The sequence below is a fragment of the Mya arenaria genome, chromosome 11 (genome assembly GCF_026914265.1).
Source record: "Mya arenaria isolate MELC-2E11 chromosome 11, ASM2691426v1".
Classification (NCBI taxonomy): Eukaryota; Metazoa; Mollusca; class Bivalvia; order Myida; family Myidae; genus Mya; species Mya arenaria.
In genome coordinates, this window is record NC_069132.1 from 58,570,526 (window position 1) to 58,696,295 (window position 125,770).

The window sequence follows — 125,770 nt, forward strand, 5'->3', positions numbered from 1 at the left end:
TTTGCATTAAATATGCACTGGTAACATGTGTCCTGGTAATTAGCTGATTCACATTCCGGCTTTTGTAAATAAATGCCTGCAGGAATATTGTTTGATGTCACAATTACCAAAGTACCACGTTCAATTACAAACCTACGAATGGAAATTTACGTCATTCTTGCATTTTGATTTAAGCGATATTTTCAAAAATATTTCGGCGTACGTTTATATTATAACATTTTATCTTTGAGTCTGAAACGTTGGTTTACCGGTCCAATACGTTGGATGTGTCTTTGTAAATGTAACCGAGGCAAAACTATGATAGCAAAGAGTGCATCCTCAAACTTGGTAAAAAGCCACGATTGGTAAGGTCACATATTTAGTCATTCCGACCAATCAGTGCAAGAGCTTCCTTGAATGCGTATAATACAATAAAAACTACAGGGACAAGCACATGAGTCAAAATAAAAAAAATAAAATAAACCCTGTTTAAAGGTACATAAAGCAAGGGCCAAAACAAAAATGAACTAGAGACCAAAAAGTATAAACATCACATACACCAATGACAGACCACACACTCATCAAAACAATTCACTGATAAATGGAAGGATTACAGCCTTGGAACGATCGGTGAAACACGACTCCACTAGAATCATGAGTCTTAAATGAAATCTGATTCTTCTGAAAACATGAGTTCACTGGAACATGAGTTCACTGGAATATGACTCTACTGGAATATGACCCTACTGGAACATGAGTCCACTGGAATATGGCTCTACTGGAACATGAGTCCACTGGAATATGGCTCTACTGGAATATGACTCTACTGGAACATGAGTCCACTGAAACATAAGTCTACTGGAACATGAGTCTACTGGAATATGAGTCTATTGGAACATGACTATATTGGAACATGAGTCTACTGGAACGTGTGTCTACTGGAACATGAGTATATTGGAACATTAGTCTACTGGAACGTGAGTCTACTGGAACATTAGTCTACTGAAACATGAGTCTACGGAAACATAAGTCTACTGGAACATGAGTCTACTGAAACATAAGTCTACTGGAACATGAGTCTATCAAAACGTGAGTCTTCTCGTACATGATTCTACTTGAACAAGCGTCTACTGGAACTTTAGTCAATCGGAACATTAGTCGATCAGAACATAAGTGTACTGTACATGAGTCTACTGGAACTTGATTCTATGGGAACATAAGTCTACTGAAACATAAGTCAACTGGAAGATGAGTCTTTCGAAACATAAGTCTACTGGAACATGAGTCTACTTTAACATGACTCTACTGGAAGATGAGTCTTTCGACACATAAGTCTACTGGAAATTGAGTCTACTTGAACAGGAGTCTTCTGGAGCATAATTCTACTTGAACATGTGTCTTTCGAAACATGAGTCTACTGGAACGTAACTCTTTTGAAACATACGTCTACTGAAACATGAGTCTACTGGAACATGCGTCTACTGGAACATGAGTCTTTCGAAACATAAGTCTACTGGAACATGAGTCTACTTTAACATGACTCTACTGGAAGATGAGTCTTTCGAAACATAAGTCTACTGGAAATTGAGTCTATTTGAACAGGAGTCTTCTTGAGCATGATTCTACTGGAACATGTGTCTTTCGAAACCTGAGTCTTCTGGAACACAACTCTTTCGAAACATAAGTCTACTGAAACATTAGTCTACTTGAACATGAGTCTACTGGAACATGAGTCCACTGGTACATGAGTCTACTGGAACATGAGTCCACTGGTACATGAGTACTTCGAAACATGAGTCTACTGGTACATGAGTCTACTGGTACATGAGTACTTCGAAACATGAGTCTACTGGAACATGAGTATACTGGTACATGAGTCTACTGGAACATGAGTATACTGGAACATGAGTCTACTGGAACATGAGTCTTCTGGTACATGAGTACTTCGAAACATGAGTCTACTGGAACATGAGTCTACTGGTACATGAATACTTCGAAACATGAGTCTACTGGAACATGTGTCTTTTAAGACATGAGTCTTTCGAGACATGAGTACACTGGAACATGAGTTTACTGGAAAATGAGTCAACTGGAACACGTGTCTACTGGAGCATGAACTTACTGGAACATGAGTTCACAGGAACATAAGTTTATCAGTACATGAGTCTACTGGAATATGAGTCTATCGGAGCACGGGTCTATTTGGAACTTAAATTAGCTTATATGGCCTCACCTCTCACTTGTCCCAGCCTTTATTGAGGAAAGATTTGATCAGACTGCATATCAAGTGCTAGAATACAATGGACAAAATGAGGCCGGAGTTGTTTCTTGATACAAGACCATTTTGTTCTAAACAACTACTTTCTGAAAAGTGCATAGCACAAGTTTTTTTATGAAAAAAACAACATAATGTTGTGGTTAATTACAAAACATGTGCGAATCACGCTCCCTCCACTATAAATCACACGGTCCTATCTCATATTCCTATAACCACTCAGGGGCTTATTTCCCATTCATTAATGCTCTCTTATTTGGCTTAAAGGTACACAGTCAATGTAGACAGATGCACAAATGAATCAACTTTGTTTTGATATTAGCCATTATAGTAATTGCTACTTGGCCACAAATCCCCATTAAAAAAAAAGCCAATAATCCTTTATTTATTTTTTTATCTGAAAACACAAATTATATGGGTTTTTTATGTTATGATTATTAAAGTCTCATAACAATTCATTAAAATTTATGTTTCTTTGGTGCTTGTATCTACAATTTTTACCTTTAAATAAATTAAAACCAGGGATCTGGTTTCCACTCTACTATTTTTTCATTAAGGTTTAAGTGGAAAATCCTTCAAATTAGTAATGTACATATTTGTATCAATATGATAAAGAGTTACGGCTAGGATTCATTTTTTGCATGCAATTGATGACTCCACGTTGCCAACAACACCAAGCCCCAATTTCTCGAAACTTCTTAAGTCTCTTATAACAGGATTTAGCTAATCTCACTATTTTTGTTGTTCTATAAAATGTGTTAAATTAACTTCTTCAAGAATTTTTAGAAATTATGAAGGAATAATCTGTAAGATTATCAGAATAAACCATTTTTCATTTATCAAAATCCATTTTTAGTATGTATTTTGGCTAATTGAAGTAAGCGACTTAAGCCTGTTAAGCTTAAGAAGTTTCGAGAAATTGGGGCCAAGGCTTTAACAATATCTTGACTTTTTTCTTAAAAAAATCAATTAAGTTAAAGGGACTAGACACCAGATGGTAACAAAATCGGCAAACACAGTATTTCCTCAAAACAAGCCTAGAATTGTCAATTTGAGCTAGTAAACTGAGGTCGATCATATATCATTGAACATGATTTAAAGAATAGTCGGCGCTCAGGCAGTCTCAGTTGAGTATCCCCATTAAATAGCACAGAATGGTTTCCCTTTTTAAAAAAAGCTTGAAATGTTTTTTTCGGTACACCTTGCAAGGCAAGTTATCGTTTAACACACAACCCTGTCAAAAGCGTTTAAGCCAACTTCACTAGCGGATTTAGACATGGGCGCTTCCGGCGCGCGCCCCCTCTAAAATCGTCAGTTTACTTTTTATGTCAATTTAGGAGATAAAAAATAATAAAATACGCCTATAATGCATCATTTCCAACTACAAATTGTTATTTTTTCTTGATTGCTTAACCCCCAATCCATATGCAAACAGTTTATGCCATACACTTTCGGTTCAGAGGGAGGGGTGCATGTCAAAAGGTTGCGCCCCTAAGTTACGCCCCCTCTAACGTTGATTCCTGGATCCGCCCCTGAACTTGGTGTTATATTCAGCAGTGTTAACCTCTTTTAAGAGTTTCCATCGATCAGTTACATCACTGATGTTTATCTGTCATGCTCTGTGTCTACATTTTTTGCAGCAGTTTGCTGCTTCCTTGCACTGTCTGTCCATTTTGGGATGCCATGAAGTGTGTATATTTAGCATTAGAAAGTCACATGAGTGACGATAATTATTTCAACTCTAGTTTTAAACTTACTGCAACTTACCCAAAAACAGAAAATAAATGTGTCCTAAATGATGTGATACATCAGTAAGTAATGTGTTGTACACAATTTTATGTAAATTTGAAAACGTTCTTTTTTTCTTGCAATATTATTTTATTATCTGGTACAATTAATATCTTTTATGTATTATCTGGTATCTAGTCCCTTTAATAATGATTGTTTCACAATCGCTGTAAAATAAATAAGTTTGAAGTAATAAAACAATCAAAGAGTCAAGTTTTTACACTTTATTCTGACCTTCTTCAACACTGATACATAATTAAAGCAACAAAAACATATATGCAGGAAAACAATAATACTCCATCAAGGCATAATGATCATAAATCTAATTTCAAATACAATTATTTCTATCACTGATACAATGGAAAGCAGCTGGTTTACATGTACACCATTAAAACACTAGGGGGCTGTTGCAATAAACGATTTGTTATAACTTCAATTATCGAAGTATAAACATCACAAATGGCAAGAAATAAAAAATCTATTTCATTGACTTTGTGTTTATTTTCACAGCTGGCTAAGGTTCAATTCAGATTAATACGTGGCAAAATAATGACTTGGACGATATTTCAATTTTCAACTTAAATTGGCCTTTATTGAAACAATGCCCATGTAATTGCATGTTGAATGGCAGCAATGGTCAAAAACAGCACAAACCCTCAAACCCTTTAGTGATACAATGTGATCCGGGCTTGCTTATAATATATAGCAGGGCTTGTTATATTTGTTCATGCAATGCCATAGTGCAACAATTAGGGCTTGCTTATCCGAAAATCTAATTTCGGTGACTGGATATGGAACTGAATCAAATCCTTTAACTTACATGTGCATCAGTCAGCTCAGTTGAAATATTTAAATGTTAAAATCATACACAATAATAGAACTATATATGAAGATGCAGCACTTAAGATCATGGCATTATTAAATCTAGCATGTGAAATACAATATCAAACAGAGATTTTATGTAAAACATTTACTGTGCAAGATCTATTGTATAATAGTCAAATAGTTTTTTTATTAGCTTTTCAACTATTACAGATGAAATTACAATAAAACCTAACCCAAATTTCTCGTAAAAATCTTAAATGTAAGAAGCTTTTATATACAAAAGACGTTGGTATGATTTCTTTTAGCAAAAATTACTTAAACCTTGATTATACAAAATAGAAAATAGTTTATTGTGAATATCATATAGATCATTAAATTTTCCCTTTAAATCTTTGAACTCTTCAAAAGGAGACCATTACAAAAATAATACCAAAATAGATCTAAATATTTTTTAAAACAAGTGAGTGTGATTAGCTTAATCCTGTTACAGGACTTAAGATTCTTCGAGAAATTTGGGCCAGAGGGCAGTTACAAATCCATGGCACCGAGGGGAAAGAAATCACAGGTACAAACAACATTCAATTGGTTACAGGTATGTTCAACCAATGGAAAAGCAGAACGATGATAAACATGTTTTAAATCCTTCTTACAATGAAGGAAAAGATCTTAATACGAAGAAAAAATGAATGTTAAGATAGAAAGCATTTGTTAAGTGACAATTTTCATAAACATATTCTAGTTTTCCCATTCATGTGCCCTTCTGATATATCACAAACACTGCCAAATAAAAATATGAATCAAATGTCTTTATAAAATGTAGTGGTCAACATTCTATTTTGTCCAATGAGAGGGCAGTTTTTCCTAACATTAATTTCAGTAAATCAGTAGTTATTGAATTGCAATCAGGTGAAGCTGTAGATATAAATTGTGGCTGGCCCAGTTAATTGGTAGTTTACACAATATGATGTAGACCAGTAAAATCTTATTTTTTTTTTTTTTAAGTATTTTGAAAAACAAATGGTTATGAAACACAGTAACATTATACCATTTATTTTGGTAATTACATACAACCGTACAATCTTTTACCATTATTTAGAGACTTTAAACCGGCTTTAAAGTATGCTTTAAAAAAAACATTAATTGTATTGAAATAGAAGTGTGACTAGTATTTAACTCATTTTTACTGCTTAACAGATTAAATGGAACTATTAATAACTGAATGATTTATATACCTGGAAACCTGCCTTTCAAAGGCTTCCAAGCAGAGAAAAAAATGCTGGTTTAAAACAAAATATGTAAATCTCATCTATGTTGGCAGATAAACTTTCTTTTGCAATTGACATGACGCCAAACCACCCTCAAATATATATTCATAACTGTTTAACCAATGGAGGGATTTAGTGGTCACATGATGACCTTATGTGGACTTTGGTTCGATATATTTTATTGTTATTAAATAAGGCTGGTAATTATGGTCGTATCTGAATGGGTTTTAATTACCTGATACTATATAGGAGTCATTTAGGTACAATTATCTTATTTGCAATAAACAATTTTCTCAGGTTGATCACCTAAATCAAACAGTTACAAAAATTAAGAATTCAACAATTTGGCAAATCTAATGTCCTCCAGTAAGCAAAACTTGTCAAATTCACTGATAATTCTCCCCTTGCTGAGCCTCAAATGAGGAGGCAATGGTCACATGAGAGTAGGAGTTGTGGTCACATGACTGTAGGTGCTATCAGTGTGGGCGTGGTTTATGAGGTCAGAGGTCACATGTGGGAGGAGCCATCAAGTAGAGGAGGAGACGGCCAACTTCTTCAGGTGCTCCATAAACACCTGCAAACTCACATCGTCTGTCAACACTGCAGCTGCTCCCTCCTGAAATACACAGAAAAGGATTTTAATAGAAAGTTAGGCCTAACAAAAATATAATGTTTGTTTTGGGTGACCGGACCCTACCTAATAAAAATAAAATAATAATAATAAAAAACAGCAAAAACACAATCCTCTTAACATAAACTGTCATTGACTTTTGACAAAGAATAAAGCTCCATAATAACAGCAATATATATGAGTTACATTTGGAAGAAATAGTGCTATTTGCAAGAAAATGATCTTAACCAAGAATATTTGGGGAAAATATATCCCTACCTCACCTATCTATGGATTTTGTGGATATTGCCCTTAAACAGTGATTTGTTCAACTTAATTTATTTTTAAAACAATTGTAAAGAAAGTTTATACACTAAGTCACTCTTGTTGACAAGATTTGCAAGAGATAGTGGTCTTTTGTTGTGGGTGAAACCAGAGATCCTGGAGATAACCCACTTGTCTGGCTTTGTGCTCACCTAACAAACTCACATGGCACAGTTATTAAATGGATGATTTTAAAACCATCAACTAGCAGTCATTTAATTCCTACTGGATTAAAAGCAAGAGCCCCATGAAGCAAACTTCAATATTTATCTATTATTATTTTCTCTGTGGAAAAGGGGCATATTATTTAAGATAAATCTAATAATACCAAAACTTGCTGAAATAAAGCCCCACTGTTCCCCTGGTTCCAAACCATTTCTCTCCAAGTTCCAAGACATTCATGCAAGACAGACAAATACAAAGTGTTCACTAATCTAGAGGTGTAAGATATCTAATGACATACAATAACTATAGCTTGTCCTTTTAACTGTAACCAGCACCAAGCACTAGCTCAACCACCACTGTTTTTAACATTCAAGCCTTGGGCTTCTACAAATGCTTATTTAGAAGCTAGTAATCTTAAAATAAATTTGATTTAAAGCAGACATCATACACATCATACAAAAGTTTACCACAGGAATAATTTCAATTTTGATTCAATGGTACCAATTCAAAGACTGCCTAATTTACTTCATTTAGGAATTACAAGTAAGTAAAATTCTTGTGCACTTAAGTTCAATAAATTCATAAATCAAAACTGTTGTCATTTATCATTCTATGTTTTATTTAAATAAAGACAACAGTGCTGCAGAGCGAATATCGATGCTCGTCTATGGTTGGTTTTCTAGCATGTCAAAGAAGGGGCTTTACTCAACAATGATTTAGAGGTATGTGTCAGTAACAGACCTTGCTGTGTGGATATTGTCTATGGCAACATGTGAACCAAGTTTTTTTCTGAATATCTTGAACAATTTTACAACGGTTATGTCCTAGATTAAAGCTTTTGCATGACGGACGTCCAGCTACGTCTACGACACCAGGCTATGACAAAACCTTAAAATTTTCAAGAAAAAGACAAGCTAAAAATTACGCAGGCAGAGTGGATTATGTTCAATGTAAAAAAACACACCATCATAAAAACAGACAAGATAAAATTTACAATGAAAGAGGGGGAAAAGCTCAGAGTATAAAAACAGCATCTTTAGTTCTTTAGTTTCGGAGTCAAAACCTGAAATCCTGCATGAAATAAAATCCCTGAAACAAAAATTTATTGGACCCAAAAGAACACCATGATTTGCCCGCCACTTTCCTGCCACATGCCCCGGGTGTTGGTTAGATAAGTTACTGTACCTGTTGGGGCCCTGTACCCCCAATCATGGGAACCTGATAATTGGGTGTTATACATTAGAACAACAGCAAGTATGCGTAGCTTAGGAAGAATGGTATGACTTGTGTATTGCTCTGTCAAGGATTTATCATGATAAATTACCACTTTAACGAGCTTAATAGAGGTCAGAGGCAGTTTCACTAAAGATCTTAAGGCTAGAGACCATAAATTTTAAGGCGTAAACACATTTTTAGTGTTACTGCGTTTCTATGAATAATCAACATTTAATGCAGAAGTTTTGCTTGTAATTTAACTTGTGTCCCCAAGGACCTATTAAACCATGAGCGAGCACAAGTTTTACGACTAAGAGATCCTATTCAGACACCGGGCCCTGAACACTCTCAATCAGCTTATTATTAGGTTTAAGACTCAGATATTTTATTGAAATGGGGCCCTGAATCTCCATTGAAACTGATGTCAAGTTCCTTCATAAGTAGTCTACTTAATATTCAAACAGATTTTGTTTGTTGAGAACTTGAATTTTAATGCTACACGGGACATTTTTGAATCCTTTTGTTTATAACATACCATTCATCCTAAAATGGTTACAACAATTAAAAAACAAAAGATATTTGGTGAAATAAACTCTTTATTAAGCTTAAATTGTTACACACCACAACCGTTCAAGACTTTTTAAATATTTCATTAACTATAATTAGTGTTTACTCTTATGCCTCCATAAAGGGGAACGACAGATCGACTCAGAAATAATTATTTAGAGGGTCTCTGACAAATAATGGCAACATTTACTTAAATCTTTTATTATTATTATAGGTTTTATTAGTTGATTATAAAGAGTTTGCACATGTGCACTGACTAGTATAGAGACATTTGCGCCAACACTAACTAAGAAACTATTCAGTTTTTACTTTAAACAAAAAATTCAGCAGCCTGGCTGCATCCAGCTTAAGCCAAACTTAAGCCAAAATACAGTTTTAAATAAGCAAATACTATAACTATACAATAACTATTACATCTAAGGTATATACGATATCAAGGGTGATGTTTATACTTCAGAATGTTTACAAGTTGAAGGCAGAAATCACATAGTGCCTTAACTTTAAAGGGCAATATATAGATTGTTGGATTTTTTTTCATTTAAATACATAATTATGTTTAACTCAATTGAATTAAATGATCAAAAACAAAAAAAAGCATATCATTTGTGTACAGATAAAAAATATACGCCTCCTTGGATGGGGTTTTCTGAATAAAAAGCTATGTGGCACAAATTCACAAGTTAAACAAAAATGCCAAAGTATTGCTTATATTTTCTTTTGTACACAAATCATACTCTTTTTTTACTTGATCCTTAAAGTCAATTTTGTTTAAAATAATAATGCATTTAAATTTAAACAAAAACTGTTTTAAATCAACCTATATTGTGCCTGTTTAAGGCTAATAAAAGGGAGAAAGTGCTCTGAAGTCTGCTGAAAGTGATATTCTACTGACTAAATTTTCCACTAGTACACACAGACAGATGAACAGACAGAGAAATATGAATACTGACCCCTGCTCCGCCCTGAATAATGAAATATGAAACAATATGAAACAATATAGTTGTTAGACTTTCTCCAAAACGAGACACATCAACATGAATGCAGTAGTTAAGCAACTTAGCATAATGCACAAGTCTTCTTATGTTAACAATTTACAATGGGGTTCATGCCAATTTTATTGGTTAAGCCAGTTATACATAATTGACCAATGACAAGCAGAAATGGTGTCTATAGTCGAGTTATAAAATGTAATGTTTTAAGCCCCATGTCAATTACATTTTCTAACCATGTGACCCCACGGTCTGCAGCACCATGTCTTTTTTAGACCCTTGCTAAAACCCTGAACTATGACATCATATTTCCCAATGATGTCAAATTCCCTGATCATGTCCAATTCCCCTTAAACTTCTTGATGATGTCATATTAATTAGCCTTAAGCCCTATTTCTGCTTGTCATAGTTTGTTAATAAATAGAAACCTTTAAAGTATAAACATATATTTTGATTACGATGACTATGCATGTATACCATGGGAACTTTGATTGGGTGACTACGTGAGATTTTATGCGATGGGAAAATGCAATTATCGCACAAATAATTATATTAATATAAGAAAGCAAATCAAATCAAAAACATAACTGTCAAGTCAAAATCTTTTTCAAGCAAACATTTTTTTAATTCTTGCAAGGAATAACGAAATTCAACTATGAGATGGAAATAAAAGATACACTTACCCCTCCGTAGGCGTACATGTTGTTATGAGTCTGTGTTGGGTTGACGCGCGACAACAGGAAACGAGCCTGAAACGATCACACACAGTCACTATTGAGGTAAGAACAGACAATTATCGAAGTTGTTGAGATAATATAGTCGAACCCTGTTAGCTCGAACTCGCTTGGCCCCAATTCCTCGTTGGGTCGAACTGGATGTAAAAGACGGATTGCCTTATACTGAAGGTATACATTCCCGCCTGACTCGAATTTTTGGAGGCTTGAGGAAATTTGCCGGTCCCTGGGTGTTCAAGCCAACAGAGCTTGACTGTATTTCCAATTAGCATGTATGTTTAGGTAATTGAACCTTAAAAAATAAATGTAGAAGAGAATTAGGCTCATTATTTATACACTAAGAGATTTTAAAAATGCAAGGCTCCAAAAATGAGATTGTCTTTCAAATAACAAAGATATTATTTAAAAAAAAATCAATTCCTATTTTGTTCTGTACACAAACAAATTCCCAACTAATCCTTAAAGAAAACAAAAGCTACTAAGAATGTCAAAGTCTGATGCAAGGCCTGTAGTAAGCACCCATATTTTTCTTGTCAAAGTCATCATGGACTTGATCTTTGATGGACTAACATCAAATTTAATAGGAGTCATCTACTGACCATGACCAAGATGCATACCAAGTTTGAAGACTTTTTTGTTTCAAAAATTATTAATCAATAATCAAAAAAAGAATGTGTGAGCATGATGACCAAACTGGACAAATTAATCTGTATGTGTCAGCCATGCTTTGCATGTGACCAAAAAAGTTTATTAAGAAAACAATAAGCTCTCCTTACCTGTGATCCGCCAGCAGCTGTGTCGATGTATCTTGGCATGGGGAACCGTGTCTGCAGAATCTCCTGAGCGTCGTCTATTGGAGCCTGTAGAAGCTGCTTGAAGTTTTCATACTCTGGGAGTTCCTGGTACTTCTGTTGGCGCCACTGGTCTATAGTCTGAGAACAACAGGGGAAGATAAATGGTACATGCAATATAAAGTAATGGTTCTCACTTGCTCACATTAAGCAGTACCTGGGATCAAGTATTGCTTTGGGACTTGCATGTTTCATATTAAACAAGAAGATTGAACATATACTTTTCCTAAAATTTGTCTGTTTGTTTATCACTTCTCGGATTATGGTGAAAATTGTTAACGCAAAATAAAATGTATGTCACAGTTTAAGGTCCATAAAAAATATCTTTACCAATTCGTAGTCAAAGATTACAAAGTGAATTCTTAAATGACTTTTATAACTTTATGATATTATGGTTTGTAAGATTAACTGAAACTAATTTTCACTTTCTATTAAAGAAATACTGCATGAAATGCTGCCACATTGAAGGAATAAAATTGTGTTCATTGCTTCACAAAGGGGGGGGGGATCTGGAACTGTTTTTTTTTTCTTACCTCTCCATGATAAATAAGAATTTGGAAGAAAGTGTCCATAAGAAGTATTCTGTCTGGCTGTATGCTACTGGTATCCAAAAGCACGGGCTGGAAAAAATAAAAATATATATATCAGGTAAATCAATATGGTAAACTGAAATGCTGCTAATGCATTTATATTTGTCTATGATGGAGAATGTTTTCATTGTTCTCGTTTATAAATAACCCCCATATCAGAAAGTTAACAAGGATGCGGAGCTTCTCGAAGCTCTAAATATCGTTTGGATGAATGATAAAACTATTCACTTCTATGGACACAAGTTATTGAGCATTCTCCTTGACAATATGATACAAAAGTTACTTCACCCAATATGCCTGTGAATAAAAATTTACACTCGTGCTTAAGCACTTGATTATAGTCTGGTTGTGGATGCAGTAACTATAACATAAGCATTTCAAGCTATAAAAGACATTATTATATAACATTAAAAACATCTAAAAAAATAAGACTGACTTTTTGCAAAATATGTTTTGGAAATTGCCGATAGTATAATTATGCTTATGACTGTCTTAAGAAGTAATAACTATGCAGTTGTTGAAAATACACAAAGTTTGTACCTCGGGCGTGCCACTGAAGGAATAAGCATACAGAATGGGTTGTATCATAATCAAGCTCTGTGTTAAATCTTCTATATTCAGCATGTATCTGAAAAGAAATAAAATGTCAACAATGCAGGCAGTGTAAGAACGATTTTTAGTATTCAGTTCTGAAATATTATAGGAACGATTTTCACTTTAGCAAGAGTGCGCCAAACAACTGCCTACGTTGTCTGGGCATTTTTTCTTAGATTGCACAAGGGACACAGCTCCACATTAACTAAAGCTAGAGTTATGTGCCTTGCTATATGTGTATGTATTGTCTCTGGCAACTTGTGTACCAAGTTTCATTTGAATATTTTTTGAGATATGGCCAAGATTTAAGTTTTTGCACAATGATGCCAACAACAACACCAATACTATTTATATGACCAAATCTAGACTTTTTTCTCTGAAAAACAGACAAACAAATATTGATTAATTTATTAGCAGGAATTCAAAATCATACCAATATAATACCATTTTATTATTAAAGATAAGATGTTACTCCATCAGCAGACCTGTGATAAAAATATTAAATACATTTCGAATAGAAAAGTTTTGTCAGTTTTTACTCAATAATATTTGGATTTACAAAATCATGTTACTTCATTTTTCTACCAAACAATGAGTGACTATTTCTAAGACCTACCTGTAATATGAAGTTTCATCAGGGCTATTGTTGAAGACTTGTAGGAACTGTGACCGTCTCAAGTGAAACATAAACTGTGGGTACAGGGAGAAATTGTCCGAGAACCGGAACGAGTTCTGGTCGTCTTTGTGAAAGTCTCCAAACTTTTGACACTAGAAAATAGAAATCAGAACTTTGTACTACTGTTGTCATGAAAATGATTAAACACAAACACTGTCTTTATATCATTGAATCTCTCCTTGGGCATGTTTAATTAAAAAGTTTTGTTTTTTATTTCCTAAACCTTGTTTTAATTTTTAATTTCTGGCTTAAGCTCAGATTGCACAAATTTGGAACAAAAAAAATAATTACACATTGTCTGTGATTACATATTATGTATCCTAGTTATACAGGGCTTTCATTAAAGGAATTTTTGAAGTCCCTAAAAATGACTAAAAACTTTCAAAATTGAATCATTGGAAATACAAAAACTTCAATAATTTTGAAGAAAACTTCCAAACTAGAAATTCTAGCATGGAAGTTTAAAATATCAAAACCTTGTGCCAATATTACTTTTATGGTCACAATTTCAATCAGTCTTTAAAAAAAATGAAATATGAAATATTATCATACAGGTCTTTGAATTTGGCAAGTTAAAGTTGCAAATTACTTGAATTTTAACATACTAGTTGAAAAAGAGTTGAAAAAGATATAAGAGTGGAAAAAGATATTGTATTTGCGAGACTTGAAACTTCCACATTTCCGTGAAAAACTACCAAAATTGATACACAGGAAGTTCAAACTTCCAGTTTCAAATTCTTAATTGAAGCCCTGTAGTTATACTGGTATTTTTTTATCATTACAATAATTAAGTAGTATCAGATTCAGTTTTCTTTTAAATGTATTAACAAATCTAAAAGTTAGCCCAAAGCACACTAATTCTTACCAATCGTATAAGCATTCTATCAAGCCATCTGAGTACATCTGGCCCGTCATCCGTCTCTGCACGGAACACAGCAGTTCTCGCCATCAATACAGCGGATGCTTCCTGGTCAAAGCCTGCTGATATATGCTGGATATTCGTACTGGCATCCGCCCAACTGTAGGAGGTTTTAGAAAGGGGTATTAATTATTGATTTGTTTGAATCCTGTGCAAATAATTTATGCATTTACAATCTTATAAATATAGTAATGTCTTTTACCATCCCCAATTCCAAATGAATTCAAAATCAAGTATTTTAAAGACTACATGAAACACAATAAGCCGATATAGGTCTTATCGTATGACGTACGCTAAAAATATGATATGTCATAAATAAGTGGCAGGTGACAGGTTTAGTAGGTCAAAGATTTTTCAATGATATATACCTTTCTTTTTATGTAAAACCTATTTGATAAGATTAAAAAAGTGGACAATTTCAAAAATTAACAATAAGAATTATTTCCCTTGTTGCAGTTCACATGTACTTGGGTTTGCAATATTATGTTTATATTTTGTAAACAAGCTTTGGTTCACCTAAACTAGATGCTATAATATCTGTACGGAGGAATCATATTTCTAACTTACTTTCTGGCCACAGTTGTGACCCTGACTCTACGTTGCCCGCTGGAGTGCTGGTATTGCGTGATGTACTGTATGTAGCCTCTACCACCCTGGGGTATGGGCGCATTGTGCTGCAAAACAATCAATAATAACTTTAAATATTTATCCAACTAATGAACCTGAGATATTACTTTTATTGAATACTTTGAGAGGACAAAAACTATTTTCTCAAGCATTTAGTTTGTGATGTTTCACATTAAGTTCACAACAATATTGCAATCAAAGTGTTTTTTCCACCATTTTGGGAAGGGGGTCAGGGCCTTTCTGAGTGGGAAAAGTGTTATTATGACTAAAATTGGGAATTCCAATTTTGCTTAGAAATGAACATGACCTCTTTAAGAAAATGTCGACACTTCCATACAAAAAAATGTTTCAAGGATATTGAAAAAACAACATTTAATATTTTTTTTTTTTAAATATTAACACATTTGGGAATGAAGTATGTGTTTATCATCGGGAATGACCCAAATTGGTCAGAAAAAAAATAACTGAAAAGCCTAATTTAACAAACTCAACCTTTCCCTGTCAAAGGACTGTGGCCCCTTTCCTGGGTAGCTGAGTGAGCACTTTTACACCAATTTTATAACCTAATATCATTAACAAATTAAACACAGAGTTTATTATTGTCAAATATTTGACAAACATTTTACACAGTCAATTCCGGACACTTACCTGATTGACTACTTCAAAGAAGAATGCTAGGGTGCTGTTTGGGTAAAGCCCGCACAGTTTCCACTGACATGTGCCGCCCAGACCCATCTCTGTGTCTGATACTGACGGTCCCTTGATCCCTAATGACACACAGGGGCCGATAGCTCCTGATACTTTCAATTCTCTGGAAGTCTGAAATACAGAAAATCGTTTAAGCATGGATACAGAAAATCTTTAAAGTATGGATGTACAAAATCCAAACTGTATTTATAGCATCCATTTCTATTTTTAAACTAACATCAAGTTCAGTTCAGTAGTTGAAATTAACACAAGCTTGCAAGCCCTGCACTGGTAAAATGTTTTTGGGCTTGCTCAAAGTCTGAATTTTATATAGCAGGGTTTGTTCCAAAATTTGATGCCAAGAAAAGTATAATAATTCCGGCTTGTTCATCCAAAAGTCTAACTTCGATGACTGCAAGTTAGTCAACAATATTATCATGACTAAAAGATGAACAGTTAATTGACAAAAAAGTTTACTGACATTAAGTTTACAATCATTTTCTTTTCTAATTTATACTATCCTTTAAATAATATATAAAATATCAAACTCATTCTCAAAATATTTCTGAACACATTTTATGAAAAAAAAATGAAATTTAAGACCAACCAACAAAGAAAGTCATTTTACCTTGACTTCTACTGTTCCTCCAAATGCCATTTTGAACTCTCCCTTTGCATCCTTGGAGAAGACTCGCTGGAAGGTCTGTTTGAACAGCGAGGTGTTGAACGAATCTCCCATCACCATGTGACCACTGTAAGTAATGAAGAATTAACAATTAATTACAGAACATTTGTTTACATGAAAGTTATAACTCAGACCCAAAATGGCAAATACCTTACAAAATGAAAATATCTCATGATGATGCATAGCAGAATGGTCTCGGGAAATATATCTTATTTGGGAAATATTTTTCCAACACATATGGAAAGGAGTAATAGGTATATAATGGGGACATATAGATTACTTTTGCTTATCATATGATATATAACTTTCCCATCTAAAGTAGCCCTAACAGGGTAAGAAAAAATCTATAGAAGTGCTTCAAATTATTAAAATTATCGCAGTCGATATTAGAATGAAGTCTGTAAAAAATCTAAAGATAGCTATCAATTCTGTCAATATTCCATTTAAGAACACAAAAACTATTTAATGCATTACTTTTGTACCCTTTAATTTTGATTAAACAAAACTAAGCTGACATGCCAAATCTGAAGTCGGAACCAAAATGGTTGTTACAGACTCGTAAGACTGAGAAATACATATATAATCAATAATGGATGCCTTAGAAGACATCATCAATAGTGTGTTTACAAAACGAAGAAGGTTACCCAGTGTATCTTGAACAGAACTTCATCTCATGAAGGCCAGTCTGGTCCAGGGCGCAGGAGTAGATGTCTATCACATGACCATTATTTGCCGCTCTGTTAGCTAGGCCCTCATAATGCTGGAAAACATAACAATAATAGTGATGTAGCTGAACTGAGTTGCTCATTCTAACCAATACATTTGCATCTATTCTTTCCTTTGAACTTAACTTTAAAAAGATGAAGACAGTCTTAGCTTGTACTCTCATTCAAACACCAGCATAATTGTTATGGCGTTTGAAACATGGAACTCTAAATAAAGGTTTGATGGTTTTGATGGTCATTAAGTAAATTAATAGTCTCCACACCCACTACCAAAGTTACAGAAATTGAACAACAGCGCGCTTACGAGGGTAGTGGGTGTAGCAACTGGTTTTTTTCACCATATTGTCATAAGTAAATATTGTTTTTTTATTTACAAACTTCTTTTTACATGGTTTAGCTCTGTCTTCTAGGTTACCTCTGACATGGGAGTCAATTTATGGACATAAGTGAATATTTATAATTTATTTACATGCTTCTTATCTTCTGTTTTCTTGGTAACCTCTGATATTGGACTTAATTTATGGAGAAATAATGAAAACAATCATACAATACAACATCTGTTTGGCCCCTACCTTCATAGCTTTCTTCATGTATTTACAGTTGTCCTTCTCAATGTCATGGTGGGACCTGATGGGAAACTTCAGCTCCTCCCCTACAACCATCCCCGGCCCCTGGGTGCATGCACCGCCCATAAACAGCATGATCCGGGCTCCAGTGTTGGGAAATGTGCACTGTAAAAATAGACATAGATGGATTCTAACAATGCCCATGAACACCATTATACATGCTTCCGAGTGACATATAATACACTTCTCTTGATCTTAATCTTGTTGTCAAGATCTGCCTTATAAACATGAAGCTGTTTAATCCTGTCTCTAAGCATATTTTTAAAATTGGGCTGATTGTTTAGGACTTTAAAGGGACTGTCTCACAGATTGGCACCAAAAAAAGTTTTTTTTTGTAACGAATCTCAGGACAATCATCTAATAGAATGTGTTACGCTTTATTGTCAAAATTGTAAAAAAAAATACCAAAATGTTAAAAAAAAAAAGGTGTCGGAGCCCGGGTTTGAACCCGCGTCGCCAAAATTGAAGACTGGCGTCTTCCCTACTGAGATATCAAGGCTTACACAAGTAGGGTGACATAATTAAGCTATAAACCTACCTCGGTAATATCACGTGATAACGCCGACTAGCCAATCACGCATAAGGAATGAATTCTACCCGGTAGACATACCCACTTACTTTTTTTAATGGAAAAATACAAAATAACTGCTAAACTTAAATAAATTGTAAACTATGTGCTACTTCAATAATTAATTTTCAATGCATTGTACACATCGATGCTAAGTTTATGTCATTTTTCGATTTTTTTTTTTTTTGCTATTTTTTCATCTGTGAGGCAGTCCCTAAAGTTAAGTTAACAACATTGTTAACATCACCATTGTTATCTTTCAAAGTATTCACTTCTCAGACTGTTTCAAGGATAACGTATTTCTACAAAGATTCGAGAAAGTTTTTAAAAGTAAGAGATGCAGTTCATAACATTTTTGAGTTCCACAAAGTTCTGACCAATCAGCCCAACAACTCATTCACAATCATCTATCTTTTTGAGCTTTACAAATCTGCAAATTGCACCACAACCAAATTATCAGATCAAAAAGTATGTAGGACAAATCTACTATGCATGAACTTGTCAAACAAAGAGTTATAAAACCATGAATACAACTAACCTCCAGAAGTCCAACAGCGATGGACAGAGCCACGCCAGTTGACCGTAGGGGTCTCTTGCCCTGTGTGACAGGCCACGGGTCACGCTGTAGCTCCCCTAGCAGGTCTGTTAGGCTGAAGTCACATTTGTGTACAGGCTGGAGGAACCTGTTGGAGGGTAGCTGCTGTTGTTGTTGCTGCTGCTGGCCTCCCCTTGCTGCTGGCGCTGCTCCGCCTTTACCAATACCAAGCATGTCCTGAGAGAAAGGCAAATATTGCATAAAATTAAGTTTGTAGTATATATATGTCTTTTAACTTTTTAATATCTGGCTACGATTTCTTGAAAGACCTTAAGCATGGAGCCAAATATCTTACTTTTTAATACTGATTTTACTAAGTAATCATGATTACTAAACTGGAAATTAATCATGTGCATTAGGTTATAAATATGTATATACAAAACAACCTCAAGTCTTCATTAACCCTTAACACATCTAATTCTGGAGAAGATAATATCGAAAAAGTGTGTAGTTTACTATAATTATATATGCATTTATTGCATTTTGAGTTTGACAAACATAATACATGTAATCTTGACTAGTATTATTCCTGACTATACCTGGATCTGTTTTGCATTGAGGTCCTTTGTGCCCCTAAAGACATAACTCTTGGAGCATCCCTCACAGCCCAGCTCATGTAACTGAACCATCTTGCCGTACGTGATCAGACCAATCAGGGCGTTAGGAGGCAGCAGGCTCAGAGACATCTGTAGTGACTCCTGGCAAAGGATATATAATGGTGGTTATTTTCTAATAAAAATAATCCTTATTATTTGCCTAACAAATAGTTCCTGGTTACACAACGCGGTTTCTAAGGAATTTGGATAACTACGGTCATGTGTTTTCAACCTCTCGCAAGATTTCTTAGCACTACCAAAGATTATCATGCAAAATCTTTCTTTTTGCACCTTTATTCAGTGGGAGCGGCCGCTCCAGATAATATAACATGTAAATGTTACAGTTACAGTAGAATTATAGAATTTTTTAAGAATTGTCAACTAAAGGGTTAAGCTCTAGTGAGATAATGAAAAAGTTCAGTTGAAATGTTACAAAGTTCTTTTCTGATGCCCCCCCATGTAGATTATTTTCATAATGCCAATGATATCAAAAACATGGGAATAATTTGTACACACTCTATAATAGGTTGAAAACACTTAAGCTAGCAATAATTCTGTGATGTTGTTATCCTTAATCTAGACGAAAGTGATTGGTGTTTGTTAACATGATATTTACAAGTTTGGCTTGAAGAAATATCATAGGCACACAATAGATCACACATCATATACCAGGTAAGTTAAATTAAATGAATTAAATGACACAAAGTATTCAATTTTCAATACAAATAAAGAGATCTTCTTACTTTGATAGCTTGCAAATCATCTTCCTCCATACATGTGTCAAGAACAATCAAGTAGACTGGTGGGGAACAGGTTGCTCGCTGTAAAAACAGTGACAGTTATTAAACGTATTACATGCTATTACTGTTGACATACACTATCTTCAGAACTAATTCATCGCTTAAGTAATATAACTATACAAAAGATATGTTAATGAATGAAAATTCTGTTTAATTAAAATAAAAAATCAAATAATGTTTTTTAAACGGATTAAAACTGGAGCACATAATATATTTGGTACATACTGTGATGGTGTATTCAATGGTTGAGAACTGTGGGATAATCTCCGCTGGCTGGTGTTGCTCAGTAATTGCGGCATATTGTGGTGGAAACTAAAACAGAAAACACAAATGTAACATGATTGATACATGTGCATGTAACAATACATCACATGAACTTGCACAAATTTAGAAAAGAACAACCTTTTTATTGGTGTTGATATCAGATGGATTCCGAGTTCAATCAAAATTTTAAGGTTTGTCGATGATAGTACTAGTTATCATTCAGGAATGGTAAATGTTTCCCAATCACATGTGCATAGCAGATTTATGAAAAACAACCGTACATAAGTCCATTGCCAAAAAAGCTGTAGAAAGCTTGTGTTACATGCGTATCATTGCAACCTTAATATAAATAAATCTTACCATTTGGTGAATTAATCAAAGATTTCACCAGTACTGAGTAGGCATTATTTTATTGACATAGGCCATGTATGTTTTTGTAAATGGTAAACCACAATTAGAACTTCTACTTACAGGGTTCCTCTGGAAGCAGAAGTTACAAGACCAAATCTTTGCCCTATAGTCCACCTGGCAGTATGGATTGAGAACGGCACGGCAGGTGGGTCTCGTACACAAAACGGGGTCATACTGAATAGGTGGTAAGTCTGGCCTCTCTTTGATTGGTGTGTAGAGACATCCTAGTGGTACCACCATCCTTGTTGCCTCAAGTCGGCTTGATGGCCAAACATTCCAGCTGAATCGAACACCATCTCTGTCTTCATTTTGCTGTATAAACTCTTGGTATGTTGCCATTGTGCTATGGCTGAAAATAAAATAAGAATACACACACTAAAACTATATACTCATTATGCACCAGTCAAATGTATTCCCCGCTATTCTCGAAAAACAAAACCAACGCATTCACTTGCCACTGAAGGTAAAAACATGCCTCATTTTCCCCACTATCCCTGGTTTACCGCCAGACCTGGTGGCTGTGGTTACAAGTGACTGGTGTATTACAGACCTATCGTTCCTTTATAAAATATCAATATTTCTTCTAAAATGTATTCCAAGCTATATGAAAGGAATAAAAATATAAATAACAAATGGTATTGTTCTCAATTGACACAGTACTTGCTTCCCTGTATGATCAGTTTCATGTTGTTTTTTCTTTTCAATTACAAGTTTATTTCGTCAATTCTTATTAATTTAAGGTATTTATACACAATATGTTGGCAAAGTTTGCCACTCAAATAATTATTTATACATCAAAATTGCATATAACCTTTCTTTTCGTGAACGATTTAAACGTGTCCGATGCCAGCATGTCAAATTTGACAGGTCATGTTTTTACTATAATCTTGTGTAAACAAAACGGAATTCCCAAACATAACTGGACTTATTGATGGCAGAGAGGCAATTAATCGCGTCAAATACGTGTATATATTAGTCATCAACAAATCGGCCATAGCAATATATTACCTTTTTACTAAATGATACCAAATTTGATGAAATTACTTGAAGGTTTTAATAAAATCTCTACCGGTTCTATGCCACGTATCCTTCCCAGTACGCCTAAAATGACGTCATTAGGCTGACTGCGTTAAGACTTTTTGGCTTAAATATTCAATGAAGACGTAAACCAGTCAGGGTATTCCCTTATTGTGCTCGGTCCTAAGAAAACAATTCTGATCGAAATTCAGGCCTCTTGATGGAAAACAGGGCTTTCATTGCTGTTCATGCAGGTTTGCGTACCAATAAGATCAGTATTGATACTTCCCGGTCATTAAGATAATTATCATTAGTAAATAAAGTGAGGGTTATCATGAAATCCTATTCGCCCACATTTGGATTCGTACTTTCGTACACATTTTGGGTGCTCAAAAGAACCAAATCCAACTGCGTCATAATTTAATTACTTTCATTTAAATTGAGTTAAAAATCTAATAGAGGTATTGAATTCGATACATGTGTTAGCCTGTAGATCCGAGACATGGAGTTACTTAACCCTTTAAGGACTTACGCCCCTTGATGAAACTTAACAACTGTTAAAAAATAACAACTTTATTTATTTTATACAAATACCATGAATATGAATTGAACGTTGAGTTAATCTCACACTGTGCCACTATGATATATATATCAGGATGTTATTGTAATACATGCTACTGAATAGTCACATTTTGACCAGTTGACATTATTTCAAGAGTTATGCCCCTTGAAGGCTTGATGTTGGATTTTGATATCTCAAACAACCAATGTTAAATCTAATTGGTTGATCACATCTCACACATGTTTTCATGTTATTGTAAGACAGTGTATTGCTGAAAAACATTCACATTACACTGACTCGACTATTTATTACAAAATTTAGAGTAATTCCCCTTGATGAAATAAAAGAAATGTAACTTAATTTATTTGAAAGTTCAGTACATCAAAAACTACACCTTTTGGTGTATCCCGCATGTAAAGGGTAACTACACCAAAAGGTGTATCCCGAATGAAATGGGTTAAACTCACAGTTTCAACACAGCGGTACGCTCAGGACCCCAAGTCCTGATAAACTGCTTTCCAGGCTTGCTCAAATTGGCATTTTATATAGCAGGCCTAAAATTGAGAAATATAGATGCGGATCATGCCAACGTCACTAGAATCGGATTAGTTCATCTAAAAGTCTAATTTCAAGGGCTGTCAATAAGAAATAGTCTAGGTTGAATAAATCTCACACATGGGTATATGTTAAACAGTACATTTCTGATTTACTTTATAGGAGTGATGCCCCATGATCAATATAGGGTTACTTAGGTAAGGTAGTTTTTATCTGATTTGAAACTTAGTGTTTTTTTTATTTCAGGTGCTGGCTATCATTCCAGGGAAAAGGAAAACAGTTACAGAAAATTGTGTTCACAGACGTGCACAAAGGTAAACAAAGCCGTTTTATCCCATACATAAAGTCTGATATAAGCAATAATGTGATAATATAAGGAAATAGTAAATTAAAACATAAACATGCCCTAACTCTATTACGGTATAAAAATGTGAAATGGTATTTTGTTTTAGGTTAAAGTTCACGTATGGTGAAATCATAATTGGTAGTGAACCATTAAATTTCATGGATTTTGAGGGTAGAGCCAACCCCAAATTTAAAATGTGATGAAATATTTTTCCAATTTTTATATTATTATTAAAAAAAAATTCAAACAGAAAAAATCCACAAATATTAGTACCTTCTTCAGAAAAATATGAAATTTTGTGCCAATGAATATATTTGATTTCAAAGTAGATCTATTTCAGTGATTTCTTGATATTCCTTGTCATTTCAATATTTGAATGTTACAAAAATCTATGGGGAAATATTGCAAAATATCTATCTGAAACAGAGGAATTCCCTCTTCTCCTGAAATAAATCAGAATGAGATGATGCAAGTTTGAAGATATTATGTGGCCTTCATGTCAACAAACATAGCATACTTATAATCGTTCAATTTACTTGGTTCTAATGATATTTCTTGGTACAAATAGTTTGGCTTGAAATATAACTCTTGGCTTATCAACATTTTGTCAAATTGTATCATATTTGTGAATCTCGCTTTAATGTACAGTATTCACTTGAAATTCGAGATTTAACATTGTGATATTTGGTCATTTGGTTAATAATATGCCCCATATTTGCCTATATTCTTAAGTGTAATTAAGTGTTGGTATATTTCAGGTTATGATGAAGCTGAAGTCAGGGATGTCTGCGTTAGATGCTGTTACCCTGGCAATACAGATGCTAGAGGTATTTATTTAGTCTGGATGAGGCAAGATAATTTTCATTTATTGAAATTTTAACCAGTTCATTTTTTTGACTTATTTACATGTAAGATGTAAATGAAAGTTTGTTGTTGGATTTTTTCAATTGGAAATCAACAATTATTCTGTTATCCTGTAAAATGAAATGAATTTCCAGTTTGTAAATGCATGAATATTATTGAAAATACATTTATAATAAAAATGTGTTTCAAATAAATGTCAAGATCCAATTAATTTTTATGGTTGCTGGGCACAAATGGATATCATATTTTGCAAGTTGAATTTGCTTTTCCAAAAGGAGCAAATATAGGTGTCAGCGGGTCTGAGTAACAATCCATAAAAAACCTAGTTTTTTCTTCATTTATGCTTTTCACGTATTTCAGTTAAGCACAAAATGACACGTTTTTAAGATGTTGTGTTTCAGACATACTATGGTATATGTCTTTTGTGACACTTTTAGTAAAATAATGTCAGTGTTTGTCAATTTGAAGACCCATGAAGGAAATCTAGCCATATGTTTTTCTTTTAAGGATTCCCCACTGACAAATGCTGGCCGAGGGTCAAGCCTCACTCTGGAGGGAACTGTTGAGTGTGACGCCAGTGTTATGGATGGCAAATCCCTTGTGTATGGGGCTGTAGGGGCCATCTCTGGTACTGTTTATTTTATCTGTTAGTTGTGATTGTTTTTGCACAAAGTTTTCCACTTTGTCAACATATTTCCATTTTTTTCATAAATATAAACAAATACACAGATCAAAATCAAGTATGTTCCTTAAAGTGCATGATACTATCATAACAATGGGCATGCTGTATATCATTGTAATGCCAATAGTAGAGACTCCTTATTGATCCAAATACTAGCTGTGTATGTCATCAATTTTGTTGAAACAGCTGCATGCCATTTGATAAAAAAGGTTCAAGGCAAAATATACTGTAGGTGTCAAAACAGCTGTTTCCATTAAAAATGATCAACTTGAAGTCAAATGTTTGTATTTGTCGTTTGTCATTTTTGATACAATAATATATGTATGTAGTAAATTTGTTTCAAATCTAGGGGTACAGAATCCAGTTCTTGTTGCTAGGAAACTGGCGGAGGAGCAGTCAACAGGAAATATGGTGCTTGGAAGAATCCCTCCATGGTAATGATCAATCTTAGACATATAGTAGTTTATGCTTCAGGCGAAGCCCATTGGTTTGAACTCCTAGGGACAGGCAGAAATACCTCAAGCCTTGGGGAAATTAGACCAAGCAGGAATGCTTAGGCCTAAAAAAAAAATACATTTGGTTTGGGTTACCCGACCCTACCTACGGAATAGGCGCCGACCCTACCGTTTTTATATAAACTAAAAAAAAAATATTTCGTTTTTTTTTAATTGCTTTTTAATATTAAGTTTAAACCATAAATGCTTGTACAGAAGATAGCTTTAACACCATTCTCCAATGATGAAAATTATATTCTTATATAAAACCTAATAAAAAAAATAAATAAAAAAAAATAAAAAGCCTACCTACCCTACCTATTTTTTTTAAGGATGTAACCCTAACCAAACAATTTTTTTTTTTAGGCCCTACCTTCAGTATAAAGAAATTGGTACTAAAGTTACATTCAGTTCCAGCCAAGGAAAATGAGCCTATAGTAGTTTTATTCGTGCGTTAAATTTTTTGTACTGATACCATGGTTGTTCCTGTAGTTTTCATTGTATTAGAAACAATTACAAATAAATAGGTGGAATGTATTTAAATTAAACAATTTAAAAACGAGTGCGTTAGAAGATTGAGTGAGTGTATTTCGATAACCAGCTAACAAACTGCACCCCAAAAGTCCTTATGCAGCGGTAATTTCCCTTTGCATTATATACAAACTTCTCTGCTAGTCACTGGATGAACACTGCGAAGGCGATTAATTGCATTCAGGTACATTTATTTCAGCAATCAATGGTTTCACATTTGGAACTGTACCCGGACTGAATATGTGTATTTGAGAACGGGTCACCTGGCATGTATACACAATAGGACCTGATATAGACAATCACCATGTGACCTTTGAAGGCAACAACTTCGTGTTCGACGGCATGACTATTGATACAGTATCTGTTTTGCCGGGGATGGGCAAAATGTCCGCATGATACCCGACCAACTTGGTAAAATCTAGCCTATAGGATCTGATCGACGAACGTTAAATCGTTTTTTCGAATCAATATTTCTGAGTAATTATTATATTTCCAAAAAAACGTTTGATCCGTTAGTTCATAGCACGTTAAACTGGTTTCATCGTTTAGATATTTTGACGCCACGAATGATTCTTAATTGTTGGGGATTAATTACATCATGTGTACAGAGCATTCTTGTTCAGCATACATTCAGTTTCATAATTACCACTTTCATTTCTATATATAACTTAGTTGTATGGTATGGCATCTCACACACTGCATTACAGGACGTAATCGGTTGCGTTGTGGTCAGCTAGGTCTGGAACAAGAAGGGATGTTTGCTTGGTATAACGTCAATTCATGTGGGAGGATTCGTATCCAACCTGGCCGTTTGCCGAAAGCAGAGACCACACGTCGGTATTACATCGGAGCAGTAAATGTGGAATGGGACTACGCGCCGACCAAAATTCACTTTATTACTGGGAAGAGTTTGTTTGGTCCTACGAGGTAGGTTTGTCATTCTTTTTTATTTTACTAGTTTTCAATTAAACGGCAATAAGTATCCTACGGTATTTAGTTTTATGTGAGTATTTCGTATATTTATACATAAGGGAAAAACCTTTGTTATAGTTCATAATTGGCATAGGAATGTTATTGGGTGTATGGTAACATAATATTGTTCTGGTTTAACTTAAGTTAATTGAACTGATTACGTTTCAGTCCCAGTTTCATTTACGTGCGAAACAGATCTTTGTTGGTACAATTTAAACTAAGACCGTGTTTCGCGAATTTACTGACAACACATTCACACAGATGAAACCTCACCCTGAGAACCTCGGCGTAATCGGTCCATTCATACGTGGAAATGTCGGAGATACCATAGAAATACATCTGAAAAATATGGCAACTTTCCCATTGAATATAGTCCCTAAAAATCTACCTTTCGCAGATTGATCAGTAATAAACCGTGCGTTGCCTACAGATCCAGGCAAGGTAAGAATATATAGATATTCTATCCCATATCGCTCAGGTCCGGAATGAAAACAGCCAAAATGTATTGGAACTATATATACTTCACGGGTAGATCCGCTTAAAGATGCACATAGCGGTCTGATTGGTCCAATGGTTATATGCAAGACAGGAACTCTTGATGAAGATGGTCAAAGGACTGATAGCATTAAAGTAGAGTTTGCAACAGCTTTCTTCATTTTTGACAAAAATCTGAGCCACCTCGGTACAGCCAATTTCGCAGCACGGGCTCCGGCTAGAGTAGACGTTGTGGATCCTGATTTCATTCAAAGCAATCTGTATTTTTCAATAAACGGATACATTTATGGAAACTTGAATGGCCTTGATATGGAGGTAGGACAGAGGAGCGCTTGGTATGTCTTTGGAATGGGTATGGATGACGACATCCATACAGTGCATTTCCATGGACAGTTATTCATACGGAGAACAAAAATAAAGATCCGCGGGGACGTCCTCGAGGTTTACGCGGGAACGTATGAGATGGTAGAAATGAAAGCGTACAATCCGGGCACTTGGTTTTTTCATTGTCACGTGAGCACACACGTGCAAGCTGGCATGGAAGGCGCATACAGAGTTATTCCTAGATTCACCAACCAGTGACTTGAAGGTTTTATTGTATATATGTATATAGGATTAGTTGATAGTGTTGTATGTTTGTTACTCTCAATAAACATTTCAATTAGCCCCATATTTGTCACTTTTAAATGGTGCTTCCGTAGAATGTCAGTAGCGGGATGTTGTTTGTTTCTATTTAATATATCATGTTGATTTTGTTAATATTGTTTTTGCGTGTCGTGTCTTAAATTGTTCAGTGACGGCTGAATTGATTATCTCACTTACTGACCCAGATGCTTTACTCTTTCAGAAGAAAATAGGTCACCAACATTTACCTGCGTGTGTACAATCTTTAAAATGTATCCACAAATAAAGTTAAAATTATTAGTGTTATCTTATCGCAGAATGGTATGCAATGTACCTGATTCACAGAAACGAATTAACAAAGTACATGGGATTTTTTTTTCAATAGAAGTACGAATATATCATATAATATCATATGAATGGTGATGGAAATATTTTAATATTTCGAAGACAAACATCAATCTTCCAATATTTGATGAACAAAGGTCATAAATTTAGCATGTTCATGAACTTGATAGAAAGAAGGTGGAATAACTCAACACCGGTGTCCAAGTATTTATCGCTCATTAAATGCTATGTACATCTGTATGATAAGTACGAATGGTATACAAAAGCATTTGGCTGCGGCCCCTAAAACGCTGTCTCTTTTTATATATTGCATATATTGCTTTAAAGTTCAAAGTTTGAATATTGTCTTTTTGTACAGGTTTTTGTACAAAATTGACACATCACATTGTTTAAGAGGAGGCCCCATTCACGTAGTTTTAATTATGACTCGTAAACAGAGCCAATGACATCAGGCAAATGTTTAGTATGATAATCATTGTTTCATAGTACATTGATAAACAGACACGCATGAGACACACGTGACAACATAAACAAATAACAAATACATTGGACGATCAATTTATTTATTCGTTTTAAACTCGATAATAAAGACAGTTGTAACCAGATTTGAATCACTCTCGTGCCTTGGTTTGCTGGGTACTTGTCAAAAGCGATTTCAGTGTGAGGAACGCACCCGGCGCGCGCACCCTTAAAAACAACCAAATTTACTTTTATTGCGAATATCGGACAGAGAACAAGTAAAACAGTACGCTAAAAATACAATGTTGTTTATTGTTAAGATGTTCTTGGCGGAGTACCAACAACCCCATCCAATATGTAAACTATTTAAAGTTTGGTTCTGAGGGGTGAATGTCAAGGTCGTGCCCATAAGTTACGCACCCTCACACCTCAATTCCTGGACCCACTCCTGCTAATATGAACTGCATAAGTAGCAATGATGGAACTTGACGCTCTTTACCTTTTGTAAGTGGGCGGACACATAAACTACTTAACCATTTTGTGTCATTCACGAAAAAATATTTTCCCCCCCCCTTGAATGAGTCAGTGAACGCAGATCAAACCTTAATGAAAGTGAACAAAAGGTTGCTCATCCCTCTTTTAATAGAATGTAACTCTGTGGTCATTGTCAATGTAATATATAATAAGGAAAGGTAAGGTGACTACCAAGCGTTCTTTAAAATACAAAACAGATGTCATTGAAATAAATAAATAAAAAATGGTCGGGGGATTATTCGGCGGGCTTTATATAATATACGAAACTGAACTGTCTGGTCAAATGATAATCCGAAATGATTTAGAATGCATCGAAGCGGACATTGTCAGTGTAATACATACATAACAATAAATGGCGAGGTGGCTATTCATCGTGCTTTATGAAGCAGTTCTCTTATCATTGTTTATGTATTACGCAATACAACAGTATGATATGGTGACATATCCGCAATGCTTTAGAATTCATCTCAGTGGTAAATGATAATAACAATGGAATGTTAAATATGATCAGGTGGCTAACCTGCGTGATTAAAAATGCAACTTCTTGGTCATTGTGAATCTTATTCATTATACAAGAAAGATAACTATGGTCACGTGATTATCCGCAGAGCTTTCGAATGCAACTCAATTGTCATGATCAATGATTTACATATTATAGTCTGGTGACTATCCGCAATGCCTAAGAATCGAACTCTGTATATACATTAAAAATGGTTTTGGTCCACCTTGTGGTATAAATCAATGTAAAACTCAATAAAAAAATAAATAACGGTGACATACCAGCAGTGCTTTATAGTAAAACTTGCTGGCCATTAGCAAAAGGATACAAATACGAAAATACTTTACGGAATGCTTTAGAAATTACATATGTTGTCAATGTCTATGTAATACGTAATAAAAAATGGCCAGGTGACCATCCGCATTGTTTTTGTATGCATCTGAGTTGATACTTAAATAAATGTACTTAAATTGATAAAAACGGGGTCTTTAATTATAACGGCCCTGAATATTGTTGTTGTTTTCTGAAAAACAAGATTGTTAAACCAACTTTTCTCCAGAATAGATGAAGGTTACAAGGTACTATACCAATATACGATGTGTTTCTCAATCTCCTACGCATTAGTCTCCCTTGGCGAGCAGCGACAAAGGGAGGTTTGAAAAACTAACATTAAGCAAAATTGTTTGTTTTGTAAATGTAATCCAAACGAATACATTTTCAATTATTCCCACATATTGTAGAGATTGATATATATTGTATATTCTTTTTATCCCTGTTCAATTCAATTTTAACAGTAAAGTGGGTTGAAACCAAATACAATTGTTACAGTATGCCGGGGCAATTTTACCCTACTTTGTCGTAACCAGTACGCGCGGTGGAGCCTGATTTTCCCTAAATGAGCCTTTGAAATTCGCAATTTTCAGAAAGAAGAAAACAATACATTATAAACAGACAAACAACAAATCGAATAATTTCAATTCCGCTGCCTATATATTTGTTAACAATGTGAAATTAGATGGATTCCTAGTCAAATAGCGTTTTGCGCCAACGGAGGGTCTTTCCGTAGGACAAGCAGTCTCGTTCTGAGATTGACCTCTAAATTGACTAAATATAACTATGGAAAACCCAAACCAACACGAGAACTAGTAAAATAATAGAACGAAAACATAACTGGATTTGACTCATCTATTGTTCAACAATAGAGGAAATATATCCTAAAACGCTATACTATACATTTACATTTCAAAGCACGATAATTGTATCGAAACATGGAAAACAGTTTAAAGCACATATATGTAACTACATTATTGTAGCACGTGGCATGCATATCATCACTGTGATTTGAGCTGTGTTGCACAGCTTAATTTGCAGTCAAGACAAAACATTGGTGTTAAAGCCGATTTCTAGTCAGTTATTGTAAAAGTAGAGGGGACTTTTAACAGTACCCGACGATATGTCCCTAAATGACGTATGACGCGTGTTTAGTGTATTGTCATCACATTCACACCTCTCGCATTAGGGGCCAGTCGTTGTAAAAAAAACTTTATAACAACAACAGTGTTGTAGGCAAAAGGTTTTTTATTCTCTTTATTGAGAATTAGTATTGTTACTCTTTTTTCCAATATTCGAATACCGATTTTGACATTCAAATACCAAACGTTTGATCGAATATTCGATTATTGGAATATTCGTTTGCATCCCTATTAAACAGTAATGTCTTTCAAACATGTGTATACTTAACATGTTATAATTGAGGTAATTAACAACTTCTTTCGGTGATCTACATGCATGTTTTTTCTTCTATTTTATCGCTCGGACATGATACTATGCATATTTTATTTCTTGTACATTGTATGGTCATGTATCTATATGCAGTGCTTAAGGAAGCAACCTCTGTGGTCCTTGTCAGTGATATTGTCAGGTGGTCATCAGCAGTGCTTAAGAATAAAATTATGTGGTCAGTGTTACTTTTAAAACAGAATATATATATATATATATATATATATATATATATATATATATATATATATATACAAATTCAACCTTTGGGATATTTTGCCAATTTGAACAACCTTTGGAAGACATTATCATTAAATGCTATATATCCTATAATAATATATCCTTTACATTTTCCTTCATAAAATATGCATATATAAATGTAGTAAAGCATTATTAATGATGCTTTTTTTCAAAAATACTAACCATCGAGAATATACAATTTTTGACTGTCGCCTAAAGGTTAAGCGCCGTATGTTCATGAAAAAGTACAACCTTTGGGTTAAGTACCCCAAAGGTTGTACTGTATATGTCGGTAAAAGGTTCAATAATATATAATGTAACTTAACTACTTAACTCAGTCGGTAGAGAGGTCTGAATGTCTCGCGGCAGACCCTGTTCGAATCAAAGCGGTAAATATCGGTTAACCTAATACTTTAGTCCTACTGACAACGTTAAGATGCCTGTTCGGTAACAATGATTTATGTAGCCATCTCCTCAATCATTTCAAGATATTGTCAAATTATTATTCCTTGCATTTTGTTTGCTATGTTCATGACAATATTTGAAGTTAATTTTATTCAAAGTCGGGCTAGGTTGTGATCTTACCCTCATACTAAGACGAAGGTTTATGAACCTTAATAAACAATAACAACAAAATCTATGTCATTATTATTAAACCAAATACATGTTGCTTGTCCAATGACATACTCTATTGCCGTTTTCATCATTGCATTACTCTTGTAAAAAAGCAGCATTGTTTGCAATTATGACGGGGTTGCTCAATTGCTTCAACCACCCGTTGGTGTGTAAGCTTCTTTACACTCGCACTCGGGCCTTGCCCATTCGACCAGTGCTCTGGTAAGAGTATTAGTTATTTAAAATATTTCGAGAATGGTGCACAGACACAATACAGCCCTGGTTTGAGCCAATCCAATTCTTTGACGTACCGCAAAGTACAGGACTGTCACACGGGACCACGATTAACGTCCATCCCGGAAGATGATAAGTATATTAATGTTGCGGTTTGGAATCGAAACTGCTGTGCCTGGATTGACTAGTGTGACCACGGAACCACCCGCAAAACGTTGACAAGCTAGTAACCGTGTATTTCGGTATTTTCTCCCTATATATGGCGATTCCGGTGAGCAATGATATGGTTGTCGGAATACATCCTCCGGCGGGATTATGTATGGCAAAAACGTGTCCCCTGTATCCAAAAGCGTAGTTAGCAGCTAGCTTTTTTCATTTTCGTTTGCTGGAAGAACATCAATATGATTAAACGGGTATAAAAAATACAAGTTATTATGACTATATGTACATTGCAGCATGAATGACTCATTTAAGTAGTTTAATACGAAAATTTGAAATTGTTGTGTATGATGCCTTAATTCTGTTATGCCAATGGCAAAACGAAATTGTCTGATGGAGGCGCAGACATCGACGACCCTATACTTGGAGGAAGAATTGGCTATTGGATTATATATATATGTCTCTGGTGTAATGTCGTCTGCGATTTCATACGTTTTCTTCTCGACTTAAACAGACGTGTTGTTACAAACCAGCTGTTCCTGTACTTTCAATAACAAATAGAAACTACTCTTTGCTAATATCTACCGTTATGGCATTCCTTAAAGTACAAGGGACACACGTAGTGCACGTGCGTTTTTCAAAATAATTTCAGAACTGAAATAAGAGTGAAATCTATATACAATGTAAACTTATTATGTTTTTAATTTGAAAAGCTGAAATGCTATGAAAATATGTACATATTCATTTTGATTAAGTTTTACTCGTATCTGTTTGATTGTTAAACCGTTCGAATTAATTATATGACGCTTTTTCTAAGAAAATAATGACAAAACAAATCAGTAACGTATTATTTCACTTGAGAAACAACCACCAGAAACCATACATTAAAATTACACTTAGAAAAATGATTTGTTTTAATGAATGTAGTGCAGTTAATCTCTCCAAAAAGATTTAAAGGTGCACTTGACAATTATAATTGAATATTTGATACTGTATAAAAGCGGTAACAGCAGGGGAAAAAATGCACAATAAACGATAAGAAGGTATAACATTCGCTCCAGGCGGTAGGTCCTGGCGCGAGCCCAAGACTGTCTGCACATCATCTTTCCGCGTATCTATAGCCCATTTAAACAAAGCGACACACGAACCTTCCCTAGATTGAATAGCAAACTGATATTGCCACTAATCGTTGTTTTCTTGATTCCATCGTGTATGCGGTCGAACAACTTCTTCCATGTGTCGATCTCTTTGTGGTTGATAAAGGAGATAGGTTGCCCCTCTTTCCCATTTCTAACCTACGTCCCTTAAAATGGGTTTACATACTTAATTATTATACGGCTCCAGTTAGTAATTAAGTAGAGTCCGAAAAATAAACCGTGGCGTATTAAACAGCAAACCGTTTTAAAACAGTGTTGTTGTATTTTAAACTTTGGCATAACACATGTAAATGTGGGGTAGACAATGTATAACAAATATAAGATATTTTGAACATTACGTTTAAGATTCGAAGATTCGTTTAAATATGTATCAAAATGAATCTAGGAACATTTTAATTCATTCAAAAATGGTTCTTATATAGTTTTCCCATCAATTTATAAAAAGTATTTCAATTACAAATCGAACTTCAGTTTTTCAGACATACTCATTCGTTTTACGATGTCTCTCCCAGAGGAGTCCGACTGCAAATATTAATTGTTCAGATATAAAGAATGTGTTCATTGGTAGCACGACGCCTAGTTTAGTTTCAACTATTTTTACTATTTGTGGGATTATATTGTTATAAAGTGGGGGTTGATGTTTTCACTTAAACCCAGGTTATGGTTACACGTAAGAAGTCGAGACAACCGTTGGAGTATAAAAAACCCAAAAGGAATGAGGTCACAGAAGCGGAATTTTAAACGGGATAATGAGGCTTAAATTGAAATTGATTCGATTATGTTTTTTTATTGAAATCCCGATAACGGAAAAAGATTGACCACAAGTTTAGAAAACCTATTGACTATTTGACATAATATTTTGTTTAATTTTGACTGACGAAGAGGTGTATCACTGTTATATTATTAAAAAGGCATTTACTGCATGTTTTAAAGACAAATTAACACATAAAAAACACTTTGCAAACACATCCTAGCAGTAAATGCACAGTTGTTTTTATGTAAGGTTTCTTCGTCTTTCTTAACATGAATTTTACCTCAATTATACACCAATGATATATCTGAATCAATACGTTGAATAAATAACTGAGTCGGAAATAAAAACGTTTGTTTTATAATTATCAAGGTTTAAACAAAATCCTTATTGAGTTTACATGGAAAAGAGCTTTCATATGAAATACGTTTAAGCAACATGCAATATACATTGATTTTTATTACTTCTTCAGGAAGGATCGCTTAAGATCATATCGTTATTTACATGAAGCTTACAAAGGCCATTTTTCCTGCAAAATAATAGAGGGAAGAACAAAACAATAACACTAACATAATTTTACGGAATATTTACATTTGTTTGAATTTTATTCATAATCTACACTGAGCAGAGATTATCGATTGAAAATTTAAAAAAAAGGCACTTTTGGGACATATAAATTTGCATAGGTCCTTAAGTACGAATGTCCTGAAAATCTTGTGACAAGCATATCATCAACTTTTATGTATTTACTTCAATCTTTGATTTCGCATAACTTGACGTAAGAACGTGAAGGATTCTGCATTTAAGACACAACCGTTTCATTCATTGGCAGGTGTATTGTCCTTAAGTCTATAATAAATTCATATAATGTACTAGATGCCATTTTTTCTAAATCGAACAACTTATAGAATATTCAGTGTTTCACATATATTTTACTGTTTGAAATTATGAAATAAAACGAAAAGGACTTTATGGACTTATGCATGGATGGCATAAAGAACGATATATTAATCAACTTTTAACCCTACCGAGCCCGGTAAACAAACACTTACTATTACAATTATTTTGATGATGTATTATCCACGTTGTGGTGACAAAACTTTTCTTTTTCTTTTCTGATTTCGTTTTTACATGAAAGGATGAGGTATTTCAAAGTATGATTTTACATATCGGTCTAACCATAAACTTTTAAATACATGTCACCACAAAAACATAACGTCAAACGAGCGAACGCATCAAGAAAGAAAATATCGGAAAAAATGTATATGTTATAAACAATGTTTCAATTCTTCTCATTTAAAGCTTGTACACAACCATTGTACTAATAGAAGTCCAGAATGATACATGGTGTATGCTATGTAAGTTGATGGTGTTATTTTGATAAAGCTTCGGGTCCAAGTACATTGTAGGTTTTTGACCCACACCTAATTCATTCAATAACAAATATTCAAATATAGAAAATAAATTATATTCAGTGAAAAAGAGCATACACTGGACTAGGGGCGACATGTTTATGTCTAGATAGTCCAGTATGGGTAATTATTATCTCGTTCTTGAATACTTAATTGGAAAACAATCGAACGCGGGCCGTTTGAAAAACAAAAACAAACAAAAAACCAAACAAAAACAACATAAATATGTAGATAAACATTTGAAAAAACAATCAGAAAAATAAATCAATAAAAAATGTCAACATATTCTTTGGTATTGAAGAAGTTTTAGAATTCAGATAGTAGTGAGGCAACTGGGAATTCAACAACAAAGAGGTCAGTTCACATTATTATATATGTATACACAGTGAACGAAACGTCCTGATCTCAGAACACTCTCTTGCCAATGAACTGTCCCACAAGTCTTACTCATCCTTTAAAAATATCAAAGTTACAGAGTTACTAGCTTTTAGATTTTTAAGACACGCATGCTATCCAATTTCTAAATTACAACAAGTCAAGACCAATGAAAAAAACATATGTGGGACCACATATTTCATTTATAGTAGAGCCCGCAGTTACTCATTTGGCAAATTTCCCACAAACAAATGGGATTACCCCTCGGCCTCAGAAATATGTTTCCGTCTCACTTGGGGCTGTGACGGAGTCAAGCCATAACGCAAGCCTCTAAAGAGTGCGGGCAGACCTTATAAACTCAACAACGGCAATAATAGACGCCAAGTGGCGACATATCAAGCCCGCTAAAAAAGCTTCAGACACAGTCAGACTATTTTCCATGTTATTGCAACACAGACTTACATCGAGTTCAACAGTAAGACGAAAACTATTTATATTTAGTATGATATATAATTTGGTAACGATCAACTTTAAAATTTAACAAACTCGAACATCTCAATTTATTGTGTACTCAATTAATTAATGTTTCAATAGAACTATTTCAATTGTTGACCTCTCAGTGTTACCTTAAGGTCTGGCTGATGTGTGTGCTACGGCGCCTTATAATTGTGAAACCGTTTTGAAAATCCTACTATGAATGATAAATACAGCCAGGACAATGTTTGCTCAGGATCAGTTGAAGTACTTTGTGTACTTACGTTTTGTTGAAAATACTAGTATACATGGTAAAGTTTCAACCCGGACTAAGATCCGCTTTTCTACGATCGTCATAATTATCAAATCACTATTGAACCCTCGGACAAATCCCGCCAAATATGAGATTCTGCGATGACCGTGATAGTATGCAACTGACTGGTATGTTTTGCTTATTAAGCGAAAACAGTTATCTAAAATCTACAGCGTACTTAAAAGATGAAAGAGTCATTTAGAAACGTTTACAATTATAATCATATACACATATATGTTATAGCACCATAACTGATGATAACATTTTACTGAAAATAATGTATATGCCATATTCTAACATGGCACATACTCTTACTGACAATATATTTTCTGATCCCTAAACTTTACTGGCAGAGATAATATATAAATGTCATGCGTAGGCAATTAAAAAGGCAATTTATTTCTATGTCCTTTTATATTAAAATGTGTTTACACCTCAGAGGAATAATGAACCCACAAAAACAATAACAACCAAAAGTAAATAAAAAGCAAAAAAATAACAAATGCGATAACATTAAATGTAAAAACCCGTATGCAAAACTATATATTTTTTTAACACAGTGACTTTTCGGTAAAATTTTCTGATCCTAAACAAAACTTACTTTTAGGCAGAGGTAAAATATTCATGTCATGGGTAGGCAATTTACTTCTATGTCCTTTTATAATAACAAATGCGATAACAGTAAATATAAAAACCCGTATGCAGAACTGTATTCTTTTCAAACAGAGTAAATTTCGGGCAAAAGAAAATTTTGTCATGTGGTAAAATAATTTCATGTCTCCCAAAGGTTGGTGCGATGTTACCCAAAGGTCGGATTGTGTTAAACATTTTGGACACTATATAAAGTCATTTTCTTGAAAGGTCACTGTTGCTCTTCATATGTTATGAGGAATAAATGTCGCAAGTGTCAGGTTCAACGCCGGGAAAAGGCAACTACTTCAATTTCAAACATGCAATTTATTCATTTGTTTTGTTAGAAGGTTTACTATATAGTGATAAAATACCCGTGTATAACAATACACGACAGCCTAAAGCGTACAGTCGATATTATTTTTAATGTTATGTGACAAGAATGTGACCTCATCCTACAGTTTGTGGTCCAAGTTGGCACCTAACAGGTCAAATCAAGTCCTAAGTTGTGCATAAAGTCACTCCGGTTTCTGGTTAATATGTACCTAATAGAAAAAATAATGTCCGGAACAGATCATTTAATGTACTTTGCCATGACAACGCGGCAAAGTAGTCAAACTATGGGGACAAACTGGTACTCAGCTGTACACAAAGTGTCATCGCCCAATAAGCACATACTAGGAACATACGAGATATGGCCATAGGCTATTTATGTGATGTTTAAAGTTGGGGAGCGGTAAATATTTAATTTTTAAGTATGCAAAATATTCCTCTTTCGTTAGAATGTTCATTAAACAATAATAAACAATCTCTGTGTATAGAATTCATGATTTTCTAAAGTGGACACTCGAGCCTCTTATAATGTTACATCGTGTGACAACAAAGTACTGTTTGTGGTCCAAGAGAACACATAATAGGAACAAACTGGCACATCACCTGACTCTATATTGATCTCCGCCTACTGGTTGTCGCCCTGATATAAATATTAAAGCGATAGCGTCTTGAAAGGAGCATCAAGTGACCTCTGCTTTCTAGTGTTTGCCCTAGTAGACACATATTAGGGACATAATAGACACGAAGTGAACAGATTATGTCTTATGTACATTATCTGAACATATAGTGACCTCCTTCTACTGATTGTCATGTCATGCGAGTGTTGACAGCCAATGTAAATGGCCCATTTCTTAAATCTTAAATCTTATATAAGGCGAGTTTTGAAGCCAATTAAAACGGAGGAAACTCATAGAGTTATATTGATATTGGCAAGTTTGGTCGATATGGAATGAGTTCTGGAATATATTTTCTTCAATTATCTGGTATTGCTACCGCAATTGTCTAATAGTAATAGTTGATTAATAATCAAATGTATGCATGCCTTGTTACAATGTTATAGAATAGTATATAGAAAATCCGAATTTTTGATATAATATTATCAATTAGGTACTATCATAGTGGCCTAGTTATTTGTCCGAGGTTAGATGTATTTGCCTGAGCCCAAAAGGGCGAAGGCAAATACACTGACCGCGGACAAATAACTGGACCATTATGAAATCACCTAATTAATAAATGTTTTATTAATTGACTTTTACCATTTTTGTTAAAACATTTTTATAACTTACCAATTCACATTGAAGCCATAGCTTCCCTTATTCATTCATGGTGTCTGCTTTTCTAGAATCGACTATGCTGATTTTGACATTCAACATTAAAGTGACATTGCAAATGCTTATGAAAAAGCTCTGTACATTAAAGAAAGCATTTCTTTTTATCTTAATTTCGTAAATCGTTAGCCAAATGTTAAATGTTATACCTTCGTCGTCCATTTTGTCGGTGTGCACAAAATATTCGTAAAATCTACCAACGGGTTAATACAACTGTAATATCAAACCGTAAAAAGTGGTTCAAGTATTCAAAATAAGTTAATGCGATGCACACAATTTTCAAAACAGTCAGAAAACGGAAAACACAATGGCTGCTTTAAAAATGATTACTAGATATTTCTCATAACAGACGGGTTTCGACAGCCAATGAAAATGACCCATTTCTCAAATCCTATATTAGGCGAGTTTTGTAGCCAATCAAAACGGAGGAAACTCATATTGGCCTAGTTTTGTTGATACTGGCCGAGTTTAGTTGATATTGAGCGTGTTTTGGCGGCGTAAAATTGTCTTCAATTGTCTGGTATTGGTACCGCGTTTCCTCTGTATCTCGTCAAATACGTAATAGTTGATTAAAAACAACAAATTCTAATAAGTACTACTAGGGTGACGACCGGTCGGCTAAAGTCACTATGTGTATTGGCTTGGACATGTATGCCTATTTTAATGGTGACAATCAGTAAGCGGAGGTTATTATTTCAGTTCAGAACTATTATGTCGCTATCATTATTTTTTTAATTTAATAATATTTTATTGCATGAGAACACATTTCACAATGACAATATCAATACAAATTTTAACACAATATTTAGACCGACATTATAAAATCAAGCATGCAAAGGGATTGGGCCACGAGTTATGCCAACATCAGTTACGGCCCTCTCCCGTCGCTATCATTAGCCTACTTATGCGACAGGCAGTAGGCGAAGGCCACTATTTCCTGTTCAGGACTTCAGTGTCGCGTTTAAGTGCATTCTAGGACGGTAACAAGAAAGCAAAGATCGCTTTATGTTCATTTCAGGATTTATATGTCCTTGTTATATTTTTACAGGGACTTGATTACATTATGAATGCATGCATGAGCTTAAATTTTGATTTACATCAATTTCAAATAAAACAAGTATAATCAAAGTTATTTGTTATTAATTAAACACTGTTTCGACATAATTATATACTGAACTATCACTTAACTAACATTCATAACGGTGTTAAGGTGTTGCACATTTTCACGACTTTATGTTTTATGTCACTAATAAATCGCGCATGCTGTTTTGTCTATAAATTGTTTGTTCGACATACCGTCAATCCATATCCCGACTTAGGATTAACGGTGTATAAATGAGTATATTGACATCGGCTTACCGATTATTGCCCTAGTAGAAACAAACCCGAGACATGCTAGTACAAATCAGAACTGAACTGAACATAAATGGATATACGCCATGGCTGGCAGCAAAGAATTCTCATAAAACGGACATAGTAAACATCCACTATACAGTAAGTGTTGTAGGCGATCTATATCATTCGAGTTTTAAGAACTATGTTTAAAAAAACAAGAATATGAGGATAATGGGGATATATAGTACATGTGGAAAATAAAAATATTGGAAATATATTGTCATAAAGTTATTAAAAACTATCGAGTATACTGGCGAGGAGGAAACAAGTCAATGATTATGAAAAAGTGTAGAAATCTAACTGCTATGCGATTTGGGTCAAAAGAAACGCGTCAGTTGGAAACTAGCATTATATGTCTGAAGATCTCAGCAAGTTGACACAAACTTCTGCAAAAACAGTGATATCTTGCAACCGACTTGTAAAGTATGCCAATATGAGCATAAAAGTAATCTTAATAATTATGACAATACGCCTCAAAAAAGAGTGATACGTTTGAAATCGTTCCAAATTATCCAAATAAATATGTATTTCTTGTAGCACCATAACTTATGATAAAATTTTAATCATTATTAATTATTTGATATATATTCTAGCATGGCAAATATTAATTTTACTAACCTATTAGGCTGAGGTTAATATTCATTTATTTTTAGGCAGTAAATAGTTAATACCATAAGTGTGTCCATCCACATCTCATCAGAACATTGCAACTACATAAAATATATTACATTATAATTTAGATATATTGGATTACACAAAATGTAATGAACCATATGCCAAATTATGTTTTATTAAACACAATACCTTTTGGGCCACATGCTATATAACCATCTGATAACAAGTACAAGTTTCCCAAAGGTTGTAACCATGTAACCCAAAGGTCGGATTTGTTTAAATATTCCGTAGACGATTTACAATCTTTTTCTAGAAAGGTCACGGTTGCTCTACTGCTCTATACACGACAATTTCACATATACCATGTTGAAAGTTGATGGGGGTCGACACTCTAGTTTCCTTTTACTGTTGCCTGAACATACAAAATAGTGACCTCCACCTACTAATTGTGGTCCGCGTATTCACAAAATAGTACTAGCACCCACTGGCCGATGTCCTAGTAGACGCATGAGACGTACTTTTCCTGAATAGAACATAATGTGACATCCACTATGACTTTATGCCCTAGTGGGTTCATAAAAGGAACAAAACAGAGCAAATTCAGCTGTTCATATAGTGCCATCCGCATACAAATTGTCATCCTAGTACGCACAAAATATGAACATGATATACGTGAACTGATTGTTAATTGACCTCCGCCTACTTGGCTTCACCCTGTTACGCACATGCTAGCGTTAAATGCAATAAGAATTAATATGAACGAACTGGTCTAAGGCCGGACATACATTGACATCCAGGTACTGGTTGATGGGCAGACACCTGATAGAGACAAATTTGTTTCCAAATGGGTTTATTGTGACGTCCGCCATTCCTCGTCGCACTATTATGCACATAATTGAGTCAAACGGTAACATATATTGACATCTGTCAACTGGTTGTCATCATAGTAAGCACATAAAAAGAACCTACCGTACATGAACTAAATTGTATTGACCTCCGGCTACTGGTTGTGGCCCTGATAAACACATGCTTGTGAATGGTTAGTCCTTAAATGAACATAAATTGGCATTGTCATGAACCTACTGGCTGTCGTCCAAGTTAACACGTATAACACATATAAGAATATAACAGTAATGAAGTGAACAAGTTATGACCTCAACGTACTGGTTTTTTTTTCCTATTAAACAAATGACATCCATTTGCTATTGGTTTTGGCCCTGGTAGGCTCATGATAGCAACATACTAAGTATGAGCCAAAAACAGAGTGATACCAGCCTATTGACATCGCGTACTATTATCTACCTTGTCGGAACATAATAGGGACATACTGGGCCATATCGGAACACATGGTGACCTCCGCCAACTAGTTGTAATCCTACCAGCTGCATTGTAGGGATAAACTAGACATACTGTAATCATATAGTGAACTGCACCTACTGCTTGTCGCCATAGTAGGCGAAAGAAAACGACATACTAGTCCTGACTAAAATAAGTGACATCCGCCTACTGGTTGTTGCACTAACTGGCACAAAATAGGAAAATACTTCGATTAAAGAAAACAAAAAGCTGAGACTTTCGCCAACCGGTTTTCATCTTCGTAGACGCAAAATAGCGACCGAATAGACATGATAGTGATCGCCCCTACTGTTTTTTCAATAGGACGCAAATAATAGGGACGGACTATTTCTAGACTATAAGGCAAATTGTAGAAACATCATACGTGAAATGTTCATTATGACCTGCTTGTGGTTCTTGCACTAATAAGCACCCAAAAGGGCTAAGCGGAACAAGAGTGACCTCCTGCTACTGGTTATCGCTCTTGCAATAGAAGGGATATTTAAGGGACATTATTGGTTTGAACCAAACACACATTGACATTTGCCAACTTGTTATTTCCCTAGGACGAACAAAACAGGGACATATCGGAGCTGAACTTTACATAAAGCGATCTCTGTCTTTTGGCTGCCACACTTGAAGGCACAAAAGAGCGACATACACGCCCTGAACCGAACTGGACATAGTTACTTTTGCCTACATTTCGTTGCACTAGTAAGCACCAAAAACGATATACGAGCTGCACACATATTTCTGCATAAAACATTTCAACATAACTTCTTTGGTTTAGTATAGCATGGCACGTACTACTGTTTCTGACCACATATTTTCTGAGACCTAAACAATGCTTTTAGGCAGAGGTTAAATATTCATGTCATGTCTAGGAAGTTAAAAACCAGATATACCTTTATGTCCAGTTATATAAAAATGCGTTTACACAACATTAGAACCATGGATTTACAGCAACAAAACAATAAAACACAAAAAAGAAAGAAATGCGATAACATTAAATGTAAAAACTCGTATGCAAAACTATATTCTTTTTAAACACAAAACTAACTTTCGGAAAGCAGAAGATTTGACCATCTGGTAACATCATTTCATGTCTTTCAAAGGTTGCAACAATGTTACCAAAAGATCAGATTGGTTTATATATATTTTAGACATTATAAAAAATCATATAAACAATCAGCCTCAGCTGAACACAAAATGGCCTCCATCTACTGGTTGATACCCCAGATGGCATATATCTTAAACCGCACCATACTATTTCTCGCCCGAGTAGGAACATAATAGCGACATTTTATCCCTGAATAGAAGACCAGAAGACCTTAGCCAACTAGTTGTCAAAAGTTTGGATCATAAAAGGGACATTTCAGTCTTGAACAAAACATGTACGAGTGTTTACCTTAATAAAAAGCGGTCTTCATCATGACCTGGCGCCATATAAAAACATTCCCTGGGCATGAAGAGAGTAAATAATGACCTCATACTTCTGATTGTTGCCATAGTTTACTCATTTTAGGGAGTTACTAGACGTGAACTGGGCAAAAGACTGCATCAAACTACTGGTTATCGCACTAATAGACACATAAGTGTGACGTACTTGACCTAAAGTGAATGCGCAGTGACCCCTGCATGTCCTAGTGCCCTAGCGGGCATATATAAGGTCATCATTTAGGCTCAAACATTAGCAGGCCATGCTGCTTAATGCACAAGTATCTTTATCATTGGAACATACAGGGCCTGAGTAAACATAAATTGGCCTGCACGTACCAGTTGTCGCCCTCATGTGCGCATCTAGTGAATCAGCCTACTTGTTGTCACCCTGTTCGGCACGAAAAAGACATACCATTCCTGATTTGATCACATAATTAATGACCACCGCCTACTGGTTTTCGCCCACAATAAAGACATATGAGTCCTGAACTGAACAAAGAATGATATCCGCCTACTTGTTACCGCGCTAGAAGACACAGTGTAGGGATATACTAGGCTTGAACTAAACAGATTGTTGAAAATCAACATAGTTGGATCACAAAGTGTCATCCTCGTTATGCCTGACGCCCTAGCATATGCATAAAAGAGACTTACTAGTTCTGTACTGATTGTATAGTGACTGCCGGCATGACCTTGGACCCTAGCTTATACTAAGCCTAATCTGAACATATGGTGACAGCCGCCTACTGGTTGTCGCCCTAGTATACACATATAAGGTAAATACTATACCTGAACTGCATTGTTGGCACATATAAGGGACAATTTAACCTTGGAATAGGCTGAAAATATAGTAACCTCCGCCAGCTGATAGTCCACCGAGTAGGCACATGTTATGAACGGCTTGGGCCTGGGCTGAACCTTTGAAAACCACCGCCTGCTAGTTGTCAACCTTGTTCTAAAAGCGCATAACAGGGACCTTACTAGACGTGAGTTTAGCACATATTAACCTCTACAATCTAAACGTCGATCTTTTAGGTACATACTAGGGACATGACCTCATTTGAACTAAGCTATGTCTTACATTTGGCTTCGAAATTATATACCAATTGAATGGATTACATGAAACTTCAAATTATTTTCTTAGCCGCGTACCAAATAAGACGTTTTTAATTATCTATACAGTCGAACCCCGTTGGCATGACATTTTCATTAACAGATGTAGAGCAACATTAAGGATATACTCAAAAAAATGCTTGTAAATAATTTCAAAAGTATTTTTTCAAATACAACCTTCGGGTAACATCGTTGCGACCTTTGGGAGACATTGAAAATTTTCACCAGAAGGTCATTTCTTCTTCTCGCTAATAGTCAATGCGCGTTTAATAATAATAATATATTATTGCTAACGTTTTTTTATGCAACATGTTTTATTATCGCAGTTGTTATTTGATAAGTATATGTGAGCTGTTGTTTTTTAACCAACGTTCTGATAAAGTGGCTACACGCGTTTTTATTCGGACGGAAATTGATTTTTGTTATTTAACTCCTAAACATCACACCTCAATAATACTTTACTTAGTACTAAAAAATAAGGCATCGTTTATTGTAACAAACAAATATGAATTACATGGTACTTCAAATTAAATTCGTTGACGCGTACTCAAAAAGACGTTTGCAAATATCTATACAATCGAATCCCGTTGGCTCGATTTATCAGGGACTGGCCGAAATACTTCGAGCCTCGCGAATATCGTGTCAAGCGGTATATTTGTGTATATTTAGACATTTAAGAATGACTTGTTAACCTCGTTTGTTGTTTGCTACGCTATATCCTAAAGCGTTATTATTACCGTGTGCATATCGTACAGTTCACAACATGACACATTTGATAATATGAAATAATTTGACTTTTTCTTCATTTTATTTAAGCAATACAAATATAAACCAATCCATAGAAAAGCAATAAACAAGCAAATTAATACTTATTAAGTAGGAATTCTTATGAAGAAAAGTGTTGTGTGTGAACCCAATCTTAACAACTAATATAATGAAACATAGAATAGCATTTTGACGATTCATGTTTTCTTAACATAAACTTATAAAATTGATTAAGGTAGTTTCAGAGGCATCAATAGTGGAGAGAGAATGTGCACAAAATAAAAAATGCGTACTGTCGAAACAGATTATCATTTTCTACTAGTGGTGTGTCCATATTATAGATATCTGAGATCTTCATGTTTACCAAGAAATTATTGGTCTTGGCCAACTTTACAACTTTACATGGATTTTGATATTTAATGAATAGTTATTAAGTAGGTACGCTAAATAAACTAGCTAAATGTATATATCTAGCATGTAATCAACGTTATAATTAAATTGTATATATGTACACGTTATTTTTTTCTACAAATGAACTAGAACAACAAGGTAAAGTGTTACCATTTAAAAAGATAATACATCAATATATAAATCAAAACCAGAATTAAAACCAACATTTAGACACTAAAAAGTCTCATTCTATTAAACATACACAGTTAGCGATATGTCAAACACGAAATCCTCGTGCATGTTCTTTTCAATGCGATATTTATGTCAAATTTGTTCTTATATTCAACAATATTCAAACCATATAATTTCGTCAGGCATGTTATTTACAAACATAAATTATTATTGTGTAAATGGGGAAGTTATGGATAAATAAGATTATTCTAGTTCGCTTTTTAAATATTTAACAACATAGTTTTCTCATTATTAATAGGTACATTTGTGTGTGTATAGAAATGACTTGTTCACCGTCTTTAAATTATATTATGAATAATAGCAATGACATTTTTATGTTTATGATAATAAAACTGAAACTTGACTTTGACATACTTTTGACGTCTGTATTCGTGCCAATTAAAGTGAAAGCATGTTTGCTCAAACTGTTAAACCATTTGAATCTGATAATGATTATAATACCAATCAAGCGAATTTAAAATTTTAAAAAGTATATATACAGTGCTTAGCAAAGCAAACAAATCAAGGTGTGAAAATTGACATCGAGTAAAACAAACAAAACAAAAGGCTAAATCTTTACTAAAGACCGCAATATTACATCGAGCGTAGAGAAATATTTAACCTCAAAATACCAAGCTAACCGATCGAATTTTATATGAACATATTGAAAAAACAAAAACTTTAAATCTTGTTCGAACCAACGAGGATATCGAACCTTGCGATACCGAGACCCCGAGTTTCGACTGTAATCGAATATTAATTCATTGGCATCAGTGGCCGATCTGCCGACATGAAAACCCATCATATTTATCATTTTGTCACTTCCGATTGCACTTAAGTTTGGGTCGCAATTTTTACACCTTATTTAATATATTGCTTAACGCTATGCCTCTATAATTTTTATATTTACTCGCTTCACCACGTGTTCAGTTATATATTGGTGTTATTATTACCCTCTCTAAATGACTCCGGGTATTCTGCGTTATTTAACATTATGTTTAACAATTAAAGCAAATTTGGCGGAACTCATTGCAAATGAATTCTTAAAAAAAAAACGCTATTAACATATTGTTGCCGGGGCTTTTTCGCTATAGAAGATATATAATTCTTAAGTTCTGATTCCGATATTATCCCATCTAGCGACTCATATGCCTTAAAAGGCACATTTAATTCTTTTTCATTATTCGCAACACCAAAAGGTTTTTAAAATGCTTATACAACTCATCTATAGATAAGCCTTCTGAGCTGGGTATACTTTTCTTGTACTGAGTTTTCAATTTTTTCCAAACTGTTTTGTTGTTTTATTGCCATGTTAGCAATTATACACCCTCATTCTATGTTATTATTATTATTATTATTATTATTATTAGTAGTAGTAGTAGTAGTAGTAGTAGTAGTAGTAGTAGTAGTAGTAGTATTAGTAGTATTATTATTGCAATCATTTACCGTATTTCTATCTTTATTCATTGTGTTTTAGCACAATTTGCAATATTTCAGTAAATGAATTAACTGAATCATCAATGCTTGTATTTTAAATATTGTCACACAACGCGGTTAATCGTTACTGTGCGACTGTAGTAATTTTAAGAATGGATTACGTTCTCACACGCAATGTGTATACTGCGAATATCCAATTGATCAAGTAATTGAATTCCTGTTTGTAAACAAATACCTTATAAACATATTGTTATTGCCGAGTGTCATAGAATTGTGTGGAAGGAAGTATTTCAAAGTTGCTCAAAAGAGAGAAATATCGATAGTTAATGATAAAATAATCTACCGGGTTATTTCCGTTAGTATTATGGCAAGTAAAGTCGCTTATTTTACTATCCTTACTAGTAACTTTTTCCGTGGTTTTCTAAACATGTATCTTTACTTATTATGTTAGGAACATTTGTCAACATGTGTTCGAATTGCTCGTTGTCTATATTATTATGAAAACTTAAGAAGCCAATTTCATCCGCCATGCGGCCGTTTAAATCGCAATTTATTGCAAGTATATAATCACTGCTATATATTTCGATTTCCTGTTTAGTTTTACCATTTGTATGCCTTTCAGTCCTATGTCCAAATTTATAGTGTGGTTTACATGAACTTCGAATTATTTTTTTAGCCGCGTACCAAATAAGACGTTTTTAATTATCTATACAGTCGAACACCGTCGGCATGACATTTTCATTAACAGATGTAGAACAACATTAAGGATATAATCCAAAAATGCTTGTAAATAATTTCAAAAGTATTTTGACAAATACAACCTTTGGGTAACATCGTTGCGACCTTTGGGAGACATTGAAAATTTTCACCAGAAGGTCATTTCTTCTTCTCGCTAATAGTCAATGCGCGTTTAATAATAATACTATATTACTGCTAACGATTTTTATGTAACATGTTTTATTATCCCTGTTGTTATTTGATAAGTATTTTTGAGTTTTTTTTTTTAGCCAACGTTCTGATTAAGTGGCTACACGCGTTTTTATTCGGACGGAAATTGATTTTTGCTTTTTTAATTTCCTAGACATCACACCTTATTAATTCTTTACTTAAGACTGTAAAATAAGGCATCGTTTATTGTAACAAACAAATATGAATTACATGGTACTTCAAGTTAAATATCTTTGACGCGTACCAAATAAGACGTTTTCAATTATCTATACAATCGAAACCCGTTGGCTCGATATATCAGGGACCGTCCATAATACTTCGAGCCTCGCGAATATTGAGCCAAGCGGTTTTGCGTACTGTATGTGTATATTTATACGTTAAAGAAAGACTTGTTAACCTCGTTTGTTGTTTGCTACGTTATCTCCTCAAGAGTAATTATTACCGTGTGCATATCGTACAGTTCACAATATGACAAATTTGATAATATGAAATAATTTGATTCTTTTTGAAATTTATTTACTCAATAAAATTATATAAACCCATCCATAGAAAACTAATCTTGATGCTAAATTGGTAGGAATACGTGCGAATAGCTTGGTTTGAACCGAGTCCTCTCAAGATTGCCCACCATTTGACAGTTGTATTAATTCTTCCATTTGGAGAAACCTTAGCGCAATAATTTTATCTGAAGACGCCTGATCAAAACACAATCAGATTTATACCTGTACTGACATTACCATTAAAACGCACATTAGATGAGTTTGGACATACATCCATGTAACATAATGCAAATGTTACGAAAGTTGAATTGGAGATGTTAATCCAACGTGTTTATGATCAATGCGTACATTGTTGGTTTTAAGATGTTAATAATAGTAAAAACCTAGAAACGTTTGTACTTATGAAAATAAGTGTTGTAAACCCAATCTTAACTATATTCATATAATCAAACATAGAATAGCATTTTCACGATTCAGGTGTTCTTAACATAAACTTGATTAAGGTAGTAAGAGAGGCATCGAGCAGAAAGACTGTGTACAACGTAAAATATATATGTACTGTCGAAACAGAATATCATGTTCTACTAGTGTGTCCATATAATAGATATCTGAGATCATGTTTACCAAGATATTATCGTTCTTGGCCAACATTACAATTTTACAGGAATTTAAATATTTAATGAATTGTTATCAAGTATGTACGCTAAATTAACTTGCAAACTGTGTATATCTTGCATGTGACCAACGTAATACTAGTTATTAAGATGTAAATATGTACACGTTATTGTTATCTACAAATGAACTAGAACAACAAGTTTTACCCTCAAGTTAGGCTCATGATAGAGACATACTAAGTATGAGCCAAAAACAGAGTGATACCAGCCTATTGACATCGCCTTCTATTATCTACCTTGTCGGAACATAATAGGGACATACTGGGCCATATCGGAACACATGGTGACCTCCGCCAACTAGTTGTAATCCTACCAGCTGCATTGTAGGGATAAACTAGACATACTGTAATCATATAGTGAACTGCACCTACTGCTTGTCGCCATAGTAGGCGAAAGAAAACGACATACTAGTCCTGACTAAAATAAGTGACCTCTGCCTACTGGTTGTTGCACTAACTGGCACAAAATAGGAAAATACTTCGATTAAAGAAAACAAAAAGCTGAGACTTTCGCCAACCGGTTTTCATCTTCGTAGACGCAAAATAGCGACCGAATAGACATGATAGTGATCGCCCCTACTGTTTTTTCAATAGAACGCAAATAATAGGGACGGACTATTTCTAGACTATAAGGCAAATTGTAGAAACATCATACGTGAAATGTTCATTATGACCTGCTTGTGGTTCTTGCACTAATAAGCACCCAAAAGGGCTAAGCGGAACAAGAGTGACCTCCTGCTACTGGTTATCGCTCTTGCCATAGAAGGGATATTTAAGGGACATTATTGGTTTGAACCAACCACACAGTGACATTTGCCAACTTGTTATTTCCCTAGGACGAACAAAACAGGGACATATCGGAGCTGAACTTAACATAAAGCGATCTCTGTCTATTGGCTGCCACACTTGAAGGCACAAAAGAGCGACATACACGCCCTGAACCGAACTGGACATAGTTACTTTTGCCTACATTTCGTTGCACTAGTAAGCACCAAAAACGATATACGAGCTGCACACATATTTCTGCATAAAACATTTCAACATAACTTCTTTGGTTTAGTATAGCATGGCACGTACTACTGTTTCTGACCACATATTTTCTGAGACCTAAACAATGCTTTTAGGCAGAGGTTAAATATTCATGTCATGTCTAGGAAGTTAAAAACCAGATATACCTTTATGTCCAGTTATATAAAAATGCGTTTACACAACATTAGAACCATGGATTTACAGCAACAAAACAATAAAACACAAAAAAAAGAAAGAAATGCGATAACATTAAATGTAAAAAACTCGTATGCAAAACTATATTCTTTTTAAACACAAAACTAACTTTCGGAAAGCAGAAGATTTGACCATCTGGTAACATCATTTCATGTCTTTCAAAGGTTGCAACAATGTTACCAAAAGATCAGTTTGGTTTATATATATTTTAGACATTATAAAAAATCATATAAACAATCAGCCTCAGCTGAACACAAAATGGCCTCCATCTACTGGTTGATACCCCAGATGGCATACATCTTAAACCGCACCATACTATTTCTCGCCCGAGTAGGAACATAATAGCGACATTTTATCCCTGAATAGAAGACCAGAAGACCTTAGCCAACTAGTTGTCAAAAGTTTGGATCATAAAAGGGACATTTCAGTCTTGAACAAAATATGTACGAGTGTTTACCTTAATAAACAGCGGTCTTCATCATGACCTGGCGCCCTATAAAAACATTCCCTGGGCATGAAGAGAGTAAATAATGACCTCATACTTCTGATTGTTGCCATAGTTTACTCATTTTAGGGAGTTACTAGACGTGAACTGGGCATAAAACTGCATCAAACTACCGCACTAATAGACACATAAGTGTGACGTCCTTGACCTAAAGTGAATGCGCAGTGACCTCTGCATGTCCTAGTGCCCTAGCGGGCATATATAAGGTCATCATTCAGGCTCAAACATTAGCAGGCCATGCTGCTTAATGCACAAGAATCTTTATCATTGGAACATACAGGGCCTGAGTAAACATAAATTGGCCTGCATGTACCAGTTGTCGCCCTCATGTGCGCATCTAGTAAATCAGCCTACTTGTTGTCACCCTGTTCGGCACGAAAAAGACATACCATGCCTGATTTGATCACATAATTAATGACCACCGCCTACTGGTTTTCGCCCACAATAAAGACATATGAGTCCTGAACTGAACAAAGAATGATATCCGCCTACTTGTTACCGCGCTAGAAGACACAGTGTAGGGATATACTAGGCTTGAACTAAACAGATTGTTGAAAATCAATATAGTTGGATCACAAAGTGTCATCCTCGTTATGCCTGACGCCCTAGCATATGCATAAAAGAGACTTACTAGTTCTGTACTGATTGTATAGTGACTGCCGGCATGACCTTGGACCCTAGCTTATACTAAGCCTAATCTGAACATATGGTGACAGCCGCCTACTGGTTGTCGCCCTAGTATACACATATAAGGTAAATAATATACCTGAACTGCATTGTTGGCACATATAGGGGACAATTTAACCTTGGAATAGGCTGAAAATATAGTAACCTCCGCCAGCTGATAGTCCACCGAGTAGGCACATGTTATGAACGGCTTGGGCCTGAGCTGAACCTTTGAAAACCACCGCCTGCTAGTTGTCAACCTTGTTCTAAAAGCGCATAACAGGGACCATACTAGACGTGAGTTTAGCACATATCTAAAATCTAAATCTAAATCTCTACAATCTAAACGTCGATCTTTTAGGTACATACTAGGGACATGACCTCATGTGAACTAAGCTATGTGTTCTTTACATTTGGCTTCTAAATTATATACCAATTGAATGGATTACATGAAACTTCAAATTATTTTCTTAGCCGCGTACCAAATAAGACGTTTTTAATTATCTATACAGTCGAACCCCGTTGGCATGACATTTTCATTAACAGATGTAGAGCAACATTAAGGATATACTCAAAAAAAATGCTTGTAAATAATTTCAAAAGTATTTTTTCAAATACAACCTTCGTGTAACATCGTTGCGACCTTTGGGAGACATTGAAAATTTTCACCAGAAGGTCATTTCTTCTTCTCGCTAATAGTCAATGCGCGTTTAATAATAATAATATATTATTGCTAACGTTTTTTTATGCAACATGTTTTATTATCCCAGTTGTTATTTTATAAGTATATTTGAGTTGTTGTTTTTTAACCAACGTTCTGATAAAGTGGCTACACGCGTTTTTATTCGGACGGCAATTGATTTTTGTTATTTAACTCCTAAACATCACACCTCAATAATACTTTACTTAGTACTAAAAAATAAGGCATCGTTTATTGTAACAAACAAATATGAATTACATGGTACTTTAAATTAAATTTCGTTGACGAGTACTCAAAAAGACGTTTGCAAATATCTATACAATCGAATCCCGTTGGCTCGATTTATCAGGGACTGGCCGAAATACTTCGAGCCTCGCGAATATCGTGTCAAGCGGTATATTTGTGTATATTTAGATGTTTAAGAATGACTTGTTAACCTCGTTTGTTGTTTGCTACGCTATATCCTAAAGCGTTATTATTACCGTGTGCATATCGTACAGTTCACAACATGACACATTTGATAATATGAAATAATTTGACTTTTTCTTCATTTTATTTAAGCAATACAAATATAAACCAAACCATAGAAAAGCAATAAACAAGCAAACTTAATACTTATTAAGTAGGAATTCTTATGAAGAAAAGTGTTGTGTGTGAACCCAATCTTAACAACTAATATAATGAAACATAGAATAGCATTTTGACGATTCATGTTTTCTTAACATAAACTTATAAAATTGATTAAGGTAGTTTCAGAGGCATCGATAGTGGAGAGAGAATGTGCACAAAATAAAAAATGCGTACTGTCGAAACAGATTATCATTTTCTACTAGTGGTGTGTCCATATTATAGATATCTGAGATCTTCATGTTTACCAAGAAATTATTGGTCTTGGCCAACTTTACAACTTTACATGGATTTTGATATTTAATGAATAGTTATTAAGTAGGTACGCTAAATAAACTAGCAAAATGTATATATCTAGCATGTGACCAACGTTATAATTAAATTGTATATATGTACACGTTATTTTTTTCTACAACTGAACTAGAACAACAAGGTAAAGTGTTACCATTTAAAAAGATAATACATCAATATATAAATCAAAACCAGAATTAAAACCAACATTTAGACACTAAAAAGTCTCATTCTATTAAACATACACAGTTAGCGATATGTCAAACACGAAATCCTCGTGCATGTTCTTTTCAATGCGATATTTATGTCAAATTTGTTCTTATATTCAACAATATTCAAACCATATAATTTCGTCAGGCATGTTATTTACAAACATAAATTATTATTGTGTAAATGGGGAAGTTATGGATAAATAAGATTATTCTAGTTCGCTTTTTAAATATTTAACAACATAGTTTTCTCATTATTAATAGGTACATTTGTGTGTGTATAGAAATGACTTGTTCACCGTCTTTAAATTATATTATGAATAATAGCAATGACATTTTTATGTTTATGATAATAAAACTGAAACTTGACTTTGACATACTTTTGACGTCTGTATTCGTGCCAATTAAAGTGAAAGCATGTTTGCTCAAACTGTTAAACCATTTGAATCTGATAATGATTATAATACCAATCAAGCGAATTTAAAATTTTAAAAAGTATATATACAGTGCTTAGCAAAGCAAACAAATCAAGGTGTGAAAATTGACATCGAGTAAAACAAACAAAACAAAAGGCTAAATCTTTACTAAAGACCGCAATATTACATCGAGCGTTGAGAAATATTTAACCTCAAAATACCAAGCTAACCGATCGAATTTTATATGAACATATTGAAAAAACAAAAACTTTAAATCTTGTTCGAGCCAACGAGGATATCGAACCTTGCGATACCGAGACACTGAGTTTCGACTGTAATCGAATATTAATTCATTGGCATCAGTGGCCGATCTGCCGACATGAAAACCTATCATATTTATCATTTTGTCACTTCCGATTGCACTTAAGTTTGGGTCGCAATTTTTACCCCTTATTTAATATATTGCTTAACGCTATGCCTCTATAATTTTTATATTTTCTCGCTTCACCACGTGTTCAGTTATATATTGGTGTTATTATTACCCTCTCTCAATGACTCCGGGTATTCTGCGTTATTTAACATTATGTTTAACAATTAAAGCAAAATTGGCGGAACTCATTGCAAATGAATTCTTAAAAAAACGTTATTAACATATTGTTGCCGGAGCTTTTTCGCTATAGAAGATATATAATTCTTAAGTTCTGATTCCGATATTATCCCATCTAGCGACTCATATGCCTTAAAAGGCACATTGAATTCTTTTTCATTATTCGCAACACCAAAAGGTTTTTAAAATGCTTATACAACTCACTTATAGATAAGCCTTCTGAGCTGGGTATACTTTTCTTGTACTGAGTTTTCAATTTTTCCCAAACTGTTTTGTTGTTTTATTGCCATTTTAGCAATTCTACACCCTCATTCTATGTTATGATAATTATTATTTTATTACAATCATTTACCGTATTTCTATCTTTATTCATTGTGTTTTAGCACAATTTGCAATATTTCAGTAAATAAAGTAAATGAGTCATCAATGTTTGTATTATAAATATTGTCACACAACGCGGTTAATCGTTACTGTGCGACTGTAGTAAATTTAAGAATGGATTACGTTCTTCCACGCAATGTGTTTACTGCGGATATCCAATTGATCAAGTAATTGAACTCCTGTTTGTAAACAAATACCTTATAAACATATTGTTATTACCGAATGGTCATAGAATTGTGTGGAAGGAAGTATTTTAAAGTTGCTCAAAAGAGAGAAATATCGAGAGTTAATGATAAAATAATCTACCGGTTTATTTCCGTTAGTAGTATGGCAAGTAAAGTCGCTTATTTTACTATCCTTACTAGTTACTTTTTCCGTGGTTGTCTAAACATTTATCTTTACTTATTATGTTAGGAACATTTGTTCGAACTGCTCGTTGTCTATATTATTATAAAAACATAATGATACATTATAAATCTGACATTTGCGTTTGTATATAAATTACATGTTCACCGTCTTTAAATTGTATTATGTATAACAGCAATGACATTTTTATGTTGATGCTAATAAAACTAAAACTTGACTCTGGCATACTTTGAACGTCTGTATTCGTGCCAGCTAAAGACCGAAATTAAAGTAAAAGCATGTTTTCTCAAACTGTTAAACCATTTGAATCTGATAATGATTATAATACCAATCAAGCAAATATAATAGATCAGCGCCTCGGCTTAGCTAAGCAAATAAATCAAGGTGTGAAAACTGACATCGAGTAATACAAACAAATCAAAATGTTAAATGTTTACTAGAGACCGCAAAATGACATTGAGCGTTGAGAAATATTTAACCTCAAAATACCAATTAACCGATCGAATTTTATATGAACATATTGAACAAACAAAAGCTTCAAATCTTGTTCGAGTCAACAAGGATATCGAACCTTGCGATACCGAGACCCCGAGTTTCGACTGTAATCGAATATTTATTTATTCATTGGCATCAGTGGCCGATCTGCCGACATGAAAACCTATCATATTCATCATTTTGTCACTTCCGATTGCACTTAAGTTTGGGTCGCATTTTTACAACTTATCTAATATATTGTTTAACGCTATGCCTCTATAATTTTTAGATTTACTCGCGTCACCACGCGTTCAGTTATATATTGGTGTTATTATTACCCTCTCTCAATGGCTCCGGGTATTCTGCGTTATTTAACATTATGTTTTACAATTTGAGCAAATTTAGCGGAACTCATTGCAAATGAATTCTTAAAAAAAACATTAAATTATTGTTGCCGGAGCTTTTTCGCTGTAGGAGATATATAATTCTTAAGTTCTGATTCCGATATTATCCCATCTAGCGACTCATATGCCTTAAAAGGCACATTGAATTCTTTTTCATTATTCGCAGCACCAAAAGGTTTTTTAAAATGCTTATACAACTCATCTATAGATAAGCCTTCTGAGCTGGGTATACTTTTCTTGTACTGAGTTTTCAATTTTTTCCAAACTGTTTTGTTGTTTTATTGCCATGTTAGCAATTATACACCCTCATTCTATGTTATTATTATTATTATTATTATTAGTAGTAGTAGTATTAGTATTATTATTATTGCAATCATTTAACGTATTTCTATCTTTATTCATTGTGTTTTAGCACAATTTGCAATATTTCAGTAAATGAATTAACTGAATCATCAATGCTTGTATTTTAAATATTGTCACACAACGCGGTTAATCGTTACTGTGCGACTGTAGTAATTTTAAGAATGGATTACGTTCTCACACGCAATGTGTATACTGCGGATATCCAATTGATCAAGTAATTGAATTCCTGTTTGTAAACAAATACCTTATAAACATATTGTTATTGCCGAGTGGTCATAGAATTGTGTGGAAGGAAGTATTTCAAAGTTGCTCAAAAGAGAGAAATATCGATAGTTAATGATAAAATAATCTACCGGGTTATTTCCGTTAGTATTATGGCAAGTAAAGTCGCTTATTTTACTATCCTTACTAGTAACTTTTTCCGTGGTTGTCTAAACATGTATCTTTACTTATTATGTTAGGAACATTTGTCAACATGTGTTCGAATTGCTCGTTGTCTATATTATTATGAAAACTTAAGAAGCCAATTTCATCCGCCATGCGGCCGGTTAAATCGCAATTTAATGCAAGTATATAATCACTGCTATATATTTCGATTTCCTGTTTAGTTTTACCATTTATATGCCTTTCAGTGATCTTAATATTATCTTAAACCCTATCCTTAAAAGAAATGGAGATACATCCACTATCACGATCTTTTCTTGTATTTTTAGTACCAAATAAATACTCAATGGGAACATTTCCTATGTCCAAATTTATAGTGTGGTTTACATGAACTTCGAATTATTTTTTTTAGCCGCGTACCAAATAAGACGTTTTTAATTATCTATACAGTCGAACACCGTTGGCATGACATTTTCATTAACAGATTTAGAACAACATTAAGGATATACTCAAAAAATGCTTGTAAATAATTTCAAAAGTATTTTGACAAATACAACCTTTGGTAACATGGTTGCGACCTTTGGGAGACATTGAAAATTTTCACCAGAAGGTCATTTCTTCTTCTCGCTAATAGTCAATGCGCGTTTAATTATAATAATATATTACTGCTAACGATTTTTATGTAACATGTTTTATTATCCCAGTTGTTATTTGATAAGTATATTTGAGTTTGTTTTTTTAACCAACGTTCTGATTAAGTGGCTACACGCGTTTTTATTCGGACGGAAATTGATTTTTGCTTTTTTAATTTCCTAGACATCACACCTTATTAATTCTTTACTTAAGACTGTAAAATAAGGCATCGTTTATTGTAACAAACACATATGAATTACATGGTACTTCAAGTTAAATATCTTTGACGCGTACCAAATAAGACGTTTTCAATTATCTATACAATCGAAACCCGTTGGCTCGATATATCAGGGACTGGTCATAATACTTCGAGCCTCGCGAATATTGAGCCAAGCGGTTTTGCGTACTGTATGTGTATATTTATACGTTAAAGAAAGACTTGTTGACCTCGTTTGTTGTTTGCTACGTTATCTCCTCAAGAGTAATTATTACCGTGTGCATATCGTACAGTTCACAATATGACAAATTTGATAATATGAAATAATTTGATTCTTTTTGAAATTTATTTACTCAATAAAATTATATAAACCCATCCATAGAAAACTAATCTTGATGCTAAATTAGTAGGAATACGTGCGAATAGCTTGGTTTGAACCGAGTCCTCTCAAGATTGCCCAACATTTGACAGTTGTATTAATTCTTCCATTTGGAGAAACCTTAGCGCAATAATTTTATCTGAAGACGCCTGATCAAAACACAATCAGATTTATACCTGTACTGAAATTACCATTAAAACGCACATTAGATGAGTTTGGACATACATCCATGTAACATAATGCAAATGTTACGAAAGTTGAATTGGAGATGTTAATCCAACGTGTTTATGATCAATGCGTACTTTGTTGGTTTCAAGATGTTATTAATAGTAAAAAGCTAGAAACGTTTGTACCTATGAAAATAAGTGTTGTAAACCCAATCTTAACTATATTCATATAATCAAACATAGAATAGCATTTTCACGATTCAGGTGTTCTTAACATAAACTTGATTAAGGTAGTAAGAGAGGCATCGAGCAGAAAGACTGTGTACAACGTAAAATATATATGTACTGTCGAAACAGAATATCATGTTCTACTAGTGTGTCCATATAATAGATATCTGAGATCATGTTTACCAAGATATTATCGTTCTTGGCCAACATTACAATTTTACAGGAATTTAAATATTTAATGAATTGTTATCAAGTATGTACGCTAAATTAACTTGCAAACTGTGTATATCTTGCATGTGACCAACGTAATACTAGTTATTAAGATGTAAATATGTACACGTTATTGTTATCTACAAATGAACTAGAACAACAAGTTTTACCCTCAAGTTAGGCTCATGATAGAGACATACTAAGTATGAGCCAAAAACAGAGTGATACCAGCCTATTGACATCGCCTTCTATTATCTACCTTGTCGGAACATAATAGGGACATACTGGGCCATATCGGAACACATGGTGACCTCCGCCAACTAGTTGTAATCCTACCAGCTGCATTGTAGGGATAAACTAGACATACTGTAATCATATAGTGAACTGCACCTACTGCTTGTCGCCATAGTAGGCGAAAGAAAATGACATACTAGTCCTGACTAAAATAAGTGACCTCTGCCTACTGGTTGTTGCACTAACTGGCACAAAATAGGAAAATACTTCGATTAAAGAAAACAAAAAGCTGAGACTTTCGCCAACCGGTTTTCATCTTCGTAGACGCAAAATAGCGACCGAATAGACATGATAGTGATCGCCCCTACTGTTTTTTCAATAGAACGCAAATAATAGGGACGGACTATTTCTAGACTATAAGGCAAATTGTAGAAACATCATACGTGAAATGTTCATTATGACCTGCTTGTGGTTCTTGCACTAATAAGCACCCAAAAGGGCTAAGCGGAACAAGAGTGACCTCCTGCTACTGGTTATCGCTCTTGCCATAGAAGGGATATTTAAGGGACATTATTGGTTTGAACCAACCAAACAGTGACATTTGCCAACTTGTTATTTCCCTAGGACGAACAAAACAGGGACATATCGGAGCTGAACTTAACATAAAGCGATCTCTGTCTATTGGCTGCCACACTTGAAGGCACAAAAGAGCGACATACACGCCCTGAACCGAACTGGACATAGTTACTTTTGCCTACATTTCGTTGCACTAGTAAGCACCAAAAACGATATACGAGCTGCACACATATTTCTGCATAAAACATTTCAACATAACTTCTTTGGTTTAGTATAGCATGGCACGTACTACTGTTTCTGACCACATATTTTCTGAGACCTAAACAATGCTTTTAGGCAGAGGTTAAATATTCATGTCATGTCTAGGAAGTTAAAAACCAGATATACCTTTATGTCCAGTTATATAAAAATGCGTTTACACAACATTAGAACCATGGATTTACAGCAACAAAACAATAAAACACAAAAAAAAGAAAGAAATGCGATAACATTAAATGTAAAAACTCGTATGCAAAACTATATTCTTTTTAAACACAAAACTAACTTTCGGAAAGCAGAAGATTTGACCATCTGGTAACATCATTTCATGTCTTTCAAAGGTTGCAACAATGTTACCAAAAGATCAGATTGGTTTATATATATTTTAGACATTATAAAAAATCATATAAACAATCAGCCTCAGCTGAACACAAAATGGCCTCCATCTACTGGTTGATACCCCAGATGGCATACATCTTAAACCGCACCATACTATTTCTCGCCCGAGTAGGAACATAATAGCGACATTTTATCCCTGAATAGAAGACCAGAAGACCTTAGCCAACTAGTTGTCAAAAGTTTGGATCATAAAAGGGACATTTCAGTCTTGAACAAAATATGTACGAGTGTTTACCTTAATAAACAGCGGTCTTCATCATGACCTGGCGCCCTATAAAAACATTCCCTGGGCATGAAGAGAGTAAATAATGACCTCATACTTCTGATTGTTGCCATAGTTTACTCATTTTAGGGAGTTACTAGACGTGAACTGGGCATAAAACTGCATCAAACTACCGCACTAATAGACACATAAGTGTGACGTCCTTGACCTAAAGTGAATGCGCAGTGACCTCTGCATGTCCTAGTGCCCTAGCGGGCATATATAAGGTCATCATTCAGGCTCAAACATTAGCAGGCCATGCTGCTTAATGCACAAGAATCTTTATCATTGGAACATACAGGGCCTGAGTAAACATAAATTGGCCTGCATGTACCAGTTGTCGCCCTCATGTGCGCATCTAGTGAATCAGCATACTTGTTGTCACCCTGTTCGGCACGAAAAAGACATACCATGCCTGATTTGATCACATAATTAATGACCACCGCCTACTGGTTTTCGCCCACAATAAAGACATATGAGTCCTGAACTGAACAAAGAATGATATCCGCCTACTTGTTACCGCGCTAGAAGACACAGTGTAGGGATATACTAGGCTTGAACTAAACAGATTGTTGAAAATCAATATAGTTGGATCACAAAGTGTCATCCTCGTTATGCCTGACGCCCTAGCATATGCATAAAAGAGACTTACTAGTTCTGTACTGATTGTATAGTGACTGCCGGCATGACCTTGGACCCTAGCTTATACTAAGCCTAATCTGAACATATGGTGACAGCCGCCTACTGGTTGTCGCCCTAGTATACACATATAAGGTAAATAATATACCTGAACTGCATTGTTGGCACATATAGGGGACAATTTAACCTTGGAATAGGCTGAAAATATAGTAACCTCCGCCAGCTGATAGTCCACCGAGTAGGCACATGTTATGAACGGCTTGGGCCTGAGCTGAACCTTTGAAAACCACCGCCTGCTAGTTGTCAACCTTGTTCTAAAAGCGCATAACAGGGACCATACTAGACGTGAGTTTAGCACATATTAACCTCTACAATCTAAACGTCGATCTTTTAGGTACATACTAGGGACATGACCTCATGTGAACTAAGCTATGTGTTCTTTACATTTGGCTTCTAAATTATATACCAATTGAATGGATTACATGAAACTTCAAATTATTTTCTTAGCCGCGTACCAAATAAGACGTTTTTAATTATCTATACAGTCGAACCCCGTTGGCATGACATTTTCATTAACAGATGTAGAGCAACATTAAGGATATACTCAAAAAAATGCTTGTAAATAATTTCAAAAGTATTTTTTCAAATACAACCTTCGTGTAACATCGTTGCGACCTTTGGGAGACATTGAAAATTTTCACCAGAAGGTCATTTCTTCTTCTCGCTAATAGTCAATGCGCGTTTAATAATAATAATATATTATTGCTAACGTTTTTTTATGCAACATGTTTTATTATCCCAGTTGTTATTTTATAAGTATATTTGAGTTTGTTTTTTAACCAACGTTCTGATAAAGTGGCTACACGCGTTTTTATTCGGACGGCAATTGATTTTTGTTATTTAACTCCTAAACATCACACCTCAATAATACTTTACTTAGTACTAAAAAATAAGGCATCGTTTATTGTAACAAACAAATATGAATTACATGGTACTTTAAATTAAATTTCGTTGACGCGTACTCAAAAAGACGTTTGCAAATATCTATACAATCGAATCCCGTTGGCTCGATTTATCAGGGACTGGCCGAAATACTTCGAGCCTCGCGAATATCGTGTCAAGCGGTATATTTGTGTATATTTAGATGTTTAAGAATGACTTGTTAACCTCGTTTGTTGTTTGCTACGCTATATCCTAAAGCGTTATTATTACCGTGTGCATATCGTACAGTTCACAACATGACACATTTGATAATATGAAATAATTTGACTTTTTCTTCATTTTATTTAAGCAATACAAATATAAACCAAACCATAGAAAAGCAATAAACAAGCAAACTTAATACTTATTAAGTAGGAATTCTTATGAAGAAAAGTGTTGTGTGTGAACCCAATCTTAACAACTAATATAATGAAACATAGAATAGCATTTTGACGATTCATGTTTTCTTAACATAAACTTATAAAATTGATTAAGGTAGTTTCAGAGGCATCGATAGTGGAGAGAGAATGTGCACAAAATAAAAAATGCGTACTGTCGAAACAGATTATCATTTTCTACTAGTGGTGTGTCCATATTATAGATATCTGAGATCTTCATGTTTACCAAGAAATTATTGGTCTTGGCCAACTTTACAACTTTACATGGATTTTGATATTTAATGAATAGTTATTAAGTAGGTACGCTAAATAAACTAGCAAAATGTATATATCTAGCATGTGACCAACGTTATAATTAAATTGTATATATGTACACGTTATTTTTTTCTACAACTGAACTAGAACAACAAGGTAAAGTGTTACCATTTAAAAAGATAATACATCAATATATAAATCAAAACCAGAATTAAAACCAACATTTAGACACTAAAAAGTCTCATTCTATTAAACATACACAGTTAGCGATATGTCAAACACGAAATCCTCGTGCATGTTCTTTTCAATGCGATATTTATGTCAAATTTGTTCTTATATTCAACAATATTCAAACCATATAATTTCGTCAGGCATGTTATTTACAAACATAAATTATTATTGTGTAAATGGGGAAGTTATGGATAAATAAGATTATTCTAGTTCGCTTTTTAAATATTTAACAACATAGTTTTCTCATTATTAATAGGTACATTTGTGTGTGTATAGAAATGACTTGTTCACCGTCATTAAATTATATTATGAATAATAGCAATGACATTTTTATGTTTATGATAATAAAACTGAAACTTGACTTTGACATACTTTTGACGTCTGTATTCGTGCCAATTAAAGTGAAAGCATGTTTGCTCAAACTGTTAAACCATTTGAATCTGATAATGATTATAATACCAATCAAGCGAATTTAAAATTTTAAAAAGTATATATACAGTGCTTAGCAAAGCAAACAAATCAAGGTGTGAAAATTGACATCGAGTAAAACAAACAAAACAAAAGGCTAAATCTTTACTAAAGACCGCAATATTACATCGAGCGTTGAGAAATATTTAACCTCAAAATACCAAGCTAACCGATCGAATTTTATATGAACATATTGAAAAAACAAAAACTTTAAATCTTGTTCGAGCCAACAAGGATATCGAACCTTGCGATACCGAGACCCCGAGTTTCGACTGTAATCGAATATTTATTTATTCATTGGCATCAGTGGCCGATCTGCCGACATGAAAACCTATCATATTCATCATTTTGTCACTTCCGATTGCACTTAAGTTTGGGTCGCATTTTTACACCTTATCTAATATATTGTTTAACGCTATGCCTCTATAATTTTTAGATTTACTCGCGTCACCACGCGTTCAGTTATATATTGGTGTTATTATTACCCTCTCTCAATGGCTCCGGGTATTCTGCGTTATTTAACATTATGTTTTACAATTTGAGCAAATTTAGCGGAACTCATTGCAAATGAATTCTTAAAAAAAACATTAAATTATTGTTGCCGGAGCTTTTTCGCTGTAGGAGATATATAATTCTTAAGTTCTGATTCCGATATTATCCCATCTAGCGACTCATATGCCTTAAAAGGCACATTGAATTCTTTTTCATTATTCGCAGCACCAAAAGGTTTTTAAAATGCTTATACAACTCATCTATAGATAAGCCTTCTGAGCTGGGTATACTTTTCTTGTACTGAGTTTTCAATTTTTTCCAAACTGTTTTGTTGTTTTATTGCCATGTTAGCAATTATACACCCTCATTCTATGTTATTATTATTATTATTATTAGTAGTAGTAGTAGTAGTATTAGTATTATTATTATTGCAATCATTTAACGTATTTCTATCTTTATTCATTGTGTTTTAGCACAATTTGCAATATTTCAGTAAATGAATTAACTGAATCATCAATGCTTGTATTTTAAATATTGTCACACAACGCGGTTAATCGTTACTGTGCGACTGTAGTAATTTTAAGAATGGATTACGTTCTCACACGCAATGTATATACTGCGGATATCCAATTGATCAAGTAATTGAATTCCTGTTTGTAAACAAATACCTTATAAACATATTGTTATTGCCGAGTGGTCATAGAATTGTGTGGAAGGAAGTATTTTAAAGTTGCTCAAAAGAGAAAAATATCGATAGTTAATGATAAAATAATCTACCGGGTTATTTCCGTTAGTATTATGGCAAGTAAAGTCGCTTATTTTACTATCCTTACTAGTAACTTTTTCCGTGGTTGTCTAAACATGTATCTTTACTTATTATGTTAGGAACATTTGTCAACATGTGTTCGAATTGCTCGTTGTCTATATTATTATGAAAACTTAAGAAGCCAATTTCATCCGCCATGCGGCCGGTTAAATCGCAATTTAATGCAAGTATATAATCACTGCTATATATTTCGATTTCCTGTTTAGTTTTACCATTTATATGCCTTTCAGTGATCTTAATATTATCTTAAACCCTATCCTTAAAAGAAATGGAGATATATCCACTATCACGATCTTTTCTTGTATTTTTAGTACCAAATAAATACTCAATGGGAACATTTCCTATGTCCAAATTTATAGTGTGGTTTACATGAACTTCGAATTATTTTTTTTAGCCGCGTACCAAATAAGACGTTTTTAATTATCTATACAGTCGAACACCGTTGGCATGACATTTTCATTAACAGATTTAGAACAACATTAAGGATATACTCAAAAAATGCTTGTAAATAATTTCAAAAGTATTTTGACAAATACAACCTTTGGTAACATCGTTGCGACCTTTGGGAGACATTGAAAATTTTCACCAGAAGGTCATTTCTTCTTCTCGCTAATAGTCAATGCGCGTTTAATTATAATAATATATTACTGCTAACGATTTTTATGTAACATGTTTTATTATCCCAGTTGTTATTTGATAAGTATATTTGAGTTTGTTTTTTTAACCAACGTTCTGATTAAGTGGCTACACGCGTTTTTATTCGGACGGAAATTGATTTTTGCTTTTTTAATTTCCTAGACATCACACCTTATTAATTCTTTACTTAAGACTGTAAAATAAGGCATCGTTTATTGTAACAAACACATATGAATTACATGGTACTTCAAGTTAAATATCTTTGACGCGTACCAAATAAGACGTTTTCAATTATCTATACAATCGAAACCCGTTGGCTCGATATATCAGGGACTGGTCATAATACTTCGAGCCTCGCGAATATTGAGCCAAGCGGTTTTGCGTACTGTATGTGTATATTTATACGTTAAAGAAAGACTTAAGACAAGAAAGACAATATGACAAATTTGATAATATGAAATAATTTGATTCTTTTTGAAATTTATTTACTCAATAAAATTATATAAACCCATCCATAGAAAACTAATCTTGATGCTAAATTAGTAGGAATACGTGCGAATAGCTTGGTTTGAACCGAGTCCTCTCAAGATTGCCCAACATTTGACAGTTGTATTAATTCTTCCATTTGGAGAAACCTTAGCGCAATAATTTTATCTGAAGACGCCTGATCAAAACACAATCAGATTTATACCTGTACTGAAATTACCATTAAAACGCACATTAGATGAGTTTGGACATACATCCATGTAACATAATGCAAATGTTACGAAAGTTGAATTGGAGATGTTAATCCAACGTGTTTATGATCAATGCGTACTTTGTTGGTTTCAAGATGTTATTAATAGTAAAAAGCTAGAAACGTTTGTACCTATGAAAATAAGTGTTGTAAACCCAATCTTAACTATATTCATATAATCAAACATAGAATTTTCACGATTCAGGTGTTCTTAACATAAACTTGATTAAGGTAGTAAGAGAGGCATCGAGCAGAAAGACTGTGTACAACGTAAAATATATATGTACTGTCGAAACAGAATATCATGTTCTACTAGTGTGTCCATATAATAGATATCTGAGATCTTCATGTTTACCAAGATATTATCGTTCTTGGCCAACATTACAATTTTACAGGAATTTAAATATTTAATGAATTGTTATCAAGTATGTACGCTAAATTAACTTACAAACTGTGTATATCTTGCATGTGACCAACGTAATACTAGTAATTAAGATGTAAATATGTACACGTTATTGTTATCTACAAATGAACTAGAACAACAAGTTTTACACTTTAAAAAGATAATCCATCAATATATAAATAAAAACCAGAATTCAAACCAACATTTAGACACTAAAAAGTCTCATTCTATTAAACTTATACAGTGGGCGATTTGTTAATCATTGTGCACGTTTTTATCAATGAGATATGTATGTCAAATTTGTTCTTATACATGTATTCAACACTATTCGAACCCTTTTCGCTTTTCGGAGCTTTTTCGCTATAGAAGATATATAATTCTTAAGTTCTGATTCCGATATTATCCCGAAATTAAGAGTTTGTTTTTAAAAAAAAATGCTTATCCTGAACGCATAGTAACATTCTTTTTCGCGAGCGTTCTTAGAATCGTAAAAATATTTTATGCGCGAATTTTAATTAAATCAAAATTCTAGCATTTTTGTATGAACACTATACCCATTCAATTTTAACATATCCAGTTCTTTGCATTTACACCTGATCTCCAATTTTCCAAAAGTTTTTCTTAGCGGTGGTCTGTGGTGGACATTTAAATAAAATAACATGGTTTTTAATGATACTGCTGATGATATTACAAGTATCATGATTATAAACTTAGTTTTCAAAAATGAGTAATTATAGAAATATCGAAGACTAAACCAATATATTTTTTGGTTAAACGAGAAATTTAAATCACATTAAAATGAAGTTGTTTTAAGACAACACTAACAATAAATTTAAAAGAAGATGGATTAAGTAAAAAATAGTTGTATATCTTATTACGTATTTTAATACTGAGATAAGGTTGTTGTGCACATATCTTGAATATCTGAAATACGATCAGTCTAAAATAAATTACATTTCAATCGACACATTAAATAAACAAGAACAGCAGTAGGAGTAAGTCAAGTATTGTGCTAATGAAAAGTCTGTGAACCTTGGAACTGTTCATTCATAATCGATGGATATCAGAAAACTGCATTGTCAATTATCAAAACGTATTGATCCTGCAAACACTGATATTTTAAAAGAATTACTTTTCACTTTAAGAAATTCAACTTCTAGTTTTGTTTCCAAACACTAAACCTCGTATTTGTTAAGCTCGAACCATTCATCATCATTTCTCGAAAACATACTTTAAAATGATCAGATCAAATGCTTCCATGTATCACTATCTCCGACAAACATTTTATATTGTATATGCTACAAATGTGTAGATCATTATAATGTTATTTTGAAATAAATACTGTTTAAACCAAATGCACGTATCACATATTTAATGATGAATTCTTACAACCTTATATAATGCCTAGTGTGACAGCTAACAGTAATTCCAGTTTTCCGAAGTTTGTCTCTATTTTTCTTCAATTTATGATTTCTTTGATGTGAATGTTTTTCTGAAAACAAATATCAGGTAAATTTAATATGCAAATCAATATAATTTAAATTATATACAAATATTAAAACAATAGAGTTTGAAAACAGCCATGGCGAAAGAAGAACAAGATTATGACGAACAGATTATAACAAAAGTACCTTTAAAGTACATGCAAAATAAATATTTAATGAATACAGACTGTATAAGATTCAATTTACATCAATAGTACTTTGGTGCCGATGTAAAGTTATGAAAAAATAAATAAAACGAGACAGTCGAACGTTTTGAAAGTTTGTGTGATTTTCTGACTAAGAGCTAGATGTTTTGGCTGTTGGAACAGTTATGAACAGAACAGATTTTTGTGACTTAAGCATAACGGGTAATCGTCACATTACACAAATATAAAACAAAAAAATAAAAAAAAAACACGCGCGCATGCACGTACGCACGCACATAAGAACAAGCACGCACGCGCGCTCTCACACACACACACACTTACGCACGAACGCACAAACGCGCGCACAACCCCCGCCACACAACACAAGCAATCAAAACTTATATATTTATATAAGACATTGTTTTGAATGATTTTTGTATCAACAACTGATTTTTTAGAAATTTCTAAAAAATGGAAAGAAAATGAAAAACATCAACCACGTTACACACAAATCAGTGTGCAGGATGGTTGCTATGAAAGTTAGAATGTTTGATATATATCATTTAACACATGAACCTTGAATATTGCAGAAATAAATAAAATGAAATAAGAAAACATAAGCAATATTTCCGTAAATAAAGGCACCTGATACATATAGATTGGAGATACACCGTTTGTGATAAAACAGCAACAGATAAACATGTAAAAATGGAAAATAAGACTGATTGTATGTTGTTCGTTTTAATCATATGCATTGCAGTGCGTTTTTCAATTAATAATTTGAATTATACTTCTAAACGTTTCCGGTCAGAACAATAAGAGTCATTTTTTATTAACGAAAACATCAAAACACTCTTGAAAAACTGCAAACCTTCCATTATTTGATTTTAACGAACCTAGCCATTAATTTGTGTCATTATAGCTTCTTTAAATATAAACAATGCGAGGAATTTGAGTTATAAACGCCTAAACCAAGCTGACTTAAAATACCCATCACAAGGCGGTAGGCGGAGTCGAACTAACAAGACCGACCAATCAACGATCCGAATCCGCTACAGAGATAAGCACCCTGTATCGAAAAATATACTGGACGCGTGGCCTCTGTAAACACCCACGGGGATTAATGGTCTTATCTGATAAACAAATACACAACCACATACTACAAATGCATTTGCGTATACGTTTAGAGAGGAATTATAAGCAAGTTATTAGTATGATTATTTTTTTCAATTGCTAAAGTGAATTTGATGTTATATTTTAGATACTCAGGGCATATGGTATTTATATATATATAGACATAATTTAAAATAAAATCCTTAAACGATATTAATGTCATTTCTGCACACGTTTTTGTTTTTGATTCTGAAAATTGATATGGTCTTATACATTTGATTTAATCATAAAACATTACAATGAAGCATTCATTTAATGAACTCTACAAAACAAGTATGTGTTATTTAATATCATTGTAATGTCTCAAGGCCTATTTCAAACCTTCTTTTAGTGACAAATGATCCCCGGCCCGAAACTCGTGTGAATAACTTCTGGGTATTGATCTTTCTTTCAATTGTCCTGTGTTCCTTTTTTACATAACATTTATTCAGTATATAGTGTAAAAATAAGCACCAGTAGCAATATATGGTGAATTAGAACGGCACCCTCTGTATGTTACTAGACCTGTACGAATTGTAAAATATGTTCTTAAACTGTATCAATTTAAAACAGACAATTGCATTTTATAAAATACATTGCAAAGCCTTCGATACGATGCGGAAAATAACGCAAATTCAAACAATTGATGTTCCAATGTACGCACTGTATTACAAAATGCAGGATTCAATGAAGTATGGTTATATCCGGAGTCGATTAATATTGATTATTTCATTCCTTTTTTAGAAGAAGATTAATCGACTCATTTATTGGACATTGGAAAAATGATATAAACTCATTAAGTTCAATAGTGTTAAATGCTGAAAGAGGCAAATATGTTAATATTGAAAGAAATCAACGTAAATGTGTTTTATGTGTTCATAATGATATCGAAGATGAATATCACTTTGTTTTGATTTGTCCGAAATGTAATGACAATAGGAAAAAATACATAACTAAATTTTACTATGCAAGACCAAGCATGTTTAAATTCATTCAATTACTAAACTCGGAAAATGTTGCATGTCTACGAAAACTAGCTTTGTATTGCAAACATACTTTTAAGCTACGATATACTGCTTTGAATGATAATGCTTAACTTTTATCATGTTGAGAGTTTATATATGTATATATGTCTTATACACTCTCGCATTTATCAACTATTGCCATGCCATGTGTTATGTTATTGTAACAACGATAAACTGTAAATGTTAAAGTTAACAAAAAATGTTCTGTTCTGTTCAATGATATATAATGTTCAAAAACAAAATGCAAAAACATATGAAACAAATCATCGTGATATCATTTCAACCATCATGCACACTGAATTGTGTGTAACTTGGTTGATATATTCTTTTACTCTTTTATTCTTTCGATTTCTGAGTAATTTCTAAAAATTATGTCAATGATAAAAAATCATTTAAAACGTGTTAAACATGAAACTATATATAGTTTGATTGTTTATGAGTGTATTCTATATTTCTGTTTTGTATTCATATAAAATGACGATGAGCTTTTTATGTTTAAGTCAAAAATAAACTTTCTGTTCTGATTCTTTCTATCAATAGAGAAATATACTATGCATCATAGTATCAAATTCTTAACTTGATAATGTTCTCGATCGTTACAAAGATGCATACTATAAATATTTACTAACTTGGCATAGTTTTTTTCCACTGTCTGAGGAAAAGGGTAATACATGTTGTTTTGTTGGCCAAAAGCAAAAATATGGTTTACAGAAATGATTTCGTAGAATATGATGTTTTTGACATACAAAATGATATTCATCTCGATTGCATTCATATTACAAAAGCTACATATTCTATATTTTCTTGGAAAGAGATGATGCCTTCCTGTTTCGATTAAAAGGTCATGTGAGGAAATGTTGTAACGACCGTTCTATATTTATTCATGTGCATACTGTCTAAATATTTTCATGCTTGAGTTCATTTTTACACCAGCGATATGTTTCTAGTCTGTTCGATTCATTAATATCTGCAATCCATATATGTCAATTATTCTTTGTCTTATTATTTCGATCACAATCATAATTGAATGTAAAATATCAATAAATCGTAGACTTGCCTTTTTGAAATTGATTTTAAATATTTTGATTAAGACTGCTCCACATCAGTCTTTTAAGAAATATTTGAGAATTAAAGTTCGAAAAATACCAATGAGAGTTATTTCTCTATAGTTCTTTGGCTCGTCTTCATTGCCCCCTTTAAATGCAGGTACTAATAATCCCCCCTAAAAGGATCTGGGATATTCTCATGTGGTAAAGATACGATTTAATAGTTTCAATAGAAACGGTGATATATCTGTGAATATGGTTTTATAGATTTCAGCATTACAGCTTCATTAATCTGCCAATATTACCATTTTATCAAGATTCTCATCGCAAATGTTTATCTTAATTTTGAGTTGTAAGTATAATCAGAAGTACTATATAGTGTTTTGTAATGATCATATAACTCCGACGCATTTTGATTCTCAGATTTTGGTTGACTTTTTATCTTCGTTTTTATTTTATTTCTAAATATCGTTAGGGTTTGATTTGCTCAGGGTCTCACGGCTTTTTGGGAAGCGATTTTCTAGAAATTGTTTCTTTTTTTTTGGCAGACCGACACAAAGACGAATATTGAATTATCTGTATGAACGAAATCGTTGAACCATCAATGTTTAATTAGAATCTAATTGTTCTACAAATCAAGACAATTGGTTATATTTGATAACGAATTACTTTTAAGTTTCTCAATTCTGGATGAATTCCATTTAATTTTATTATCATTATTGATATTATTACACTTACTATTATTTTTGGCATTATTTTTTCCTACCTGCTTATTACAAGCGAAAACGATTCATGATTGATTCGAAAATTCGTTTGGATCTTGTATTTGAAAGTCTGAAACAGAAAATATATTTTGAAGCTGAAGTATTTAATAATCCAATACGCCTAATTGATTCTTTTAAAAAAATGTATATTCGCCCATACCTGATCGGTGTGCAGTCGACTTTTAACAAAAATATCAAATTTGGATTGATATAACTCGATGAAACGTTTACCCTGTGTAACTAGCACATAATCTTTTGAATCACGTGGTGGAATGTAAGCACAATCTGAACGCTGATTACCCGTCGAATGTTAGATAATCTATGATTTAGAGCAACTGCCATAAAGATCCGCTGTAACCAAACATTTATTAAGTTGGTATTTGAAAACAGTAGTGGTCAGTCTTGCACGAGGATTTCGTGCTATATTGGTATATTAGCGTGAAGAGTCATTCTACCAGTCGACTTCACTCAGTTCACTTTGTAACCTAAATTTTCACTTCAATATTTTTAGTGATTTTGTTTCACTGTTTTATATCCATATTTGAAACAAGACAAATGAATGAGGTTCGACATTCATACGTTGTGGATCGACACTTGGCAAACGAACACAGGTTTCCAGAGTTAACCGTCTCTGGTTTTGCCTGGCCGGTCGGTTGCACTGCATAGGACTTTGCCAGTGAATTGCATTGTGATGTGCTCTACATAAATACATGTGCTCGTTTTATACTTACTCAACCTGGCTTCACGTCATCATCTAATAAACAACTCGTCTGGTATTGCACATTTGTGTTGTTGTTTTTAGGGTAAAAACGAAGTATAACAAAGACATTGGTATGCCACCGCTTATTTCAATTTAAATGCTTAAATAAAAAATATAAGTATGTTTAGAAGTCAATGTGTCTGTTGAAAATATGATATCAAACTTATAAATAATGTCTAAAAGGCTGTTATATTACTTTTGTTATTGAAAGACTATTGATATTCCGTGATATAAACCTTAATTATGACTTCTCTTGATTATGCACTATTGCCAAGGCGCTTGTTTAGCTTATTTCATCTCCGATCTAGGTGGCGAGCTGTGAAGCTATAGAAATGCACCAATACATCTTGTCCTTTAGTTTATGTTGCTTTCAAATGGTGATTGTATCATAATGCCTTCAAATAAGGAAAATAATTATGTAGATAGTCCGTTTATACAATTTAACCGGAATGCGTCACAATTTGGATAGAACAATGGTGACCATTCAATCAAAATGGATTTAAATACATATCATATAACTATTTAAAAATAATTATTATTTCCAGTCGGTTTAATTAATAAATACATTGGCTAAGCACATTGTTTAAATGTGTTAGTAAGACAATGCCAATTTCTAATAGCAAAGCGTCTACTCTAAATGGCTCTGAACACGATACACGAGTACACAGAAAATGGCCCCTACTGTGACACCAGTGCGATTAACGCATGAACCACAGGATGGGTTAATAATGATAAACATTTTTAAACTAGTCCTTAAGCACTTTAAAAATGACAAAGTTTGCGCACTGAAAGGATTCTCAAATTCACAAAATGTGGTCTACAATACAATGTTTACGTTTTCTAAAATAAAGACGGAAACCAAGATTAGCAGAGCGTATTCATAAGACGTCAAAATTACGCGGTGTACTTAAGTTATAATATAATATAACGTACTTTTCTTTATATTTCATCATAATAGTGGCAATCAATATTAAGTGTTAGAGGCTTTTATACATGTTAACATATGCACAAACCCTAAAATCTCTGACTGGTAAATACCAGCTAACGTTTTACAGGCGTCAAGCTCCCAACAAAATTCCCCACACTGGTATAGAAACATCTGCGGTACAAGACCATTTATATTTTTTATTCCAATAGTAAATCTACCCAAAGCGCCTTCATTGGTTGGGATCAGGTTTGAGCACTAGATTTCCGCTACGTGCCTTTGTCCGGTCTTCGGGTGCCACATCGCGTCTTTATAATAGCATGAAACCCATCCAGTGTCAACAAACTGGCTAATAATAGAAAAATACGTGGTTCTCTAAGCTGGCCCTTGTTTGCTGATATAAGATGGTAGTTCAAGTTGTCCCCTTCGTACCAGTATCCGGTCTTAAAAAGTCAAACCACATCGTTCTAGTATTATGAAACATATTATTCATAACATATAATACTATATTATATTAATAACGAATGTTAAGTAATTCACCATTCATCAGCCTTCATGAAATATTTCCTAATTTGCTGTTACGGTAATATTATTTATTAATACCTTGGATATATGTTATATTTCGACGTAACCCGCATAGTTATTTGTTTTAAGCTGCGTTATTTATTGTTTTCATTTTTATCCGTTATCCTTCGTTGGTTAAAATAGGGCCTATATAAGGTTCATGTCGCTCACACATGGAGTGAACCTCAGTTACAGTGATTTATAAGTTGACTGCATTTTTAAAAGTTTCTGTAGATGCTCACTGTCATGCGATACACATTAGTCATTACTGATATCGAAGAATGAATTTGAAATTAGCAACTAAGCACTCAAGTTGATTGAAAGAAGATATTAATTATAACTGTTTTTTAAGTATAGTCGACTCAGGTTATTGCAGATGTACGTGTATTACGTATTAAGTATGAGCAACTACGTTTATTGTCTTCGAATGAACATTTACATGTTAAAATATTATTTTGGGATACAATATTTGATCTTGAGGATTTGGGAAAACTAGTTAGATATGCCGCTTGTAAACCATACACCATCAGATTAAAATGTTTGTTTTTGGTGAGGAGGTTTAACCCTGAACTGATTTTGGTTTATCAGTACATGATAACACATTTCGACGTATTTTATGATTTTTGCCGTCCATTTGAACAATAGATTATATTTGCTTAACAGATTTCCGCTTTTATGTCGGAATAATTGATTACAAGACGTTTCTTCGGGTTATTTTTTATTTAAAGTGTTTCGTCTGAAATTTTTATCTAGTAGTAACCCAGATCATTTTATCTAGACATGAAGAAAACGTCTTGTTGTTATGGAAAACATGTACCTTACTTTAATATATGAACTCATAGTAGATTCGTCATTTTGATGTTATTCTAAAATGTAATCAATGCATCAATATAAATGTTAATCAATTCAAATAAAACATTAAAACAATTCTATATCATTATCTGAAATTTACTCTTTAAATCAACTAATGATAGATGACTTCTCTTAAATTCTAAATGTTGGTCAGTTATAAATAGGCAGGAAACTTGAAGCAGGAAACGACATGTTATATGTAAACCTATTTGTACCAGCATCTAAGGATTGAGGAGATATGGCGAAGTTACTGTTTACACTGCATATTTCAATAGCAGATATTTGTTTATCTACTTTGCAGAACATGCGAATCCCCTTGAGAAAGAAACATTCTTAATAAGCTTAAAACAACCTTATCTATTAGAACAGAGTGATGGTTTTATGCGTTAGATTTGAATTGTTTAACCTTTGAAGGATGAGAATAAATGCAATCCAAATTTCTAATTATATGACCAAAACAAATCCGATAATCCATTCAAATTATCGCAGGAAAAATATCATACGCCAAGAAATTGATTTTGTTGATCACTGAATATATTTGTAATGTTATCACATAATTGCTTTATAAATCAATATACTTTTGTGTCTTGGCCATAATTAGATAGTTTGTAAATGGTCAAAGGCAAACATGCTGATTCGCTAATAAACTCTTGAAACTCTTAATCACGAAACTCTTAAACATCAATTAAAATTATAGAATTTTTGCTATAATCCCTTTAAACATTGATTTTGTTTTTGAACGACATTCATCAAATTGATATTTCATATTCAGGAAAATTTAAAAACTCTTTAGTTGACCAAGGGTCCATTCTGGGACACCTCATGTTTTATATATAAAAATATATATATACATCATAGGCAATCCCTTTGAAATACAAAATCTGATTGTCTTGTATATGGATTGTGTCTAACCTTATCATAATAATTAACGTAAATGCACAAAAAATAAATGTACGTAGAAACTATTCTTGCACAGCATATCCGAGTGGTGCGTATCGGAAATAAAAGCTATCACGTGTGAAGAAAATAACTAGACTTTAACTAACAGGTCCAAACAAGTATATTGCTTAGCAGCACAGATTTAACGTTTTTTACAACCTTTTTTATTTTTTGTACAGAAAAGAGCAGAATATTTCGTAGTACTAAATATCTGCAAACCAGCGATAAAAGACTGCTGATAAAAGACCGCAGATTTTCAAAGTTCCGTTCTTAAATTTATATTTAAAGCTAAAAGTGTTACTGTTTACAACAAATGCATAAAACATCATATTTCGAACTAAAATTAAAAAAAAATCTGGAACCAATTTCTGTCTGATTCTTATATGCCTTGTTTACATGCATTTTCACATAATTTGGCTCGTTCTAAAACAGTTGTCACAACGTTCAATCTGTGAAATAACAGCTTTAAAACGCGAATAAGAATTGTTTGAAAAAATAAAACGGATTCAATATATAAACCATTGGTAGTATCAAACAGCTGCATTTGAATATAAATCCTTACTAAATCGTCACACTAGCTATTTTTGAGAAATCATTACTATATCTTATACTTTTACGAATAGATAAACATAAATCTAAAAACATGTAAGAATTGCTTTACAACATCAGATGCAAATAAAAAAAAATGGATCTTTTGTGTAAATTCTGTTAGATACATATTAACAGATAACCTTTAATTGTATTTACGATATTATAGTTGTTTTAATTGACCGATATACTGTCTTAAATACATTGTATGTGTTCCTTAATTTACTGTAAATAGTTTATAAACATTTTATGTGATAACATGATGGTATCGATGGATCGATACAAAATGGTGTAATTTGTGAGTGTGCATGTGCGCGTGTGCGAGCGTGTGATACACGCGGGCATTCATATTTCTTATAAATGATTGATTTGTTTAATTGAAAATGTTTTATTGGACTAATTGACTTGCGTTTTGTTTGTTTGTTATATTATGCTAGAAGTAGCCGGGAAAGCTGCGTTATTGACCAATAGTATTGATAATTCTGATTTTGCGGTCACACTGGACTGCATATGCAACCAAATCAAGTATCAGTGTGACGTTATATCTATTTTTTGGAACTGCACAAGTTGAGCTCACTATGGCAGAACCAATTTTATATATACTACTCGTATCAGATGATGCTTAAAATTAAATATAAGTTAATTAAAATGTTCCTCATACAAAACGTATTGTCATTCAGGAACGGATGTTGTATATTGAGCAGAAATAATAGCCTAAAATCATAGTAAAACTTCAAAAAAATCAATCTTTAAAAATGTATATTGATTGAGATAAAGAAAAACGAATAATAAAACACCAAGTGTGCAACTGTTTGCAGTCCTTCTGCAATGGCAAACTAAAGTATATTTTGTCAAACTATCTTTAATTGGTGCAATATTTATGATATATTCAAGGAGCTTGAAATACCAAAACTTATAGTCCTCGACGTTTTGCTGAACCAGTGTTGAATGGTCCATTGTGAAGAAAGTTTACTGATAACTAAATTAACAGTTTTCGCAATCAATGTAAAATAAGTAAGACTCATATATTAAACAGTGAAGGCGTGTCACGTTGGAACTGAAATATACGGATTTCAAAACAATGTTTTAAGAAACGCAACATTTTGTGTTGTTTACCATTATTTTGCTTCCTTTGATGATAAAAGTTCAGTCAACTTATATACAAATCAAGAACACTACCAGGCGGTCGGTCTTAAAGCCAGTTCTGCATTAGCAAGACTTATCTAACTTAATATGTAGCCTAATTGTTTGTTTTGATATTTTGTGTATATGTATTGTAAAACACATTTGAACGTATATTGCCATATGACAAGAGTGCTATATAAATCAGGTATACTACTACTACTACTACTACTACTACTACTACTACTACTACTACTACTACTACTAATAATAATAATAATAATAATAATAATAATAGTTGACTAGTGATTGATGAAATCCGATCAGGCGTTAACGTTCAATGCTGCTCATCTCTTTAACACAAAAGTATGTTTGGTACCATAGTCGATAAAACATATATTAAGTAATTTAGTTTCATCCTAGATTTCTTACAGGTAACCAATGGTTTCTACAAAACTTTTAAATGATGTACTGACTACTGAATGTAATATAATTATGTGCTTTCTATCATGATACGAAATTATGTTAAATAAAACCAGTAGCTCTATACTATGTTGATCTTAATGTGCGATTGCCTGTAATTATACATTTGGCTTCATTTAGTAAGAAACCATAGGCATAAGTATTCGTATATATCTTTAAGATTAATGCCGTTTGACTTCACGAAACTGTATTCATTTTATTGCATGTAATATTTTGTTTATTCCATGTTATACACGATTGGTGCAAAAATAATATTTGTCAACATTTTTTCACATTGCTCGTTGTGTATATAGTTAACAAAATTTAAGAAGTCAATTTCATCCGCCATGCGGCCGTTAAAATAGCCATTTAATGCAACTATGCCAGCAGTGCTATATATTTCGATTCCCTGTTCAATAAGATCGAATAAATATATTTAAAATTGTTTTAAAATAGTGGAATTAATTGGTGGTAAATATAGACTGCATATATATAAATCTTCGAATGCTGAAAGGACACCTAAACATATTTTAGTCTACAAAACAACATTTTATGTATTTCAATAATTGTAATATTTTCTCTAAAACTATCCTTAAAATAATTGGAGATACCTCCCATTATAACGATATTTTCTTGTATTTTTATATTTAGTATCAAACAAAGGCTCATAATGAAAATTTCCTATGTTTAAATTTATAGCATGTTTTTCTGATAGGCATGTCTCTGTTAAAATTACTATATCATATTCACATATAATGTTCACAAATTTAGTATCGCCAAGTTTTCTACGAAGTCCTTTTATATTTCATGATCGACTGCAAATTACAAGTACTACTAAATTGGGAGCTATGTTTTGTTATATTAACAATTACGGATAATCATTAAGTCGTAATTATATAAAAAAATAACTTTTGAAATTATCACTTGACCTTTGAAACTGTTCAGATAATAAATGTTTTGCAAATCAATAATTAACTTACGACGTATAGTAATCTTGAATAAGCATACACATAACGCACAATGACTATTGGTCGAAAGAAGATATGACCTTCTGGTGAAAATTTTCAATGTCTCCCAAAGGTCGCAAAGATGTTACCCAAAGGTCGGATTTGACCAAATACTTTGGACACTATTTACAAGCATTTTTAGTATTTTCTTACTGTGGCTCTACATCTGTTATTGAAAGTGTCATGTGGGTGATATTTCGTTTCTCATACATGCAAAATATTCACGTAATAAAAATATAAACCCATCTAGATGAAAACAATAAACAAGCAATCTTGATACTAATTTAGTACGAATATCTTAGGTTGTACCGAGTACTCTCGAGATTGCTCACCATTTGACATTTGTATTAATTTTTTTTTGGAGAAACATTCAGCGCAATATTTTTATGTGATCATCAATACGCCTTATCAAAATACCTTCAGATTCATACCTGTCCATACAAGTAAAACGCTTATTAGATGAGTTTGACATACATATATGTAGCATAATGCAAATGTTACGAAAGTTGAATTGGAGATGTTAATCCAACGTGCTCATGATCAATGCGTATTATGTTGGTTTGAAGATGCTAATAATAGCAGAAAGTTAAAATCGTATGCAGTTATGAGGAAAAGTTATATATATGAACCCAATCTTAACTATATTAATATTATGAAGTATAGAATAGCATTACCACGATTCAGATGTTATAAACATAAACTTATGATTAAAGAAGGTATATACAGAGGCATCGATTGAGCAGAAAGACTGTGCACAAAGTGTAATATGCGTACTTTATGCAATATGTGCTGAGATATTTGTATTTAAATGTGCTATGTAAACTTTTTTTATGCAATAAGGCCAGTGTTTGTTTTTTATTTTTCGTTTTACGGGAAAGTTTTCAAAGTTAAGCGCCATGAGGAGGGAATAAAATTAAGAAAATGATGTCGAAAAATGAGCGTCGAGAAAAAATAAATGAAAAAGATGGATTTTTCGTATTTTTTTTTCTTTTTTTCGGAAACATTTAAAGAACGTATGTTTTCAAGTTGTGCACTCTTGTCTCGTACTCCATACTGCCTGTTGTATAATAGATCTGTATAATAATGTCAAAACAAGAAGTCGTTTTCACAAGTAGCCTCAATCATGCACCATTGAATTGTAACCAGCTCCTCCCCCAACCCAGGTCTTGAGAATAGCGGAGACTTTGACTTGCAGTCCAGCTAATCCTTGGTAAAACCCTGTCCTGCGTAGAGAAAGACGACAGTCTACTGGTCAAATCCACGCCAATTCCCCTGCACCCTGAGGTAAGGCAAATTCCCCACTATTTTCGGGGCAAAATCAAAACCACCGCATTCTCTCAGCACTGCGGGGCCACCTGAAAGGTAAATAACCACTCATTTCTCTCGTTATCCCCTTTATACCCCCGGACCTAGGGGCCGTGGTTACAATTGACTGGTGCATAACCTGGTGCATAATGCATGTTTAAGGAACTTATTTCAACATTAATTTTGGATATTCATTTTACTCCCTAAACGCCACAAGTCAACTGATTCACACCACATGTAAATATATTCTTCAACTGTAACTCCACAGTATTTAACACTGCACTTTTAAATAAAAATTAGTAAAATTTCACATAAATTATTATATATGCATGATTTTAATATGAGCATATTTACTTTTGTCGTGTTTTTTATAGTCACTGAAACTGCACCGGCAAAACATAAGGCATCTGACATATTGTTTGTGTCTAAAATATTGATTAATATCATTGTGGGTACATATATTGAGATAAACAACACATATGAACAAATTTAATGACTTTGATATACAAGAAAAGAAACAAGGTATGTAACTCAAACTTACCAGATTCCACAGTAGAGTCCATTTATTTCAGTTTCTTAATCAACATACAAACAATCCATTTTAAAATGAGTGACATGAAAAGAGAAGCCAATGCCCATTAAAATGGTATGCGATATGTTGGTATAACTTAATTGTCTTTAGACAAACAAGCTAAATCCAATGTCACATTCTCGTCTTTTTCTGTAGTCGGAACATGTACAGCAAATTACAATTCTCAGTGTATCCCCGTGTAAACAGGTCTACACACAGAAATATTTTAGAGATCTTATGCTTTGGTATAAATATCACAAAATGACAAACGCACTGATTTTATGAACAACAGTCTTCAAACTAAATCCACTTTAAAATTTCGTAAAGGCGGCCACTTTCCTTGCAATCGTTTAGATGATGATAATAAGCAGGTTTCAAGTTTTATTTTCATCATCTCATATAATATGCATGTGATATCACAAAACAATGAAACACATTTCAGTTAACATCATAAGCAAGAAGCGCCGGCTTCCGCCATCTTGGAAATTGTGTGCGATAATTTGTTGTTGTTGTGGAATTAGCAATAAGTTAAAAAAAACACCACTAAATTTTATTTTCTATCGGAGATCAAAAAACGGGCGGCAGAAAAAAAAATAAAGTTAGGAGTTTGGATCTTGTTCTTATTTGTTTTTTTGCAATATTTAGGTACGGCGCTTCCGTAAAACGTAAATTCAAAACAAATCTGGCCTAAGATATGAGTAAACCAAACAAGCGGGTCCGTGTAGAGGCGTACGTGCGTGGGTGCGACAGTGTTTGCGTAAGTGCGTCCGTTCGGCCTATTAACACTATAAGTTGAACATGCAAGGAGGATAACGAGTGTCAAGATTATAGTCTTAGCTTTATAATAATGAACATTTCTAGAAATAGCGAAGACTGATAATTATTTTGGTTTAACAAGAAATATATATCTCAACACATTAACTTAATTATAAGACAAAAAGAAAATAGTAGCTCGATTAGATAAAAGGTCTTTATTATTTATCACGTACATTAGTGCTGAAATAAGTTCATTTATGCAAAGATCTTGAATAGCTTAAACACCAAGTCATATGATTCTTTTAAAAATGATTAATTACACTTTAATCAACAAGTTATTTATTACAGCAGTACAAGTAAGTCCAGTATAAATGCGTACAAAAAAAAAACGCTTTGCCGTATAAAAAAAGTATAATTTCGAACAAAATATTACAAAAATGCTATTCAAAGTACATGCAAAATACAGATATAATTCGTTTAGTCTGTATAAGATTAAAACAACATCAATCTTATTTTGGTTACGATGTAAATGTAGTCTTAGGTGTCAATATATTTCCACCTTTTTCGTGGCGTCTCTTCTTGTGTTCTGGCTTTTAGTGACGTTAAAGCTTTACGATCACTTCTGATTTATCTCTTGCTAAAATCATTTTTATACAACATTTAAGAAACATAGCAATAAGTCTTATAAAGAAATATGCAAAACATGTTTTGTGGCATACTTCTCACTAACTACATTCCCTGCTTTGGGAGGGTTTCTGCATGTTGCCTAAAAATACATCAAGGCAAAACCTGCATTTTTAGTAACGTAATAATACTGCCCTGTATCACACATAAGTTTTATTTATCTCATTATATTTCATTATATTACTGACAATTTCTTATTTCAATATGAGATATTCATGAAAACGCACACCTTCCCCACCATTGTTTGTTTTTGCTGCCCGACATTTTTAAAGGAACATTTTATGTGACTGCGCAAAACAACTGGAGCCAGCCAATTCTTTGAAGGTTTGTGTAATTTTCCGTCTTAGACGTATACTTTATGGCTGGTTGTTGGTACATTCATGTTTTATGTTCTTTTTAATAATAGTCAGTGTTCTCTGTGACATCTTGTTAGGAAGAGGCAGTACATTTTTTCTTTAAATCATATAAATTTGACTTCCCAAACCTTTTCGGTCAGAAACGATCACAATCAATAATGAATTAACCAATACAAAATACTGCCATCTAACTGTTATGATTTCATCAAGGCTTCAAATTATAAACAATGTGAACTATTTGAGTTATAAACGATTAAACCCAGCTGATTGTGAAAATGCCGATCACCAGACGGTAGGTGGAGTCGAGATAGCAGGACTGACTAATCAACAACCGTATCCGCTAATGCGGTATGCATCTTCTTATAAAGAAATATATGTAAACACCCTGAGATGTATAAAGTCTTAACCGATAAGTCAATATACAACCCCATAAAAAATGCACTGAATATAAGTATGAAAGTTATATTATGCAAGTTCACTTTTTATGATTTATGGCATTCGAAATCATTTTTTTTTGCTAATAAAAGTGAATTTGCTGTTATATGTATATGTATGTAAAAATTATATCGTCCGCATAACAATGTTTACATTTTCTAAAACGAAGAGGGTAACCAAATATAGCAGAGCGTACTCATAAGGGGTCGCTGTTTAATAATTACTTCCTACACGGACGTCAAAATCACACCAGGCGTACTGGAGGTTATAATGTACTACTATTATGGCGTTTCCTCCATATTTTATCATACTAATAACAACCATCTTCTAACTAGTTTAAAATGCGATTGTTTCAACTGGTAAATGTTTAACCAATACTTTGAGCGAATAAGCCAGGACACGGTGCCTTTGGGTGCCATTATTCGCTTATACCAAGCATTAGCCCTAGATGTCCCATACGTACCGGTACCCAGTCTTTAGGCGTCACACCACCACATCTAGTAGTATTTACCCACAACAAAAATCCACACCCTGGCTTATAAAGGAAAACTCTGTGGTCCTTGACACTTAAAGTCATTTTGAGTAGACCTACCCGATCCTCCCTTATTGGTTCGGGTCCGGATGGTAAACTAAATGTCACCTACCTGCCTGTATCCAGTTTCCGGAAGTCACATTGCGCACTTATTATCCTCCCAGCCCAGAGTCCACATACTCGCGTATAATAGCAAATTCCGCGGTTCCTGACATTAAGACTCATTACTAGTCAACTTGACTCAAAGCTGGCCCTTATTGGCTGGTATCAGATGGTAGCCATATATGTTCCCTACGTACCAGTACCCGGTCTTTGTGCGTCACATCACCTCCATCTAGTAGTTTCAATCTTAAAATTTGCATATATACCTATTTCGTTTAATTATGTAAAGGATAAATTTACACCGTTGCCCATATCGCTATTTCTGAAAAAGGGTATAGGCGTAGACAACTTTAGTATATATATATATCTAATATTCACATGTTATTTAGCAATTCACCATTAAACAGTCTAAGTCATTTTTGTCTAACTGGCTCCTACGATGATATTATATGCTAATAACTTGGTTATACTTGTTATTTCGGCTTATCCAATCTAGTGATTGGCTTCTGGTTGTAGTTATCATCTTTTTCATTTGTACCAGTTATCATCACTTGATCAAAATGGGGCATATTGTTTCATGTGGCGTTTGTACCCCCTAAACCTTCAGCTCAGATTGAGGTTTAAAGATTTTTTTCCTGATATAATTAAGTTAAATCAATACAAAATGATAAATTCAGACGGTTAGCGTCCTTTTAGACAATAAATTATGCTTGTGAAATAAAAGGTGCAGGGGCTGCTGCCCAATTAAACTGCATGTTTAATTTAATTTAAAAAAAAACACTAGAAACTTATTAAGTTATAAAATGTAATCGAATCAAATGCATGATTATTTTATTTCTGATACAAAAGTCAGCTTTTAAATTAAGCTATGCATATAGTTTTGAAAATCTTGTTGTTCAACTGTACGACTTGTTAGGGGGCATTTCTACTTCTTAAATCAAGAAATATCATTACAAATGAACTATATATGTATGTAAAAAATAAAATATAATATGCATGCAAAACTTGATTTTGAACACATTGATTTTACGATTCGATTTGTGAACAAAGATCTGTGCACTTAATTAAAACCATACCCGATTAGTTTTAGCAATATTCTAATGCATTCAATTAGACCACTTTTTTCTAATATAATAGTTAATCAATATAAATACAACATAATATTCTCGATTGTTATATCTAATATGCAATAACACCCTAATGATGGCTGACTTAACTTTAATTTGTAATGCTTATGTGTAAAACAGATAGGCTGGAAACTCGAAGCAGGAAACTAACTGCTAAATGTATCAACTTATCTGTACCAGCATCTTAAGGATTGGGGGAAAATGGCGAAGTGTATGTTTATACAGTAGATATCAATAACAGTGTTTGTTTATCAGCTTAAACAACCTAATCTCTTTACCCAAGTGATGATGCTATGCGTTAGAAATACCGTTATCAAACCTCTGATGAATGAGAATGAATACTAATCCAATGTCTGATTACATGACCAAAACAACTCCAATAATCCGTTCGAATGCAGACAATTGATTTCCCCATCCGGATGAAAATATCATAGTATTTGAATAGGTTAATCACGAAGTTCTTAAGCATCAATTAAAATATATAATTTTTAGCTATAAGTCCTTAAAACATTTAATTATGTATTTGAACGATAGACATCAAATTATTAAGCTTGAAATGAATATTCACGAAGATTAATAAACTATGTAGTTCTCCATTCTAGGACTCATCATGTTTCTTATGCATGAATGTAAATAGCATTACATGTACCTTTGAAATACAAAATATGATTGTCCTGTATGCGGATGGTATTACAAGCAAGAAATTGAATGTTTGCAGAAAATAAACTTAAACAGCTTGTTTGCTGTCTTTTTGCAATGGAAAACTAAAATATATTTTGTCAAACTATCTTATGTATTGCTATGTTCATTATTCGGGAACTAAGGGACACATTCAGAACAGCCGCTTACACTAACACTCCAACCACATTCCCGCAAGGGACACTGAAGTGACTTTACTGGTACAAGGGGGATGACACTCAAGAGATATGTTCGTAATCACACGCCTCACTAACACTCCACTTCATCAAGTCACCAATACAATAACAAATACATGTACTTGTTCATGATCATTTCGGATTATGGTGGTGTTTTCAGTAAACATAAAAAAATATTTTTATATAAGATTTGGGTGCCTTATTGTTAAAAAAGGTGTCAAATAAAAGACAATTACTATTATAATTTGAAATTAATATTTTAAAACAATCGCTTGAATAAACATTTTGGAAATACACAAAAAGATGCAAAACGCATTGAAATGCACGTGTGTGTGTGTTTTAATATGTAGCCGTTATGCAATGTATCACGTTAATTAATGTGTTTTCGTGTATAAATTTATTTTTTGTTTGTTTGCAAAAACTGTTTTTTAGCGTTTAAAAATACTAAACGTTAAGTCGAAAACACATGGACAGAATTAGCGAATGAATCGGCTTCGGGTGTGAAAATAACACATTGGAGTGAATAACAACTCAAGTGATGTAGGATTTTTTTATAATAATAATAATAATAATAATAATAATAATAATAATAATTAGAAGAGGCAGAGAAGAAGAAGAAGAAGAAGAAGAAGAAGAAGAAGAAGAAGAAGAAGAAGAAGAAGAAGAAGAAGAGCGATAATAATAATAATAATAATAATAATAATAATAATAATAATAATAATAATAATAATAATAATAATAATCCAACTGACTGTTTTTTTTGGGAAAGACATATCAATGCCCTGACCACGCTCTGTAATAAAAATGTTGCGTAAAACATCAAAGCTGCAATGTACGTGATGTTAGCGGCCTATCGGCATGTCGGCCAAGCGGCGTGAAGTAAGCGGCCACCTAAAACTGCTTCCTAATTCAAAACATTATATATGCGCTTTCTTCTAAAACAATAATTAATCTTATGTTCCTATTCACAAATCAATATCCTTAAGCGAATACCGTCATTTTCCCTAAATGGATTGGTGATCAAATTTGTTTTATACTCATTTTAGAGTGTTGATTGTTTCGTAAACAAGTACTGTTTAAGAAGCAAACACATATAAAAATGATTTGTGTTAATCTCTGAATACATATGCTTACATTAATCATTGTTTTCATAAAATGAAACGAATGTTCAATTGCATTGAAGTAGAGAAGTAGGACGTTAGGCCACCAACTTCACTCCGCAAGGCCGCTCGTTCCCAGATAATATTGAAGAGACCGGGATAATCCATTGAAGTACATTTTGATTCAATAATGTGGACTTCAAAAAAAATCAATTTTTAAAAAGGATGCAAAAATCACATATCTGTTGTTTTTTGTGCTGATCTCAAACGCTCAGCAAACTTGATGGATGCAATTCATCGATGGCTGCAATAAAAGGCAGCTTCATGTACGTGAATTAAGCGGCATAGCGGCGCGAGGTAAGCGGCCAAGCGACGTAAATTAACGGCCTTGCAGCCTTGCGGCCTAGCGGCGTTAAGTTGGCATCCTAACGTCCTAAATTTGTTTTCTATCTCAAAGAAATTGTGCATGTGTTTAATTGGAAACTAATAATAAATCAATGTTTTATTTACAATTATATTATAATAGCGGCCTTATATTATTTCTTATTCAAAACATTTTTATATTAGTTTTTTTCTAAAACAATGCTAAAACCATTGTTTTTTTTATGCAAAATGCAATACTCTGGAGCGATTATTAACATCTGTTTCAAAAACTTGATCGAGCAATCCAGCGCCATAGCAGCGTAAATCTTGGGGCCTGACGGCCTGGTGGCATAGCGGTCTAAAATTCTGATACCACTTAATCCAGCAGCCTAAAAAATAAGGAAATATGCTAATATGTTCGTAAGAACGTTGACCTTTGAATAGAAACATCGAATTTATAATTGTTGAAAAGAACGCATATTAAAATTTTGAAATATTGAAATACGAAACAATGTTAGGCCGCTAGGAAGCGGGGCCGCCAGGCCTCAAACTTCTAAGCCGCTAACTTCACGTACATGGTTTTACGCAACATGTTCATTTCAGACCTTGGTCAGAGAAATAATATGTATTTTCCAACCTACATTCAGTTGGATTTATTTTATCATTAATATTATCATATAATGATATTATTATTATTATTATTATTATTATTATTATTATTATTATTATTATTATTATTATTATTATTATTATTATTGTTGTTGTTGTTGTTGTTGTTACCGTCATCATCATCCGATCATAGGCTCCCTACATTTTTTGATTTGCTTTCAGTCCGAGATGTAATTTTCTTTAAAAAGTAGATTCATTCGTTTATTATTTCCATATAATGTGCTTTTTTATAAAGTCTTAATTTATTTTCAAATTCTAAGACCACTTGCATACGCATACTATATTACACTATTCGAATACATATCCATATCACGTGATACTATTGAAAACGGTTATATTTAAAAAAAACACAACAACAACAGAAAAGGAATTTTAACGAATTTTGGAACTGTTATTTTAAATATTCACAATCCAAAACATATGATAACATTAAATACTGTAAACACCACCATAGTGAAACAGATAATCCGATATGATCATGAAAACATACATGTATTTGTACTGAATTGGTCATTTGATGAGATGGAGTGTAAGCGAGGCGTTTGAAAACAGAAAGATCTTTTGAGTGTCACTCCATTCAGTCAACTCAAGTGATCACTTGAGTGTCCCTAACGGGATTGTGGTTGGAGTGTGAGTGACAGTGCATGTTCATTCGGCCCAAATTTTAAAGAAGATTTTTAAAATAAGACTAAAAAAGAACATGGAAATCCTTGTACCACACAGGGCCAGTCTAGAGAGCAAAACTTTAATTTGAACAAACTGTGTAAAGCACCATTACACCATGCTCAAAAACTTTATTTCAAGGGTCTGCGACTTGCGGTTTCAGGAAATTTTCTTTATTTTTATTACTTCAGACGCTATTTACTAAGGCCAAGGCATGCTTTGGCCAAAGGAATATTATTTGATTTTTGTTAGTTAACAGCAAAAATATGAGGCTACATACAACTTATCAAAATTCTTGCCCTTGTGATTGAGAGACATCTTGGGCAGGGCAAATTTTTGGCAACAAAGCAATCATTTTATGTTATTGTTCAATTGAAAAAAAAAATGACGCACGGAAGAGTGAACACCGCCTCCCGCACTCATCCACCAATACTTGCACGTGTCTTCTAGGGGAAGGCCTTGATCTTAGGTAAAACCAAACACACGCTAAAAAGCATGCCAATACGAATATCTTAGTGTTTGGTTTACAGCCATAGTCAGGCGCGTAGCTAGCCCTCTATTGATAAATGTGCTTGCACCCCCCTCGGAACATTTGCAAACCACGGTGCAATCTGGTTCATTCTGGTCGTTCTGAGGTGCTTTATTAAGTATTTTGAAATAAACATCAGGTAGTCAAGTATGCGTATTGCAACGTTGTCTGTTTTGTGTCAGTATCATATGGATTCAGCCGAGTACTCGTTTATCTATATTTACACGCCTGATAGTCCATTTAACTCTGAATTTTACTAACCTACGACGGATATCGACCGACACTTGTATCCGAGAACAAGGTGCTGGAAGACAAATATATGTGTATAACGTCCAAAATAGACCTACAGTACTACTGTGAACATTGCAGTGTAATAGGGATTTGAACGTATGTACAAGGTAATATTATGATGCACACCAATTGCTTGGTCCAGGGTTGTAAGAATCCAATTCAAGCAGACAATAAGTGTCATCTTCAATGTTACGATATAAACTTTTGCAAAGAATGGTTGTTATTGGGTTGATTGTTAAAACAAGAAGTGAAAAATGCATTGTTTGCACAATATTACAGACGGCGAATTTTGTCACCACATTTTCACAACCCATTCCTGGACGTAGTAGTCTGGGTCTGTTTCAGCATTGATTCAAACCCGCCGCTACTAAATAAAGTTGAAAATGCGCGAAATTTGAATTAGCTCGTAAGACAAAGACATTCTGCAGGTCACAACTATGTTTGGTTGTACCTGCTATAACCCCGTTATTGCACTTTGAACACTTATTCATCAGAATTTTATGAGGATGTGTGTACTGTTGCATTAAAAATCATAATGTTTTCTTACTTTAAATGTTATATCTAATGTGCATGCCCTACTAAAACGGGCCGGTGTTTTTTGAGTGCCTATTTGACAAGAACAATGATGACCTTAACCCTAAACTAAAAAACATGAAAGTTATTTATACGGCCGCTTTTTAGAGTCATGATCGCGCCATGGATTTAATAAAAATAAATACCCTGTTAAATACATCTGATAAGTTCAATTCAAATTGACGAAAGTTGTGCATTGATATATTAACGCAATTGCATGTATTCAGAAAGTCTCTGACGTGTGGCTGAACCAGTGTTAAAATGACCATAGTGAAGAAAGTGAAATTTACTGATTAGTTAATTAAGATATTTCGCGCTAATTGTACAATAAGTAAACAGTGAAGGCGTGTCACATTTGAACTGAAATATATGGATTTCAATACAACATTTGAAGAAGCGCAACATTTGGATTTTTTACCATTATTTTGGTCTTTGATGATATTATATTAGCAAACTTTTATACAATCATCTAAACGAAAAATAGCTCATTGTGATAAGCATACAGATAATTCCCTTTCGAATTCCCAAAACGCTTAAACGGGTAAAATGGCACAAATTAAACCAAACAAAAAAAATCGGCTGACCTTAATACTGTTTTAAGGGACTTAAGATGTATCGAGCAATTGGGACCGGAGGTCTGAAAATGGTACATGATAAAGCTGACGTCACAGTAATCTGGGACCCTGACTTTACTATCGAAGATTTAATCGGCTGACAACGCGATCTGATTATTTTTGAAACTTATATATCGCCCATGTGCATTTTAGTCTTAGCAACAATAACTGTTTATTCGTCGTATTGTTTAAAATTCGAAAATCATATCACAAATAACGTTTGAAAAGTGAATTCTTCGACAGTGTATACTTTTGAAATTCTTTTTCGGGCGGATTCATCTTTCCTAAGGAAATTATTTGGCTTTTAATAAAAACGTGGTTTGAAATATTCATTTCAGTTTGAAAATCATACCTATTGCATTGAAATTGTAAAAAATAAAATAAAAAAGTTCATTCAATAATTTTTCATAGAAAACATTACCGATAAAAATAGGAAGATCAACCATAATTTATGTCCACTGCCTCATGGGTTTGAGACCTATATGCGTCGAAATGAGAAATCCTGAGATGAATTGTGCGGCGTCTGCAGTCTGCTCAAAATAACATGTAATCATAACAAAGGAGATTTCGGCGCATCACCTTCTGCTCTTAAGAAATGGTTTGATCAGGCCCACAGAAGTACCACAAAGCTTTAAAACAAGCTTTACACTGAAGAGCTGGCCGGAAGGATAAGTATTGAAAATGTATCAGTTCACAAACTTTGACATTGACTCTTAGATGTGAGTGCGAGGTTGGTGCCACGACAATGAAAGTGACAATAATGCAAATGGGGCAATTACAATAAAAATATACAGATGAGTCATTCTCACCATGCGGTTGTGCGGCATAGTTGTTTCGCAAGAGACCCTGCTTCGAATCCTAATCCCAAGTGGAACTATTGCTTATCTAGGAAACATAGTATACTGGATACTTAATATTGGCACCGTTTAGGGGTCATTTTGAGTTAACAGTTTTCGGTTTCTGACTTTAATTGTCTAAAGGTTGCAACTAAGTTAATCTTATCACTTTCAGCTGTTAAATAAAGCTTAAAAAGGTCATTGCTTGGGTTCGAGTCTAGGCCCTCACACTTAGTGACCGATATTCTATACTGTAATGATTAATAAAACCTAAAATATTTTTCTTATAAAGATTACACATAGTTGAGAACCTAAATGTTGAGAAAATGCATATATCAAAGTTATGAAAAAATATCATTATGTCGGTATAGAAGCTAGAAGCATATACTTGTACAATACACAAACTCCCCTTGGCCTACAATCACGCCCACTGCTTCATTTTCAGAGATTTTATCGACATTTCAAGATATTTATGGTGTTCTTCACATTTCAATTTAAAAGTTAACTACTGTGTGTTCCAAAGTAATAAAACAAGACTTGCATGAACATATATCCTTATATACTCGGTTTTAAATGTTACAACACGTTTAATTGTCAACATTTAAAAACAAGTATCTCTAAGACACAAGTATTATGCTATTTTTGAAAATGTTAACTGTTACTTACGCTTATATAAAGGCAATTAAGTATCCATGAGTTATTTACAGCGACTAAAACATACATGATATGAGTAAAGGGTCTGGCATTTAAAGACTATTCATTTGCATATGGTAGACATATTTCATGCATTACTTGTGAAGTGGTAATGCAAAAATCATATTTTAGTATTCTTAGAATTGGACTTTGTTTGGACATTAAGCAAGAGAGGACTTCTGTGACATTTCATGTGTTTCAAATTTAGTTGAATAGTTACTGATAAAAGATCTCATTCTCACGCCCAAATAATAGTAACCTCAATTGAAATAAGTGTTTCAATTTTTCAAAATCAAAAAATATATTTAAAAATATAATGAAGGACACCGTCTTTAATATGAAACAAAGGAGCATAAAACGGTTTTTCTTTTATGAGACAATACTTGATTATCATAGGACCCACCAGTCATTTATGTTTTTTACGGTTTTAGCTACTGAATACACGTTTATAATCTTGTTATAAGTAAGAAATATTTTTCAAAAATGCATAATTTCGCAGTTCGTTTCGCCGATAATAGTTAACACATATAATTACACGGAAACAGCCAGTCATCCAATCATTCACTATTAACGCATCATTACGCGTTAAACAGTAAAGTAACATAATTAAACTTGTGTTTTACTTTTTTAAACCGTTCTTTTTCTAAAGTAATATGCATATATGAACTGAACCTGTAAACCAATAAACAAGAAGTATAAATTGAAAATAAATAACCTATTACACTTGTTTTATTTCTAATGATTTCGGCAATATTTGTTGACAACGGAAATAGAAAAGGCTATTAATGGCCTGTACGATTTGAACACAATTTATGGAATGATTATCAGCAGCATGCACTCCTTACGCATTCCATAAAGAAAATCTTTTACCTTTGATTAATGTTTGTGTAGATCCAGACCAGTTAAGAAGCATTAAAAGATGACAGCTTTTGTATATATAAAATCACAGATTTCGTAGGCTTCAAGACAAACACATCAGTTTGCATGATAAAATAATACGTGCAGCTACATAAGTGTATATTTTTACTCTCCAATACAGATATTGTTAAATTAACCACCAAAACCTGTTTTAATATACTTGAATTCCGATTCAATGCTTTGTACAAGTAGTTAAGTGATAATCCTTTTAGATGTATCATAGTTTCTTAGCTTTAATGAGTCATGTAAATAAGATTACTGTGAAATCATTAATGTTCGTGGGGCATTAATGTTCGTGGTTTTCGTGGGTTGGGTGATCCACGAATTCAAGATCCCACGAAATATAAACCCTTTATTCACTTTTTCAATTGCCTTGTTACGTACATACTCTAGTATATTATTTACAGAGGCCGCAGTATACAGTGTTAAAACCTGTCTCACTGTATAACTTACGATCATTATTCTGTTAATATATTATAACTGCCTTTAACAAATAATGAACGAAATCAATTAAATGTGTTTTATGCAGCAAATGACAGTTATAAGCACGTGTTTAAACGTGTGCTGTAAATAAAAAACTCCAAGTTTACAAGATGTGCGTGATGAGTGTCTGTACTCGATTTTTTTTATTTAATGAAATAATTAATCGATTACTAGTACATTGAAGGTTACTAAGCACCGAACGTGACAATATACGCACCTTTTCGGTGTTTTCACAGTTTGCAAAATTCTTAATTGGCATTCAATGGCTTCCCCTATCTGTATTTATGATCAGGGTACATCCTCTTTTATTACCTTTATTTCTAATTAAATCGATAAGTGACATGGGTATATGCACTAATTGGCATGTCGTACCACATTGGCGAGTGTCATAAACCGAGTGACGTAGAAGACGGAAATCACGGGCCAGCGCGTGGATATTATGCAGACGATCTAGGACGATCGCATCTTCGATTTTTTTTTTCAAAAATGAAAATCCACGAATTCATGTACCCACGAAATTGTTTTTTTTCGGCAAACCACGAAATTTCATGCCCACGAACATTAATGATTTCACAGTAATTATCTTTTTTGAATAGACTTGTAACTCCGAGCATATTCGTTTTATCTGAAGTAACATATCCGAACGTTTTTGTAAGTATATGTACCGTAAATGGTTTTGAAATGAACTGTTCCCATTTATATCAGTATATAAATATAGAACACGGTTTTCTGCAATATAGAGACGAAGCACATGCGACCATGTTTATTAATTTTTTAATAAAATAACTAAAACAACGAAAAGTACATGTCATTCTTATAGTCTGCAAAGCATTGAATATACAACAACCTTTGGGCGACACGAAGACACGGAACGTACGCTTATTGCGAAAATATTTTTTTGAGGGAATTTCGGAATCTTTAAAGTTGAACACAATTAACTTTTCTGTTAAAAAATATTATGTTCTTTACATTTATGAATTCTTATCTAAAACATATAACTATGACAAGAAAATTATTGATAAAAATTTAAATGTATCCCAAAGGTTGTTTTCAAAATATACACACTTTTTTGAAATTCATGATTTTTCCTTAAATAGTATTCCTGCTGATTAGTGCTTAATGACTGAACCTTTTTTAAAGCATTCAAAATCGTTTGCAAAATTGTTTTATTATTTTAAAAAATAGATTGATAGAAAAAAACACAATTACTTTTGGGCGACACAACATATATCGTATGGGCGACACGAGTCTCCCAAAGGTTGCATCAAAGTTACCCAAAGGTTGGATTGGTCTAAATATATATATATATATATATATATATATATATATATATATATATATATATATATATATCTATTTATACAGGCCTCTTTATTTAAAGTCGGGTATATGATTACAAGAAATATTAACTGAAAGTGTTATTTTCCGACAACATTTGGTCGGCTGATTACTCGCAGTGGTTATGAAAGCAAGATAGATACTATTCAATGTTATGCATAATATGGTCAGGAAGATATGAGAAGTGCTTTAGAATGCAAATCTTTGTTCATTGTTCACGATAAACATATATAAAGCAACTATGTGTTCAATGTCAATGCAATATATGCTAAGAAAAACTTATGGTCAGGTGACTAACCGGCGTGCTTAAGAATGTAATCAATTATCAATGTCAATATGGTCAGTGGATTATCTACAGTGCTAAAGATTGAAACACTGTAGTTATTGCTTTAATCAGTGGTTATTGTCAATGTAATAAACGATATGGTCAGGCGAATATCTGCAGTGCAATACATGATATGGTCAGGCGAAAATCTGCAGTGCGTTAGAGTGCTACTCAGTGTTTTTTGACAATGTAATAAACGATATGGTCAGGCGAATATATGCAGGCATTAGAGTGCATCCACTTGTCCTTGTCAATGTAAAACACGATATGGTTAGGCGAATATCTGCAGTGCGTTAAAGTGTTACCCAGTGGTTATTGTCAACATAATACACGATATGGTCAAGCGAATATCTGCAGTGCGTTAGAGTGCTACCAAGTGGTCATTGCCAATGTAATAAACAGTAGGGTCAAGCGAATATTTGCAGTGCATAAGAGTGCTACCCAGTGGTCATTTTCACTGTAATACACTATATGGTCAAGCGAATATCTGCAATGCGTTAGAGTGCTACCAAGTGGTCATTGCCAATGTAATAAACAGTAGGGTCAAGCGAATATTTGCAGTGCATTAGAGTGCTATCCAGTGGTCCTTGTCACTGTAATACACGATATGATCAGGCGAATATCTGCAGTGCGTTAAAGTGCTACCCAGTGGTTATTGTCAATATGATACGCGATATGGTCATGCGAATATTTGCAGTGCGTTAGAGTTCTTCTCAGTGGTTATTGTCAATGTAATACACGATATGGTCAGGCGAATATCTGCAGTACGTTAGAGTGCTAGCCAGTGGTTCTTGTCAATGTAATACACGACGTGGTCAGGCGAATATCTACAGTACTTTAAAGAACTACACAGTGGTTATTGCCCATGTAATACATGATAGGGTCAGGCAAATATCTGCAGTGTGTTAGAGTGCTACCCAGTGGTTTTTTGTCAATGTAATACATGATATGGTCAGGCGAATATTTGCAGTGCGTTAGAGTGGTACCCAGTGGACACTGGCAATGTAATACACGATATAGTCAGGCGAATATCTGCAGTGCATTCGAGAGCTACTCAGTGGTCACTGACAATGTAATACACGATATGGTCAGGCGAATATCTGCACTGCAATATAGTGCTACCCAGTTGTCCTTGTCACTGTAATACACGATATGGTCAGGCGAACATCTACAGGCGTAAGAGTGCTTCCCAGTGGTTATTGTCACTGTAATACACGATATGGTCAGGCGAATATCTACAGTACGTAAGAGTGCTACCCAGTGGTCATTGCCAATGAAATACACGATATGGTCAGGAGAATATCTGCAGTGCGTTAGAGAGCTACCAAGTGGTCATTGTCAATGTAATACAATATATGGTCAGGCGAATATCTGCAGTGCGTTAGAGAGCTACCCAGTGGTCACTGTCAATGTAATACACGATATGGTCAGGCGAATATCTACAGGCGTAAGAGTGCTTCCCAGTGGTTATTGTCAATGTAATACACGATATGGTCAGGCGAATATCTACAGTACGTAAGAGTGCTACCCAGTGGTCATTGCCAATGAAATACACGATATGGTCAGGAGAATATCTGCAGTGCGTTAGAGAGCTACCAAGTGGTCATTGTCAATGTAATACAATATATGGTCAGGCGAATATCTGCAGTGCGTTAGAGAGCTACCCAGTGGTCACTGTCAATGTAATACACGATATGGTCAGGCGAATATCTACAGGCGTAAGAGTGCTTCCCAGTGGTTATTGTCAATGTAATACACGATATGGTCAGGCGAATATCTACAGTACGTAAGAGTGCTACCAAGTGGTCATTGCCAATGAAATACACGATATGGTCAGGAGAATATCTGCAGTGCGTTAGAGAGCTACCCAGTGGTCACTGTCAATGTAATACACGATATGGTCAGGCGAATATCTGCAGTGCGTTAGAGTGCTACCCAGTGGTTATCGTCCATGCAAATCACTTTATGGTCAGGCGAATATCTGCAGTGCGTTAGAGTGCTACCCAGTGGTCATTGCCAATGTAATACACGATATGGTCAGGCGAATATCTGCAGTGCATTAAAGTGCTACCCCGTGGTTATCGTCCATGCAAATCACGATAATTTATGGTCTGGCGAATATCTGTAGTAAATTAGAGAGCTACACAGTGGTTATTGTCAATGTAATACACGATAGGGTCAAGCGAATATCTGCAGTAAATTAGAGTGCTACACAGTGGTTATTGTCAATGTAATACACGATAGGGTCAAGCGAATATCTGCAGTAAATTAGAGTGCTACCCAGTGGTAATTGTCAATGTAATACACGATAGGGTCAATCGAATATCTACAGGCGTTAGAGTGCTACCCAGTGGTCCTTCTCAATGTAAAACACGAAATGGTCAGGCAAATATCTGCAGTACGTTAGAGTGCTACCCAGTGGTTATTGCCAATGAAATACACGATAGGGTCAGGCGAATGTTTGCAGTGTGTTAGAGTGCTTCCTAGTGGTTATCGTCAATAAAATACACGATATGGTCCGGCGAATATCTACAGTATGTTAGAGTGCTACCCAGTGGCTTTTGCCAATAAAATACACGATAGGGTCAGGCGAATGTTTGCAATGCGTTAGAGTGCTACCCAGTGGTCATTGTCAATGTAATACACGATATGGTCAGACGAATATCTGCAGTGCGTTAGAGTGCTACCCAGCGGTCATTGTCACTGTAATACACGATATGATCAGGAGAATATCTGCAGTGCGTTAGAGTGCTACCCAGTAGTCATTGTCACTGTAATACACGATATGATCAGGCGAATATCTGCAGTGCGTTAGAGTGCTACCCAGTGGTCATTGTCAATGTAAAACACGATATGGTCAGGCAAATATCTGCAGTGCGTTAGAGTGCTTCCAGTGGTCCTTGCCAATGTAAAACCCGATATTGTCTGGCGAATATCTACAGGCATTAGAGTGCTACCCAATTGTCATTCTCAATGCAATACACGATAGGTTCAGACGAATATCTGCAGTGCGTTTGAGTGCTTCTCAGTAAATATTGTCAATGTAATACACGATATGGTCAGGCGACTATATACAAACTTAAGAAACAACTGTATAGATTGCAATTATGTAGTCTGTGTCACTGTTATACATATTGGACCAATTATGGACTGGTATCTCTCAGCAGAGTTTTAAAAACGCAACTGTGTGTTTATTGGTATTGTAACGTTTAATGAACATCAATATGTTCTGATGGCTACCAGGTATGCTTAAAAAAAGCAGCATTGTAGCCAGTGGGTATGAAATACATGTTGCCGATGTCAATGTCATGCAGAATGAAACAGTTAGGTATCTCTCTGGCGGGTTTTAGAGTTCATATCATTGTGACATTATGGATGTCATACATTTATATGGTCAATTGATAATCCGGCGGGGTTTAGACTGAATCTGAGGGTGGCATGAGCAATGTCATACATAAAACGGTCAGATGACAATTATCAGTGTTAAGGAATGCACCTCAATTTTAATTGTCAGTTTTATACATAATAGAGTGAGCTGACTAGTCGTAATGATGGTTATAAATGCCATATATTATATGTTCCGGTGGCTATCTGCAATGCTTTAGAGTTGAGCTCATATGGAATGTAAATAATATCGTCTGCGTGGAGTGAAACTTTGTGTAAGTAGTCAAATGTTCTACGTAACATGGTCAGGTGTCTATATGCAGTCCTTTCGAACGTCTCTCTCGTGTGATTTGCAATGTAATACCAAACATCAACAACAAAATAGCATGCATTTGATTATCAAGCTTGCTTCAGAATGCAACTGAGTTGTCGATTTCAATATCATACAAACAATGGTCAATGTCATTATATAGTCAGATGACTATCTGCAGTGGTTTAGAATGCAACTGTTGGGCCATTGGCAATGTACGAGAGAATCAACCAAATGACGAGGTGACTAGGGTGTGGTTTAGAATGCAACTGTTGGGCCATTGACAATGTATTAAGAATAAACCAAATGTCGAGGTGACTAGGGTGTGTTTGAGAATGCAACTGTTGGGCTATTGACAATGTATTAAGAATAAACCAAATGTCGAGGTGACTAGGGTGTGTTTGAGAATGCAACTCTAGGGCCATTGGCAATGTACTAAAGAATCAACCAAGTGACGAGGTGACTAGGTTGTGGTTTAGAATGCAACTCAGTTTATATTAATTTTAATGTGATACATTATATTTGCCAGGCGACTGGCCGCAAAGATAAAGAATAAAACGCTGTGCTATTTGTCGAGTTCCTCTTTTATTTGTGAGTCCAAGATGGTCAGCACGTAGGTTGATGACTGTGACCTTTTTTATCTGAAAAAGAAAAAGTGTCTTGGTAATTTACATTAAACTAAAAAACGCGTAAATGAAATAATCAATCTAACATTTCATATTGAAAGACAAAACACACAAAGGCAACATGATGCAACTCGTTTAAATACATAATTGACAAGAGATCATTTGGAAGGACTGCTTGAATTTGAAATAGCATATTGTAATGTTCAAAGACAGTAATGGAGTATAACACTGTTAAAGCTAACTATATTTCAAGCTAACTGTTAGGTAGTACCTTCAAATTACGTTTTAAGATTGATGAATCAAGGCATAACTCTGTAGAAGGTTTCCATGCCAGCCATCACGTGGGGAGCCACGTGACAATGAAAAAGCCATGTGCCGGGATTGTACGCTTGCATTTCTACCGTCTCATACGTTCCCGAGTAAACCTCAAGAACGTCCCCACGTACAGTTATTTTTGTTCTCCGTAAATATACTTGCCCGTGGAAATGCACTGTATGGACGCCGAAAACACTACCCATTGCAAAGACGTACCAAGCACTCATATCCCCTACCTTCATATCAAGGCCATTCAAGTTTCCATAAATGCGTCCGTTTATTGCAAAGTACAGATTGCTTTGTACAAATTCAGGATCCGCAACGTTTACTCTTCCCGGAGCCCGTGCTGCGAAATTGGCTGTACTGTGATGGCTCAGATTTTCGTTAAAAGTGAAGAAAGCTGTTGAAAACTCTACATTAATGTTATCAGTTCTTTTACCACCTTGATCAAGAGTTCCTGTCTTGCATATAATCATTGGACCAATCAGACCGCTATGTGCATCTTTCAGTGGATCTAACCGCGAGGTATATATAGTTCCAACACAATTTGGCTGATTTTTCTTTGGCCCAGATCGATGTGGGATAGAAAATCTATATATTCCGACGTTGCCTGGATCTGTAGGTAATGCATTGCTTATAACTGACCCGTCTGCGAAAGGTAGGTTTTTAGGAACTATATTCAATGGAAAAGTTGCCATATTTTTCAGATGTATTTCTATGGTATCTCCGACATTTCCACGTATGAATGGACCGATTACGCCGAGGTTCTCGGGGTGAGGTTTCATCTGGGTGAATGTGTTGTCAGTAAATTCTCGGAACACGGTCTTAGTATAGATTGTGCCAACAAAGTCAGATCCGTCTCTCACGTAAATGAAACTGGGACTGAAAGATAAAGGTAGGCATGCTTTAGAGTGATCATTTAATTTTATCACGAATTATTTTAACTATTACACATAACAGTGTATGTTGAAGGTTTGTTCTAACACCTAACCTTGTTAAAAAGGACATTTCATAGATCACGTAGAAATTGGAAAATCTATACAAAAAGCGAACACAAAGATGGTGTAATTAACACTTGAACAAATGGGTATACTGCTTGGTTTAAGAACTAACCTTTATAAAGTAATCAATATATATCATGTTTAGTACACGCAATCACATGCAACTGAATAATGGAAAATTTTGATACTTGTTTAATGGAGAATAATTAAAGACTAACAACTCACCTGGTAGGTTCAAACAAACTTTCCCCAGTAATTGGGTGCACTTTGTTAGGTGCGTAGTCCCAGTCCACATCTATGGCTCCAATGTAATACCGACGTGTGAACCCAGGCCCCTGCAGCGGACTAGGTTTGATACGATTCCCACACGAACTGACGTTATACCAAGCAAACATCCCTTCTCGTTCAAGTCCAAGCTGACCGCAGCGCAATCGACTACGTCCTGTTATGTAAATATGTCAAACATTGAAAATTGAATGTACAAGTAAAACACAGCCAAAAAATTGAGGGTCTGTATAGTTTTATATTAACTCTTAAACATCAGAAATCAAAACAGAGAGTGACCGTGACGCAAAATTCAGTTAAATGCGATAAAAGGATACAACGAGAAAGGCCACTACCAAGTTGGTCGGGGATCATGCGGACAGTTTGTCCCATTCCCGGGAAAACAGACACTGTGTCAATATTCATGCCGTCAAACATGAAGTTGTTGCCTTCAAAGGTCACATGGTGGTTGTCAATACCAGGTCCTAACGTGTACACATGCCACGTGACTCGATCTCCATAACACATGTTTAATCCGGGGAGTGTTCCAAATGTGAATCCATTGATGGCTGAAATAGATACACTTGACTGAAGTATGTAATCTTCTACTCGACATACACAAACATGCAGTTGTAGTGTACGTTATGTACACGGATATTTGCATAAATAAGATGGCATACATTTTCAAATTGTTTAAAATCAGTTAGTTAACTGACGACTGTATACAATATTTAAACTAGTGTTTTGTATTGTATAAATATTCATTATTTAAACATTTGAGGTCGTTGGATACGTAATATTTTAAACATGTACGAAAGGCGTTGTTGTTATTGTTAGTAATACAATGGAAACTATTGAAACAAACATATTATCCGTATTAGTAATATATCAATTGTTAGTATACCTCTAATTTTATTTGACAGTTGAAATCCTCCATCATCTGTGTCGACATTTGCGGGAGAGGTGGCATACATGTTGATGTTCTCGGTCAGGTAATGGGACAGGTTTTCATCAACCACGAGGAAGTTTAGAAAGAATTCTCTATTAACGTGTCGCTGAAAGCATAACATGTCCTTGTTAAAGCATGTATTTCAGCATAACATGTCCTTGTAATAGCATGTTTTCCAGCTTAACATGTCTTTGTTAAAGCATGTATTTCAGCATAACATGTCCTTGTTATAGCATGTTTTCCAGCTTAACATGTCTTTGTTAAAGCATGTATTTTAGCATAACATGTCCTTGTTATAGCATGTTTTCCAGCTTAACATGTCCTTGTTAAAGCATGTATTTCAGCATAACATGTCCTTGTTATAGAATGTTTTCCAGCTTAACAGGTCCTTGTTATAGCATGTATTAAGTATAACAGGTCCCTGTTATAGCATGTATTCCAGCATAACAGGCCTTTATTATGGCATGCATTCCAGCATAACAGGTCCTTATTATGGCATGTATTCCAGCATAACAGGACCTTGTTATGCATTGTATTCCAGCATAACAGGTCCCTGTTATAGCATGTATTCCAGCATAACAGGTCCCTGTTATAGCATGTATTCCATCATAACAGGACCTTGTTATGCATTGTATTCCAGCATAACAGGTACTTTTAATTATATATGTAGCATGTATTTTCGTCTCAATTTATATGTCTTTACCTTGGGTTTCAAATGAAGACACATAAACTAGTTAGTATAATACTTTTTCTAGGAAAATAATGTCATACACAGAATAAGACTTTCAACTTGATTGGTAGATACATTTCGTAAAACATTGTTTTGAATTATCACTTGTAAGAACGCATTTCAGTTGACAAAATAAATGAATTGCTAATGAATTGAATCCTAGGATTAGCCTTGATTTCCCATAAGATGTATGCATTTGTGTAGGAAATGATTACATATGATCCAGTAATTTAAGAATGAACTACAGCTATATCGAAACGCAAACCGATAAAGACTAAAAGAGGAATATGATAGTTTGTTGGAACGAACCTGGCTGCCAGCCCTGTCGAGCGTCCCTCGTTTACATATGAGCATGGGACCTAAAAGGCCACTGTAGAAATCTTTTTCTAGGTCTACAGCGGAGCGATATATGTATGTGAGGCAGTCTGGGTCGATCTTTGTCGGAGCATCAATTGGAGAGACAAAGAATGTATACCTCGTGGTCGCTCCTGGCGCAACTCTCACTCCTGATGCGGTTGTTGCTTTGAAGATAATAATAATTATACCGATACAAATACTCCGGATAAAAAAATATGACTGGACTCGAGTTCGTTCTATCTACATGTAATGTAATATGTTAATTTTTATAACAAACACCGAGTAATACTATATCAGATATAGTAAAGACATGTCTTTTTCGATTCCAAATACTAAAAAGTAAGCAGTAGAGCTTATTATGATCGATGATATTTCTAAATAGAGAGAAGGAAGGTTAAAAGTCGACAGAAAGCATTGAACTAAAATGATGATATAAAATTGCGCTCAAACAACATTAACAACGACTTGCTAGGAAAATACAGCAGCATGTTTTCATCCCTCTCGGGAAATTCAGGCACTGTCGATCATGGCCGATGTTCCTTATAAGTTTTAAAGCCATAAGTAGTAAATGTATCGAGAAACCCACGCCAGTCTACATATCAATTAATATCAACTTTGGAACTTCTAAACCTTAAAATATTTTCTTAATATTTCACCCCCGTGACATAGATGGATTTCACATGCATGTCTTTAGTGTTTTAAATCAAGGTATGGCTAAGAGTTGGTAATAGATTGGGCAATACATATTTTATATTTAATCCTTAGAAATTTACGTAACGCTGTTTCGCAAATGATCATGCTCTGTCTCAGTCTTATAAAAAGAATAACACAAAGTTATTGATGGACTCACCTCCAACACTTTGTTTGTACACGGCTCCTTCATTTTCCTTTGACATGGACACACCTCCGGCCAAAAATGAATATTCTCTGGACGCTTTATTATTAAGTACAACCACAATTCTGTCGCCTACTTCGCCTTTAATAGGAGGACCGGTAAAACCTAAGTGGATGTTCCTGTCTCCTCTTATTACTGGCGTGGTAAAGGTGGCGTCCGTGTATAGTCGGTATACAGCCTTCTTGTACCGGGAACCAATCCGGTCTGGACCTTGTTGAAGAAACACGGAGCTGGAACTTATCCAAAATATAATTCAAACATTTTGTTCATGTGTGTGGAATGTCTATAGTTATAGTTTGTAGAATACTGTTTGAGAGAATTCTACAATTAATTAAACTGATACTTAATCGTATGTATAAGTGCTGATTAAATAAAATCAATGTACTTAGTGACAGTTAATGGCAATGGTTGCTGCTTGAATGTTATAAAATTGCAATCATAAATACGTGTGAAAGACTACAGAAACAAGCTTACTAGCAATACGTTTAAACGTACACCCGGTTTAATGGCACTGGGTAAACGCCAAAGACAAAGAACACAAAAACTAAAAATCACAAACAAGAAACATGGAAGAGCAGCACAAAACTCCTCAAACAGCACAGTGCATACATACTTTATATACACAAAACTAGGTGTGTTTATCAAGGATTGTTGTTTATCGCCTTGGAACGGTCAGTAAAATGTAAATTTACCAGGGGTTAAACCAATTTACGTGCACAAACCTCATTTTAATGCCAACAATCCTAAATAAAGAAAAAAAACGTAAAAGGTAAATCTTAAGGAAAAGCCCAGGAGCTAAATTATGTTCAAGCCGTTTGGCGTATGATACGAAGCTTAAAAGTAAAGTTGGTGACTACGAATGAATAAAACGCCTTACGTCCAAAACCACTGGTCCATACCTGTCATGAGTGAGACCTGGTGCGTAATCCCATATAATTTCTTCTATGGCAAGGTAATAGGTTCTGGTCCTCCCGGGCATTCGCCTTCGACCAACACCAGAGATTTTTGAAGGTACTGGTTTGTTTGATACATCCACGAAAGCAGTCATACCCTCTGAAGAAGAAACGCATACAGTGGCTATAATATTCAATCAATGTATAGGACTTTCATTCAGATAACAAACAAGAAATCCAATACCTTGTCATTGAACATGATGTTTATGAATCACGTAACATGTTACTGAACTAGTCTTACTTGTCAGTACTCTAGACTGAGATATTTACATCACTCACCAGTGACATGGGCAAGGTTTCTGCAGTAAAGAAGCCAATGGCCAGGATGAGCGGCTACCGTGTACGCGCTTAGAAAACTGGCCGAGTTAACCAATGCGTTCTCCGTGCTGCAAACACACAGAAACGACTCAAGCAAAAGTATATAAATATCGCATGGCTTCCAATGTGACAGTTCATATTGTCAATAAGAGGGAAATACTGCTTGGCCGGGAAATGCGATATTAATTTTATTATTCATAACACAAGTTTATATAGTCCTTACACCATTACAAAACTTTCAAGTTTAATCAATTTCACCTGTAATCATTTCTGTAACAATTAACAGAAGTATGCACCAAACACAGTAATGATGCACAACAAATGCTATGGAAAATGTTTGGAAAAGTTGCACACACCGGAAGTTACAGATTTCTAACACATTTTAGCGCTTTATACCCCTAAAATGTCTTTTCTAGACGCGCGTTAGATATGTGACAGTACATCTCAATGGTCAAAACCGTACTGTCAGTTTGTGGCAGTATGATATTGCCCATGACGGGTATATAAGAACTTGATATGGGCGGGCCACGTGAGGTATACGGTTAAACATGCGCCATGTATGCAAACTTTTTTAGAAATTCAAAACCTCAACTTCAACTTTCCTGTTTCTAATCATCGTTTAACTACCAATATAAGATTTCGCATTTGATTTTGTATAAACATTAGTGGTTCCCAAGCCAATACTAATATCAAACATTTGTTCTTAGTCAGAAATAGTACTTACCGCCTATGCTTTATAATCATGGTATGTCCAAGAATTCTCATGATGTGGTTGCCAAGATTCAATGACATAACGTAGAAGACCGCTCGTTCTCCAGGACACATTTGGAAAGGGGGCTGGTTGCCGTAAACATATCCATTGATGTGGCGCATAAGGTTTGATAGTCGAAAATCACCATCACCAGTATCCTTGAATAAAGCATTGCGTTTTGAAGTGCTATTCAGTGTAGTTTTGCTCTGACTGAACACATTGAGCGCTTAAGTTTCTTCAAAATTGTAAAAAAAGACAGTTGTATACTTACAGCCCTGGCCTGACACACATCTGGTTGTCCGCATTTTTGAATGCTATCGTCAAAGCAAAAGCTCATGCTTTCGTCAGCGATATCGGCGTATACAACAAACTCCTTGTCGACATCTTTACGTTTTCCATTGGCATCAAGAGTCCCTGTAGTATTCAGAACGTTGCACTTATCTTTAATAATACTTCATATCCGTTCGAACAGCAAGCGCACCTCTGTGTTCAATCCTGAGTATTCTGCTGTGCTTTTTTAAAGGTTTTATTATAGAAATGGACCCTAAATGGCCCTGAGCAAATAAACAAATACACAGGAAATTGGCTCCTACTGTGACATCAGTGCAATCAGCAGGATATGCACAGCAGGGGATTGTCATGCCAAACATTCCTTAAACTATGCCTTTAAAGTAATAATCGAAATGTAATTAAGGGTTGATCGCTTTTTTTGGTTATTTGCTTGCTTGAACTACTGTGCTCATATAGCATAAACGCAGGAGAAAATGCGAGCAAACTTTATTTACATTTTAAATTGTTGTTTATTACGTTCAAACATCAGCAGTATTTCTGAAATAGTGTATTTGTTCTGAAAGAAATGTTATCGATATATTTTTGTATAAAATATTAGCTGATATTTGTAACGTCGTATATCATTGGTTAAATGACGTAGCACTTATCCAATCGGAGCGAATGTTGATATTGCTATATATATATTGCAGTATATATTGACCTTTGTACTGTATTAAACCAAACCACAAACCTTTCTTGCAGATAAGCCCGAACCCGACCAGACCAGTGGCAATGTCCCGGGCTGGGTTTCTGTGCCCATGGTACCCCCAAGCTACACAGGCATCGTCGTCGGCTGTAGGGGCGTGTCTCGCAGTGACGTTCCAGATATAGAGATGGGTTTCGCCAGGGCTGACATGATCGTCCAGCTTATCTGCACCGAACGTTCCATCTTCATAAAGGGCACCTGAATTTAAAAGAAAGTCGGAAATAAATTACCTCTATCAACGAAAGAATCATCTAACAAACTGAGTTTTCTTGCTGAACAGAATTGACGAAAATATCCTACTGCCGGCTTATATTCTCAAAGAAAATGTTTTAGCTTGCGAAACAGTTTATAAATGTTAGCTGAAAAACAAAATGCGCTATAGTCGGCTTAAATGCTCGGACATATTGTGGTTGTTTACGAAACAGATTATACAGGAAATTTATTTCAGTTATTTTTTTATATTATTATTATTCAAATTTATAATACAAAAATATGTTCTGCAGAAGAATATCAATATGAATATTTCTTGAAGAAAATGATAATTGATTAAATGGAAATTCGAAACTTGTAAATAGCTTACTAACTATATAAAAAACTAAATGAACTAGAATAATAAAAATATGTACAACGAAATGAACAATGAATTACCTTCCCCTTGCTTGTTATAGAAAAATCCGTGTGGATGGATTGAGAAGCTTTGCTTATTAGCCATGTTCTTGAACAAAATTTTGACCGAATCACCTTCCTCCCCCTTCACAATAGGTCCAACAATTCCCATCCAGTCCGGAACAGGTATTTGCTGAGTGAAGGTGTCATCCGTGTATCCGCGAAAGAGCACCTTGCGGTAGACACTGCCTATTTGATCATCACGGTTCTCAATATGTCGTCGGGATTGGCTAGCAGAAAATGACGTGCAGTTTAAACAAGAGACGGAAACATTCACAATGTTACGATTATAACTATTTTCTAGACACGCCAGGTGAAGAAAAAAACTACTCATCATTAGAAAACAACCTACATTTTCAGCCAATGAAATTGCAGATAGGCCATCATTAAAGGCCTAGTTTAAGGAATGTTTGGCATGACAATCCCCTGCTGTGCATCTCCTGCTAATTGTATTGATGTCACAGTAGGGGCCAATTTCCTATTTATTGGCTCAGGGCCATTTAGGGTCAATTTCTATCATAAAACCTCCAAAACTGCACAGCAGGATATTCAGATCGGTGATCTTATAAGACAAATAGGCAATTAGGTTAAGATCAATACACAGACATTTTGTATAATACACGGTTTTTTGTTTGTTTGTTTGTTGTTGTTGCTTTTTTTTTTTGGGGGGGGGGGCGTCACTTATTGAAGGATTAAACTAGGTTTTTATAAGTACTAGGCTTAATCATTAAGAATTTCGCGTGTTTACAAATCAACCTACTGCCACTCATGCGATACACAGTCTGAAGTATTTTAATGATAAAGAAGGGCTCATTCGCTACGCTACGCTCACTCCGCCCATTCTTTATAATTAAACTATTACTTCAATACCTTAAAAAATATAATAGACAAACAAATTAAAAAATAGTGATACAAGGAAAATCTCTTAAATTACAGTTTAGACCATCTTTAGTCACCCCTAATATGTGTTTAGTGTTTCCGGTTTTCGCACGGACGTATAACGTACTTAGACTTTTCGCTGATACATAGATTGCTCCTTGATTAATATAGAACTTTTTTTGTATTATAGCAATTCAATTACACGAAGATAATTGCTTTTCGCTGAAAAATATATAAATTGCTCCTTACTTAATATAGAACAATTTTTATATAATAGAGATTAAATGACACAAAGATATTTACTTTTCGCTGACAAATATAGATTGCTCCTTAATTAATATATATATTTTATATTATAGCAATTCAATTACACGAAGATAATTACTTTTCGCTGACAAATATAGATTGCTCCTTAATTAATATATATATTTTATATTATAGCAATTCAATTACACGAAGATAATTACTTTTCGCTGACAAATATAGATTGCTCCTTAATTAATATATATATTTTATATTATAGCAATTCAATTACACGAAGATAATTACTTTTCGCTGATAAATATATAGATTGCTCCTAAATTAATATATATATTTTATATTATAGCAATTCAATTACACGAAGATAATTACTTTTCGCTGATAAATATATAGATTGCTCCTAAATTAATATATATATTTTATATTATAGCAATTCAATTACACGAAGATAATTACTTTTCGCTGATAAATATATAGATTGCTCCTAAATTAATATATATATATTATACTATAGCAATTCAATTACACGAAGATAATTACTTTTCGCTGATAAATATATAGATTGCTCTTTGATTAATATAGAACTTTTTTATATGATAGCAATTCAATGACAATAATTTTAGATAATTGTTTGTTTCAGAGCAAGATCGAAAAATGTTTCCTTAAATGAGGACTAAAAGCTACATTTCAAGAGAAGCGTAGCTATTTCTGAAATGACGCCGTTGAAATCGTGTCAAAGCCGTGTGCGCGCTGACATTTGGTTTAGTAGTAAGAACGGACTATTACTTCAAAACAGTGAAAATTATCTTTTTTACTTTTTGAGACAGTTACATATCATTTTAATTCACTGATTACTATCTATAAACTAACGGACCGGATAAAATAAAATATCAAATTACATTCAACATTACATCTGTAATTCGATCAAATTACCTTTAATTAAATTAGTTTTTATATACAAATCAAAATATCGGCACTTGCCGTTTACATACAAAGTGTCAGGTCCAACAAGGTTTCGTCTCATGGGAGCATAATCCCAGTCCATTTCCACTGCAGCGATATAATATTGTCTAATCATTGCCGAGGACCGCGCGACCAGTAGCGAAAACAAGCAAAACCTCAAAAGAAGAAGCATAGTTCAAATAATAATTATATGCTTAAACTATCACAGCCAGCTCATATCTACTCAAAACTCTTACTGATACTGGTATACATATTTATCTACAACATAAAATGTATTGAAATTTTAAACAAATAGTTTCCGGCAAGGCATAGCCAAATAAAGGCGAACACTTTCCGGTAAGGCCAAGTCATAAAAAGTCAAACCTGATTTTTAAAGAAGAGTACAAGTTAAACATACATTTTGATGAACATATATAACATTTGTTGTAAACTCTAAACGATGAATTGAAATTACAACACAAGAACGCTGTTCCATCGTCTTTCACATTTCAAGTATACTTTTAACACGACGTTCGCGTTCCAAGTTTTACAAGTAACAAACAAAGTTTTATTGTTTGCCTAAACATATCGCAGTTAAAATGCCAACGGCGAAAATGATAAATCATCGGCTGATGATATTTGAACGATTGATCACAATTTTCCTGGAAATTGCTCGCGTGCCCTTCAGAGTCCATACCACAGGAATATACCAGGTCAGTCAGAACATACATTTATTCGACTTATACACACCGACGTAATACATATAGTTATATATTGAAACATGCCACGTTTCTAAACTTAAATACATAATATTATTTAATAGAATTTAATGAAGGAAAAAGTTTGTGTAAATTGAATACAAGATAATTAATTGTAATGTTAACATAGGCTGTGAGGGAAATTTTCAAAAGTTTCACAGACAGCAGTTACGTTCACAGGACCCACCCTATTGTTCACGCCTGCTCCCCCACCCACCCCCACCCCCCCAAAAAAATAGAATAAAATATAAATAAATAAATAAAATAAAAAAATCTTAATGATTAAGAATGGGCGGAGTGAGCGTAGCGAACGACTCATTCTTAACCATTAAGATTTAATTCAGATCATCTAACTGACTTAGAATACAACCTCATTGGCTGACACATTGTCAACGCAAAATCTGACGCAGGGAATATGAATCGGATGAGTGACAATGGGCGGATCTTTAAACACCGGCGAAAGTTGAAATTCTTAATGATTACTAGTACATAATGATGCCTATCAACAATTTCGTTGGCTGTAAATGTAGGTTGTATTCTAAGAACTTTTAAAATGGAGCAATAAACTTCTATATGTACATCTTGTGTCTGTTGATAGGCTCTGATAATTGGGTTTTTAAACATTACCATGGTAATCCTAGCTTGAACTATTTAACAATAGAAGTTAATTCCACATGTGTATGTATGGTGGGTGGAAAAGGGCTTTCCGAGAAGTGTGCCCGAAGGTTGTTTTTTTTCAACCGCCTCGCATACATGTAAACGATATCCCGAAACAACCTATTTTCGACCACAACCTGTTTTCGGCCGGCCCCGGAAAATATGTAAAGTCATTGGTCTGCGATTTAAGGCAGGCTGTGGGAGTTTGGTTCATTTAAGGGGATACTAGGTACGTTCTAACAAAATTTCAACAATGCATAGCAGTGATACCTTAAAAATGAGAAAGGGGACCACTGTCACCTATACTATAGCGTAGCCTAGGCATTGCCCAAGGTCATGACATAGGTCATTCCTCTGCGAATTTAGGCAGGTTGATGGGTTTTGGTACATTGAGGCTAATACCCTAGGCATGTTCTATCATAATTTCTGCAATTTCAGCATGTAATACATGTACCTAAAGTTAACAATAAGAAAGGGGACCACTGCCACCTATACCACAGCGTAGCCTTGGCATTGCTCAAAGTCATGACATAGGTCAATTGTCTGCGATATTAGACTGGTTGTGGGGTTTGGGTACATTTAGGGGAATACTATAGGCCTGTTCTATCATGATTATCTATAGCGGCGACCCCTTAAAAATGAGAAAGGGGACCAATGCCACAAAATCACATCATAGTCTTGGCATTGCCCAAGGTCATGTCGTAGGTCATTGGTCTGCAATTTTAGGCAACCTGTGGGATTTTAGTTCCTTCAAGTGGATACTTAGCACGTTCTAACATAATTTCAACAATATATATATATATATATATAGCCCAGATATTGCCCAACGTCATGACATAGGTCATTTGTCTGAGGATTTTAGGCTGGTTGTGGATTTTTGGTGCATTTAGGCAAATACCCTAGGCCTTTTCTATCATATTTTCAACTATTGAAAAAGTAATCCCTTAAAAATGAGGAAGGGGACCACTGCCACATATATGACATCGTTGCATATTCCTTCTTCTTGGTCGTCATAGGTCATCAGACTGTGGTTTTAGGCAGGTTGTGCGATTTTGCTTCATTTAGGCAGATACACTAGGCCTGTTTTTACATAATTTCAACAATGTGTTGCGTTGAATGATGCCTTAAAAAGAAGAAAGGAGACCAGAGCTGCCTATTTCATAGCGTAGCCTAGGTTTTGCAGTTGGCCATGGCAAAATCAATTGGTCTGCGTTGGATTGTAGGCAGGCTGAGGTGTTTTGGTACATTTAAGTCAGTACCCTGGACATTTTCTTTCCCATTTTTGAAAATGTTTGGCTATGCTACCTTATAAATGAGAAAGGAGACCAGAACCACCTATATCACATCAAAGCCATGGCCTAGCCCTTAGTTATGGCATAGGTCATCGGACTGCGATTTTAGGTAGGTTGTGAGATTTCGTTCCACTAAAGCAGATTCCCTAGCCCCATTCTAACATAATTTCATCTATGTATAGTGATGCCTTTAAAGCAAATAAGACGACCAGAGTCACATATTCCAAAGCATAGCCAATGCCTTGCCCTAAGTTCATTGGTCTGCGATTTTAGGCAGGTTTTAGGGTTTTGGTACTTTAAGGGTTAGGCAAATATCCTAGGCCTGTTCATAATTTCAACCATCTATGGCCGTGATCCCGTGAAAATGAGAAAGGGGACCAATGCCACCTATACCACTTAGAATAACCGAAGGAAAATCCCTGCTCTAGGTCATGTCATAGGTCATTGGTCTGCGGCAGGTTTTGGTTCTTTAAGGCAAATATCATAGGGCTGTTCTATCATAATTTGAACTAAATGAGGTTTGTGTGAGTACCTAGTATCAACTTAAATGAGATTTGCGTGCCTAGTATCAACTGAAATGAGATTTGCGTGCCTAGTATCAACTGAAATGAGATTTGCGTGCCTAGTATCGACTTAAATGAGATTTGCGTGCCTAGTATCAGTTTAAATGAGATTTGCGTGCCTAGTATCAACTGAAATGAGATTTGCGTGCCTAGTATCGACTTAAATGAGATTTGCGAGCCTAGTATCAGCTTAAATGAGATTTGCGTGCCTAGTATCAACTTAAATGAGATTTGCGTGCCTAGTATCGACTTAAATGAGATTTGTGTGCCTAGTATCAACTGAAATGAGATTTGTGTGCCTAGTATCAACTTAAATGAGATTTGCGTGCCTAGTATCAACTTAAATGAGATTTGCGTGCCTAGTATCAACTTAAATGAGATTTGCATGCTTAGTATCAACTAAAATGAGATTTGCATGCATATGAGATTTGAGTGCCTAGTATCAACTAAAATGAGATTTGCGTGCCTAGTATCAACTTAAATGAGATTTGCGTGCCTAGTATCAACTTAAATGAGATTTGAGTGTCTAGTATCAACTTAAATGAGATTTGCGTGCCTAGTATCAACTGAAATGAGATTTGTGTGCCTAGTATCAACTGAAATGAGATTTGAGTGCCTAGTATCAACTTAAATGAGATTTGCGTGCCTAGTATCAACTTAAATGAGATGTGCATGCTTAGTATCAACTAAAATGACATATGCATGCATATGAGGTTTGAGTGCCTAGTATCAACTTAAATGAGATTTGTGTGCCTAGTATCAACTTAAATGAGATTTGCGTGCCTAGTATCAACTTAAATGAGATTTGAGTGCCTAGTATCAACTTAAATGAGATTTGAGTGTATAGTATCAACTTAAATGAGATTTGCGTGTCTAGTATCAACTGAAATGAGATTTGAGTGCCTAGTATCAACTTAAATGAGCTTTGAGTGTCTAGTATCAACTTAAATGAGATTTGAGTGCCTAGTATCAACTTAAATGAGATTTGCGTGCCTAGTATCAACTTAAATGAGATTTGCGTGCCTAGTATCAACTTAAATGAGATTTGCGTGCCTAGTATCAACTTAAATGAGATTTGCGTGCCTAGTATCAACTTAAATGAGATTTGAGTGCCTAGTATCAACTGAAATGAGATTTGAGTGTCTAGTATCAACTGAAATGAGATTTGCGTGCCTAGTATCAACTGAAATGAGATTTGAGCGTCTAGTATCAACTTAAATGAGATTTGCGTGCCTAGTATCAACTTAAATGAGATTTGCGTGCCTAGTATCAACTTAAATGAGATTTGAGTGCCTAGTATCAACTGAAATGAGATTTGAGTGTCTAGTATCAACTGAAATGAGATTTGCGTGCCTAGTATCAACTGAAATGAGATTTGAGCGTCTAGTATCAACTTAAATGAGATTTGCGTGCCTAGTATCAACTTAAATGAACTAAAATCTCAGTCTGATTAGGGCATCTCTCAATTATTGCCAAAGAGGGATTGGTCTTACTATACATATGCTTATTGTTTTTGAAAATATGTATAAAAAGTTTCCATTTAATATCTTGTACGGCTTTTGAGTTGTGGCCAAGGTTAATGGCTTTTCATTATGACAACACCAAGGCTCTGACACTTATTCAATAAGTTATCTTCGAAAAACAGATGAGCTAAAAGTGCTTCCCTCAATAGTAAATGGCTGTCCTAAAACAAGGCAGTTAAAAGTTGTTCTACCATTACTCAATGTAGCTCTATTTTTACAAAATTATAAATTGTTGATGCTCAAACTATAAATTGTTGATGCCGGTTGACCAAATATCATTTTGGTGTCTTCTAACGGTAGGTTTATTTTATTGATTTAATATTGTAAAAATGTTCAGTGCTTAATAAATTATAGAACAAGATTTAAACAGTTTTCATAAGTTGATCATGACATTTAACCTACTGATCTTAAAAACAATAGGGGTCATCTTCTTCTCAATGGCAGCCACCACTGAAGTTTCATGGTCCTATGTCAAACCATTCTCAAGTGATTGTGCAAAGCTTTCAAAAAAATGGTTGACTGTGATCTTGACCTTTGACCTTCTCACCTTAAAAACCATAGGGGTCATCTACTAGTCAAGGGCAACCTTCTTATGAAGTTTCATGGTCCCAGGTCAAATGGGTGTCAAATTAAGTACAAAGTATTTCCAAAATGTTTTAACGAATACCTTGACCTCAAAAACATCAGGGGTCATCTACAGGTCAAGGGCAACCTACTACTGAAATTTGATGGCCCTAGGTCAAACCAATGCTGAATTATTGTGCAAACAAGACCTTGTATATCAACTGACCAACTTCCAAACATTTGCAAAACTGCATGCCCCTTTTTTCAGGAGAGCATAGAACAACCACATAGGTTAATCATGTATATAAACAAGAGCTGTCACAGTATGTGACGAATGCCCCCGAATGTGACATTGACCTATGAACAAGGTCAGTACATGAAAAGTTGATCTTGCCTTTACGTGTCAAATACATATGGCAAGTTATTTTCAATTGCCTTTTAATATAACAAATACCACCCATACTTGACAACCTACACTGTTATGTATAAGCAGCATTCCATTGTGAATAAACACTTAGTGTGACCTTGAACTGAGAGGTAGGGACATGGGTCTTGCACGCGACACGTCGTCTTGGTGTGTCTGACACTAGTGGCAAGTCATTTTTAAATCTGTCCATACAAGAGAAAGTTATAGCCCGGACACGACAACCTATACTCTATGTCCTAATATATGCAGCATTCCATTGTGAATAAACACCTAAGTGTGACCTTGACCCTAGAGGTAGGGACACGGGTCTTGCATGCAACACGTCGTCTTGGTATGTGGAACACATGTGGCAAGTTATTTTAAAATCTGTCCATACAAGGAAAAGTTACAGCCCGGACACGACAACTTATACTCTTATGTCCTTATATGCAGCACTCCATTGTGAATAAACACCTAAGTGTGACCTTGACCTTAGAGGTAGGGACACAGGTCTTGCACGCGACACGTCGTCTTGGTATGTGGAACACATGTGGCAAGTTATTTTAAAATCTGTCCATACAAGGGAAAGTTACAGCCCGGACACGACAACCTATCCTCTATGTCTTTATATACAGCACTCCATTGTGAATAAACACCTTAGTGTGACTTTGACCTTAGAGGTAGGGACACGGGTCTTGCACGCGACACATCGTCTTGGTATGTGGAACACATGTGGCAAGTTATTTTAAAATCTGTCTATACAATGGAAAGTTACAGCCCGGACACTACAACCTATACTCTATGTCCTTATATGCAGCACTCCATTGTGAATAAACACTAAGTGTGACCTTGACCTTAGAGGTAAGGACACGGGTCTTGCAGGCGAAAAGTCGTCTTGGTATGTGGAACACATGTGGAGGTTATTTTTAAATTATGTCCTTACAAGGGAAAGTTACAGCCCGGACACGACAACCTATACTTTATGTCCTAATATGCAACACTCCATTGTGAATAAACATTAAGTGTGACCTTGACCTTAGAGGGAAGGACATGGGTCTTGCACGCAACACGTCGTCTTGGTATGTTGAACACATGTGGCAAGTTTTTTTTAAAATCTGTCCATACAAGGGAAAGTTACAGCCCGGACACGACAACCTATACTCTATGTCCTTATATGCAGCACTCCATTGTGAATAAACACTAAGTGTGACCTTGACCTTTGAGGTAGGGACACGGGTCTTGCACACAACACGTCGTCTTGGTATGTGGAACACATGTGGCAAGTTATTTTAAAATCTGTCCATACAAGGAAAAGTTACAGCCCGGACACGACAACTTATACTCTTATGTCCTTATATGCAGCACTCCGTTGTGAATAAACACCTAAGTGTGACCTTGACCTTAGAGGTAGGGACACGGGTCTTGCACGCGACACGTCGTCTTGGTATGTGGAACACATGTGGCAAGTTATTTTAAAATCTGTCCATACAAGGGAAAGTTACAGCCAGGACACGACAACCTATCCTCTATGTCTTTATATGCAGCACTCCATTGTGAATAAACACCTTAGTGTGACTTTGACCTTAGAGGTAGGGACACGGGTCTTGCACGCGACACATCGTCTTGGTATGTGGAACACATGTGGCAAGTTATTTTAAAATCTGTCTATACAATGGAAAGTTACAGCCCGGACACTACAACCTATACTCTATGTCCTTATATGCAGCACTCCATTGTGAATAAACACTAAGTGTGACCTTGACCTTAGAGGTAAGGACACGGGTCTTGCAGGCGACAAGTCGTCTTGGTATGTGGAACACATGTGGAGGTTATTTTTAAATTATGTCCTTACAAGGGAAAGTTACAGCCCGGACACGACAACCTATACTTTATGTCCTAATAGGCAACACTCCATTGTGAATAAACATTAAGTGTGACCTTGACCTTAGAGGTAAGGACATGGGTCTTGCACGCAACACGTCGTCTTGGTATGTTGAACACATGTGGCAAGTTTTTTTTTAAAATCTGTCCATACAAGGGAAAGTTACAGCCCGGACACGACAACCTATACTCTATGTCCTTATATGCAGCACTCCATTGTGAATAAACACCAAGTGTGACCTTGACCTTTGAGGTAGGGACACGGGTCTTGCACACAACACGTCGTCTTGGTATGTGGAACACATGTGGCAAGTTATTTTAAAATCTGTCCATACAAGGAAAAGTTACAGCCCGGACACGACAACCTATACTCTATGTCCTATATGCAGCACTCCATTGTGAATAAACACGAAGTGTGACCTTGACCTTAGAGGTAGGGACACGGGTCTTGCACGCGACACGTTGTCTTGGTATGTGGAACACATGTGGCAAGTTGTTTTTTTAAATCTGTCCATACAAGGGAAAGTTACAGCCCGGACACGACAACCTATACTCTATGTCCTTATATGCAGCACTCCATTGTGAATAAACACTAAGTGTGACCTTGACCTTTGAGGTAGGGACACGGGTCTTGCACACAACACGTCGTCTTGGTATGTGGAACACATGTGGCAAGTTATTTTAAAATCTGTCCATACAAGGGAAAGTTACAGCCAGGACACGACAACCTATCCTCTATGTCTTTATATACAGCACTCCATTGTGAATAAACACCTAAGTGTGACTTTGACCTTAGAGTTAGGGACACGGGTCTTGCATGCGACACATCGTCTTGGTATGTGGAACACATGTGGCAAGTTATTTTAAAATCTGTCTATACAATGGAAAGTTACAGCCAGGACACGACAACCTATCCTCTATGTCTTTATATACAGCACTCCATTGTGAATAAACACCTTAGTGTGACTTTGACCTTAGAGGTAGGGACACGGGTCTTGCACGCGACACATCGTCTTGGTATGTGGAACACATGTGGCAAGTTATTTTAAAATCTGTCTATACAATGGAAAGTTACAGCCCGGACACTACAACCTATACTCTATGTCCTTATATGCAGCACTCCATTGTGAATAAACACTAAGTGTGACCTTGACCTTAGAGGTAAGGACACGGGTCTTGCAGGCGACAAGTCGTCTTGGTATGTGGAACACATGTGGAGGTTATTTTTAAATTATGTCCTTACAAGGGAAAGTTACAGCCCGGACACGACAACCTATACTTTATGTCCTAATATGCAACACTCCATTGTGAATAAACATTAAGTGTGACCTTGACCTTAGAGGTAAGGACATGGGTCTTGCACGCAACACGTCGTCTTGGTATGTTGAACACATGTGGCAAGTTTTTTTTAAAATCTGTCCATACAAGGGAAAGTTACAGCCCGGACACGACAACCTATACTCTATGTCCTTATATGCAGCACTCCATTGTGAATAAACACCAAGTGTGACCTTGACCTTTGAGGTAGGGACACGGGTCTTGCACACAACACGTCGTCTTGGTATGTGGAACACATGTGGCAAGTTATTTTAAAATCTGTCCATACAAGGAAAAGTTACAGCCCGGACACGACAACCTATACTCTATGTCCTATATGCAGCACTCCATTGTGAATAAACACGAAGTGTGACCTTGACCTTAGAGGTAGGGACACGGGTCTTGCACGCGACACGTTGTCTTGGTATGTGGAACACATGTGGCAAGTTGTTTTTTTTAAATCTGTCCATACAAGGGAAAGTTACAGCCCGGACACGACAACCTATACTCTATGTCCTTATATGCAGCACTCCATTGTGAATAAACACTAAGTGTGACCTTGACCTTTGAGGTAGGGACACGGGTCTTGCACACAACACGTCGTCTTGGTATGTGGAACACATGTGGCAAGTTATTTTAAAATCTGTCCATACAAGGGAAAGTTACAGCCCGGACACGACAACCTATACTCTTATGTCCTTATATGCAGCACTCCAATGTGAATAAACACCTAAGTGTGACCTTGACCTTAGAGGTAGGGACACGGGTCTTGCACGCGACACGTCGTCTTGGTATGTGGAACACATGTGGCAAGTTATTTTAAAATCTGTCCATACAAGGGAAAGTTACAGCCAGGACACGACAACCTATCCTCTATGTCTTTATATACAGCACTCCATTGTGAATAAACACCTAAGTGTGACTTTGACCTTAGAGTTAGGGACACGGGTCTTGCACGCGACACATCGTCTTGGTATGTGGAACACATGTGGCAAGTTATTTTAAAATCTGTCTATACAATGGAAAGTTACAGCCCGGACACTACAACCTATACTCTATGTCCTTATATGCAGCACTCCATTGTGAATGAACACTAAGTGTGACCTTGACCTTAGAGGTAAGGACACGGGTCTTGCAGGCGACAAGTCGTCTTGGTATGTGGAACACATGTGGAGGTTATTTTTAAATTATGTCCTTACAAGGGAAAGTTACAGCCTGGACACGACAACCTATACTTTATGTCCTAATATGCAACACTCCATTGTGAATAAACATTAAGAGTGACCTTGACCTTAGAGGTAAGGACACGGGTCTTGCACGCAACACGTCGTCTTGGTATGTTGAACACATGTGGCAAGTTTTTTTTAAAATCTGTCCATACAAGGGAAAGTTACAGCCCGGACACGACAACCTATACTCTATGTCCTTATATGCAGCACTCCATTGTGAATAAACACTAAGTGTGACCTTGACCTTTGAGGTAGGGACACGGGTCTTGCACACAACACGTCGTCTTGGTATGTGGAACACATGTGGCAAGTTATTTTAAAATCTGTCCATACAAGGAAAAGTTACAGCCCGGACACGACAACTTATACTCTTATGTCCTTATATGCAGCACTCCGTTGTGAATAAACACCTAAGTGTGACCTTGACCTTAGAGGTAGGGACACGGGTCTTGCACGCGACACGTCGTCTTGGTATGTGGAACACATGTGGCAAGTTATTTTAAAATCTGTCCATACAAGGGAAAGTTACAGCCAGGACACGACAACCTATCCTCTATGTCTTTATATACAGCACTCCATTGTGAATAAACACCTTAGTGTGACTTTGACCTTAGAGGTAGGGACACGGGTCTTGCACGCGACATATCGTCTTGGTATGTGGAACACATGTGGCAAGTTATTTTAAAATCTGTCTATACAATGGAAAGTTACAGCCCGGACACTACAACCTATACTCTATGTCCTTATATGCAGCACTCCATTGTGAATAAACACTAAGTGTGACCTTGACCTTTGAGGTAGGGACACGGGTCTTGCACACAACACGTCGTCTTGGTATGTGGAACACATGTGGCAAGTTATTTTAAAATCTGTCCATACAAGGGAAAGTTACAGCCAGGACACGACAACCTATCCTCTATGTCTTTATATACAGCACTCCATTGTGAATAAACACCTAAGTGTGACTTTGACCTTAGAGTTAGGGACACGGGTCTTGCATGCGACACATCGTCTTGGTATGTGGAACACATGTGGCAAGTTATTTTAAAATCTGTCTATACAATGGAAAGTTACAGCCAGGACACGACAACCTATCCTCTATGTCTTTATATACAGCACTCCATTGTGAATAAACACCTAAGTGTGACTTTGACCTTAGAGGTAGGGACACGGGTCTTGCACGCGACACATCGTCTTGGTATGTGGAACACATGTGGCAAGTTATTTTAAAATCTGTCTATACAATGGAAAGTTACAGCCCGGACACTACAACCTATACTCTATGTCCTTATATGCAGCACTCCATTGTGAATAAACACTAAGTGTGACCTTGACCTTAGAGGTAAGGACACGGGTCTTGCAGGCGACAAGTCGTCTTGGTATGTGGAACACATGTGGAGGTTATTTTTAAATTATGTCCTTACAAGGGAAAGTTACAGCCCGGACACGACAACCTATACTTTATGTCCTAATATGCAACACTCCATTGTGAATAAACATTAAGTGTGACCTTGACCTTAGAGGTAAGGACATGGGTCTTGCACGCAACACGTCGTCTTGGTATGTTGAACACATGTGGCAAGTTTTTTTTAAAATCTGTCCATACAAGGGAAAGTTACAGCCCGGACACGACAACCTATACTCTATGTCCTTATATGCAGCACTCCATTGTGAATAAACACCAAGTGTGACCTTGACCTTAGAGGTAGGGACACGGGTCTTGCACACAACACGTCGTCTTGGTATGTGGAACACATGTGGCAAGTTATTTTAAAATCTGTCCATACAAGGAAAAGTTACAGCCCGGACACGACAACCTATACTCTATGTCCTATATGCAGCACTCCATTGTGAATAAACACGAAGTGTGACCTTGACCTTAGAGGTAGGGACACGGGTCTTGCACGCGACACGTTGTCTTGGTATGTGGAACACATGTGGCAAGTTGTTTTTTTAAATCTGTCCATACAAGGGAAAGTTACAGCCCGGACACGACAACCTATACTCTATGTCCTTATATGCAGCACTCCATTGTGAATAAACACTAAGTGTGACCTTGACCTTTGAGGTAGGGACACGGGTCTTGCACACAACACGTCGTCTTGGTATGTGGAACACATGTGGCAAGTTATTTTAAAATCTGTCCATACAAGGGAAAGTTACAGCCCGGACACGACAACTTATACTCTTATGTCCTTATATGCAGCACTCCAATGTGAATAAACACCTAAGTGTGACCTTGACCTTAGAGGTAGGGACACGGGTCTTGCACGCGACACGTCGTCTTGGTATGTGGAACACATGTGGCAAGTTATTTTAAAATCTGTCCATACAAGGGAAAGTTACAGCCAGGACACGACAACCTATCCTCTATGTCTTTATATACAGCACTCCATTGTGAATAAACACCTAAGTGTGACTTTGACCTTAGAGTTAGGGACACGGGTCTTGCACGCGACACATCGTCTTGGTATGTGGAACACATGTGGCAAGTTATTTTAAAATCTGTCTATACAATGGAAAGTTACAGCCCGGACACTACAACCTATACTCTATGTCCTTATATGCAGCACTCCATTGTGAATGAACACTAAGTGTGACCTTGACCTTAGAGGTAAGGACACGGGTCTTGCAGGCGACAAGTCGTCTTGGTATGTGGAACACATGTGGAGGTTATTTTTAAATTATGTCCTTACAAGGGAAAGTTACAGCCTGGACACGACAACCTATACTTTATGTCCTAATAGGCAACACTCCATTGTGAATAAACATTAAGTGTGACCTTGACCTTAGAGGTAAGGACACGGGTCTTGCACGCAACACGTCGTCTTGGTATGTTGAACACATGTGGCAAGTTTTTTTTAAAATCTGTCCATACAAGGGAAAGTTACAGCCCGGACACGACAACCTATACTCTATGTCCTTATATGCAGCACTCCATTGTGAATAAACACTAAGTGTGACCTTGACCTTTGAGGTAGGGACACGGGTCTTGCACACAACACGTCGTCTTGGTATGTGGAACACATGTGGCAAGTTATTTTAAAATCTGTCCATACAAGGAAAAGTTACAGCCCGGACACGACAACTTATACTCTTATGTCCTTATATGCAGCACTCCGTTGTGAATAAACACCTAAGTGTGACCTTGACCTTAGAGGTAGGGACACGGGTCTTGCACGCGACACGTCGTCTTGGTATGTGGAACACATGTGGCAAGTTATTTTAAAATCTGTCCATACAAGGGAAAGTTACAGCCAGGACACGACAACCTATCCTCTATGTCTTTATATACAGCACTCCATTGTGAATAAACACCTTAGTGTGACTTTGACCTTAGAGGTAGGGACACGGGTCTTGCACGCGACATATCGTCTTGGTATGTGGAACACATGTGGCAAGTTATTTTAAAATCTGTCTATACAATGGAAAGTTACAGCCCGGACACTACAACCTATACTCTATCTCCTTATATGCAGCACTCCATTGTGAATAAACACGAAGTGTGACCTTGACCTTAGAGGTAAGGACACGGGTCTTGCAGGCGACAAGTCGTCTTGGTATGTGGAACACATGTGGAGGTTATTTTTAAATTATGTCCTTACAAGGGAAAGTTACAGCCCGGACACGACAACCTATACTTTATGTCCTAATATGCAACACTTCATTGTGAATAAACATTAAGTGTGACCTTGACCTTAGAGGTAAGGACATGGGTCTTGCACGCAACACGTCGTCTTGGTATGTTGAACACATGTGGCAAGTTTTTTTAAAATCTGTCCATACAAGGGAAAGTTACAGCCCGGACACGACAACCTATACTCTATGTCCTATATGCAGCACTCCATTGTGAATAAACACGAAGTGTGACCTTGACCTTAGAGGTAGGGACACGGGTCTTGCACGCGACACGTTGTCTTGGTATGTGGAACACATGTGGCAAGTTTTTTTTTAAATCTGTCCATACAAGGGAAAGTTACAGCCCGGACACGACAACCTATACTCTATGTCCTTATATGCAGCACTCCATTGTGAATAAACACTAAGTGTGACCTTGACCTTTGAGGTAGGGACACAGGTCTTGCACGCAACACGTTGTCTTGGTATGTGGAACACATGTGGCAAGCTATTTTAAAATCTGTCCATACAAGGG

The 125,770-nt window shown here is 34.8% G+C and overlaps 3 protein-coding genes across 6 annotated transcripts; 1 reads left to right on the forward strand and 2 right to left on the reverse strand.

Moving 5' to 3' along the window:
• Positions 1-4,251: 4,251 nt before the first annotated feature.
• Positions 4,252-22,078, reverse strand: LOC128208174 (protein transport protein Sec23A-like). 4 transcript variants are annotated; one of them, XM_052911604.1, is made up of 20 exons: positions 22,020-22,078; positions 21,011-21,299; positions 20,501-20,587; positions 20,219-20,296; positions 19,419-19,577; positions 18,823-19,056; positions 17,663-17,821; positions 17,010-17,125; positions 16,309-16,432; positions 15,642-15,812; positions 14,934-15,040; positions 14,313-14,466; positions 13,388-13,539; positions 12,718-12,805; positions 12,121-12,207; positions 11,513-11,668; positions 10,686-10,751; positions 9,964-9,975; positions 8,417-8,449; positions 4,252-6,748 (listed from the first exon to the last, which is right to left on the reverse strand). In XM_052911604.1, exons 2-20 carry the CDS (start codon positions 21,287-21,289, stop codon positions 6,659-6,661), a joined length of 2,352 nt encoding a protein of 783 aa, XP_052767564.1. In that variant the 5' UTR covers positions 21,290-21,299; positions 22,020-22,078; the 3' UTR covers positions 4,252-6,658. The 4 variants fall into 4 exon arrangements, with proteins under 4 accessions (XP_052767564.1, XP_052767562.1, XP_052767565.1 ...); XM_052911602.1 differs by having other exon boundaries at positions 21,959-22,078; XM_052911605.1 differs by lacking the exon at positions 22,020-22,078 and adding an exon at positions 21,762-21,880.
• LOC128208647 (threonine aspartase 1-like) lies at positions 22,078-25,414 on the forward strand. Its single transcript, XM_052912194.1, has 5 exons — positions 22,078-22,221; positions 23,331-23,398; positions 24,189-24,257; positions 24,802-24,922; positions 25,326-25,414. The coding sequence occupies exons 1-5, from the start codon at positions 22,188-22,190 to the stop codon at positions 25,412-25,414; spliced, it is 381 nt and encodes a 126-aa protein (XP_052768154.1). The 5' UTR covers positions 22,078-22,187.
• Positions 25,415-26,734: 1,320 nt separating this feature from the next.
• On the reverse strand, positions 26,735-111,530 carry LOC128208648 (ferroxidase HEPHL1-like). The gene is made up of 15 exons (XM_052912196.1): positions 111,478-111,530; positions 109,328-109,575; positions 108,665-108,877; positions 107,915-108,057; positions 107,617-107,801; positions 106,854-106,960; positions 106,521-106,674; positions 105,577-105,851; positions 104,679-104,890; positions 103,595-103,745; positions 103,047-103,259; positions 102,652-102,868; positions 102,184-102,307; positions 27,247-27,312; positions 26,735-26,740 (listed from the first exon to the last, which is right to left on the reverse strand). The coding sequence occupies exons 1-15, from the start codon at positions 111,528-111,530 to the stop codon at positions 26,735-26,737; spliced, it is 2,367 nt and encodes a 788-aa protein (XP_052768156.1).
• Positions 111,531-125,770: the final 14,240 nt, after the last annotated feature.

What these genes read in the sequence shown, in the direction of transcription:
- LOC128208648 (XM_052912196.1), bottom strand. Translation starts at nt 111,530, where the DNA reads ATGGACTGGGATTATGCTCCCATGAGACGAAACCTTGTTGGACCTGAC. An exon ending in ATGATTATAAAGCATAGGCG is followed by an intron (nt 106,961 to 107,616) that starts GTAAGTACTATT and finishes GTGTGTTTGCAG; the next exon opens with CACGGAGAACGCATTGGTTA. An exon ending in GTACAAACAAAGTGTTGGAG is followed by an intron (nt 104,891 to 105,576) that starts GTGAGTCCATCA and finishes TTATCTTCAAAG; the next exon opens with CAACAACCGCATCAGGAGTG.
- LOC128208647 (XM_052912194.1), top strand. Translation starts at nt 22,188, where the DNA reads ATGGAAAACAGGGCTTTCATTGCTGTTCATGCAG. An exon ending in TTTCATTGCTGTTCATGCAG is followed by an intron (nt 22,222 to 23,330) that starts GTTTGCGTACCA and finishes TTTTTATTTCAG; the next exon opens with GTGCTGGCTATCATTCCAGG. An exon ending in GGCTGTAGGGGCCATCTCTG is followed by an intron (nt 24,923 to 25,325) that starts GTACTGTTTATT and finishes TTTCAAATCTAG; the next exon opens with GGGTACAGAATCCAGTTCTT.
- LOC128208174 (XM_052911604.1), bottom strand. Translation starts at nt 21,289, where the DNA reads ATGGCAACATACCAAGAGTTTATACAGCAAAATGAAGACAGAGATGGT. An exon ending in ATGATTTGCAAGCTATCAAA is followed by an intron (nt 19,578 to 20,218) that starts GTAAGAAGATCT and finishes ATCCTTTGCCAG; the next exon opens with GAGTCACTACAGATGTCTCT. An exon ending in CAGCTGCTGGCGGATCACAG is followed by an intron (nt 10,752 to 11,512) that starts GTAAGGAGAGCT and finishes TGATCGTTTCAG; the next exon opens with GCTCGTTTCCTGTTGTCGCG.